The sequence below is a fragment of the Antechinus flavipes genome, chromosome 4 (genome assembly GCF_016432865.1).
Source record: "Antechinus flavipes isolate AdamAnt ecotype Samford, QLD, Australia chromosome 4, AdamAnt_v2, whole genome shotgun sequence".
Classification (NCBI taxonomy): domain Eukaryota; kingdom Metazoa; phylum Chordata; class Mammalia; order Dasyuromorphia; family Dasyuridae; genus Antechinus; species Antechinus flavipes.
The window spans coordinates 262291737-262435915 of record NC_067401.1 but is presented as its reverse complement, the minus strand read 5'-3'; the positions used below and the strand labels follow the sequence as shown (position 1 = coordinate 262435915).

At 33.5% G+C, this 144179-nt stretch overlaps 1 protein-coding gene and 1 pseudogene across 2 annotated transcripts; one reads left to right on the top strand and one right to left on the bottom strand.

The window, feature by feature from the left end:
* Window positions 1-57403: 57403 nt before the first annotated feature.
* LOC127561503 (ornithine decarboxylase-like) lies at window positions 57404-58898 on the bottom strand (annotated as a pseudogene).
* A 1521-nt stretch (window positions 58899-60419) lies between these two features.
* On the top strand, window positions 60420-138017 carry MAP3K7 (mitogen-activated protein kinase kinase kinase 7). 2 transcript variants are annotated; one of them, XM_051997404.1, is made up of 17 exons: window positions 60420-62604; window positions 86944-87054; window positions 87862-87927; window positions 89417-89462; window positions 90462-90600; window positions 96205-96329; window positions 97122-97250; window positions 99724-99854; window positions 101291-101372; window positions 104529-104659; window positions 105346-105475; window positions 107191-107271; window positions 118223-118290; window positions 126919-127024; window positions 133851-133912; window positions 134611-134726; window positions 137140-138017. In XM_051997404.1, the coding sequence occupies exons 1-17, from the start codon at window positions 62485-62487 to the stop codon at window positions 137318-137320; spliced, it is 1824 nt and encodes a 607-aa protein (XP_051853364.1). In that variant the 5' UTR covers window positions 60420-62484; the 3' UTR covers window positions 137321-138017. The 2 variants fall into 2 exon arrangements, with proteins under 2 accessions (XP_051853364.1, XP_051853365.1); XM_051997405.1 differs by lacking the exon at window positions 107191-107271.
* The last annotated feature ends 6162 nt before the right edge of the window (window positions 138018-144179 follow it).

Here is a 144179-nt window from a genome sequence, read left to right as displayed (position 1 = left end):
AGAATTCACTGCGAGTTCAGGGCATTGAGTTTGTCCTTAGCAAATAGTATTTACCAAGTGAGCTTAGGGAAGTTGCCTTACAAAGTAATTTGGATTCTTCTTTGTTCTTCCTAACAAAGAGATTTCAATTCACAGTTATCTCATAGCAATAATGTATACATACATACATATATATGTACATATGTATGTATGTATAAACACCCAAATCTCTTCCAGAAAAATTAGCTTTCTTATCAATTCATATTTATTGAGTAATTGCTGAGAGCTTTAAAAAAAAGTTACTAACTCTCTAGGATGGACATTAATAAGAAGAAATCCATGTCTAATATGCTCATTCTTTTGGTTTCCTTAATTATTTTTATCCATCCACAATACAAGGAGTCCTGTGAACTTACTATTCATAAGTTTTTAAAAGAATCCCTGTACAAGTAAGACAGAAAGGTCTTTATTTAGTTAATACCTAACAAGTGGTGAAAAAATGCCCATAAACGTGCTCCAAAGACATATCAACAGATCTTACTTGTAACAATCACCATTTTGAACAAAGGTAATCAGGATCTATAAATAAAAATCGATGTTGTGCTAAGATCTTCTCACGGTGTCTGGAAGACACCTTCAGGAAACCAGACTCAGCAGCTATCTTAGCTTCCACCTCCTCTCCTGCTTCACCAGCGCTGTCCATGGCTGAATTGCTCGCAGTGCTCCTTTGGGCGTCAGCCTTCTGTATTAGTTTGACAAGCCCTTGACCCCAATCATACTTGGAGTAGCGTCCCAGAGAACGGGCATTCTTGATGTTGGAAAGCTAAGATTGCCCGCGAGAGAAAGATGCAAGGAGCTAAAGTCCGACCCAGCAAAATGACTGCGCAGTTCGCAATGAAGGGAGTAGAGATTAAAGAGAGAGAGAAACAGAGACAGAGAAATAACAGAAATTTAAATAAATCTTTTAAAGTCATCATTACTAAATGTTCGCTTAAGCAGAACATATTTAATGTTTAAAGGTAAATATTTGGCGGAGTTTTTTTTTTTTTACTTCATTTTAATATTTCTCCCCCTAGTTTTTCTTTTCTTTCTTAATTATCTCTTTTTTATTTTAACCTGATTGCTTTTTCTCGACTATGAATTTCCATTTAAATCTTTGTACCAAAGCTTTTGTTTTTGACCTAGATAGAGCAAATGCTGGGCCAGAGGTGCAGTGACAGCTAATGTGTAAACACTTTTGAGAGGATGAGTATGGGAGCATAAAGAAAGAAAAAGGGTCCTAAAGTGCAGAAGCCGGAGCTGTAAATGTTAGATGGCAGGTTACTTCAAATGCATTTCTATGTCTAGTCTCCCTGGATTCTATTTATTTCCTTCTCCAATCTCTCCCCTCCACCTTGCCTCAGACTTCGGGTAATATGGTCATACGTGATTTCCCATAGTTCTGGCCTGAAGTAAGAACAGGGACGAACAAGGAATTAAAGCTTCCGTGAAGACAGAGTCATGAGACATCAGGTCTTAGCAGTGCAGCGAGGCACCTCAACACAGCTGGGGGGAGGAAAGAGGAGGTAAAGGAAGAGGGAGGGAGGCAAGGAGGCAAAAAAAAAAAAAAGGAGGTGGAGGGGAAGGTTTCCACTTAGAAATCTTCATTGGAAAGAGAAAAACCTCTCTTCTTTTTCATTTCTCTTTTGTTTTCATTCTTTTGTGGAAGTCGTCTAACATTCTAATCATTCCCTTCTTTTCCTACCCTCTCCCTCATTTTTCTGCTTCTCTTTTCCACTTTTTTTTTACTCTTTTTTTTCCTCTGCTCCAGCTTCCCTATTACTTTTTCTTCTTTTTATGTCCTTTTCCTTCTGTTGTCTACTTTGTTTTCTTCTTCCCTTCTCACCTTCTTTCTCATCATCATTCTATTGACCCTTATTCTTTAAAGAATTACTGCTTGGTTTTCACCTCATTATTTTTTAGTATTCCACTTCCCTCTTTCCCACCCAAATAGTCTTCCCTTATAGCAAAAATAAATAAATAAATAAATAAATGAAAATTAAAAATAACTAAAAGGAAGAAAAAAGCAGCTTAATAAAACTGACCAATATTCCAAATGTGACTGAAAATACATGCACTTGAATCACATACTTTTTTTAAAAAAAAGGCTTGCCTATAAACTCTTGCCCTCTTTTCCTCTTCCTGAGCATGGAAGCTTAATCCTAACAAATTTTGTTCAAGCCTCTCCTGAGAAAACTTAAAACAACTTTAAAAGTACATCATAAAAGTTTTCAAAACATTGCAAAGTGCACCAGAACTACTCTATTCATCCCAACATTTTTTTTCTATTAGAGTGTCAAAGAGAAATCTTTTGAGAAAAAGCACAGAACTGTCACTGCTTTCCCTGCTGTGGTCTTCAAAACTTACAGAAATATTTTCCAAACATGTTTAATTTCCCCATACTAACATATCATGACTCCATGAATTCATTTTAAGCCATTGAAAGGTAAGAGAAAATTATGTACAGTATTTCATGCACAAATGTGCAAATAAGAACCACAAAAGAATGTTCTTTTTTTAAATTGTCTGAATCATTAATAACAGAGATAGTTGACTGTCATAAAAAGTAAAAGAGGATTGCTTCTTAAATAAATTAAACAATATCTGTCTGAGCACTGACTGCATAAAATATATGTTGGGATTAAAGTTCTTTATTTTGAAAAGTCAATTTGCAGAGAGAGAAGACTAAAGATACTGAAGATAGTGGGTTTTATTTTTATGGGAATATTAGAACATTAAGATACACGATTTATTTCCATATGTTGTTTCTTATTTGTATTTTAAATTTAATCTCACATGTATGCAATTTTCATGAAATATTTTAAAGTGAATTGTAAAGCTTAGTTTTGCATTAAAAATGTTCACTAGAAATGACTATACTAAAGCCTGTATAGAGTAATAACTCTTTCTTAAACAACCTAAGGAAAAAACTCATTTCAAGCAGTCTAAACAGAGACTTTTGAATTGCTTGCAACTTACTTCAAAACGGAAAGTATCCAGTTTCCTTTGAAATGATTTCTCATTTAATACTAGAATCTGCTGGAGGATCACCTGAAAAAGGTTGAGTGGAGGAGGGGAAATATGAAATAACTACATGGAGGTTTGGGGAACAGGAAAAGAACCACAGCACCACCTTGTGGGAAAGAGGGAGTATTTTCCCCTTCACGTCAGCATTGTTATTTTCCCCCCAGTATATAGTTAGTGACATAAAAAGAAATAAATAAATAAAAACTGAACATAGAGTAAAAGTTGAGATTTGTGAGAATCATTTCGTTAAGGCCCTCTATCTCACACAGTAATTACTTCTGAAACAACCTTAGCCTCAATATATCAAAATCACTGTGAAAACTACAATAAGAATTTAAACAGAATGGCATATTGTTTTGAGAAATTGCATTTTTAATTTTGTAAAAGAACACAAAGGCCAAGTAGTGAGCATACAGTTATAAATATCAAACTAAATAAACCTAAAAGAAGGCTTATGCCTTTCAAATTGAATGGAATTTCATCCTTTTAATAGTTTATTTTTATTTGGTGAGCTGAACCTGGAAAAGAAAATGCTTAACTAGATAAATATGAGGTAAATTTGATTTTATTTTCTGGAAAGTTTTTAAGTTGTTTTTCCTCATTATATTGAAGAGCTGCAGTTCACTCAGAATTTGTGTAACATCATCAATAGCATGACAAAATAGCTCTAGCCACTTTGCAGAATATAATGAAGGTATAGATCACTGCCTTTGCTTTCAAAAAACCAAAACACAAGATGGCTAAAGCCAAGAAATACACATTAAATGGTATTTTCTCTCTATTCTACATCTAGAAACATCATAAAGGACACTCATATTTCCTCCTTCCTTTATATACTTTCTGAAGCAATCAGAAATCTATAGGCTACTTATAGGAGGTTTTTTTTTTTAATTCTTCCAATCTTAGAATTATGATAAATAATAACAATATCTGATATCTACATATTGCTTTAAGGCTTTCAAAGCACTTTACATATCTTGTCTCTCTGACTCCTCACTATAATCTTGTTGTTAGTTCTTCATTCTCAAACCCATGATGTTGGAGTCAATGTATAATATGTCTGGCTATGGCTGATCATACGAATTCAAAAAATCTAGTAGACTTTATTACAAATCAGACAAAAATAGTCCACATGATGATTTGGAAGGCAAACCTCTCTCTGAACTTGTAAACTGGTGAACTTCTCTGGGAAACCAAATTTTGCCATGATTTTTCACAAGGTCTCAGGACAGACAATATCAAAGATCAGGCCAACAAACATTGTTTACATACCTCTGTAATGCTTCTGGCCTTTCTCCTGAAGTTGCTGAGAAGCAAACATCATCTTGACTTTTCCTTGGCCCTTTATGAAGCTATGCTTACTCTCAGCTAGATCAACTTGTTAAAGAGAACTCTGGCAAGCATCTTGAAACAGAGATCCTACTATGTTTGTCACAGGACTACGTATTTTCTTTTCCTTTTTATATATAAGGACAATAGAGATATCGTTAATCTTCTTGAATATAACCTCTTCTTGTCATATAGCAGATTTCGATTAGTTTTTGTATGAGCAGTTGACCTCTGCCTCTGTAGGTCTCAGATGGAATGGAATTAATACCAGGTTCTTTGCCATATGAGAGGAATCTAATGACATTCAAAATCTCTTCTTCAATTTGAAGTTTAGCTAAAAAGAGATTGATTTCAACCTGAAGAAAATAGCCAATGGTTTCAGCATTAGTTGATGATGGTCTGTTGAAAGCAATGTGAAAGTGCTCAGGTCATCTCATCAGGATCATGCCCTTATCACTAGTTGGTGTGCCTCCATCAATGCTGAGTAGTTGAGATGCACCAAAGCTCAAGTCCATAAACAGTTTTCAAGGCATCATAAAAGCATTTCAAATTGTTAATTTAAGTATAAAACTGAATTTCATCTGCCTTGTTACTAAATCAAGAATCCTGCAAATCTCTAAACTTTGCTTATACTTTACTTTTGATAAAATTAAACACTGCCTTTTTAGAGACAGATGAACTATCCTGCAGAAAGATCCTCTAGAAGTCTTATTTTTCATTTAGTAGCTTTTAAATTTCCCTATCATTTTTCATCAAATAAATCCTGATGTTTGCTCTGGCTCAGATGAGTAAATATGATGCTGTACACCAAATCTCTGAAAACTGCCCATTCCTTTTCTGCTCCTCTATTACCAACAGTATATGAACTCAGCCTTTCCCACCAAGTCACTAAAAGCAATTCACACATGAAGAAGGACTCTCATCTGCTGACATTTGAGTCTTTTGATATTCATCATGTCTTGGGACTGCCACTTTTGTTGAATGGAATACTTATTTTTTAGAGAGCATAAGTCTATGATTGGTCCAGAATTCTGCACCACATATTATCTTTGTCACTATCATATCTTGTTTGTCTCTTCTCCTTACAATGACATAATCTATTAAATGTCAAAGTTTGCTGGAATTTTGTTGCATTTAAGTAAATGGAATTCAGTGTCGGAGATGAGAATGTCATGAGATATACAAGTCTTCAATAGGAAGTGTCCATTGCTGCTGTTCTTTCCAATATCATTCCTCCCAAAAACTCCCTGCCTGTCTGATAGTCTGTGTCTACTCTGGCATTAGTCACCCAAAATTACAAACTTCTTCTCTTTTGCACATTAATGAGGGTCTCCATGTATTCATAATTTTTTTCTTTGACTGTTGTGTGCTTTCTAGAGCTCCCAAGTTGGGGTGCCAAAATGTACCATTCAGATTAGCTCTCTGGAGGATCTTGGGACCAGCCCGAGTCCTTGATCTTAGTAGAAGAGTGATAAGGCAAGACTCATGTGGATGGTCAAAAAATGGAGTACATTTATTCCAAATTCTCTCACCCTTACATATCCTAATACCTTTATATAACCAAAGCAATACTGTGTATGAGCTATTAACTGTGCTTGCAAGACCACATAAACAACTTTTTATTGCATATAGATGACTCTTTGCCACTTGGTATCACTCTGATTTAATTACAATACAAGTTGTCACCCTCTATTGATTTTTCAGGAAGGCCCAGAGCTCTTAAGGGAAATGGGGAGCCAAACCACACATTGTTAGTAGGTTCCCTCTGGGGTGAAGAGTCTTATACCTCATCCAGAGTTCCCCCACTATCTGTGGCCCTCTACATTTGACCATATCAGTGTTTATCATGGTATAAATATACATACTGATGATAGTGGCATGACACTATCACTTGGGACCTGGCCACACTCATCCGGAGTGACTTAGCACACTCAGAGTCTCAGAGTGCAGATGCAGCGCAGCCATTGCTGTCCTGCTAGTGCATCACTGCTGTCCCTTGCAGTCTGTAGAGGAATCGTGGTAATACCATCTACCCCCACCCCCCCAACAACAACAACAACAACAAAAAGTAGACTGTATTTGGTTTGGTTTGGTTTGGTTTGGAGGGGGAAAGGGGGTTGGTTTGTTTTCTTTGATTCTTCTGTGACAAAATGAGCACAAAATTAAAGTGAGCCCTAACAATAGAGAGCTTCTATACAGATAGAGAGCAGACTTCAAACCCTGAGGAGACTAAAAACTGAGGGTCTCCAGATGAAACCCCAAAGGGGCATATGATCTGGTCCTCAACACACAAGATTCTCATAGAAGAACTTAAAAAGGCTCTCGCAAGAGAGCTAGAATAAAAATGGGAAAAGTGAAGGGAAGCTTGGCAAGAGGGTTTGGATCAATCGTCCCATTCATTTAAAGTAAGAGTAGAAAAAGAAATCAAATCCTTGGAAAACAGAATTAGTGAATTAGAAAAAGAAAATAGCTCTCTAAAAAATAAAATTGGTGAAATGGAAAAAAATTCCATAGAACAAAACAACTCACTTAAAAACTCAATTGGACAATTAGGAAAAGAAAATAATTCATTAAAAATCAGAATTTCACAAATGGAATTGAATGTCTTGAGGAGACACCAAGAATTAGTCAAGCAAAATCAAAAAAAAAAAAAATGAAACAATGGAAAAAAATGCCAAATACCTTCTTGGGAAAACAACAGACCTAGAAAATAGATCTAGGAGCAATAATCTGAGAATTATTAGACTTCCTGAAAAATATGATGAAAAAAGAGGCTGGACACTATTTTCCAGGAAATTATCAAAGAGAATTGCCCAGATGTTATAGAACCAGAAGGTAAAATAGACATTGAAAGAATTCATCGGTCAGCTACTGAAAGAAACCCTAAAATAAAAACTCCAAGAAATATTGTGGCTAAATTCCAGAGCTATCAGACCAAGGAAAAAATACTACAAGCTGCTAGAAAAAAAAAAAAAAAAACAATTCAAATATAGAGGAGCCACAATAAGGATTAATCAGGATCTAGCCTCATCCACATTAAAGGATCAAAGGGCCTGGAATTTGATATTCTGAAAGACTAAGGAGCTTGGTATGCAGCCAAGAATAACATACCCAGCCAAAATGAGCATTGGACATTCAGTGAAATAGGTGAATTTCATCTATTTCTGATGGAAAAACTGGAACTAAACAAAAAGTTTGATCTCCAAATATACGACTCAAGAGAAACATAAAAAGGTAAAAAGAAATCTTGGGAACTATATTTCTGTTATAAAGATACTTAAAGAATACATGTATAATTTGTTCTAGAAATTAGAGATGGAAAGGAAATTGTCCAGAAAGGGCAAAGTGGGGATATTACATCTCACGAAGAAGCAAAGGAAACCTATTATATCTGAGAAAAAGAAGGGAGGGGGATAAACATTATGTGCATCTTACTCTCATCAGAACTGGCTTAAAGAGAAAATATTGCACATACTCAATTTACAAAGAAACTTCTCCCACTTCATTGAAAAGTGGGAGGGGAAAAGTGAAAAGGGAAGGAGTAAGCTAAGTGGAAGGGTATATAGAAATTGTGAAGAAAAGGGGTTATAAAGGGGGAGGAACTCTAAGGTGGAGGGAGGGATCCTAAAAATGGAGGGCTGAGAGAAGCAAGTGGTGCTCACAAGTTTAATACTGGGGAGGGAGATAAGGAGGAAGGAAAGGAGAAAAGCATAAGCAAGGGTTAACAAGTTGGCAAGTAATACAGAATTAGTAATTTTAACCATAAATGTGAATGGGGTAAACTCCCCAATAAAGAGGAAGCAGATAGCAGACTGGATTAAAAGCCAGAATCCTACAATCTGTTGTTTACAGGAAACACACTTGAAGCAGGGTGATACACATAGAGTAAAGGTAAAAGGCTGTAACAAAATCTACTATACTTTAGGTGAAGTCAAAAAAGCAGGGGTAGCCATCCTTATCTCAGATCAAGCAAAAGCAAAAATTGATCAAAGTAAAAGAGATAAGGAAGGGCACGATATCTTGCTAAAGGGTAGCATAGATAATGAAGCAATATCAATAGTAAACATATATGCACCAAGTGGTATAGCATCTAAATTCTTAAAAGAGAAGTTAAGAGATCTGCAAGAAGAAAAAGACAGCAAAACTATAATAGTGGAAGATCTCAACCTTTCTTAAATAAACCAAACCACAAAATAAATAAGAAAGAAGTCAAAGAGCTAAATAGAATACTAGAAAAGTTAGGTATGCTAGATCTTTGAAGAAAACTAAATGGAGACAGAAAGGAGTACACTTTCTTCTCAGCAGTTCATGGAACCTATACAAAAATTGACCATATATCAAGACATAAAAACCTCAAATTCAAAGGCAGAATAGTAAATGCATTCTTTTTAGATCATGATGCAATGAAAATTACATTCAATAAAAAGCCAGGTGGAAATAAAGCAAAAAATAATTGGAAACTAAATAATCTCATACTAAAGAATGATTGAGTGAAACAGCAAATCATAGACATAATTAATAACTTCACCCAAGAAAATGACAATAATGAAACATCATACCAAAATATGTGGGATGCAGCCAAAGCAGTAATAAGGGGAAATTTTATATCTCTAAAAGTCTACTTGCATAAAATAGACAAAGAGAAGGTCAATGAATTGGGCTTACAACTAAAAATGCTAGAAAAGGAACAAATTAAAAACCCCAGTCAAACACTAAACTTGAAATTCTAAAAATAAAAGGAGAGATTCATAAAATTGAAACTAAAAAAACTATTGAATTAATTAATAAAACTAAGAGTTGGTTCTATGAAAAAACCAACAAAATAGATAAACCCTTAGTAAATCTGATTTTAAAAAGGAAAGTGGAAAATCAAATTGTTAGTCTTAAAAATGAAAAGGAAGAACTTGCCACTAATGAAGAGGAAATTAGAGCAATAATTAGGAGTTACTTTGCCCAACTTTATGCCAATAAATTCGATAACTTAAATGAAATGGAAGAATACCTTCAAAAATATAGCTTGCCCAGATTAACAGAGGAAGAAGTAAATTGCTTAAACAGTCCCATTTTAGAAAAATAAATAGAACAAGCTATTAATCAACTCCCTAAGAAAAAATACCCAGGACCAGATGGATTTACATGTGAATTCTACCAAACATTTAAAGAACAATTAACTCCAGTGCTATATAAAGTATTTGAAAAAATAGGGATTGAAGGAGTCCTACCAAATTCCTTTTATGACATAGACATGGTACTGATACCTAAACCAGGTAGGAAGAAAACAGAGAAAGAAAAGTATAGATCAATCTCCCTAATAAATATTGATGCTAAAATCTTAAATAAAACATTAGCAAAAAGATTACAGAAAATCATCCCCAGCATAATAAACTATCTATACCAGAAATGCAGGGCTGGTTCAATATTAGGAAAACTTTTAGCATAATTGACTATATCAATAATCAAATTAACAAAAACCATATGATCATCTCAATAGATGCAGAAAAAGCATTTGATAAAATCCAACATCCATTCCTAATAAAAAAAAAAACTTGAGAGTATAGGAATAAATTGACTTTTCCTTAAATTAGTCAGGAGTGTCTATTTAAAACCATCAGTAAGCATCATATGTAATGGGGATAAACTGGAACCATTCCCAGTAAGATCAGGAGTGAAACAAGATTGCCCACTATCACCATTATTATTCAATATTGTAGTAGAAACGCTAGCTTCAGCAATAAGAGTAGGGAAAGAGATTAAAGGAATTAGTGTAGGTAATGAGGAAACCAAATTATTACTCTTTGCAGATGATATGATGATATACTTGGAGAACCCCAGAGATTCTACTAAGAAGCTATTAGAAATAATTCACAACTTCAGCAAAGTTGCAGGATGTAAAATAAATCCACATAAATCCTTAGCATTTTTATGTATCACCAACAAAATCCAACAGCAAAAGATATAAAGAGAAATTCCATTTAAAATAACTGTCAATAGCATAAAATATTTGGGAATCTATCTACCAAAGGAAAGTCAGGAATTATATGAACAAAATTACAAAACACTTTCCACATAAATAAAATCAGATTTAAATAATTGGAAAAATATTAAGTGCTCTTGGATAGGCCGAGTGAATATAATAAAGACAACAATGCTACCTTGACTAATCTATTTATTTAATGCTATACCAATCAGACTCCCAAGAAACTATTTTAATGACCTAGAAAAAATAACAACAAAATTCATATGGAAGAACAAAAGGTTAGGAATTTCAAGGGAAGTAAAAAAAAAAAATCAAATGAAGGTGGCTTAGCTATACCTGTTCTAAAACTATATTATAAAGCAGCAGTCACCAAAACCATTTGGTATTGGCTAAGAAATAGATTGGTTGATCAGTGGAATAGGTTAGGTTCACAGGACAAAATAGTCAATAACTATAGCAATCTAGAGTTTGACAAACCCAAAGATCCCAACTTTTGGGATAAGAATTCATTATTTGACAAAAACTGCCGTGAAAACTGGAAATTAGTATGGCAGAAATTAGGCATGGACCCACACTTAACACCATACAGCAAGAGAAGATCAAAATGGGTCCATGATTTAGGCATAAAGAACAAGATTATAAATAAATTAGAGGAACATAGGATAGTTTATTGTAAGGTTCTACACACATATATTGTATCTAGGATATACTACAACATATTTAACATGTATAAGACTGCCTGCTATCTAGGGGAGGGGGTGGAGAGAGGGAAGGAAAAAGTCAGAACAGAAATGAGAAAGGGATAATGTTGTAAAAAATTACCCATGCATATGTTCTTTCAATAAAAAGTTATAATTTTTTTTAAAAAGATGTTTATAGGACATCCGGTTTGAGATATCTAATACATAGTTAATCATGCAAACCTGAACTTCAGCAGAGTTAGGAAACTGAATGAGCTGGTGAGATCATGAAATAATGTGGAAAGAGAGAAAAGGAGAGTCTAGGATAGAGTTCTAGGAGACACTCATTGTTAAGTGAGAATGACCTGGATAAAGATTCATTAAAGACTGAGAAAGTGTAGTAAGTTAGGTAAGAGGAGAATCAGGAGAGACTTATGTCCTAAAAGGAAGAAGAGAGTGTCAAGGAGAAAAGGGTGACCATTAGTGTCAAAGACTGAAAAGAAGTCAAGAAGAATGAGAATTGAGAAAAGGCCATTGGATTTCTCAAGTAAGAAATCATTAGTCACTTTGGAGAAAGTAGCTTCTATTGAATGATAAGGTTAGAAGCTAGATTGTAGAGCGTTAAGAAAAGAGGGAAAGAAGAAGAAACAGAGGTGCCTATTGTAGAGAATCTTCTCATTAATCCAGCTACAAAAGGAAAGAAACATAGGGAATGATAGTTGATTGGGATGACTTGATTAAATGAGTATTTTTTTTTTGAGGATGGGGAAGCATGGTATGTTTGTAGACAGTAAGGAAATAGTCAATAGTCAGGGAGCACAAAGATAAGTAAGATTGGGGATAATGGAATAGTAATCAGATTGAAAAATGTGAGATGGAATGATCTCTTCATCTGAGAAAGGAGAAGATAGCAGCAAAAGACATCTGAGTGAAATGATATGAGGAGGATGGAAGAATTGGAAGCTCTTGGTGATATCCTCAATTTTTTCAGGAAAACAAGAAGTAAGCTTTTTAACTGAGAGTTTGGAGAGGAAAGTCATGAGAAATTTGAAGAGATACTATGCTGAGTGGAATAGTAAAAGAATTACCCAGCAGCAGTGAGGGTGCAGTTGAGATTATTTAACATAAATTGATAGTGAATCCAGTCAGAATAATTGTATGATTTTTCCCTCCTTTGTTTAACATGTGTATAGAAATTAAGGTCATGGATTTTGGGAGTGATCCAGGGCTCATGCTTAAAATATAATCCTAGCAACAAAACAAATACCTCCCTTTTTTCCCCCTGAAGATCAGTCTAACTTGTTTAATGTAGAAATATTCATCACCACTAAGTTGTACACTTGATGATGGATTCTTCAATCATAGCAATCAATGAAACAGAAACATACAAATTGTCCCTGAGTGTTATATGGCCACCTTCCACTTCTGCAGTAACAGTAGCATAGTGGTAGGAAAAGTAGGAACGAAAAACAATTTCATGAAACATTTGATCTTATATTGCAGTATTCATAAATATTTGCAAAAAGATTACAAGAATAATTTCAATTTATTCTAGTTCTTCTCCCCTTTTCTATATTTTATTCCCAGTGACATTATCTCTTCATTCTCTCTTCATTTACCCTGTATCTAATGAAGAGAAGCCCTCATCTTTGCCAAGACAAATTCTTTTACATGTACCCTTTCTCCAACACCCTCCCATTTCCTCCATCTCATTGCTCTCCTCAGTCATCCTCCCAATTTTTTATCTCTCCTTTTCTACTGACTACTTCTTGTTGCCTAAAGTCAGGCTTATATTGCCCAATTTTAAAAAATCTTCATTCAACTCTATCATGTCCTCACATTATAATCCTGTACTTCTCTTCCCTTTCTCTGCTGAACTCCTAAGGAGAAAAACTGTCTATACTTTTTTGTCTTCTTTTCCTCTCCACTCCTCAACTTTTTACAATTTGATTTTCAACTGAAACTGCTCTCTCCAAAATTATTAATATTTTTAATTGCCAAGCTTCATAGTTTTCTCTCAGTTTTCATTGTTTTTTACCTATCTCCTGCATTTGATGCTACTAACTACATTCTCCTTCTGCATACTTTCTCCTATCTGGAATTTTATGACATTGCACTCTATTGGTTCTTCTAATTGTCTCACCATTCCTCAATAGCCTTTGCTGAACCACTATCCATATCATACCTCCTAGGACTGTACTCTAAGGCTTTATCATAGATCTTTTCTTTCTACACTCTCAGTAACTTCAAAGGTTTGCATGGATTTAATTGTCATCTCTATAATCACTCCCAAATCTGTACATCTAACCCCAAGTCTCTAGTCTAAGCTCCAGTCTCACATCATCAAAATTCTACTGAGTAGTTAAACCCAAAACAAGATGTATACCTCAAACACAATATGTCTAAAATGACTCATAATCTTAACAAAAAAAATCTTTTTCCCTCTTTCAAATTTTCCTATATCTGTTCAAATCCTTCTAGTTATACAATTTCATCAGGTCCTCATTCTTCTTCACCCTAAGTAACCAGACAATTGCCAAATTTTATTTTTATTATCTGTACATTATCTCTTACATTCATCATTGTCTTTGAGTTCATTCAAACACTATTCTAATTCAGGTCTTCATCATTTCTTACTATCGTGTATGATTAAAATAGTCTTCAAATTAGCCTCTCTTCCTCAAATATCTGTTCAACATTCAACTGCCAACGTGCTTTTTCCTAAAGCACAAGACTGAGTAAGTCACTCTACTACTCAATAAACTTTCCAGTCATCTTACATTACCCCTTCCCATACATTCCAGTATAGCTAACCTGGCCTTTATTACTATTTCTCATACATAGCACTCCATCTCTTATCTCTATGTTTTTGCATTGACTGTACATCATGTCTGAAAGGTGATCCCTCCTCATTTCCACAACTTAGAATCCTTAGTTCCTTCAAAGTTCAACTAAAAGGGGCAGTTAGGTGGAGCAGTGGATAGAGCACCAGCCCTGAAGTCAGGAGGACCTGAGTTCAAATCTGGTCTCAGACACTTAACACTTCCTAGCTGTGTGATCCTGGGCAAGTCACTTAACCCCAATTGCCTCAGCAAAAACAAAAAACAAAACAAAACAAAGTTCAACTAAAAGCCCACCATCTACATGAAGCCTTTCCCAATTCCCCCAGTTGTTAATGCCCCTTAAAAGATCTACCCTATATCTATTTTATACATATCTTTTTACATATGTTTTATCACCTGGACTAGATTTCTATGTTTTTTAAGTGAATGAAAATTGTAATTTTTGTTTTTGCATCCCCAGGATGTAACATAGTACCTAAAATATAATTTGTGCTTCATAAATGCTTGTTGATTGATTGACTTGTCCATTAGTGTTTGATGCAAAGGATGAAGAAGAAAAGAAATTCTATTTTTAGAAACTCAATAAAATTTTGATATTCAGTGATTTCAAATCCCAAGTACAAATAAGTAAAGATCAATTAGTCAATAAGAATTCACTAAATGCCAAATATATACTATTCAGTTTTCTCCAAAAATATACCAGCTTTATGTGCTCTGTTTTTTTCTCTGCAGTAAATTCCAAATAAAACCAAATCAACTGGTATCTCAGCTAGGTGTATTCTCCAAATTCTGCATAGACAGAAACATCCTAGTCAATTCCTTGCTCATAGTCTCAAACTTACACATTTTTGTCTCTAAGAAACTAGCCTACATCTTTCTCCATGTACTTCCCCCTACATTAACAATATCTTGAATGTTTTAACCTTTCTGAGAATTTTATGTGTTTACATATGTATGTGTGTTTATCATGGCAAATTTTTAAATGATGGAAAGATTATTGCAATTATTGTATAACTATTCATTTCCTATTCAGTTTTGAGCCATGCGTCTTTTATAGGTAATGAGATCTAGATATAAAGGTAGCAGCAGACCATGTAGCAACAAGTATGGCTTTGTGCTGGGATGGCTAGAAGTATTCCTACATGCTCTAATGAAAATTGGCTCCTCTCATATTCTGGGGGAGAGTTTGTAAAGTCTAGGGTCTGAAATTTAACTTACTTTCCTAATTTCAATTTTTGACAGCTGGAGAATGGTGATAGCTTTCTGGGTGATTATTTTTTTCACTATAGGTGATAGTTGTATATATTTTATTCGTATCCATAAAAACCTATGATAAAAATAATATAGCAAAACCTGAACACCATGTTTTCTCCATATAAATGCATTATTATGGTAGATAAAAATAATGCAGAAAATCCAAATAGCATGCTTTCTCTATGTAAATACATTTCTTTGGTGAAATAAAAACTGAAAAATATCTTGAATCTCCTATTCATTTTATCACTTTGTTTTTCTGAATTCATTTTAAAATCTCTGTGATTTCATTAGTGTGGATACTTCCTGAACCATTGCAGATCTGGTCCCCATCGTCTCTATTATGCCTCAAAAAAAAAAAAAAATTCCTCCTTAAAGTTCAATGTTGTCTCAAGTATAAATACTTAATTCTTAATTCCTGTGTCTTATCCCATTACAGTTTTGGGGTTCAACTTTATTGCCTTTAGGGTATTATATATATGCTAATATAATTCTCTTCAATTTAGCTTGAATTTTCCATTTCAATAAGCTTTTATTTTTTATAAAGACAAACTGTAGACTTGAAAAATAATATATTCCATTTTTCTAACTGGGCTCAATTTGGGGCCTATTAAAGTTGATAATAGGTCCTTTAGATGAAGGAAGGAATCAATTCTGAGCAGGATGGTTGAGATAAGCAATATTTATATGAAACTGAAACCAAACAAGAGTCCATTTTGTCAGTTTTAATAAACTTAGAGATTCTTTAATATTCTATTAAAAATAACTTTTATTACATTGCTTTATTGAAGATACTTTATATTGATGAATAAGCTGTTGCTATGGCTGAATATTTGAAGACTACCAAATCTTACTCTCATTAGGATTGATCAAGAGGTTTTTAATATAACTTTAGAATGAAATTTTCCATTGGTCTCTTTCATAACCATTTCACTCTGAAAGCTAGTATTTTGATTAATATCTGGAGAAAAGGGGGGACTAATAGCTTTAAGAAGTTGGAATTTTATCAAAAGAATCAGAAGAAAAGTTTTCTGTAAATGTGAAGAAATCAGTGCTTAAAACCTAAAATAAGCTGAAAGAAAAAGATAATTATAACCAGATTCCTGCAACCCTTTACAGTGTTGACTATTCCTTCCCTAAGTTTCCCAAATACAGAGCCAGGAGGAAGAGTCAGCATGCCCTTGGTTTCCTACTGTCACTTCTGGACTTTTTCTCTACCTCTATTATTCAACAATTGTTTCTTCTTTGAAGTTTACACTATGCAAATTTAACACCTTGCTATCATCTGTAATTTCCAAGTCACTCTTCTTCTTTCCCCAATGAAATAATTCACTTGTTCACAGTCTTCTAATCCATCTCAACCCTTACCTTTACATTTGGTAATTTCAATATTAACACTGTTGGTTCTCTGAATTGCCTAGCTTCCCAATTAAGTAATCCTGACTCTTATTTTCCAGAAATCATTTCAGTACTACCTTGACCACCAATATGGTGATAAGAGCATATCACAACATAAAACGATTCTATAGTCAAGATCTTGAAATCTGAAAATCCCCATATTGATCACAATTATCTGTTCTTCCAGTTATCCTACTTCATTACAATTCATATCTGTTCTTTATTTTCACTGGGACTCTAATCCCTTATTTCTTCCTTGTATTCCCAGGTTACCATCCCTATTTGGGCCTCTCTTTCCTTCAGCATTGACCCTATAGCTAACCAGTTGGACAAAGTATTGCTTTCTACCTTTGAGTCTTTTTCCTTCACACACTAATCCTCAAACTTGTATCAATCTCACCATTTTTCTTTTCCTGTCCTGTTTCCAGCTAAGGAAATCACAAAATTATATGAACAAAGGCCACTAACAAATTCATGTCATTTAATGTCAATAGGGCCTTCATAGCTATTCAGTAATCCTTTTAAATATCTTTAATTCTCTTCCCACAATGAGAGTTCTTGGCCTTTTCCCCTGCTTCTCAAGGCTGTAATTGCATTTTGCCAATATCTTGAATGTTTTAACTTTTCTGAGAATTTTATATGTTTACATATGTATGTGTGTTTATCATGGCAAATTTTTAAATGATGGAAAGATTATTGCAATTATTGTATAACTATTCATTTCCTATTCAGTACTGAGCCATGCATCTTTTATAGGTAGTGAGATCTAAATATAAAGGTAGCAGCAGACCATGTAGCAACAAGTATGGCTTTGTGCTGGGATGGCTAGAAGTATTCCTACATCCTCTAATGAAAATTGGCTCTCTCTCTCAGTAGTACTTTACAGAGCACATGAATTCCTGAAAAGTTTACTTATTGGTAAATTCTATTTTTTTCTTTTAACTTTCATTAAAAATATGAAGTCCATTACTATAAAAATTTGGAAATAAGATATTTTTCAATCATTTAATAATATAACAAACAGATACTTTATTTAAAGAAAGCCTAATTTTCCAATATAATATTAATAATTCAACATATCAAGTATCTGTAATTTCATTAGTGATTTCATCCTGGTGCCAAACTAATTTTTGTAAAGACAGATTAGATCATATGACCCCTCCTCTTCAATCAACGTTAATGACTTTCTATTATGTCAGGCATCAAGTATAATCTCCTATATTTAATGTTTAAAGTCTTTCACAACTGGACAAATCTATCTTTTTAGCTTCATTAGATTTTACTCCCCTCTCACATTTTTTGATACATCCAAACAGGCTTTCTCTTTACGCGTCACATAATGTACTCCATCTTTCCACTTATTGTATTTGTATTAGTAATTGTTTCATTATTTGTACATATTCTCATTATTAAGAATCTACTACAATCCTGAAATTATGCTAGGTGCTAGAGGTACAAATACAAAGAAATGAAATAATACCTGTTTGTGAGAGGTTTATCTTCCAATTTGGGGAGACAAAAAAATACATATTAAGTACAGCAAAAACATAAAATGAATGAATACAAATAATTACAAAATGGTTAAATACATGGCAGTTTAAGAAGGAAGGCACTAGCAGTTGGAAGAAACAGGAAATGCTTCATGCAAGATATGCTGTCCATATTGCTTCTTCATGGTATAGAGAACCTCTTTCAAGTAGAGGTAAAGAGAGAGAATAAATTCTATGAATTCTAGACATTGAACTGCTAAAAAACAAAGACTCACAGAAGGTAGCTAGGGAGGAGTGTCAGAGTTAAGTCAATAAGCATTTACTATGTGCCAGGCAGTGTGCTAAGACCTGAAAAGCAAAAAATAGTCTCTAATCTCACAGTGTGATAAGGAGATATCATGCAAGCAATTGTGTATAAACAAAATACATATAGGATAAAATGTAGATAATCACAGAGGGAAAACAGTAGCATTAAAGAAGTTAAGGAAGTTTTTCTTAAAGAAAATGGAATTTTATTGTTGTTTTGTCTCTTTGTTCTCAAAGAGGATCAGGAAGGAGATGTCATTACTTGCACTCTTTCCTCCAGAGCCATCTGGGTAAAGTAGCAAGATATAGATCAGGACAATTGGAGATGATGTGATAGAAGACAAAGGAAGGAAGGAAGGAAGGAAAGAAGGAAGGAAGGAAGGAAGGAAGGAAGGAGAGAGTTACATTGTCCAATTAAATCATATCAGTTGGATCCCCAGTGGAGCAACTACTACTACTTGCAAATTGTATTTTGCCCTTCATTCTCAAAGGAATCCAAGAAAGACATGAAATGGAGTTAAAGAGGGAGAGAAATGCAGGCATAGAGATTAACCTAGTAAAAATGTAGAGTCAAGAGAAGAAGTTTTTCAGTTAAGAAACAGCCAGGAGGCCATTATCATGGATCCCAAATTATTTTGGAGAGAGAAAGTTATAAGAGTACTTAAAAATAAGTTAATTGTCTGATTTAATAGCTATTAAAGCTTAAACCTACACTAAATCTTTTGGTCTACCCTGTATTTGATCCTGCAAACAAGACTGTCAGCTAAGGAAGGGCAGAGTCAAGATGGCAGAGAATAGACAGGTCTTTATCTGAACTCTTCTTAGCATTACTCAGATCAACATCAGATCAGGCCTCTGAACTAGTTTTGGAGTGACAGAACCCACAAATATTTGGAATGTAACAAACTTCAAGCAGAAGATATTTTGGAAGAACTTCAGAAAAGATTTGTTTCAATCAGGCAAAATGGGGTGGCTGAGCACAGGCACAATTCAGAGACCCAGGGTGGTGTGGCATCCGTGAGCTGGGGAGGCTCTACCAAAATATGGTAGTTTGGCTACTCTCCTGGTTTAGAAGCCAATGGATCAGCAGATTAGCTGTGAGACATCACAAATATAAAAGGAAAGTAGCAAGCTGTTGAACCCCAGAATAACATGGGACTTGGCCATGCACATCCAGTACAGGAAGGAAGTCAGTGGCACTGGTCCAGGGCAGCAAAAAGCTGCTGTCACCTATACAGAAAGCTTGGGACAGTTTCCCCTTTACCCTAAGAGAAGACCTCAACCTTTAAAAAATGAGCAAAAAAGCAAAAATAACTCTGACCATAGATAGCTTTTATAGAGAAAGAGAAGAACACAGCTCACATTCTGAGGCCACTAAGGCAAATTATCTCCAAATGAAACCTCAAAGGGTGATATGACTTGGTTCCCATCTCACAAGGCTCTCTTGGAAGAATTCAAAAAGGATCTTAAAAGAGAGTAAGAAATAAGGAAAGAAAATGAGAATATTGTAGGAGAGTTTGGAAAAGAAAACAGAAATTATCGGAAGAAAACTCCTTACAAAATAGATAAGCAAAATGGAAAAAAATATATAACTTCTTACAAAATAGATTTGATGAAATGGAAAAAGAAAACCTTTCCTTGAAAAACAGAATTTGTGAAATGGAAAAAAATCGCTTGAACAAAAGAACTTAATTAAAAATTATTGTCAAAAAGAAATAAAAAAGCTAACAGAAGAAAATAATTCACTAAAAATTAGAGTTGAACAAATGGAAGTAAATGACTCAATGAGACATCAAGAATCAGTAAAACAACTCCCCCCCCCAAAAAAAATGAAAAAATAGAAGAAAATGTAAAATATCTCATTGGAAAAACAATGGTACAGAAAATAGATCTAGAAAATGCAATTTAAGAATTATTGGACTCCCTGAAAACCATCATAAAAAAAAATCCTAGACATCATCTTTCAAGAAATCATTAAGGAAAACTGCCCTGGTATCCTAGAATCAGAGGGTAAAATAGCCATTGAAAAAATTCACCAATCACTTCCTAAACGAGACCCCCAAAATGAAAAGTTCAAGAAATATCCTAGCTGAATTTCAAAATTATCAGATCAAGGAAAAAAATATTGCAAGCAGTCAGAAAGAAACAATTCAAATATCAAGGAGTCACAATCAGGATTACCCAAGACCTAGCAGCTTCCACTTTAAAGGATCAAAGGGCTTGGGATCTGATATTCCAAAAGGCAAAAAATAAAACTAAAAAAAAAAAAAAAACTTGGACTTTAGCTTCCAGAATCAGCTATCCAGCAGAATTAAACATTATCATTCAGAGAAAAAGATGGACATTAAATCAAACAGGTGAATTTCATTTATTTCTGATGAAAAGACCAGAGCAGAACAGAAAATTTGATCTTCAAATACAGAACTAAAAAGAACCATTAAAAGGTAAAAAAAGAAAAAAAAAACTGTTTCTTTTAAAAATTAAAAAGTTTACATCCCTATTTGGGAAAACTATGTTTAACTCTTAAGAACTGTACCTCTGTTATGGGTATACTTAGAGCATTCAGGCATAATCTGATTTTATTATTATGACAATATAAAAAAGAAACTAGAGATAGAACGGGAATTGTACTGGAAGAAGAGGAAAATGAAGATAAAATGAGGTAAATTACATCACATGAAGAGATTAAAAAAAAAAGACCTATTACAATTGAGGGAAAGAAGGGTAGGGAATGAAGGGAGTATGAATCTTACTCTCATCAGATTTGTCTCAAAAAAAGAATAACTTTTAGCTTTTACAGAGAAACTTGTCTCACCCAACAGGGAAGTAGGAGGGGAAAAGGGAAAAGAAAGGGAAAGTTAATAGAAGAGAAAACAGAAATAGAAGGGGAAAATTATAAGAAAGAGGGACAGACTCTAAAAAGGAAGGGATGTTTAAGGAAGATGGTGGTCAGAAGCAAAATACTGATGAAAAGGGAAAGGGGAAAAAGAAAGAGAAAAGTATATGCTTTCTAGAAGTTTTAATAGAAATAAGGACTGAATTTTTTCAAAAGTACTTTTTTTTTAAGTATCTGTTCATGGGATCACAAGATTTTTTTTTATTTAGAAAGCCAATATTTTTTATAGTTTTCTATTTCTAAAACTAATCCTGCATTCTTGGTATAAATCTAACCAAGCTATAGTGTACAATCATTCTAGTGTGGTGTTGTAACCTCCTTCTAATATTTGATTTTAAGTTCTGTGTCAGTATTCATTAGGGATATTAGTCTGGAATTTTATCACTACACTCTCTGTGTTTTATTTCTCCTTGATTTAGGTATACAAAACAATTAGGAAAAGTGCCTTCTTTTCTTATTACAAATAATTTATGTAATATTGAAATTGGGCTTTTTGAATATTTGTCCTAGAGGTTCTTTCTTTGAGAGTTGCTTTACTATTGTTAATTTTCAATAAAAACAGTTTGGTTTTCCTTACTTTTTATATTATATTAGATAACTTCTTAAAATTTTATTAGTTTTTTTTTAGTCCATCCCCTAGTTTTATTTAGAAACTCAATCAATGTTTTGGTTTCAATTTTATCCATTTTTCTTCATTTTCTAAATCTCTATTATTTAATCAAAAATTTGTTATTTGTTATCACTCAAGGCTTATTTATTTGTTTTTTTTTATTATATACCTTATTCATTGATTTGTTATTTTTCTATTTAACAGTAGCATTATAAAAATGCAATTTTCCCCTAAGAATGGTTTGGTATAGTATTTTATTGTTACCATTTTTATTAAAGTTTCTATTATTTTTATAACTTATTATTTAATCTACCAGTTCTGAAGAATGTTTAGTCTCTAATCACTTTTCAAGCCTTTCTTTAAGGACCTTTTATCAGACACATATTATTACACAGTAATGAATAAATACATTTAGCATTTCTGCCTTTCTACATTTTTTTGAGAAGTCATTCTGCTCTGGTATATGGCCAGTTCTTTTAGAGGTATGTGTAGATTTCTTTCTATTCTCCTTTTAGAAATCCTGAGAGATAAATTGCTTCTAATTTTTCTGAAGTTCAATTTTTGTCCTTAGCATCTTTCTTTTTTGGTTAGATATGTCTAAATCTGAAAAGAGCATATTATAGTCTCCAACTAATAGTTTTATTTTTTATTTCTCCTTCTCTCCTTCATTTAATTTTTTCTTTAATTATTTAGAAGATTTGTTATTAAATGTGTATATAGTAAATATTGATATTGATGCTGGGGAAATAATTTAAGATCTATGGTGAATCATCCATTATGAAGAATAATTAAGAATAATTATTAAGAATCCATAATTAAGAATGCTTATCTTTTTATCATATCTATATGTATCATAGTATTATCTGAAATCATAATTGCTACCTCTGCTTTTTTAAGTTCAAGCTGAAGCATCTTAGATTTTATTCCAGACAGGCTTTTAAATCTAGACAAATCTACATATTTCAAAAGTATTTCTTATAAATAATATATAGTCAGATTCTGTTTTCTAATCCATCCCATCTTATGAATGAATTCCTACCATTTAGTCAGTTTTAACTAACTTCATCTTGTCATCTTGTATTTTTTTCCTCCCTTTGCCCCTAGCTCCCCTCTATACGAATTAGAAGGTGGCAAAATGGGAAGTTTGACACTGACACTTGAGGTTGAAAAATTAAGTCACTTTTGTTTTCTAGCTATTATAAATCTTTTCTTTCCCTTGCTTTACATATAATCCCAAATTGTTTATTCTTTCTTTCTTTTTTTAATCTCCCATTCTTCCTTTTAATATCTGAATTTATTTTGCTTATGACTAGTACTTTACCTATCCTACATCCCTTTTTGGACTCCCCACTGTCCCTCTTTTGTCTTTTTTCCCATCCTTTTTTTTTCTTTTGAGTTTAATGTATTTTAATGCCAAATATCTACAGATAATTATTTGTGTTTAATCTTTCTTTATCTGTTTCAGGTGAAAGTAAAATTTGTGAAATTCTCATCCTCCCCACACCTTTTTCCATGATATTCTTCTTCTTGCGAACTTATATTATATGATAATGAGTTTCCTCCCTTTTCTCTCCAGGGTAGTCTCCCATCCATGGTAATTTAATCTTCTCAAAAACATAACAAATCCTCAAAACATAACAAAACCATCCATGGTCCTCTGTCATATTTACCTTTATGACTCTAAAAATATTAAGGTCCTCACATTTCTTATTCCCCTATTGACATGTAAACAATTTCTCCCATATTCCTTTCAAATTAAATATGTGCTTTTCTAAATTTCTTTTGGCATTTGTATTCCGCTTCAAAATATCTATTCACTTCTGTCCTTTTCATAGAGAATGTTCTGTATTTCATGAAATCCTTTTCCTCCTAAGATTATACTTAGTTTTATTGGATGGGTTATTCTCTAAGCTCTACATAGGGTTTTTGTTGTGGATGTACTCCTTTACATGTGCCATCTTCCCACTAATCACCTCTTCTGTTCCTATTTGCAGACTGCTGAAAGCAGCTATGGGACATCTCACAATTATGCTGACTGTGTGTGATCCAAGATTGAGATCTGGCAAGAGAAGAGTAGTATAGGACAAGAAATCAAGGGATTCAAGAGCAAAATACAGTATGGATTTGAAATTGCTACTGAATTTTAAAAAATATTTTACCAGAAGCTTCATCCTTTTAGTGCAAGATGCACATGGGATATACCTAATTCTGTAGCTCAAAATATATCCCAAAATTTGCATTCAAGTTACAATCTATTCTTTTTATATATGTGTGTGCATATATATATACATATATATGTATTTTATATGACATACAAAATTCAATTTAACAACTACTTACTATATATACAAGACACTGAGCTAAACCCTAAGCACAAAATACTGTTTCTTTAAAAAGCTTACATTCTGTTCAAATCTGGCCTCAGACTACACTTAACACTTCCTAGCTGTGTAACCCTGGGCAAATTACTTAACCCCAATTACCTCAGTGTAAAAAAAAAAAAAAAAAAAAAAAGCTTACATTCTACTGAATCAAGAATACAACTTGTACACAATATACACAAGGTAATTTTTTGGGGAGAGACAAGTAACTGTGGCTGAGCCTTGAACAAAGATCATATGAATCTCAAAGATCTCTTAACTTATCACAGAATACAAGTCATAGCATCATCTATAACATAGATTCAATAAATTCATAGAACAAACTCTGTTCCCTGAAACAAAACTGCCTATACTATGAGCCTTATATAATATTAGTCTACAAGGAGAATAGTAGACTTCTCTCCAAGAATGAATCTTGAAAAAAAGATTATTTACTTAATAGTTCTGATAAAGGAAACTATGCTTAGGCCTAACCAGATTCTTTACATATCCATATACCAGGAGTCATTAAAATAATAATTTTTGTCACTTAATACAAAACATACTCTTATTTTTTTAAGAGCATGCAGGCATAATCTGATTTTATTATGACAATATAAAAAAGAAACTAGAGATGGAACGAGAATTGTACTGGAAGAAGAGGAAAATGAAGATAAAGTGAGGTAAATTACATCACATGAAGAGGTAAAAAAAAAAAAAAAGACCTATTACAATTAAGGGAATTGAGGGAAAAGATTTCCCCAAGTAAGAAAGAGTATCACATTTCTTCTCTAGCCAAAGTCTGTACATAGGAACAGAAGAAGTGGTTAGTAGGAAGATGGCATTGACATAAGAAATTCCTTGGATTAGTAAAATCACAGGTCAGGATAAAAACCTAATCATAAAAGGTCAAATTAAAACATTTCTATTAGAGGGTTTTTTTTTTCTATTAGACTAATTTTCCTTCAAATTTTCTAATGCCAATGAAATAATTTTAAAATCTTGTTACCTTTTTACTACCATGTGGTAAAACTGAAACATGATATAATTAAATTAGTTGATAATTTTTCCTAAATTAATTATAATCCCGACAGAAATTTAGCAGAACTTGTCATTAATATCTTAATCTTTATAGGGTCGATTTACCTCCATGGATAGCTCCGTATTTCCAGAAATGGGTTCTAAATACAGAGTTTCTATTTACTTAATGAAGCTTTGCACTTAGTCTAGCTCTGTGGGGTGCTAAAGAACTCGAAGGAAGAAGAGAATTAGGCTACATAGAAATAAGAATGCAGAGTAGAACTTCACTTTACAGGCTTCAAACAGTACACATAGCTTATTCTGATTACAACTTCAGTATAGTGGCTTGTTTACTCAAATAATGAACAGTAGATGGCATCAATTTAAGGGCAACAGTTTCATTTGTGTTTCCCTGAGGCTATGTGAAATGAAACACTCTTATTTATTTCCATTAAAGGAGTATTTTAGTTTCAGATTTTTCCTTTGGATAAGATCATTCAAGAACACCTGATATATTAGTTTATGTTTGATGTGAAAACAGAGAATCATGTTTAGTAAATGTTTTCTAAAACAATGAAGAGCACTGTCTTATCTGATTAAATTTGTGATTTCAAAAGATGAAGGACAAGCAAAGCAGGTTACATTTTCATCTAATTCTCTGGAGAAAATATGCATTTATTGCCACTTTTACTTATACATTTCTTGACTATTCTATTCAAACAGCAGAAACTTCCACAAATCTATCATTTTGTATTACTCTTACTTGATTACATTATTTTTATTGCTTTCTTTTATTGTAACCTCTTTAAGGGCAGAGACTATTTTAATCTTTAACTTTACATCCCCAGATCTGAGAGCAGTATTTTGTATATAATAGATTTTGAACTGCCACTGCCATTTGAAAACATCATACATTGTACTGGGGAATAAATGTGGGGTGACAATATTTAAAATATTATCTTAATACTGGAGGAATTGAATCACAGCAATATTTAAATTACTGCTATAAATGAAACCAGAAAAAAGAAGTTACAGTTAAATAGAAGGATGACCCACAAGTACTCCTTAGAGAAGCAAATCAGTAAATTGGCAGTTACTTATCACATTCTCTAAAGCAATAAGAAACATTATTTGATGAGCCATTGCATAATTTTATACTAAACTGATTTCCAGATAAGTATCTGGAAAAGGACACTTAAAATAATTGTAGTTTATATGCAGAAGATGAAGAAATAGAGTAATTCTATGGAAAACTCAAAAAACTCTCCAAATTAGATCAATATGCACTTTAATATTTGTTGACTTCAATGTTAAAATGGGAATATGTCAGGATGGCAAGAAATAGGTTGGAAATATGTCAGAAACAAGGAAGGAGAGAGTCCAAAGAATAGAAACACCACACTCAGACTTGAACAGCCTTATATAGAAGTAGTAATGGCACTAAAGGGAACAAAAATTAGGAAAGATGTCTAAATGGACCAAAAGTTTAAAAGTCCCTTCTCTCATTGAGCTTACACTCTATTTAGGAGGAAAATAAATAGATATGTATGTACATATATACATTATAAAATATGCAAGCCTATCTGTTCCTTACTTAAATCCTCATTTGAAGATTCTATGAATTAATATATATCCATATAATTTTCAAATAAGGATTTTAATTTAATATATAAATGATTCTTAGCAAGGATTTTACATAGATTCAAAAGTAGGCCTATAGTCTGGTACTTGATATTTCCTTCTTTTATCATTAATAAATCCATCATTATCTAATTAGTATTAATTTGTAATTAATAATTATTGATAAAATTTAAATATTTTGTCTTGAGTCACTAGAAACTCAGGAAATAGATTTTCTTCTTTCTTTCTGTGGTTAATAGTTGGCACTGCCTTTTTGAACTTCTAAACAAGGAAAGTAGATGTACATTTCAAACATGGCCAGTGTGCTGATTCATTCTGCTTAAATCTACTGTAAGTAAGGATTTTACAGTAGCACCAAGAATTCCTGGAAAATCACATGATATAAATCCTTAGGTGACTATTGCTTTACAAATAAAATTGCTTTGTTTTGTTTTGTTTTGGAGAGGAAAGTTATTGTGTAAAAAAATAGGCTACCTTATTTCTATATTTTTGGAAAGTAGGGAAAATATGTGGGGTAGGATTGTAGACTCTGAATCAAAGTTAGCCTGGTTTACTCAGCCCTAATAAACCATACACTTAACTCTTTTTTCAGTAAAGTTCTTTCCCTACTATTTTTAAAGATCAGTTTATATCTTACCATGTAATCTAAGGAAGTCTATCACCAACAAACACCTTACTACTGATTAAACCCACTCATAATAGCTATAATTCTATATCTTATTCTCCACTACATTGAAGATTCTCTGAGTTAAAAGTTAAAGTTAAGGAATCTTTACATTTCATACAGCCATAGCTTGCTTTCTGCTGCTTAACCATTTTAAGTAATGATCATCCTTTTTAAGCAACCACAATATGATTAAACACTACAATGAGATGTTTCTTGGATTCCAATAGCATTGCCTAAAATGTGATGAGCTAAATAGACAAATACATGAAAAAGTCATAAATGAATATAATTCCATTGAGTTTTACAAATTATTACATAAAAGTGAGCCACTATTAATATTAGGTAATTTTCATTTTGTGGCAATATCAAAAAAATTATATGCAGTCTACAACAAATTAATTTAAATCTTCTCTCTATGGCTGTATCAGTATGTAGGCCTTTACCATATCAATACCATATAGTTCTTTTAGAGCCTATTTGACGCTCTATTTTTGGTCTTGAGACCCACAATGTCGAGGATGTTATTGTACTCAATCTTCTCTATAGTTGATTTAGTGATCAGGAGAAATAATGACCTCATATAAAAATGAAGTCAATAAGTATTTATTAAATGCGACAATGTGCTAGGCACTGTGCTCCTTAGAGCTCTTTTCTGACGGAGCTTATGAAGCCAGGGTGTCACTGGAAACTTTTTTTTGTAGCCATGGATATCTCTTCAAACTTCCTAGTAAACCTTTAATTTGGCTTCTTTCTTAGGGGGCATAACTTCTTTGGTACCTTCAATATCTTTGATGAGAAGGAAAAATGCTTTTTAAAAAAACTGTAGTGAGCCCACGTGTTTAGAAGAGAACCCATTGTTATCCTTGAGGAATTTCTACATATTAATAAATAAATTCAGCAACCCAAGGAATTGATATTTCATCTAATAATGACATGAAATAGCAGTGAAAGAAATACATGCTCAGAAAACTTGGTGAGTTAGTTATGTCACACAATGGATTATTGATAGTCATACTATTCCACCAATATCCATGAAATGGAAAAATATTTTTTTTAAAAAGTCTCCCATATGTTGCATATAATCTTCTCTGGGGAATTCATGGAAAGATATGAACAAGAATTCTACAGGATAATTAGTTATCAATGGGTTGTATCCTGCACTGATGGGTATATTAACCATATTGATAAGAATGTGGATGAATTTTAAAATTAAAATAAAAACACAATATTGTGATTAGTACTTTAATTTATTATTTAACTTATTAGGAAGGAAGGAAGGAAAGAAATAAGGAAGGAAGGAAGGAAAGAAGGAAGGAAAGAAGGAAGAAAAAGAAAGAAAACAATTATTAATTAGGAACTGCTATCCATGGTTTCTATTATATGAACCCTAATCAATCAACTTCTCAAGCTTTCAAAACCAGATAGAAAGTGAGACTTAGCTAATTACCACATGAAAAGCTAGTTTTTCCCCCCTCTATACAAAGTAAACAAAAAAATCTTACTGCAATTTTTAAATTATTAAAGCTTAGGCTTAAAACTATGCTAAAACTTGTGGGACAGCCTGTATAAACAAGAACAATCCAAACTCAAACTATAACTCTTACCAAAAAGCATTGTTAAAGATTTACTGGTGTACTACTGACCTCCTTCCACATATATGGGAGCCAATGACACATGGAAGACTCATAATAGAAACAGGAAGGAAAACAAAAGCAATCATGTTCTAAACACTTATTCCATCATCTTGAACCCCTGTCAACTATGCAGTATATTTCAAAAAATTCCACTTGGTTACCTAAGTTATGCATTAGGCTTTTTCCATTTTTAGTGGCAAGACATAAAGCATAATCATCTGTTTAGAGAGTATTTGCTACTAAATGTTGGGGAAGAAGCCAAAGAAATATTACTTTTCTAAACTGTTATCATCCCTCCCATCATCCCCTGGTATGAAAAGAAGGCTAAAAACATGTGATCAAAAACTATGAAATAAATCATTAAGTATTTGTTTTACATGAGCATATTTGCTCACAAAATGCCAGAGAGAGAGAGAGAGAGAGAGAGAGAGAGAGAGAGAGAGAGAACAAACAAATTTTAAAAAGGTGCATTCTGTGTGTCAGCATATCATCAGCACTCCCAGATATTTTGGCATTGGAAAAAGACCTATGCTACATTCATCATTGTAGAAAAAGGGTTTAAAGTGCTACATATTTTCTGGTAAGCACTCCCTTTTTATTATATATACACAAATGAATATAATGCATCAGAATAAAAAGAAACAGCAATAGCTTAGGGGGAAAATTGACTACAGTACAGTAATGAAAAAAATGATGTTTTTTCAATAAAATATTGCATTTTGCCAGTATAGAAAGAACAATAAATAGATTACAAACCTTGTGTAATATACAAATGCTGTTTCCATTTCATTTGGTTTAACAAAGTACGCTGGAACTTCACTTCAATGATGTTTTCATCATAGATTTCAAGGATTATCTTATAATAAGTCTGTCTTTTAATAAGATCATTTTTTGCATCTAATTACATTATAGGATACTGTTACAATGAATTATAGCCTATTTACAAAAATAATAGCATCAGGTTTAGGGCTAGAAGGGAATTTAGAGGTAAATGAATCCAGCACCCTCATTTTATAGAAGAGGAAAATGAAGCAATAGCAGGGTTAACTCATTTGCCACCAGCTCAGACTGGTAGTAAGTATCTGAGATGAGATCTGAAGCTGGATATTCCTGACTCAAGATCTGGTGACCTAGGCACTATAACATGTTACTTGTTTAGTGTTCTAAAAAATAACCAAGTGTTTATGCCAAATCATAAGAATACTGCTTGTGGTCCCATCAAAGAAAGAAACTCCCCAAAGTGTTTAGCAAAAGCATTTCTTAGTACAATAGCATGGGAAAAGACATCCTCTCTCAACTACTTTTTGTTTTTGTTTTTGTTTTATAGTCCAGTAGGCAAATTCAATTTGTATTACAAATGTGCTCAATGTTGTCAAATTACATACAAGTATTTCAAATTTTTTATTTCTCCTGAAAACTATTGCACTACTATATCTAACTCATTATCAGCTATCTGTCCAGTATATACAACTATATGCTATAGCCTGACCAATATATGTTCTGTATCTACTTATATCTTCCTTTGGGATGCCCTCATTTATGAGGTAATAAAACTCAATAGGAAAGCTGGGGAACAGCCTAGGTACTTGAAGAACTAGAATCCTTGAGTAGCCAGAAAGGATACAGAAATCTTGTAGGAAAGGGATATACCTCAAGATGAGGAGTTGCCATGTCCTTGTACTTTGCAAATATGTCATAAATATATTTTCTGGAATCATTTCTTGGTTCTTTGTCTTCCTCAATATGATCATTAAATTAGTTAAACTTCTAAAGATTATATCACTCATGGAATCATAGAAACTTAGAGTTTTAAGGGACCCCAGAGACAATATAATCCAAACTGTACCTGGACAAGAATCCTCTTCATGACATACTTTACAAATGATTTTCTGACTTTTGTTTGAAGACCTCTTTTGAAAAATAAATTACCTTTAAGGTATGCATTGCATTGTTGAATAATTTTAATTGGTAAGAAATGTTTCTTTAAATAAAAATAAATTTTCTTTGCTACAACTCTTCTTTATTCAATAAGTATTTATTTAGCACTTACTAAGTGCCAGGCACAACTTTCCTTTATTTATTCAGCACCTATTATGTGCCAGTTAGGTGCTGGGACAGTGTGAACAAAGAATGAAATAATCTCTACTTGTGAGGAGTTTACAATCTGATTATGTTTTGGGGGGTCAAGGTAACAAGATCAACCCCTCTTTTATATGTAAATCCCTCAAATTCTTGAAGATAACATTTTTCTCTTCAAGTTTTTTTCAATCAGTCAATAAGTAAATATTTATTTAAGTATCTACTATTACCAGGAACTGTGCTAAATGCTGGGAAGACAGTCCCTTCCTCAAGGGGCTTACAAACTAAGAGGGGAAGGCAATACACATAATGGAAAAAACTAGAGAAGTATGCCCAAGAAATGAAGAGATGCCCTGGGAAAACCAGCTAAATGGAGACTGTAGAAGGATCTCTCCACCCTCCATTCAGAAGGAGGGGTTATATATATACTTGATTCCTTCAATCAATTCTCATATATAATAATTTTCAGGCTATTCATCATTCTGGTTGCTTTCCTCTGAATCCTTTCCAGTTTATCAATATTCTTACACATATGGAACTAGTAAATTAACATAGTCATCCAAATGTGGTCTGACCCATAAATATCATGAAACTATCTCCTCCCCTTTTCTGTATACCATGCTTCTTTTAATGTAGTTTACGATTGTATTATTGGGGGCGGGGGAGGGGGGGAGCGAGGTGCTGCTACATCACACTGTTGATGTATATTGAGTTTGCCATCTACTCAAACTTCCTTTTTTTTTTTTTTAACATTTGCCTTTCCATCTAGCCATGTCTCCTGAATCTTGTATAACTCATTTTTCCTTACTAAATTTCATCTTATTAAATTCAGCTGAATGTTCTTACGTATCAAATTTTTGTTTGTTTTGATCATGTCATTTATTGTCAGCTATACTTCCTAATTTACATCATCGATGAATTTGATAAGCATATGAAATAATTGCCTTTAAAAATAATAGAAAAACATGTTAAATTATTTAATCCTGGATATGATAATGATAACCAGTGTCTTTTCCTTTATTCCCACCTTTTGACATCAATGGCTTTTTTAAACAGGTTCAATTAGAACTATTTTTAAAAGACAAGATTTTTGCTGAAAGGATCTTTAAAGATCATCTAGTCCAACATCTTCATTTTACATTTGAAGAAAATCAGGCTCAGAGAGACTGTAACTTGCTACGGTCACACCAATAATGACAGAGAAAAAGTTTAAACACAGGTATCTGACTACATATCTAACATTCTTTCTACAATACTGGGATTATCCCTAATATGTTCATTAATGTAATTAAATATAATAGAATTTCTTTAAGATTAAGAATTGGATAAAAGTCTTAATAATATAATATTTCCACATGCAAAATAAAGACTTGAGAAAATTATTCAAGTATTTTAATAACACACAAAATAATTTATTTCAGTTCCTTAGATAATTAAAACAAAAAAAAACCTAACTTGTATATAATTCTAACCATTTTTCTTTTAATTAGCCACATGAAATACCTTAATTTTCCACTTTGCATGGACAAAGAGATCATAAAATTATTTAAACACTAGAAAGTCAGGAGAGCAGAACTTATGAATTCTTCCTTCCTATATATCCTAAAGAACAGGATAGATTTTCATTAGTTTGGAATAATTGAGAAAACCACCAAAAAAGGCAAGGTATGCTCTCTGGAGACCCAATCTAGTCTTATTCTTCTTTCAATATAATTTGATTATTTGAACTGAGTATGTTCAATGTAAGTGAACAAAATTACTATCCCACACACTCTATTTTATATAAAATAATTTTCCAAAAAATATTCTTCCTATTTTTTTCTTTAAGTTGGGGAGATTTTTTTAATGAAGTTTAAATTTTGTTTTTATGTCCCAACAAGCTTTATTATGTTTTATAATTTCTAAAAATAGCAGATTAAATAATTAAGTGCTATTCTACCACATTTTTTGCACATAACATTCAATATTTACATTTATTTTTGCTAAGGAGAAAGTAGTATGTTTTGTAGTACGGTTCTTAACTTTCTTAAACAGTAAAATCATTACCTCCTATGAAAAACTAATTTGGTCAATCATGGGTCTTTTGAATATTTAGTCCCTTAGTCATTAAATAAATTCACTATATACATGTTTTTCTGCAGAAAACTATAAAATTATTATAAAAATTCATAGGAAGTCTAAAGGTGGGTACATAGCCAAGACCACTCCAGAAATTACCACAATTTTCCACACTGGGAAGGTTACATGTATCTCAACAGCATTTATATGCAATCTGCATTTTACTTTTTTGATTACATCCTTTTTTATGAACCAGAATGACAGAGCTGGAAAAAAGTCAGAAGAGTGCTGAATTGAGACTAAAATGAGCTAGCTCTAATCCTGATTCTACCATTTAGTAATGTTAGTCAAATCACTTAGGGTTTGTCAGTCACGGTTTCTCAAATGTAAAATGCCAAGGGTTTGGAGGGTGAGGAGCATGAAAAGAAACTCAATGACTTCTAATCTTTCTTCTTGCTCCAAATCTATGATCTTATGAAGCACAAATAAGTGACCTTCCACGGGTCATAAACTGCTATAGTTAATTGTTAAATCAGTATTAAAAATATATCTACTAATTGCTATTATAATTCTCTTTTCACCATTCTATATTATCAATTATTTCTTATCTAATTGTCTTGAATCATCAAATAAATTATAAATACTGCAGAAGAGTCTAACTTTTGTGTTCATACCCCTTAATATGATGTTATCCACACAGCATGCACAATAGGCACTTAATGCTTAAGTGATTGATAGTGACCTACAAAGCATGGCAAGAGAATAATACAATCATAAAGAAATTAAGCATTTGAGTGATGATGATAAATATTAATGTTAGAGGCTGAAATTCAATTCTTTAATCTCAATCTCTTATCTTTTTAATTCTCTTTCCACTATATTGCTGAATCTATTCTGTATTCTTAGAGAGTAAGGCAATATATTATAGTGGACAGACAACTGGACCTCAATCAGTATTTCTTGAGTTCATTTACTAGCTATGTGACTACAGGATGTATGTAATCCTTTACTTAGGAATAAACTGGCTACCTGTCCTGACACTATGATTGGTAGCAACTGCCTCAAGGCTATCTTCAGTGTGATGTTATAATGGCAGTCTCAATAGCAAATGCTACCAAGTGTAATGCTAGGAACTTCCAGGAGGGACTCCCTGTTAGTATATCCTGTGGCTTCTTGTAAAGTCATAAGCCAAGGACTAGGTCTATAAGTAGGCTCCCAAAAGTAGTCATGAATTTGTCCAGTTTAAGCAGAGGGACTCAGTCAAACAAGGTGACCTCTTAGACAAGGATCCCAGGAAAGGATTAGAGCAGAGAAAGGAGAGTTACCTCTCTCACACATGAGAGAAAACCTAGTGTGAGTAGGCCAATCTTTCCTGAAAGTGGAAAAATCCCTGTGGCACCTTAAATAATAGAGAAAGAAATTTGTAGTAAGCCCTTGAAATTAATTCTTTAAAAGAAAAAAATATGTGCACACCAACTTTTGACCAAATTTTCAAGCAAGAAAATAAGTTTTCAAAAGAAGAAGGGAGGTTTGAAGCAAAAATCTATTTGTAACTTTCTCTTTTTGGTTGGATGCTAAAGAGATCAGTGGAATAGATAAGGTACAAAAGACAGAGTAATCAATCACTATAGTAATCTGCTATTTGATAAACCCAAAGATGCCAGATTGTGGGAGAAGTACTCATTGTTTGATAAAAATTGCTGGGAAAACTGGAAAATAGAGTGACAGAAACTATATCAAAATAAGGTCAAAATGGGTACATTATTTAAAGTAAAGTATGATACTATAAGCAAGTTAGGAGAATAAGGAATAGTTTACCTATTAGATCTATGGAGAATGGAAGAATTTATGATCAAACAGGAGATAGAGAATATTATGAAATTCAAAATTGACAATTTTGATTACATTAAATAAAAAGGAGTTGCATAAATAAAACTACTAAAACCTAAAAAGGAAAGCAGAAAGCTAGAAAATAATTTTTATAGCTAGTGTTTCTGATAAAGGATATCTAAAAAGTAAAGAAAATTGATTCATTTTTAAGAATATGAGTCATTCTCCAATTAATAAATGGTTAAAGGATATGAACAGGCAGTTTTCAGATGAAGAAATTAAAGCTATCTATGATCATATAAACAAAGGTCTCAAACACTATTGGTTAGAAAATGCAAATTAAAACAACTCTGAAGTGTCACCTCACATCTATCAGATTAGCTAACATGACAAAAAAGGAAAATGATAAATGTTGGAGAGAATGTGGGAAAATAGGAACACTGATGCATCGTTGGTGGATCTGTGAACTGATCTAACCATTGTGGAGAACAATTTGGAATTATGCCTAAACTATGCATATTCTTTGATTCAAAAATACCACCACTAGAGTCTGTGTCCCAGACAGATCATAAGAGAGGAAAGAATCCACAGTTACAAATATGCTTATAGCTCTTTTTATGGTGACAAAAAATTGGACATTGAGGGAAAGGCCATCAATTGGAGAAGGGCTGAATATATTCTAGTATAAGAACATGATGGAATACTATTGTCTATAAGAAATGATGAGCAAGAAGATTTCAGAAAAACTTGGAAAGATTTATATGAACTGATGCTGAGTAAAATGAGAACAGGAAAACATTGTATACAGTAAACAGCAACATTGTATCAGGATCAACTGTAATAGATTTAGCTCTTCTCAGCAATATAATGATCTAAGACAATTCCAAAAAACTCATTATGGAAAATATTATCTATATACAGAGAAAGAATATTTTGTTAATTTTTCTTTCTTGTGATTTTTCTTTTTTGTTCTGATTCTTCTTTCAGAACATAAGTAATAAGGAAATACATTTAATATGATTGTACATGTATAACCTATATGTGATCGCTTGCCATCTTAGGGAGAGGGAGAGAGGATAAGAGGAAAAGATGGAGGAAAAATTAGAAATCAAAATCTTACAAAAGTCAATGGTGAAAACAATCTTTATATGTAATTGGAAAAAAGTAATATTAAGTGGAAGGGAACAAAAATGTATTTAGAACACATTTCATTTTACCCTAAGAAATAATATAGACTTCATATCACTCTTTACCATAGACTCATATTTAATACAATGGAAATAGGAGAAATGTATTACTCTTACTTAAAAACTTCCTCAAGAAGCTTGCCATGGAACATCATAAAGGTAGATAAAATTTAATTTAGAAAAATGTTTATGTACATCTTATTTAGGTAAATTAGAGAAAAGTCAAAAAAATCCAATATTATAATTATTAGGTCGTATATGTATGTAATAAAATCTAGTTCTATAAAAACTTCTGAGATATAAGTAAGAAACTAAATAGAGGAAAATAAGAGTTGTTTAAGCAGATTATGAAAGAAGAAAGTCATGTACAGTTTAAAAAATTTAATTTAATGGAAGGATATATTAGATATTTTCTCTAGTTTGATAAAAGTAATTTTTAAAAGAACTTTATAGTTTAATAAATATTCTCTCATCTAAAATGTCCTGCTTTATTTGGGTAGAATGAGGCTAAGTCAGGTTGGTTAGAAAATTTATTTAAAAGAATTTACTTTCGTAAGTAATTTAAAAGAAAAGTTAACATTTATAAAAATTGACAATACAAATCTTCAAAAATAAGCTAATTGATAAACATGGGCTGTCAAATTTGAAGCATATGGTCCTTGGAAAAAATTAAAGTTTTTTAGGAAAATTAAAATTTTATACTGTTGAATTGTTAACATTAGTGACTAATTTCCTTTAGTCAAAATTTGAGAACAAAATTATATAAATTCGTTTATAATGAGATATGCTTTCTTACTGAACAAATTAAAACTTAATAAGGAAATAATAAAAGCACCTATCTCTCAGGTTTGGAGAATGGGGGTCACAAATTTCTAATGTTTAATTTTAAATTTCCTGGCACATAGTAAGCGCTATGTAAATGTCAATGATTGTTTTTTAATTAAATATAATTAGTCTATATTTGTTTTTTTTAATAGGATTACTGTGTGATACAAAATTGTTAGATATATTGATGTAATTTGACTGAGGGAAAAAAGGTCATGCTATAATCCAGAATATTGTTTATGTTATTGCTAGATTCTTACATTTTTCTTGTATTTTCAACATCATTGAATAATAATCCTGTTGTTACGAATGCAGTTGATGAAGAATGTATTTTAAGTGTTGTTGTTTTTATCTGAAGATATTTTGCTTATTAAGCACCTTGGGACTCACTGCTTCAGTAAGGTAATAAGATCTTGCCAACTCTGGTGACTGCATATTATAAAATTCTGAAATTATTGTAGTTTCAGAAACTAGAACTAACTTCTAGACAAAAACAGGAAATCCACTGCTTATTCTATTTACACAAGAAAGACTGTATGCATGAGGGAACTTGCTAGTTTGCTTACAATAAAGAGTGAGTTTTATCTGAATTATTTGTCTATAACTTGTGAAAATGATGAAATATAATGTTAATAAATAATATGTCCTGAAATTACCTCTTTGAGCCAATTTTAATCTTAGATTCAAAGATTTCAGTCTTGCCTTTGGAATGAAAAGGCAATTCCAATTGGTAGCTTTCTAAAGTCAGCATTTTTCTAGGAGTTTTGAGTCAACTCTTAGGTATTAATGTAGAATAATTGAAATGTCCTTGCTCATGTTTATTGTTGGCCATTGTTGGAACATGAGAGAAATAATTACAACTTAGCCCTAAGCTGTGATTAGTGAAATTTGCTCTTTGAGGAAAAACTCTTAGGAATGTAATTTGATATTGTTATCTGGGTTTGATTTCAAAAGAAAACTCAAAGTGCTGCCAAAAGGAGTCCTATCAGAAAACTGCTATAACTGGATATCTGTCCATGAGGAAACTTGAAGGGCAACCTTGTAAAGGCAAAAGTAGTGAGTGTCCTCTTAACTTGGTTCCCCATTGTGCTGTTTTCCTTCTAGACAGAATAGTTTTCTACTTAATTAATTCTGACTCGGTTACCCTGTGAGTACTTTGGAATTTTACAATTGGTTATTATGGTTCTTACTTGTAATCAAATAAATTTTAATGGGTTTTTTCCCTGTGTTATAACTATGTTCCTCCTTTGTTCTTTCATAGAAATTTTCTATAATCAAGATAAAAACAATAGAAATTTCACAATGCTAAATCTATTGCTTGATAAATATAAAAGATCATAATTGAAGGCATGTAAAATTAGGTATCTCATTCTTTTAGAGTGATATAAAAATAATATCCTCTTAAGGGAGGAATTTGACAAGGTTATCAGAACAACAGATTATAATGATTAATAAAAGTTTATCAAGAGGTTTTCAAGTTTTCCAAGAAAGTTTTCTATTTAAAGAGCATAATAAATTTTAAGAAAGCAACAGCATCACACTATCCTCTCTAAGAATTAGGGGAAAAAATTTCTAATTCAGATATATAAACTTTGAGTATGTTATAGTTACAAGTTCTTAAACTTGGGTTATAGATTTTATATACTAAGAGTCAAGCAAATTATGGATTCACAATTTGAAGGTGTTTCTTATAATTCTGTTTGAAAAAATATATTAATTTGTACTGAACTTTATCATTGTACTGTAATGAACTTTGCTATTGCCAGATTTTGGCAAAAGCAAGCGTTTGGAAACCAAAGAATCAGATCTACCAGGAGAAGCTCCTCTTTAGAGTTGTTCTGAAAATAGGATCTATTCCAGCACATTCAAGAGAAGAAATGTTCAGAGACAAGACAAATATAATAAGACTTCAGAAATTCAAGATGCTGATTAAATGGATATTGAGAGTGGGATACTAAGATACAGAATTACTTGATGTTAAATAATGATTATTATTGAATTACTTCAGGATTTTTTATGCTTATGCTTGTTAATTTGTGAAAATATAATGCTTCCATCTCTAAAGTACCCAATGCTATCTCCTCCATCTAGATAGAAGTTAATTCTCTAGCACAAATAATTGTACAAAACTGTTGGGTATTAAATATTATCACTGCTGTTATTCTTACATTAATAGATTATGTGAAATTGTTATAAAGGAACTCCAACAAATCATGAATGAAACTCAGCAAACTGTAACAGAAATCTGTTGTCAGCCAAATCATGATGAGATCTTTCTTCCTGCTCCTCTTGGATGTTTTCCTGGATAGGAAGAAGCATACTAGCTATTTTAGTTAAATACACTCTTTGCTTTAGGCATCATAAATGTTTTCTGGTTCTATATTAATTATCATATTAACTGTTGAACTACTTGCAGTAGCAATATTTCCTCAAAATTAATTATGATAATTACTAAGTGACTTTGTAAATAGAGATTTAACTCAATTCTTTTGATTCTGTAATTATTACTTTACATTTAAAGATGTGATGAAATGATACAGGATTTATTAGCTATTGATGATTTTTATTCTGATTTATATCTTGGATGATCATTATATAAATGGACTATTGAAGAGGCACGGCTCTTCAAAGGATCAAAGAGGGGAGTTGGAATACCAAAATTTGACATTTACTACTCTTATTTCATTAAGGCTGAGTCAAGTTACCATTCTCCCTCACTGTGCAAGTTTAAGTTCACATAAGCCTACAAGTTTAGTTTCCTATTCCACTCTTGTAAGTCAGCCATCACTCACTTTTAGAAGTTTACTTAAAATAAAGGTCAAATATATTCCATGAAACATTGAGGTCAGTTATTCAAGGAAATACAAGTTGGTACTGTTGCCCCAGGTCAATAGTAATTAAATAATACCCACACTGCTACAGATTGTGCTTTGCCCTTTTGATATTTCTCTTTTATGACTATTAAAAAAAACTATCTTGGCTCTTAGGGGGTGGGGTCCTTATTGAAGAAACTTGGACTCTTTTTGTTGACAATTGCTAGTTTTTTCCAATAATTTGATTATGTTTAGAACTCAGTTTCTCATATTTGCAGTTTTCAATCAAAATATTAAAAGGCCAGACTGTTAATGGTGGTGTTTCATTATTGGAGTTCAGAGAAGTGATGGAGAGTTCCATTGTTTTACCAATAGTTGAATATCATCCTCCTGTTATGGTTAAGTAAATCTTTTCTGTTAGCCATTGAATAACTTATAAGTATTTCATTTTGTTCCAACATTGAACTTGAACTAATAAGATGCTGGCATGAAGCCTATCCCTCACCTGGACAAGTCATGTAACTTCTATATTTTTCAGTTTTCACATCTGTGAAAAAAAAATGATTGAACTTGAGACTAAGGTCTCATCTGTCTATGTTCCTATGATCAATTCTCCACTCTCATCGTTCTTCATCTGGTCTGTCTTCCTTCCCTTCAAAGCTCAGATCTTCTATTTAACCATTTCACTTATAGTCTCAACTCTATCCTGGACTGAAATCACTTGAGGAAGTTTGTGATCAAATGCATATGATATTATCATTTCTATGCTAATCAAATATACATAGTTGATGCCCCCACCTAGGCTATTGCATTTCACTGTCATGGTATTCTTGGCACCACCTCTCTTCTCCCCACCCCACCTTCACCTTTTCCTAAACAAGATTAAGCTTTTAGAAACACTTGGGGAAATTAATCCAAACCACTCCAAATAAAGCAATAAAAGCTTTTCTTTTCCCCACTATGTCTGATGCTTCCTGCTTGCCCCTCTTTTACAAATGAGAAGGGGAAAGAGGCCTAAATATTCTCCACCAGTCTTGCCAAGCTTATGGGTGAGAAAAAAAAAAAGCTTATGAGAACACTGGCTCTTTCCCCTTCATCTCAAACTCTATTGCTTTCCATCTGCAATTACCTTCCATTTGCAAGAATTCTATCCTGTACATATTTATTTGGATACTGTCTCTTTTTAAAAAATATGAGCTCCTTAAGAATAAGATCTGATATGCCTTTATTTTCCAAATTCAACACAGAGCCCAGCTCACACTAAGTGCTTAATAAATGCTTGTTGATTGAATAACCCTGATTCTCCCTACAGCCCAGCCTTAGTGAAGGGGAAAAAAGATTTTTATCTCTAAAAGGGGAATCCTTCCTCTTCTTATTGCTAACTATACATTAAGTAATACCAAAAGCTTAGATCTTTTGTAGGTCAACATCTTTATTACAAGTTAATGACTGGGGAGAGGGGCAGCTAGCAGCTAGGTGGCACAGTGGATAGAGCACTAGCCCTGAAGTCAGGATGATATGAGTTCAAATCTGATCTCAGATACTTAACACTTCCTAGCTGTGTGACCCTGGGCAAGTCACTTAACCCCAATTGCCTCAGCAAAAATAACAACAACCACAAGAAGAAGTTAATGATTAAAGCAGAAAGCAAGTAATTGGGGAAAGAACAAAATTTCTAAACCTCAGCTGCCTGTCAAACAGCCTAGTGAAGTCAAGTGAAATTGAGGAATTAATAGCACACATGGACATTCAGTTTCTCCCTTGAATGGGAGAAAGTGAGGGGGAAAGAGGCACTATCTGTTGTTCCTCTCCAATCAGCTTTGGTAAGCAATACAAATTCAATCTAGCCATAATTCATTTTTGGAGTGTCTCCATCATTCCCTGACTTAAATCATCTCTCTGGTTACACTGGCACAATCTCTTGAAATTCCTTTATCTTGCCATCATCCACAAATATACCACCTCTATATTCAAGAATTTTGAAATCCCCTTGTTCAATCATATTCTATTGGATTTTCACCTCTCCATCTGTCCTTCTTTACAAAACTAGACTATCCACATAATGGCCTCTAAACACTTTACCTCTCAGGCCATCTCCCCTGCACTAATCACTTTCTCTTTTCTCCATCTTTACCTCTTTATAAACCAATTCAACTCTTTGTCCTCCTCTCTTGAGTCCCTCATAGCCTTTTCATATCACCAATTATGTTCAGCTAAGCTCACCTTTAGATCATTCCCACAATTTGCTGTCTTTGTTCTTACATATGTACAACTGAAGAAAGATGAAGAAAATCATGTAACTATTCTGACTGCATCCACTAAGATTTATGTTACATAACTGTACAGGGTCGCAGATTGGGGAACCCTGAGTGAGGTTTAAGATCCTTTAGTCCAGTGGAACCCTGCTGACATGTCTGGTTTGACTCCATGTTTCCCCTAGGGGCATCTCAGCCTTCCTGAGAAATCAGGCAGTGTGACAACTTGCATTGTAATTAAAGAAGGTTTATACTAAAGTGGCAAGGAGACATCTACACACAAAAGCAAGTTGTTTATATGGTCCTGCATGCACAATGTATAGTTAGCACATGCATAAAGCCCTATAGTTATGTAACTGTATTAGGGTATATAAGACTTCCTGTGTGACCCTGGGCAAGTCACTTAACCCCAATTGCCTCAGCAAAAACAACAACAACCAAGAGAAAATTTTGAATAAACAGACTCCAATTTGACCTCCTCACGAGTTCTGCCCCTTCACTCCTCACTCATGATCAAGATTTGGGCTGGTACCAACATCCTTTAGTGAGCAGGTCCAGACAATTGTCACTCAACACAGAGCCCTGGAAAGCAGGACACACAGCAGCTCAGCTGACAAGAACAGTGCAAGTTAAGGTGAGAAGTCTCTGTGATCCACGAATAGGGTAAGTTTAAAAAAATAAAAATAAAAACAGGCAAATGTGAAGATTCAGTAAGGGCTAATCTAGTCACTTTCATTTTCCAGACTAAATGGGGCAAGGGCTGACAAAAGAGACTCCCTCTTGAGGGAAGTATGAAGAATGCTTAGTTAGGCTCATAAAGGAACAAGGTTTTTTAGTGACTCAGAAACAAATCAATGAGTTCTTGGATATTGTAGAGTGCATGCCTCCATCGCTCTCTGGGGAGGAGAGATTGGAGGCAGAGATGTGGAAGGTAGTGGGAGAGCAATTAAATCCTCTACTCTATCAAGATATGAATACTACCATACTATGGATCCAAGTACACATTCCTTATGTACAATGTAATAAAATCGGCTTTGCAAATTGAAGGGATGCCCACCAATTAGAGAATGGCTGAATAAATTGTGGTTATGGAATGTTATGGAATATAACATTGGAATATAAGAAATGACCAGCTGGATGAATACAGAGAGGCTTGGAGAAACATACATGAACTGATGCTGAGTGAAATGAGCAGAACCAGGAGACCATTACACATTTCAACAACAATACTACATGATGATCAATTATGATGGATGTGGCTTTCTTCAACAATGAGAGGATCCAAATCAGTTCCAATTGATCTGTAATGAACAGAACCAGCTACACCCAGAGAAAGAACACTGGGAAATGAGTATGGACTACAACATAACATAACATTTCCACTCTTTCTGTTATTGTTTGCTTGCATTTTTGTTTTTTCTTCTCAGGTTATTTTTACCTTCTTTCTAAATCCGATTTTCCTTTTGCAACAAGAAAACTGTATAAATATGAATACATATATTGTATTTAACATATACTTTAACATATTTAACATGAATGGGACTACCTGCTATCTGGGGTGGGGGAGGTAAGGAGGGGAAAAGTTGAAACAGAAGTTTTTGCAAGGATCAAGATTGAAAAATTACCCATGCATGTTTTGTATATAAGAAGCTATAATAAAAAAAAAAAGAAAGAAATCCTACATATAAGAAAAAGAAAGCTTTTAGCGTGGGGTGTCAAACACCAGAGTTTAAGGAGAACAAATCAGGAGATGATGCCCAAAGCCCTGGAGCAAGCAGTGCAGGGAGTGGGGGAGGAGATGGGGACTGTGATGGAAAGTTTGAGGGGCATGGTGCTTCTCCATTTCTCTGTTCACCTTCACTTCCACCTACACCCATGGATGTACTCTTAGGGTATCCTCCGTTTCCTGATCCTCCTCCCTTAAGTCTGCCTTTGTGGGCAGGAGAAGGAGGAACAGAAGGGGTAGTGACACAATCAGTATCACCAGCATAGCAGTTTTGCCCTCTTTCTATGTCTCCATTTCAAGAGATAGTAATTAAAGCAGGGGAGGAGGAACGGGATATGTTTGGATTGAGAATGGAAACATACCCTGTAATTGAAGAACCGGACCCTAATAGGCCTCCAGGTCAAATCAGGAGAAGACACACTCATTTTAATCTGGAAGTTATCAAAGATCTGAAAAAGGCTCAAACCCTCTATGGGTCTACATCATCTTATGTTAGGATATTAGAGAATTTGGCTTATGAAATCCTAACCCCTAATGATTGGAAATCCATAGCAAAAATAACACAATCAGATCAAAACTTTATTCCTTGTCCAGTGCTTGTGGCTAGAATCTTGTGAAAGACCATTAAATAAGGAATACAATTATCTGGGATATGACCCAATAAGATATATACCTTTTATACTAATGTACAAATTAATGGATCTTGTGAAACTATCCCAGAGTGGCAAATTTTATTGCCCCAAACTCCAAATTTTACACATTGGTCGCACTTAAAGATCTCTCTTAAAGGAATGACCATCTTTACAGATGCATCCAAACATCACATTTGTGCTGTATATTCTTCTGACTTAGATAAAAAAGAGTAGTCAGAACTTCCTTTTGGTTCACTCAGCAAAATGAGTTGTATACAATTATGTTAGCTCTTATTTATTACCCAGGAGATGTAAATAAAATCTCTGATTTGGCTTATTCAGTAGGTGTGGTACAAAGAATTGCCACAGCCCAAATAAAATTTGTAGCCTCTAATATATTTCAGCTTTTTAAGAAACTTCAGGAGTAAGTGCCTCTCATACTGGTCTTCCAGGACCTATTTTTCATAGAAACTCAAAGGCAGATCGCCTTTTCACCATGTTAGACAACACTCCCCTATTTTAGGCTGCCCAAGAACCTCTTTCTAAATATCATCAGGCTGCATGAGCTTTATATCTGCAATTCAGGATAACAAAAGAGGAAGATAGGAGTCTAGTAAAAGCCTGTATAGTTTGCCTCCCTTTCCATGCTCCTATGTTGCCTCCAGGGAAGACTCCTCATAGTTTGAAGCCCAGTGAAATTTGGCAGATGGATGTGACCCATTATAAATCTTTTGGTCATTTGTCTTTTATCTATATTGTCATGGACACCTCAGGATTTACTTTTGTAATACCAGCAGCAAAAGAGATGGCCTGACTTACATCCCAAAGAGATATTAAAAAAGGGAAAGGGATATATATGTGCAAAAATGTTTGTGGCAGCTCTTTTCATAGTGGCTAGAAACTGGAAATTGAAGGCATGCCCATCAATTGGAGAATGGCTGAATAAATTGTGGTATATAAATGTTATGGAATATTCTTATTCTATAAGAAATGACCAACAGGATGAATACAGAGAGGCTTGGGTACATGAACTGATGCTGAGTGAAATGAGCAGAACCAGATCATTATACACTTCATCAACAATACCACATGATGATCAATATGATGGATGTGGCTTTCTTCAACAATGAGAGATCCAAATCAGTTCCAATTGATCTGTAATGAACAGAACCAGCTACATCTAGAGAAAGACTATTTGGAAATGAGTATAGACTACCACATAACATTTCCACTCTTTCTGTTATTGTTTGCTTGCATTTTTGTTTTTTCTTCTCAGGTTATTTTTACCTTCTTTCTAAATCCGATCTTCCTTTTGCAACAAGATAATTGTATAAATATGTATACATATATTGCATTTAACATATACTTTAATATATTTAACATGAATGGGACTACCTGCCATCTAGGGGAGGGGATGGAGGTAAGGAGGGGAAAAGTTGAAACAGAAGTTTTTGCAAGGATCAAGGTTGAAAAATTACCTATACATATGCTTTGTATATAAAAAGCTATAATTAAAAAAATAATAAATATTTAAAAAAAAAAGAGAGAGAGAGAGAAAGATGGCCTGAGTAGTCACTGAATTCCTTACACAGGCCTTTGCAGTTATGGGTATGCCACAATACAAATAGTGGACCTACATATACTTCCAAACATTTTGCACACTTTTGTGCACAGTATTACATTTCACATACCACTACCATACCCTTCCATTCTCAAGGACAGGCAATAGTAGAAAGAAGAAGCAGAAATATCAAGATGCTCCTCCAAAAACAAAAAGAGAGGGGGAACCATAGATAATCCTAGAGAATTTCTAAATTTAGCCCTTTATGCTATTTTTTTTTAATTTTTGATGAAGATGCACCAGCTCCAGCAAACAGGTTTCATAACCCACCAGAAGGGTGTTGTCCAATAGGAGCAGCTTGAATATCTTTAAATAATCACCAGGTAATGTGGAGAGATCTGGAGGGTGGTGAATAGAAGGGACCAGATAGGTTAACCACTTGGGGCAGAGGTTTGCTTGTGTCTGTACAGGTGTAAAAAGAATATGATGGGTGCTGATTCGCAATATCTACCTTATCCATCTGAGAGAGACAGAAAAAGAAAAGACCCTAAAAACAAAGAAGACCCAGGAAACATCAGGTGGTTCCATCTTTGGCTACATCTGCCACTGAAAGAGCATGGCTGTTAGCCCTATATGTATGGCAAGTGACTAACAAACATTACCATGACGATAAAAATAATTACTAATGAGACTGATGCAGGACTTCAAAACCTACAGAAATCAATGAATTCCCTTACACATGAAGTGATGGACAATAGATTGGCTTTGGACTATCTCTTGGCTGCTGAAGGTTATGTGGTTGTGAGTTAATAGTTATTTTCTATACCTTCCTTCTGGGACTCATGGAAGTCTTTTATAGTATCTTGTTCATTCATCTTGTTATATTACTACTTGCCTATGTGATTCCTTTCATGCTGAAACATGAATGTTCTCTATTCTCCTTTTCATTAATCTCTCTGCAGCCACTGACACTTTTGATCACTCTCTATTCTTTAATATTCTCTTCCCTCTCAATTTTCAGGACACCACTCTCTTGGTTTTCTCTCTACTTATCTGATCACTTCTCTCTTTTGTAAGATTCTCTTCCAGATTATGTCCTCTGAGCGTAGGTGTCCTTCAGGTCAGTTTTTTTCTCACTCTATATTACTTCATTTGATGATCTCACTACCTCCCATGCATTTAATTACCATCCCAATGGTAATGTTTCTCAGATCTACTTATTATGCTACATTCTCCCTGCTGACTTTCAGTCTCACACCTCTATTTCAGACATCTCAAACTGGATGGCTAGCAGACATCTTAAACTCAATATGTCCCAAACTGAACTAATTATCTTTCTCTTTAATCCTACCCTTAACCATCCCTTCCTTATTATTGTGGAGAGCAACAGCATTACTTCAGTTTATCATGCTCACAATGTAGGAGGTTTCCTCAACTTCTTACCATCTTTCACCACCACCCCCATCTATCCACATATTCAATTTGTGGTCAAGGCTTATCAATTTCACCTTTGCAGCATCTCCTGATGCTAGCATCCCCTAGATCCCTTCTTTCCTCTGACATTGGCATTAATTTATTGCAGGCCCTCATCATCATGCAATGTCCTACTAGTGCATCAACTTTGTCCCCACTCTAATTAATTCTTCATTCAAACACAAAAGTAACTTTCTTAAAAGTGCTGGTGTGACCATGGATCTCTCCTCCTTCTCTCTATCTTTGTGTCTCTGTCTGTATGTCTGTCTGTCTCTCTCTCTCTTATACACACACACACACACACACACACACACACACACACACACACACACACACGATAATCTCTAGAGATTCCCTGTTGCCTCCAGGATTAAATACAAAATGTTCTATTTGACATTTAAAGCCCTTCATAATTTAGCTTCCTCCTACTTTTCCAGTCTTCTTATACCTCACTCCCCAACATATACTCTTCAATCCAGTGACACTGGCTTCTTAGCCCTTTCAGAAAAAGAAACTCCATCTCTCTGGCATTTCCTGTCTCTTAGATCTAGAATGTTCTTCCTCCTCAGCGGCACCTAGTGACCTCTCTAGCTTCCTTTAAGTGCCAATTAAAATCCTTTCCTGGAAGCCTTCTTCAACTCTACTTAAATCTAGTATCTTCCTTTAATTATTTTCTACTTATTCTGTTTATAGCTTGCTTTGTATGTACTTGTTTGCAGTTGTCTCCATTAGCTTGTAAGTTCCTTGAGAGCAAGGGCTGTCTTTTGCCTCTTTTTGTATTGCCACCACTTAGCATTGTTCCTGTCACATAGTAGTCAGGTCAACTAAGTGGTGAAATGGAGAGAACACAGGACATGGAGTCTGGACAATCTTAGTTCAAATCTGGCCTCAGGTACTTAATGTGTGATCCTGGGCAAGTCGCTTTAACCCTATTTGCCTCTTCTGCAAAATGAGCTAGAGAAGGAAATGGCTAACCACTCCAATATCTTTGCCAAGAAAATCGCAAAGGGGATCACAAAGAGTCAAACAAAACTGAACTAACAGCATAATAATCACTTAATAGTTATTGATTTTTTAATCAATTCTAGTGGTTCCTTTTAATGTCTCTTAGAATCCTTCTCTTCTTTTTCTTTACACAAATAGTTTTCCAGTTAAAGGTCCAGGATGGAAAACAGAACCTAGGAATACTGAGTAAATGTCCTAATCTACAAGGGAGTCCCCTCCTTCAAATTTTGCCTATAACTCCTTCTCGGGGAGCAAAGCCAAAGACAGATAACATTTAAATTCTTGGGGTTTTTTCCAACTATTTATTTAGGTAAAGTAGACAGTGTAAGAATTTCTCAAGCTATTTTGTTACAATGAATGAGTTCATTTTCCAAACATCTCCAATGTGATTCTTTTTTTTATTACAAGTTTTATTTTCAAAACATATGCATGGATAATTTTTTTTAATAATTATAACTTTTTATTGACAGAACCCATGCCTGGGTAATTTTTTACAACATTATCCCTTGCACTCATTTCTGTTCCGACTTTCCCCCTCCTACCCTACACCCCCTCCCCCAGATGGCAAGCAGTCCTATACATGTTAAATATGTCACAAAATTTCCTAGATATCATATATGTATGCAAACCAAACAGTTCTCTTGTTGTACAGGAAGAGTTGGATTCAGAAGGTAAACATAACCTGGGAAGAAAAACAAAAATGCAAACAGTTTACATTCATTTCCCAGTGTTCTTTCTTTGGGTGTAGCTGCTTTTGTCCATCATTGATCACTTGAAACTGAGCTAAATCTTCTCTTTGTAGAAGAAATCCACTTCCATCAGAATACATCCTCATGGAGTATCGTTATTGAAGTATATATAATGATCTCCTGGTTCTGCTCATTTCACTCAGCATCAGTTCATGTAAGTCTCTCCAAACCTCTCTGTATTCATCCTCCTGGTCATTTCTTACAGAACAATAATATTCCATAACATTCATATACCACAATTTATCCAACTATTCTCCAACTGATGGGCATCCATTCATTTTCCAATTTCTAGCCACTACAAACAGGGCTGCCACAAACATTTTGGCACATACAGGTCCCTTTCCCTTCTTTAGTATCTCTTTGGGATATAAGCCTAGTAGTAGCACTGCTGGATCAAAGGGTATGCACAGTTTGATAACTTTTGGGGCATAATTCCAGATTGCTCTCCAGAACGGTTGGATTCGTTTACAACTCCATCAACAATGCATCAGTGTCCCAGTTTTCCCGCATCCCCTCCAACATTCATCATTATTTTTTCCTGTCATCTTAGCCAATCTGATAGGTGTCTAGTGGTGTCTCAGTTGTCTTAATTTGCATTTGTCTGATCAATAGTGATTTGGAATACTCTTTCATATGAATGGAAATAGTTTCAATTTCATCATCTGAAAATTGTCTGTTCATATTGCATGGATAATTTTTCAACATTGACCCTTGTAAAACCTTGTGTTCCAAATTTTTCCCTTCCTTCCTTCTATTCCCTCACCTAGATGGCAAGTAATCCAATATATGTTAAACATGTTTAAAAAATTATGTAACATTTAAATTCTTTACCCCCTTTTTCTAACAGCACTCACCCTGTCAAATCCCAATCATGCATGGATATCCCTAAGCAGCATTGGAAGTTGAATTTTCAAATTCTTTTTTTTCCAATTTAATTATATTTATGATTATAAGAGACCCTAGAGGTCACTAGTCTGATTCTTCATTTTTTATATGTGGAAATTGAGGACCAAAATAATTGTGTGACTCACCCAAAATTACCCAGTAAGTCGGAAAGCTAGGTGTCAAACCCTGTTCCTCTGTTCCCCACATCTCTTTCTCCCCACATTATCCCCACAGTACTCTTCCTACTCTTCCATGCTACACTCTCCAAAGAATTTAAATGATCAAGAACTTTCTAAATTCTTTCCAAAGTGACCAGTTCACCAGTACAAAATGGTGTCATGATTAGGCTCTTCAAAACAGATCAGAAAACTTGGTTCATGACAGAAATGTTAACAGAAATTTAATTCAAAATATCTTTGTAAATGATGATTAATTAGACATCTGCAATGGCAGATGCAATAAAAATGATGCAATAGCATCACTGATGACCTAGTACCTGTTATGTAGCAAAATCCTAGGATACTCTCTTCTTTCTTCAAGGAGACAAATGCTTGGCTCCATACTTCATTGTCCTTCCCAAATCTTGCCCTCATTCTAGGTTACTTCAATATACATACTGAAAATCCCTCAAACCACCTAACTTCCCAGTTCCTCTACTTACTCATTTCCCATACTCTTCCACTCTATATCAGCTACACAGAGATGGTCATACTATTGATCTTGCCATCACTCACAAGCATTCAATGTTGTATTAAAACTGGATCTTGTTCTTGTCCTCTTGATCCTATACCCTTTTGGTTAGTATAGAAAGTTTATAAGTAGCCACTATAAAAATATCAGTAGCAGGAAGTAAGATTTCAAGGGGGAACCTGGAAGTCATTTACAGATAAAAAGCACATAATTATTACTTGCAAATTGTCTCACAAATTAAATAAAAATCACATCCTGAGACTATTTTTTTTAATTTTTATTTAATGATTACTTTATATTGACACTTGTTTCTGTTCCGATTTTTTTTTCCCTCCCTCCCTCCACCCCCTCCCCTAGATGGCAAGCAGTCCTTTATATGTTGGATATGTTGCAGTATATCCTAGATACAATATATGTTTGCAGAACCGAACAGTTCTCTTGTTGCATAGGGAGAATTGGATTCAGAAGGTATAAATAACCCGGGAAGAAAAACAAAAATGCAGATAGTTCACATTCGTTTCCCAGTGTTCTTTCTTTGGGTGTAGCTGCTTTTGTCCATCATTTATCAATTGAAACTCAGGTCTCTTTGTCAAAGAAATCCACTTCCATCAAAATATGTCCTCATACAATATCGTTGTCGAAGTGTATAATGATCTCCTGGTTCTGCTCATTTCACTTAGCATCAGTTCATGTAAGTCTCGCCAGTCCTCTCTGTATTCATCCTGCTGGTCATTTCTTACAGAACAATAATATTCCATAACATTCATATACCACAATTTACCCAGCCATTCTCCAATTGATGGGCATCCATTCATTTTCCAGTTTCTAGCCACTACAAACAGGGCTGCTACAAACATTTTGGCACATACAGGTCCCTTTCCCTTCTTTAGTATTTCTTTGGGATATAAGCCCAATAGAAACACTGCTGGATCAAAAGGTATGCACAATTTGATAATTTTTTGGGCATAATTCCAGATTGCTCTCCAGAATGGTTGGATTCGTTCACAACTCCACCAACAATGCATTAGTGTCCCAGTTTTCCCGCATCCCCTCCAACATTCATCATTATTTTTTCCTGTCATCTTAGCCAATCTGACAGGTGTGTAGTGGTATCTCAGAGTTGTCTTAATTTGCATTTCTCTGATCAATAATGATTTGGAACACTCTTTCATATGAGTGGTAATAGTTTCAATTTCATCCTCTGAAAATTGTCTGTTCATATCCTTTGACCATTTATCAATTGGAGAATGGCTTGATTTCTTATAAATTTGAGTCAGTTCTCTATATATTTTGGAAATGAGGCCTTTATCAGAACCTTTAACTGTGAAAATGTTTTCCCAGTTTGTTGCTTCCCTTCTAATCTTGTTTGCATTAGTTTTATTTGTACAAAGGCTTTTTAATTTGATGTAATCGAAATTTTCTATTTTGTGATCAGTAATGGTCTCTAGTTCATCTTTGGTCACAAATTTCTTTCTCCTCCACAAGTCTAAGAGATAAACTATTCTATGTTCCTCTAATTTATTTATAATCTCGTTCTTTATGCCTAGGTCATAGACCCATTTTGATCTTATCTTGGTATATGGTGTTAAGTGTGGGTCCATGCCTAATTTCTGCCATACTAATTTCCAATTATCCCAGCAGTTTTTATCAAATAATGAATTCTTTTCCCAGAAGTTAGGGGCTTTGGGTTTGTCAAACACTAGATTGCTATAGTTGACTATTCTGTCTTGTGAACCTAGCCTTTTCCACTGATCCACTAATCTATTTCTTAGCCAATACCAAATGGTTTTGGTGACTGCTGCTTTATAATATAATTTTAGATCAGGTACAGCTAGGCCACCTTCATTTGATTTTTTTTTTCATTAATTCCCTTGAGATTCTCGACTTTTTATTGTTCCATATGAATTTTGTTGTTATTTTTCCTAGATCATTAAAATATTTTCTTGGAAGTCTGATTGGTATAGCACTAAATAAATAGATTAGTTTAGGGAGTATTGTCATCTTTATTATGTTCGCTCGGCCGATCCAAGAGCACTTAATATTTTTCCAATTATTTAAGTCTGACTTTATTTGTGTGGAGACTTTTTTATAATTTTGCTCATATAATTCCTGACTTTCCTTTGGTAGATAGATTCCCAAATATTTTATGGTATCAACAGTTATTCTGAATGGAATTTCTCTTTGTATTTCTTGCTGTTGGGTTTTGTTGGTGATGTATAAAAATGCTGAGGATTTATGGGGATTTATTTTGTAGCCAGCTACTTTGCTAAAATTATGAATTATTTCCAATAGCTTTTTAGTAGAATCTCTGGGGTTCTCTAGGTATACCATCATATCATCTGCAAAGAGTGATAGTTTGGTTTCCTCATTGCCTACTCTAATTCCTTTAATATCTTTCTCGACTCTTATTGCCGAGGCTAGTGTTTCTAATACGATATTAAATAATAATGGTGATAGTGGGCAACTTTGCTTCACTCCAGATCTTACTGGGAAAGGTTCCAGTTTTTCCCCATTGCATATGATGCTTACTGATGGTTTTAAATATATGCTCCTGACTATTTTAAGGAAAAGTCCATTTATTCCTATGTTCTCAAGTGTTTTTATTAGGAATGGATGTTGGATTTTATCAAATGCTTTTTCTGCATCTATTGAGATGATCATATGGTTTTTGTTTGTTTGGTTATTGATATAGTCAATTATGCTAATAGTTTTCCTAATATTGAACCAGCCCTGCATTCCTAGTATAAATCCTACTTGGTCATAGTGTATTATCCTGGTGACGATTTTCTGTAATCTTTTTGCTAATATTTTATTTAAGATTTTAGCATCAATATTCATTAGGGAGATTGGTCTATAATTTTCTTTCTCTGTTTTCAGCCTACCTGGTTTAGGTATCAGTACCATGTCTGTGACATAAAAGGAGTTTGGTAGGACTCCTTCAATCCCTATTTTTTCAAATAATTTATATAACATTGGAGTTAATTGTTCTTTAAATGTTTGGTAGAATACATATGTAAATCCATCTGGTCCTGGGGATTTTTTCTTAGGGAGTTGATTGATAGTTTGTTCTATTTCTTTTTCTGAGATGGGACTGTTTAGGATATTTACTTCTTCCTCTGTTAGTTTGGGCAAGCTATATTTTTGGAGGTATTTTTCTATTTCATTTAAGTTGTCGAATTTATTGGCATAAAGTTGGGCAAAGTAACTCCTAATTATTGCTCTAATTTCCTCTTCGTTAGTGGTGAGTTCTCCCTTTTCATTTTTAAGACTAACAATTTGATTTTCCTCTTTCCTTTTTTTAATCAGATTTACTAAGGGTTTGTCTATTTTGTTGGTTTTTTCATAGAACCAACTCTTAGTTTTATTAATCAATTCAATAGTTTTTTTACTTTCAATTTTATTGATCTCACCTTTTATTTTTAGAATTTCAAGTTTAGTGTTTGACTGGGGGTTTTTAATTTGTTCCTTTTCTAGCATTTTTAGTTGCAAACCCAATTCATTGACCTTCTCTTTCTCTATTTTATACAAATAGGCCTCTAGAGATATGAAATTTCCCCTTATTACCGCTTTGGCTGCATCCCATACATTTTGGTATGATGTCTCATTATTATCGTTTTCTTGGGTGAAGTTATTAATTATGTCTATGATTTGCTGTTTCACCCAATCATTCTTTAGTATGAGATTATTTAGTTTCCAATTATTTTTTGGTCTACTTCCCCCTGGTTTTTTGTTGAATGTAATTTTCATTGCATCGTGGTCTGAAAAGGATGCATTTACTATTTCTGCCTTACTGCATTTGAGTTTGAGGTTTTTATGTCCTAATATATGGTCAATTTTTGTATAGGTTCCATGAACTGCTGAAAAGAAAGTGTATTCCTTTCTGTCTCCATTACATTTTCTCCAGAGATCTATCATATCTAACTTTTCTAGTATTCTATTTACCTCTTTGACTTCTTTCTTATTTATTTTGTGGTTTGATTTATCTAATTCTGAGAGTGCAAGGTTAAGATCTCCCACTATTATAGTTTTACTGTCTATTTCTTCTTGCAGCTCTCTTAGTTTCTCTTTTAAGAATTTAGATGCTACCCCACTTGGTGCATATATGTTTAATATAGATAGTGCTTCATTATCCATGCTACCCTTTAGCAAGATATAGTGCCCTTCCTTATCTCTTTTAATTAGATCAATTTTTGCTTTAGCTTGATCTAAGATAAGGATGGCTACCCCTGCTTTTTTGACTTCACCTGAAGCATAGTAGATTTTGCTCCAACCTTTTACCTTTAACCTGCATGTATCTCCCCGCTTCAGGTATGTTTCCTGTAAACAACATATTGTAGGATTCTGGCTTTTAATCCATTCTGCTAACCGCTTCCTCTTTATGGGGGAGTTTACCCCATTCACATTTATGGTTAGAATGACCAATTCTGTATTACTTGCCATCTTGTTAACCCCGGTTTATGCTTTTCTCCCTTCTTTCCCCTTTTCCCCGCTTCCCAGTATTAAGCTTGTGAGCACCACTTGCTTCTCACACCCCTCCCTTTTTAGTATCCCTCCCCCCGCCTTAGAGTTCCTCCCCCTATCTTACCCCTTTCCCTCCCAGTTCCCGTATTCCCTTCCGCTTAGCTTATTCCTTCCCTTTTCACTTTTCCCTTCTCACTTTTCAATGAGGTGGGAGAAGTTTCACCATAGATTGAATATGTCTTAAGATTTTTCACTTAAAGCCAATTCTGAAGGCAGTAAGATACCCACTATATTCATCCCCCTCCATTCTTTCTCTCAGATATAATAGGTTTCCTATGCCTCTTCATGAGATGTACTACCCCCACTTTACCCTTTTTCTGATACAATGTCCTTTCCACATCAATTTCTAGAACAAGGTATACATGTATTCTTTATACATCTATATAGTCAAAATATAGTTCCCAAGATTAATCTTTACCTTTTTAGATTTCTCTTGAGTTCTATATTTGTAGATCAAACTTTTTGTTAACCTGTAGCGAAGCTCTCCCCGCAGAGACGGCTGCGATCACTCCCCACCCCCTCTCCAGTCTGCTCCCGTGCTCTCACTGCCGCTGCCCGCCGCCTGCGCCCGATCTAAAACCGTCCCAGCCCTCCAGTAAAGACAGACCTTTCTTGGCGAATCTCAAGGATGGCTTCTCTTGGTAACTATTTGTGGGTTTTTTTTTCCGTCAAGCATTAATTCAGAGGCTTGTAATGAAATGGATAGTGAGAGAAAGCGTGGAGCTTATGCAGCTGTGAGCCTCCTCTCCGCCATCTTAACCGGAAGTCCCACATCCTGAGACTATGTGCTAAATCAAGAAATCAATGTCTTACTAGAAGGATCTATTGGTTCTGCTAACTGACATGGCCTATAAGCCTCAGATAAGCTCCAGACTCTGCAGTAAGACCAAAAGAACATCAAATGTTGCTCATAACTTTTAAATGACATGGATATGTTAATGAAATAACCCCAGGATAGCACAGATTAGAGGTAGTCTGTCCCCCCACAAAAATTCTATTAAAATGAGACTATTAACACCTAAGTACTCTTCTATCTCTTAAAGGTTTATGCTGATCCAGTGCTCCCAATTGTGATCCACCATTACCTGACCCTCCCCTTTCCCATTTTCTTCCCCATCTGCCACCTCAGTACCATCTGCCACTGAATCTACAAAGTCATTAATCTCTATACTTTTGTACCATTTGCCCCTGTGCTCTCTGTGCCTTATTAAAGTGTGATAAAAACATTACTCTCCATTTTTTCTGCCATCATATTTGTCCTCCCCCCCAATTTGACCTAAAGGAGTAACCTTGTGGCCCTATTACCTTATTCCATAAGTTAATTAACAATTCACAAATTAATTCTGAAATTCTTTTTATCTGATCGTGATCATCACTCTACTTTTCCCTCTGTCTTATGACTCCTATCCTGGTTCCTTGTCCCCACAGTAACATTCTATTCCTCCTTTCCCTCTAATCCCGCAAAGAACTACCCTTCAAATTCTTTTCCAAGCTATCATTCCTGTTGATTTCTCCTTGCATTTACTCAGTCCCTCTATGTATCAGTTCTACTACCTATACTCAAGTCCCATGCTCTCTTATCCTATATCAATTATGTCTTTAAAAGGCCTAATCTTAAATTACTCTTACTCTATGCTGTCTTTGTTTCTTTTTTTTAATAGCTTTTAATTTATGAGTTATATGCATGGGTAATTTTACAGCACTGACAATTACCAAATCTTTTGTTCCAATTTTTCCCCTCCTTCCCCCCACCCCCTCTCCTAGATGGCTGTCTTTGTTTCTATTCACATGCTCCCGAAGAGAGCTAAAGAAAAAACAAAACAAAACAGGCTGACTGTATCCACTACAACTTTTTGTTACATAATCTCACTTGTGCCCTCATTGAAGCAAGGCAATCCTTATCAATTCACTATCTTACTCATCACTACAGCTTTTCCAGGTCTTTTAACATACTTCCTTAAACTTCAAACAATCTTTATGTCTTTAAAACCAGAAGAAACATCACCAATATCAAGAATATACATGTTGAAACCAAATTCCACCCCCCATGTCAAAGATACATTGAGCGTCAGAAACTGCTTGGACAAAGGTTTTCTGAATTAGTATAAGCACATCCTTTGTGGAAACTGACTCCAACAACATCAATATTCAATTCATTTGCTCTCTCAAGGAATAGCCTACTAATTTTGAGCGGCATCAAATTTAATGTTTAGATGACAGAAAGTCACTAATGACAATTCTCAAAGCCAACGTTGCCTTTGGATGCACTCTGGCAATTTTCATTAGCTCTACCTCACTATCAAGTGTCATCACTTGTACTTCATTGTTGGCAGCATACTTAATTTGTGATACATTTACATGGATTTTCACAGAGTATCCTTTCTGGAGCACCCTAAAACTCTGAACTAATTGTATTTCAGTCTTGCTAGCACAGTCAAATTCTATTCCTAGAGGAGCAAGTATTTTCAATAGAATTCTACTTCAGCCATCACATTTAATAGAATTAAAAAAATTTATTCAAGAAAGCACTTTGTACCATCTCAAATGTTTGTTTAGGACATCACCAAGGTCAATGACATAAAAGGCATTTTTATGATCACAAGGAGAGACTCCACTAATTTTCTGGTCAAGATTATCCTTAGCAATAAAGCCTTCATCAAGGAAATTGAAGTCAAAGTTATCATTGTTAAAGCTGCCTATGGTTTCTTGGTGTTCCTCTAAAGAATAACAAAATAGAAAATTAAAAGATGGAATTGGAAGACAAGCTATTTCCAGCTTCGAACTGAAAGTGGTTCTCCAAGAAGACAAAATACTGTTAAATACAAGGCTATGATTGTGCTGTGGTCCAACTATTGCACTGGAAATTCTCTTAAAGGGCATGGATGGAGTGAGCAGATCCAACAATCTCTTCATTTCATCTCTTAAGACTGTGAACTTCTTAAGAGAAGGGACTGGGTTTTTTTGTTTGTTTCTTTGCTTGTTTGTCTTGATTTCGATTTTTTGTTTTTCTTTGTAATCTCAGTGGCTAATTCAGTGCTTTCCATAGAGCAGGCGATTAATAAATGGTAGCTGAGACACTATTACAGCTTTTTTAGTGTGTCTCATATTCCTTGATGAGATTCTAAGTCTAATTAGTTAGGGACTATATCTTATTTTAATCTTTGTTTATCTTCCAAGGTTTAGCACAATGAGTAAAACCTTAACACAAGCTTGCTGTAGAAGCTGAGGGACACCCACTGTTAATAGACATAATTGACTAAAGATCTCGCAAATGGGACCAAGGAGTAGAACTAACATTGCCATGACAATTTAGAGAAAAAATATCCAAGAGTGAAATGAGATCAATAAGGATCCATGTCATCCTTACAGAAAGATCAAGAAGGACGAACATTGAGAAATGCCATTAAATTTAACCACTGAGAGATCATTAGTTACTTTGGAGAAAACAGTTTTGGTTGCACTGAGGATGGAAGTCAAACTGCAGTTAAGAATAGGATGAGAAGAAGAGGAAGTAGAGATTGCCCCCCTTCCTCCCCAAAAATGAAAGCTATATAGGATGATAGTTAGTGAGGACAGACAGATCAAGTAAGATTATTCTGGGATTGGGAATAACATGGGCATGTTTGGAGTCAGTAAGGAAGCAACCAGTAATAGGAAGTGACTAAATATTAATGTAAATCCATGAAAAATAAGCAAAATATTATTTAAAATTTGGGGGACAGGGATTGAGGATCAGGAAAAGTTTTTTGGAATAAATAGATAATGAACTAAGACTTAAAGGACTAAAAAGATTTTAATGCATTTCAGATAATTGAGCACACAGAGATGAAAAACTACAAGACTTTCATGGAAGATAAAATGGAGCAGTTTGGCAGCAGCATTGAGCACAAAAGGGAAGCAATGAAAAAAATGGTGGAATGGCAAGGTCAAACCAGATTGAAAAGGTCCTTGAATATGAAGAGCAAGAATCATAGGGAAGTTTGATATAGAGAACATGAAATGAAACATGTCCTGTCAATTCTGGGCCATAGAAGAAAAGAGACAAAAGAAAATGGAAGTTGAATTATAAAATAAGCAGTTATGGGGCTTTTTAAAAATTATATAGCATGTAGCTTTTAGCTACTTGAGTTTTAAGAGAAGAAAAAAACTAAAAGTCCCAAGTTAAAGGCCTTTCCTCAATCCTCACTGCTTTCTAAGCACTATGAAAGCAGAATACAAGCTCCTAGCCAATTCTATCAAAATAAGTTTTGTTTGTCCAAGAATCACCTTTGCTAAGTGTGCTATGAAAGCATCTGCTATACCAATGTTATTATATGATCAAATGTATCAGATTAAGCATCATAATTTTTAAAAATTAAAATGTTTTTAGATGTCAGGTGTATATAGTTTTGTGATGTTAGATATTGGCAGGAACCCAAGAAAGGATTTAGTCTAACCCCAATTACTTTTTACAGATGATGACCCTGAAATAGAGAAATTAAGTGAGTTATCCAAAGAGCACATAAGAAATACCTAGAATTACCTAGCAGTTTACATATTGTTGCAGTCCAAATCATCTGACACAAAATCCAAAACTCTTTGCAATACTCAAAGCTATTTCCAGTGCTAACTCAATCATTTGCTAACTGTGTGAGCCTGGGCAAGTTATTTAAGCCTCTCTATGCACTAGGTTTAATTGTGAAAGTTAGGGCTAACACTACTTGTTTTATCTGCCTCATTTATTTGATTATGCCAAGGAAAATTGGTCAGACCTGAAATTGCCTCCCCAGAAAATAAGCAGAGGAATTGAGATATTCTAATTTGTAGGACACGGAAAAATCTAAAGCTTCTTTACTGATGTCCTAAAGACATTCTAAACTACATACTCCAAACCAGAATTCATTATCTTTTCCCCAGTCTACCAGATTCACCCAGTCTACCAGATTCACAACCTTAGTGTCATCCTGTACACAATACTCTCACTCTCCTGTGTGTCTCCTGTGTCCAATCACCATCCAATTTAAGCCTTCATTACCTACCTAATTGGTCTTCCTCTTCCTATCTTATTTTTTCCCCTCAACTCCAAACTCTACTCATCTGCCAAAAGGATTTTCCTAAAGTATAAGTATGCCATATCACCTCCCTGACCATTCAATAAATTCCAGTGGCTTCTTATTAGCTTTTTTTTTTAAGAGAAGAGAAAGAGCAATAAAATTTATTCACAACCTGGCTCTTCTCCTACCTTTCCAATCTTCCTAATCTCCTCACTTTAGATACTGCTTATACTAATCTACTTGCTGTCCTCCACATCCGTGCCTCAGATCTAAACACCTTCTCTCCTCACCTTTGCCTCCTAGAACACCCAGCTTCTTTCAACCCTCAGCCTAATCTTGCCCTTTTTTGGATCATTTTTGGTTATCTCAGTCGCTAGATCTTTCTTTTTTTTTTTTAACCTTCCAATCTGATTGTGTGTATTGTGTATACCTATTTATTTACATGCCTCTTTATTAGAACGTAAGCTTAAGGGCAGGTAGTTTTTGCTGTACTTCATATCTCCAGCTCCTGGCACAGTGTCTGATACCTGGTAAGCCTAATACTATTTATTAGTTTACCTTTACAAGTTTACCTTGTGCCAAGCGCTTTACAAGTATTCTCATTTGATACTCACTACAAAGAAATTTGATGTATTTCTATTATCTCCATTTTACAGAGGAGTTACGCGAGGCAAACAAAAACAGATAATTTGCCCAAGGCCACACTGCTAATGTCCGTGATTAGATTTGAATTCAGGTTTTCCTTGGTTCCGGGAAGTGGTGCAGAGGATCCAACATAGAACATAGATTTAGGAAAACCAGCTAAGATCTGTGTTCTCGGACATTTATAGCTGTGTGACTTTAGGCAACTTAACCCTATTTCCTCATCTGTAAAATGAACTGAAGAAGGAAGTGGCAAGCCACAAGTATCTTTGCCAAGAAATCCCCAAATGGGGTCAGGAGGAGTCAAAAACAACTGAACAGCTAGCTTCTTGGCTTCAGGCACTACCACACAGCAGATAATTCCAGGGACTGACTGGTTTCTCTTGAGACAGGATCACTCAAAACTGATAACCATTTGAGAAAATATTGTTGCTGGCAGTGAAGGAGCCTGAAGCCCCCACTCCACTAGCCCTTTATTGACTCCTTGGGCACAGAAGCACTAGCATAATCTTACTTTGCATTAGACTGAGGGGCAGATGTTCAATAAAAAAAAAAAAGTCACAGTCATTAAATGGAGGAACCACATTCTGTGCTGTCAGGAGCCGCAGCTCGAATTTCGGTGGAAGGTCAAGGCGGGACATGCATGTTTATGATGATGAGTCCAGCAATCCGCAGTGGGGAGGAAAGATGCCTTCCTCCAGGAGCTCAGCTTCCTACCCTCCGCCGCCGCCCCCTACCCACACAGGGTGCTCAAGGGGCGGGGTTAAGAAATTTCTTCCCAAATTAGGGAGCGAAAAAGAGAGGTAGTCCGTTCAACTAAGAACCGTCAGGCTCCGCTACTCAAGACTTTTCCGCTTTGTCCAGGAAAATACACCACGACTGTTCTCCAGTGGAAGTGCCAGCCAAGAGCAGCGTATCGATTCGCGCTTTTTATTCTGTCCGGCAACCCAGCTCTCGCGGGATCTCCCAACTAGAGAGGTGGACAACCCAACACTAATATTGCTTGTTCTGAAGGTCAGATTAGAAGTGCCTAGCTCTGTCCGAGACTTTCTTTTCTTTTTATTGCCCCTAGGACATAAGGCGCCGGGACCTAGGAGCAAAATCCAACCAATTCGCGGCTGCCCCTTCTTCCGGTTTCAGAGCGGAACCGGAAGACCAGGAGGCGGGTCCTCTCTTCCCCGACCGGAAAACGCAGTAGAGCCTGAGCCGGGACACGGCCTCGGCCGCTACCCCAGCCACGGCTCCCCGGGCTCCCGGGTCCCCGGACTGTCGCTGTCCGGGCTGAAGGTCGGTCCGGACGACGGCGGACGCAGATCTCTGGAGTGTCGGGGAGGCCTCCTGACGGGGCCCCCTGGCTGCCGAGAGGGATCATGTCTACTGCCTCGGCTGCTTCCTCCTCCTCCTCCTCTTCGGCGGGTGAGATGATCGAGACCCCTTCGCAGGTCCTCAACTTCGAAGAAATCGACTATAAGGAGATCGAGGTTGAAGAGGTGAGTGCCGAACTCTTTGTCCTTACATGCCTGCCATAGACAGGACTTCTTGGATCTAGCCGGACTCGGCAGTCTGAAACTGGAGTTGTAGGAGAGGGACCGGTGAGGTGGCGGGCGGGGAGGGGAGTTTTCGGCCATTGGGTCTTCACCGCTTTCCTTTGCTTCGGGAAGACACTGCCCTTTTCCGTTCCCTGAATAAGTTTGGTCACAGTATCTCATTGCTTTATATAGTGATATTAGGGAATATTAGCGTCCATAATCGGCTTTCTTGAACAAAACTTCGTTTTCTTCTCTATAAAGAATTTCTCAAAGGACGGTGGTCAGACGATTCCTATGGTTTCTGGCCGTTTCCCAGTTCTGCAGTTTCCTCAGACCCAATTCTAGGAAAGATCCAATTTAAACTTTTAAGGCAGTATTCGTACAGCAAAAGGAACCAATTTAAATCGGATGATTTCGAGCTGAAAAGGACCTTGCGTTTGTCTAATCCAAACTTTACATGATGTGGAAACTGAGGCCCAAAGAAACGTTCAGTGACTTTCCCAGAGTCATACCAGCAATATATAGAAATAGCAATATTGCCAAGGGTTTGCACCAAACTTCTCTTTGACTGAAGATCTGAGAAAAAAGGCTAGAAGTAAACAATTAGTTAGTATTCTAGATTGTCAGACTGAAGGAACCTTAAAGCCCATCTCATTTAAGCCTGTTATTTTATGGAACTTATTTCAAGGGAGAACTTGAGCAACGATGAACTGAGAAGATAAATGATGGGAGATAATGCAGATGTAGAGTCAATATAGTGTAGAATGTTGATTTACTTACTTCGAGAAGGAGAAGGAAGAATTAAAAATGAGTGAGGTTACCAACAGAGAAGTGATGCCTTTGATAGAAAACTTGGGTAGGAGAGGAGAGGAATTGGGAATTGGACTTTATTTAAAACTACATTTGTTACAAAGTGAACTTTTAAATTAACTCTCCAACTATATTTGAAGTGTTTACACATTATTTGGCTGAGAAGTAATTTAGTCTTTCTGAGGTTCTTTCCAGCTCTGTAAAAGCTGTAAGAAGATTAAACTACAGAGATTCAAAAATCCCTCTGATTAGGCACTTTGGTTTTACATTAATCATGTTGACTACACTTCACAAATGAATCTATTCTGTAAGGTGAGGTTTTGTTCTCTTAAATCAAACTATGATCCTTCATGGTTTAATATATAAAGGAAAAGAGCACAAAGTTATGCAAAGATGCTACATCATTTAGATCCGATCCCTCTTCCTCCCCAAAGAGCTAAGTTATTAGGAAACCTGAATTCATCTCTTAGTCACAATTCTCCTTAATTTTTTTCTTCCAGAGTGTAATAAAGTTGATTCTTACTTTTTGTGTAGCTAAGTGACATATGTGATTGACATTTTAACATATGTTAAATAAATGCTGTTTAGAAGAGAAGTAAAAACTGATGTATATTTTGTCTACCTATGTTCATTAGTAGAGATTTTCCCCCCCTTGCCAGAAGATCCTCACAGTTCTGAAAATAGTAGGTTCAGAGCAAAACAACAAATTATGTGTTAAGAAAAAATTAAAAAAGAAATCTCTTGAAAGTTTTAAGGAGATTGACATGTGTCAATTCAACAGCTCCAAAAAAAATTTTTTTAGACAGAGTACTGTTCTTGAAAAGAGTACTAACTCTAAAGTTAGAGAATCTACCCTGGTGTCAATTCCTTTTTCCATGTGCGTGAACTTAGGACAAGTCTATTAATCTTCCTGAACCTCAGTTTCTTCATCTATAAAATAAATGTATTGAGGTAGGAGGCCTCTGATGTCCCTTTACAACTCTTAGGTATGTGATCATATGATTTTCCTGTCTTAAAAATATTTTAAAGAACCACATTTCTAGAGCTAACATGTTTCCAATTCTTAAATTACATACTCAACTTTTTAATTTTACAATACTTATTCTTAGTAGTATTGTGTAGTTAGCAACAGTATGTACCAATGTTTATATTATATATGAAAGAATATTTTTTCCATTTTGTTCATGTGAATAACTTATTGAGGACGCCATGTCTCTCACATATAACAAAACTGATCAGATTGTTATTTGCCAGAGGTCATAAGACCAGAAAGAATCTTATTTTGTGAACAAAGCATAATAAAAATGTTATAATTCATGTTGATTGGTAAAACTCAGAGAAACCTTAAGAAGAAATAGTGCAATTTCATCGTTATTTCTTTTTTTTTTTTTAATTCATTGTTATTTTAAAGGATTTTTTAAAAATAAAAATCTATCTTTTTACCTCATTGGGGCTCACATTCTTACACTTTTGAGAAAAATGATTATGCTTCATATATAAAAATTATAACTTTTTTTTTTTTTAACCACTGATGTGTTATGTCTATGGATCAGGGCTTGTGTAAATGTCATAGTTAGTAAAGTAGTAGAACTAGAATTTGTACTCAGATCTTAAGACTATAAAATCTTGTATTCTATTCTCATTATAGAATTTGTAATGAGACTTCCATAGAAAGGGGAAACATTCACAGACTGTTTTTTCTATGAGTTATGTAATTTCTACTTTGTGTGCACAAGATTATATTAGAATTAAAATACTTGGTTTGATAAAGAAGTTACATTCTAGTTGAAGAAATAAAACACATACTTGAGGAACAGTTGCTGGAGCTGTGCAGAACAAAGCCTCACAAAATCTTAAGAATTGAAAGAGATTATCTATTTAACTCATAACTGATTGGAATCCCCTATACCATATGACCATCCATTGTCTGCTTGAGGACTCTGCAAAAACTTTGTGAATTCCTATTACCCTAGTCAAATCTGTGACATGTCAGTCCAAAAAGCTTTCAGGTCCTTAGAAAGCTATCATGCCCTTCCTTTGTCTTATCTCAGTGATTGACTGCAAGTGCATATAATGTAAACCAGTCATTTCTATGTTGAGTGGATTCCTCATCATAATTCATCAAAGATTATATGCATGGAGTTTTGAATTGGATTTTGAAGAAAGTGATGAAAAAGAATATGAAAGTCGTTCCATGTGTAAAGAAGTTGAGGGGGTATGCTGGAAGACAGTAGATGAATTTAACTAAAACAGAAGTAGACATCAACAGACAGGACCAAGTGTTGGAGAACCTTTAATAATTTAGAATTTCTGAGTTTTGAAGCTTCCTATATTGAAACCAAAGTGTGATACTTAAGTGTTGAGTAGAATTTATGAATAGATACCTACCTTACATACTCTTAGAGGAGTTTAGTTTCTGAACTACAGGGACTATTTAAAGTAATTTCAATTTATAAAACAGCTCTAGAATATGGATCCTGAAGATAGCATGCCAAAGTTATACTGTACAAAGTCTGACACTTATATTAGTATCTTAATACTTTAGGAAGGGTCAGTAGAAGAATTTCCAAGTAAAGTAATGTATAGTGATTTTTTTTTGGTCATATATTTTGTAATTTGTTAAAATAAAATTTACAGCCAGAGGGGCTTTAAATTGGTAACTGTTGATTTCATGTGGGATTATAGGTAGTCTTGACAGTAATATTAATTTGGTTTTCTTAAGAAATTATGAAATAATTTTGAAAAAGTTATCCCCTCCCCCCAAAAAAGCAGGTATTTATGTAATATTTACTTAGTTTTAAGAGAGTACATAGATTTGTCTTTGTACTAATTTAAATACTACATATAATAACATGTGGATCAAAAGTCTTATGTATAATGACATATGTGATAAAAGTTCTACTGAAAAATTCAAAGATTAGTACAAAGTTTCACATTTGTAATAACTGAGCTATCTTGTCAGCAGATGGCAGTTCCACTCTGCCATATGTTTATTAATAGATTTTGAAGTTCTGAAATAGTTGGAGGCCCCTAGTCTTGAACTAATAAGTGTAATATCTTTGCTGCTGGTTCTTATTCCAGATTTCTAGCCATAGAGATAGTTAATCAAATAGCCAGTATGCCCATTCATATACTGTACAAATCTGGACCAAACAAAACTAAAAGCTCTTGTCACTAACTGCCAAATATATATTGTTTTTCTGTAATTAAGAAGTACTTGACAAACAGTGGCAAATTTCAGGCAATAGTCTTTGAAATTTGTACTTAAAAATAAGATGGTATATATTTTTAAATTATTCCTCTAACTTGGAATGTTTTTTACACTAGAGAGAGTAAATTTATTTCAAATTTTGCATTGTGTGCCTTTTATTTTGTGCTACTATCTACACAGAACTATGCACATTCTGGCTATCTGTGATAGTATTTTGTGGTGTTATTTTGTTTGTTCAAGCATGTATAATTAAAGTGAATCAAGAACTTGATTTATCTCAAAGAACAGGGAATCTTTTGGGGGAAAGTAAATATATGTTTCAGATTTTTTGTGATGATGATGAATGAATATTCAAACTAAGCATTCAAATTAACTCCTGCCAGAGAGGATTTATAAAAATAATGTGTGTCAAATGTGCTCAGTTCTTTAAGTATGAAATTCAGAATCCCTTTTTTAACACAAATTTATACTTGGGCTGGAAAGTAATCATTTACCCCTTGTCAAGATTTTTGTTGTTTTAATCAGTTGTCAGTAAAGTCTCAGTTTGACATTTTAAGGCATTATGTTCTAACAGACTATGACATTAGAAAGAAAATCAGTATGGTCATCTGGTTTTATATTTGGCTGCGTTATTTACAAGACTGGTACAAACTGTCCACCGTGTCTTTTGGGGAAATAAATGGCATACAGAGTCTAAAAATGCTAATTCTTGTTATATTTCCCCCCTCTCCAAATTGCTCTTTGAAATACTTTCCTAAATTAATTTCTCCTACACTAATCCAACATCTTTTACTAGATTACATGTCATACATCTACATTGGTGTTTGAATTAGTTCTAAATCCTGACTCTTAACACTTAATAATCTTATGCCTGTGGATTCACATCACTTAACTACTGTGAACCTCAGTTTCATTATTTATAATATATAACACTTGTATTATTTTTCACAGGATAGTTATCAAGAAAATATGCCAGTGTTTTTTTCAATGATTTTGTTGATGACAAAGCAATTCAAAATGTTAAAACAAATTATTTTCTTCAGCTGTTTTTCCACTCTCCCAGCAAAATCACACTTAAGAGTTATTCACTAAAGCTGCCTTGTATCCAGCCATAACTAATACTCTACTATAATAGATTTATCCAGAGATGCTATATCCCTTCCACCTTCTTATGTGTATTATCCCTAACAAAAATGTCATCTATAGTCATTCTCTCTGTTAATGTGCCCATTGCTCCTTGTTCTGGTTTCCAAGGCCAAACAAACCAAATTCCTTCTTCTGTGTAACAGTCCTTCACAAATTTAAAAACGACTGCCATGTCCCTGTCTCTCTAGGATAAACATCCTCATTTCCTTCAGTTGATTCTCATACTATGTAATACCCTGGGCCTTTACCGTCCTGGGCAATGCCTTCTTGATGTCCTCTCTCGGTGTTCTCTTTAAAATTTGATACCCAAGATAGAGTACTATACTATCACCTTCTCTATTGTAGACACTTTGTCTTTTTGTTTTTTAGTGAAATTAAATATGTCATTTACTAATTATGAGGTTACATATATAATACACAACTGAGCTTGCAGACATATAAAAACCCTAGGTCTTAAAAAAAAAAACAACAACAACTTATCGGTGCTTTTTCTTTTCATATCACTGTTATGTCTAGATATATAAGAAAAATGGTTCAGCAAAGACAATTGATATGTATATGATAACATATACAACATTCTGTTCTCATAATCCCCAATTTTTTCCCAGAATTCCAGATCTGAAAAGGGACTATTTTTCTTATATCTTTGCAATTTAGTACTTATTGTGTCTAGCACATACTAAGTGCTTAATAAAGCAGTTAGATAGCAAGATAGATAAAGTACTGGAACTGGAAACAGGAAAAACTGAATTTATATCCTCTCTCTATCATCAATTAGCTGTGTGATCCTGGACAAGTCATTTAACCTGATTGCCTCAGTTTCTTTGTCTGCAAAATGGATCGCATCTGCCTCATAGGCTTGTTGTTAGGATGAAGTGAGTTTTTAAAAAGTGCTTTTTGCTGCGAACCTTAAAGTTAGATACGTGTGCGTGTGTGTGTGTGTGTGTGTGTGTGTGTGCGCGCACGCGCACTGGCTATAATGATGTATACTTTGTTGATTGAATGATCTAGCTATGTACTCAAGACTAGATAAGGAAATTATTCCAGGGCATTTATACTTTTGGAGAGGCTGACTGAAATAATGAAAACAATGATATTTGGAATTAGAAGATTGGATTTGAAGCTTGACTCAGAACTGTTACACTTTTTAGGCTTTATATAAACATAATTTGTTAATAGCTCCAGTTCAGTAAGCTCCATGTGGGCAAGGACCTTATATCTTTCTATACCTAGCACAGTGTGTACTGTGATTATGTGATTTGCTCAGGGTTACACAGCTAATAAGTGCCTAAGGTTGGATTTGAACTCAGGTCTTTTTTTTTTTTTTTTTTAAAATAACTTTTTATTGATAGAACCCATGCCAGGGTAGTTTTTTACAGCATTATCCCTTGCATTCACTTCTGTTCTGATTTTTCCCCTCCCTCCTTCCACTCCCTCCCCTAGATGGCAAGCAGTCCTTTACATGTTGAATAGGTTACAGTATATCCTAGATACAATTTATGTGTGCAGAACCGAACAGTTTTCTTGTTGCACAGGGAGAATTGAATTCAGAAGGTATAAATAACCCGGGAAGAAAAACAAAAATGCAAGCAGTTTATATTCATTTCCCAGTGTTCTTTCTTTGGGTGTAGCTGCTTCTGTCCATCTTTGATCAATTGAAACTGAATTAGCTCTCTTTATCGAAGAAATCCACTTCCATCAGAATACATCCTCAAATAGTATCGTTGTTGAGGTATATAATGATCTCCTGGTTCTGCTCATTTCACTTAGCATCAGTTCATGTAAGTCTCGCCAGTCCTCTCTGTATTCATCCCACTGGTCATTCCTTACAGAACAATAATATTCCATAACATTCATATACCACAATTTACTCAGCCATTCTCCAATTGATGGGCAGCCATTCATTTTCCAGCTTCTAGCCACTACAAACAGGGCTGCCACAAACATTTTGGCACATACAGATCCCTTTCCCTTCTTTAGTATCTCTTTGGGGTATAAGCCCAGTAGAAACACTGCTGGATCAAAGGGTATGCACAGTTTGATAACTTTTTGAGCATAGTTCCAAATTGCTTTCCAGAATGGCTGGATGTGCTCACAATTCCACCAACAATGTATCCGTGTCCCTGGTTTCCCACATCCCCTCCAACATTCCACATTATCTTTCCCTGTCACTCTAGCCAATCTGACAGGTGTGTAGTGGTATCTCAGAGTTGTCTTAATTTGCATTTCTCTGATTAATAATGATTTGGAGCATATTTTCATATGTCTATAAATAGTTTCCATTTCTTCGTCTAAGAATTGTCTGTTCATATCCTTTGACCATTTATCAATTGGAGAATGATTTGGTTTCTTATAAATTAGAGTCCATTCTCTATATATTTTGGAAATGAGGCCTTTATCAGAACCTTTGATTGTAAAAATGTTTTCCCAGTTTATTGTTTCCCTTCTAATCTTGTCTGCATTTGTTTTGTTTGTACAAAAACTTTTCAATTTGATATAATCAAAATTTTCTATTTTGTGGTCAATAGTGATCTCTAGTTCTTCTTTGGTCATAAATTCCTCCCTCTTCCACAGGTCTGAGAGGTAAACTATCCTGTGCTCTTCCAATTTATTTATAATCTCATTCTTTATGCCTAGGTCATGAACCCATTTTGACCTTATCTTGGTGTACGGTGTTAAGTGTGGGTCAATGCCTAGTTTCTGCCATACTAATTTCCATTTTTCCCAGCAATTTTTGTCAAATAATGCGTTCTTATCCCAGAAACTTGGGTGAACTCAGGTCTTTCTGATTATGGAGCCAGCGTTCTACCCACTGTGCCACCTAGCTATCTTGCTACTTAATAATTTGCTCAATTTTACTGATAAGGAAACAACTACTTCTTGAAGTATGCTAGTATTATAGTGAAATCAATATTTTAGTAATGAATTGACAATTATGACTATGTAACGTAAGTAGCTTATTAATAGAACAACTTCAAGAGCAAGTTAGAATCTGGCAGTCTGTTGAAATAAACAGAAATAGAAGAATGATGTGAATGTGGAGTGCTTTTCTGTGAAAAATAAATTACTAGAAAATTAAAAGCTAAGTATATACCAAAGAACACTTCATTAGAGTTACAATACAAACACAAGAATTTCAACAACATTTATTAGCATATATTCTTATCAGGTACTGTGCAAGGCAAGGAGTATGCAAAAACAAAATGAAAAACAATCTTTGTCCTTGTAGTACCTTATTATCCTACTGGGTGCACTAGCCTGACCAAGAACTAATATGCACATGTACGTCTATAATACCAAATAAGAGGAACAGAAGGAGCTAATAAGCCTGGATTTATCAGAACACTGATAAATTAAATCATCTGCAAGAGGAAATGGACTTCTCTGAGAATCTTATCATGTACATATCAAAGTTGCCATTTTCTCTTGTGAGACTACCAGCTTTTGGCATTCCCATAATAGCCTGTCTGTCTAATATCAATCTAAAAATGACTGCTTGCATATTTATAAATGTCTTTAGGAGTATATGTGCATGAGTATATGATGAATGAAACATATTCTTGCTTAATTAATAATTATTTGAAAATCAGAATTCTTTATCCTTTGGTGATTTTTAATTACTTTGGGAGTAGGGGAAAGGAGAAGAAGAAGATTGCCTATTTAGCAAAGTTTTTCATCAATTCAACAAATAAATACATGCATATATGAAAAAAGGAAGGGAGAGAGAGAGAAGAGAACAGAAGAAGCATATGTCACTGTGCTGAGTACCAAAGAAGATAGATACAAAGGTAAATAAGACAAATTCTCTTCTCTGAAGGATCATCAGTGGGTTATAAATTTAAATCTAGAAAGGACTTTAAAAATCATCTTCAGTCCATCAGAAAGCATAAAAATACCAGACCCTGCACAAGGTAGTGGAGAAACAAAGACAAAGCTGCAACAGCCATTGCCTTAAGAAGATTATGTTCTATTGGAGAAAATAGTGTATACATAAATAAGAATAAACAAAACAGTTTGGGAGAATGTATAGGGGAGAGGTACAATTGTCTTGCCCAAAGTCACAGAGGTAGAAGAGAAAAGGAAGATTCAGGCTTTAAACTCAGGTCTTCCGACTTCAAATTAATGCTTTTTCTCCTCATAACACAACATTACTTCCCTTAGTGTCACATCTTAGTAACCAACTTTAGGCATTTTAATTCATTTGCATTAACCAATGAGCAAGTCTTAGAAAATTCCTTTTCTTTTCCATTAATTTTTGTCAAAATATGTATCTTTATTTCAAACTTTTCATTGTGGATATGTTTATTCATTTATAGATATAAATACTTATTGGAGGATAAAATAGCAAGTTAGGGCTTTTTTCTCAAATTTTCCTCTTGTAGTCAACACTAGTGGTACTACAGTGTTTAATTACTTTTTTAAGTAGTTATGATTTCGCCACTCTCAAAAAAAAAAAAAAAAAGCAGTTGTATATATAAATGTAGCCATTGATCCACTTGCCTTTATTTATTTATTTTTTTTTTGGTGCATGTGACTGAAATTTTCAAAAATTCATGAAATCTATCTTTTGGCATATCCTCACATGCATGTAAACAAGCAGTTAGACTTAAATCAATAAGACAGATAAACTATATTCTTTAAGGGATCTATTATTGTAATTGCTTACACTAATAATTCACTATCTCAAAATTGACAAAATGACATGAGAACTAATTATATTAAATATATTTCCTTTGTTTGACATATTATTTTAAGTCCCATAAATCTTACTAGTATGACCAGCTTCTAACTAGTAGGAGGGGGAAATAATCACTCCTGATGTTATCAGAATTAACCCACTTGAAAACCATACAGACAAGCTCTGCAAGTATTTAAATCAAATTCAGTGGTTTATGATAAATATGATTAAATTGATGTGATCAGTCCCTCCAGCATACCAAATAGTAATCCCTCCATGCCCTAATAGAAATCCTTAATAAATTGTTGGGGGAAAAAATTCAATCTTTTTTTTTTTTTTAATCTCTCTGAATTTTATCTAGATTTGTTTTCAGAAAGTATACTCAAAGCCATTGCAACTTTGTAGAATCCAGCAGGCCTTGCATCTCTGACATAGCTTTTAAAAACCTAGGTTCACTATTATACTATGATGATGAATCAGCAAAATATATGTGACTTTTTTGTTGGTAATGCTGTTAAGAAAGATTATCTCAGTGATTTAGTGTAGACTCAGGTTGGGAAAAAAATTGTATGTTTAATATGCTTATTAAATATGATACATATATTTAAGATGCTTTATTCTTTTCAACATATCCTTCCTTATCTTTAATTATTAAAAAACATTAAAATTCTTATTTAATGTCAATTTATTCTTCAGCAAACATTTTGTGAAGTGGATATGAAAAAAAAAAATCTTTAAATTTGTATAGTTACTGTGTAGCTGGTATGTACCCACCAGGTAAGGAAGAAACATAGCAGAGAAATCGATCTCTTTCCTTGGAATATTCAGTCTAATTAGGGGAACCAAATGTGCCACTTAAATTAAGTAGGGAATAAAATAAATGTGTGATAATATGATCCAGAAGATATGAACTTGTAAAAATAAGAGTGTAACTGATAAAACAGGATGGTGAGAGAAGTTTCTTACAAAAAGTAAGGATCTCTTTTGTCTTATATATCCCAAGAAGCATGATCCAACAAAGAAGGGTATTTCATACCAGAGATCAGTATGAGAAACAGCAAGAAAATTGGACTAAAAGACTCTTGGAAAACAGAAAGGAAACAGTCTAACAGGGAAATAACTAGAGATTAGGTAGAGGAATGTTGTTGGGGGAGGAGTAGAGGGTTGGTTAGTTGATGAAGGACTTTGAATGCTTGGTTGAAGAATTTAGATTTGATCCAGTAGACAGGAGCCACTGTATGTTCTTGAAAGAGGGCATGATGTCATTCAACAGTTTATGAAAGATGATCCCAGAGTTATATGCTAAATGAACTGAAGAGAGGAAAATGGAGAAAGGAAGGCCAATAAAAGGTTTTTATTTCTTATATAACATTTTATTTTAGGTATAGTTAGAAATATTATTTTGGATTTTAACAATATGACATTTAAATTCTGTGTTATTGATCAAAGTGTGAACTTTATCAACTGACAAATATTTCTTAGATACAGAGGCATAACAGATTCAATTCTAGATATCCTCACTATACAGATTTTTCTAATATTTAAAGATAAACTCCCATCTATAAAAATCAGGTTTTTTTTTTTTTCCTTATCAAATTGAAAGCTGTTCTTCTAACAAAATATTTAACTTTAAGATCTCCAAATTGGAATTTTCTCTAGTGATGAACTTCTTTCCTCCTGTATGTAATTTGGTTCGCAGGATAGAAGCCTTAAAATCTTTAAACTTTCCATGACTTAATTGTGAGTACCAGAATCTCAAAGAACTCCTTAATGCATGGAATGAAATAAAATCGACCTTTTTACTTACAATCTTTTATAGCACTATAATTTCATCTATAAAGACCGCTTTATTATTGTGAATTACAGTGACTTCCCTTTCCTCCACCTTATAGACAAATAAAGAATTAAGCAAAATAAATCAATATATAGTCCACATTTGACAGTGAATGTTTTATTCTTCACCTACAATCCATTGTTTCTCTGCTAAGAGAAAGGAGACATGTTTCTCTGTCAGTCCTTTGAAGTCAAATAATTAGTCACTGCATTGATCAGTGTATTGATGTCTGCCATTGTTATTTTGTTTCATGATATTATGGTTCTGTAAATTGTTGTAGTTCTGCTTACTTTGTCTTTTTTTCATCGTAAGCTACCATTTTTTTTAGGTATCCCTCAATTGATTGGTAGCCAATTTGCTTCCATTTCAAAGATGCCACTGTAAATCTTTTTGTATGTATGTAACTTTTCCCTTAATTTTTAGTCTCCTTGTAGTTTTTCCTTAATAGTGGTGTCACTGAGTCAGAGTATAAAAAGTCAAGTAATTTCTCTAGAATAATTCCTAATTGTTTCCCAGAAGAGTTGGATAGTTTATAAATTGATCAACTCTCCTTTAATGTCTGTCTTCCCACAGACCCTCTAACATTTCCATTTTCATATCTGATAGTTGTGAAGTAAAATTTCAGCCATATTCATTTACTTTATTATTCTTAAGTAATTTGAAGGATGCTGTTATGTTGTTAAGTTTTCATTTCCTTTTTAGAACTAATATCCTTAAACCACTTTGCTATTGGAGAGTGGCTTTTATTTTATTAGATCTCTATTAAAATAAAGGATCATTAAAATCTAATATATCCTTTCACAAGAAATTGAGCAAAATTTGATGAATTATAAAAACCTGAGTACAAATTCAATTTTTTGTTGACCTTAAACTATTTCCAGGTACTACTTCATTGACTTTTCTTTTCAAAGGAAGAAAAATTTTGATACCCCTTGTGTCTCCCATTCACAGCTATATTACCTATATATTTGGAGGGAGGAATCTAATTGCCTTCTGACTCTTTTTATCTGAGATCATCCTATTCTACTGACTGTCCTGAGTTTCCTCCTGTATTGGTTGAAATCACTTATTGAACACCAAAACCTCCAATATGCTTTCTTATGAGTAAACAGATGGAAAAGGGGAAACCATATTCAGATTGATTCACTGTAATTCTCTTTCAGTCAGAGAGAACTTAATTGCCTTCTATACCACTTTTGTTTTGTTCTTCCCTCTTTTTAACAGTTTTCAGTTAATGCAGCTAGCTGATTTCCAGGTTTCTCTTCTATTTTCTACCGCCTGGCTTTCTGCCACACAAATGACTGGTTTATAATTACAAATAGCTCTTATCCATGCACAAACACACACATTTGTACACTGTAACGTTTAAATATTACCTGGTTTGTAGTTTTTGTTTTTGTTTTTTATCACTGTTTAAATTTAATTGCTATTTTCTCTTCACTACTTGACACTCATAGGGTTACATATCACATTTTTAAAGCATATATGCCTGTAAAAGTAGAATGTATGTCATCTGTATATATATTTTTACGATGGTGTTTAATTTAAAAACAAAAGCAAAAAAAATATGATCTAGAAATCTTTTATACAAATATCCCTAGATACTTTTACCAGAATGAAAAAAGCTTAATTGTGACATTCCTCCCACATTTTACCAAAGTGCAATTGGGGGTAACTTTTAAAAATTAAAATAGCTATAGAAACATTTGGGAAATTAGTCTGTTTTAGAAACATTTTACCTAAACAGGCCAAAGATTTCAATTCCAGAATAAATGCATTTCTGTTATGTTATGAAGATCTTTTTCTTGTGGACTTATAAAAAATACAGTTATATCATATAACTGTTGGAGACTTTTTCATAGAACCACAGAATTTCTTATTTGGGAGGAATCCTAATGCCAACTAATCTTACCTGTATCCAAAGAACAGTTTCTGCTGTGATACACAGAAAAACTATTCATTTGCTTGATGACCTCTGATGACATAGAATTTCTCTACTTATCAAAGCAGTACCTTCAACTTTTGAGGAGCTTTAATTATTAAGACTTGTTTTCCATATATTGGACCCAAATTTGCTTCTCTCTCCGTTTTACCAAAAGCTGGTTCCATTGTGATCCTGGGGTGGGGGGGGATGGGGGAGGAGAATCATTTTCTTCAATTGTAAAAATAGGGATGATATAGCATCATTTTTTCAAAGTTGTTGTGAAGATAGAATGAAATATTTGTAAAGTGGGAGCTCAGTGCCTAGCATATAACAGGCACTTACTTAGTTCTTGTTTCCTTCCTTATTTCCCTTCCAAGCAATTTCATTACCATTTCATGGTAGATCATGAAGCATTCTTGGAGAAGCCATAGCAGTTCTTTGCAATGTTTGTTTTGGTTTGGTTTTGGATATTCATATTGATTAGTCATTTTGTTATTATAGCTTTTTATTTACAAGATATATGCATGGTAATTTTTCAGCATTGATAGTTGCAAAACCTTTTGTTCCAATTTTTCCCCTCCTTTTCCCCACCCTTTTCCCCAAATGAAAGGTAGACCAATACATGTTAAATATGTTAAATACAATATATGTATACATGTCCATATAGTTATTTCGATGCACAAAAAGAATCGGACTTTGAAATAGTGAACAATTAACCTGTAAAAGAAATCAAAAATGCAGGCGAACAAAAATAGAGGAATTGGGGATTCTATGTGGTGGTTCACACTCATTTCCATGAGTTGTTTAGCTGGGCATAGCTGGTTCAATTCATTACTGCTCTATTGAAACTGATTTGTTTCCCACGTCCATCAGAATTCATTATCATATAGTGTTGTTGTTGAAATATCTAATGATCTCCCGGTCCTGCTCATTTCATTCAACATCAGTTCGTGTATGTCTCTCCAGGCTTTTCTGAAATCATCCTGCTGGTCATTTCTTACAGAACAATAATATTCCATAACATTCATATACCACAATTTATTCAGCCATTCTCCAGTTGAGGGGTATCCACTCAGTTTCTAGTTTCTGGACCCAAAAAGAGGGCTGCCACAAACATTTTTGCACATACAGGTCCCTTTCCTTTCTTTAAGATCTCTTTGGGATATAAGCCTAGTAATAATAATGCTGGATCAAAGGGTATGCACAGTTTGATAACTTTTTGAGCATAGTTCCTAATCACTTTCCAGAATGGCTGGATGTGTTCACAAATCCACAAGCATTGTATCAGTGTTCCAATTTTCCCACATCCCCTCCAACATTCCGTATTATCTTTCCCTGTCATTCTGGCCAATCTGACAGGTGTTTAGTGATATCTCAGAGTTGTCTTAATTTGCATTTCTCTGATTAATAATGGATTAGTCTTTCTATAATTTTCCCAATAATAGAAGTCAAGGTCACTGGCCTATAGTTTACAAATTTCATTTTCTTTTTTACCTGAAAATCATGTATTCTGCCCTTTTCCTGTCCTCTCTCATTGTCCACAACCTTTAACTGTCACTTGCATTAGTTTAGCAATCATACCCAAAAGTTGTTTAAGTACCTAATTCATATATGCCAGGTTATTTTACTTCATCAAGAGGTATCAAGTGCTCTCTTATTGTTTCTTCACTTATTTTGAGAATCCACTCCTTGTTAGTCATTTTTGTTCTGTTTTTCCAATTGAAAGGATATTCTCTTTGTCAGAGAAAAGAAGCAAACAGAAAATACAAGTTTCTGACATTTAAGGGAGGAAGAGAGTTTAGAAGTCATCCTAACCAACCACCTCCTTTTGCAAAGGAGGAAATTGAGGACTAGGAAGATTATGTGACTTACTCAGGATCCCACAAGTAAGCAGCGATTTAAATGCCAAAAATTTCTGAGAAGAGATTCTTCATGTGGTTTTATTCTTATATCCTTCATAATTGAATACACCTAGGAATTCATAGTAACCAAGTACTTGTATACTTGTGTACAAGTTCTTGTTGAGCATTTACTTTCTTCCTGAAAGAAACTATATTATACAGATAGTTTGTATCACTCCAATCCTTCTCTAGTTCTTCCTATGAGTTTGCTTGTATTTGTATTCCCTACCCTTAATGCAGTATTTAGTGGATACTGCATAATAGCATTTAAAAACATTTTTTTTCATTCATTCTTCTGCTCTCCATTATAGTTTTTTATTTACAAGATATATGCATGGTAATTTTTCAGCATTGATAGTTGCAAAACCTTTTGTTCCAATTTGTACACAAGTACTGGAACCCCAGTACTCTATCCACTGAACCACCTACCTTCGTTGCATCAGATATTAATCACCTTCAAAGTGATTCTTACTGTCTAATGAAACAATATGATAACAATATTTTTATGTTATTATAATTATAATATAACAATTATATTATTAACATAATATATCACATATACATGTATTAGTGAGATTTTTAACAAAGGTTTTTATGCCAGTCTAAGTGGTTAAGATACCCAGGATGGCTCTGGGGAAGAGAGAGTGTTTGAGCTGGGCTTCAGTGGAGAGAAATAAATTTTTGCCCAGTGACCGACCATTCACTTCTCTCCATTGAAGTCCAACTAAAATGTTATCTCCTTCACAGAGCTTTTCCTGATATCTTAACCACTTAGACATTGGCCTTGGAATTAATCTTCTCATTCCTTGTTGATTATAATCTCCTTAAGGAGAAATTTGATATCTTAATTGTTTTTGTAGCTAAGATGGGATATTTTATAAGTGTGGGAAAATATTGAATATAGACAGATAGCTTATCCTTATCCATTTTATTTTTGCTTTTTAACAGTTTTGATTTCTGTAATCACATTTTCTGGCATCTCCAAATTTGGAGAATATATTCTATTTGAACTCTTTAGTTTCTTCCTATAAATTGATTCACTCTTCTGAATGAAGAGTGAGTATCATTTTATTTATTGTCATTGACTCCTTGTTTTACTTTAGTAGTCTATTGAAGCTTATGGATCCATTCCTAGAATAATATTTTAAATGCATAAAATTAAAAGATGGTATTACAAAGAAAACTAATTTAGTTGAAATATGGTTGGATTGTTGATGTTTTTAAATTTATAGAACCTGGGTTAAGAAACAATAAAAAAAAAGATATTAAATAAAAACACTTAAAGGTTTTATATATTAGACTTCAAAATGTATCTACCTATGAGAATTTTTTGTCTGCCTATCATCTAAGTAGTTCTATCTACTATAATAAAGACTAATTTGTTTACTTTCAGCAAAACTTTCGATTTGTGCCTTTAATGACAATTTAGACTCAACTTCCAGTTGTGCTAATATAGCAAAATGTTATTCAGAAGGATCAGGAATTGTTTGCTTGGCTGGGGAGTTCATTTTATGTTTTTGAGTTTGTTGTAAAAACAAGTTTCTTATGTCCAAAGGAATGTCAAACTGTGCATTCCCTTTGATCCAGCAGTGTTTCTACTGGGCTTGTATTCCAAAGAGATAATAAAGGAGGGAAAGCGGCCCACATGTGTAAAAAATGTTTGTGGCAGTCCTTTTTAAAGTGGCAAGAAACTGAGCGGATGCCCTTGAGTTGGAGAATGGCTGAACAAGTTATGATATATGAATGTTATGGAACATTATTGTTCTATAAGAAATGATCAGCAGGATAATTTCAGAGAGGCCTGGAAAGATTTGCATGAACTGATGCCAGGTGAAATGAGCAAAAACAGGAGATCATTATATATAGCAACAGCAAGATTATACAATGATCAATTTTGATGGACATGGCTCTTGTCAAAAATGAGGTGATTCAGACCAGTTCCAATGATCTTGTGATGAAGAAAGCCATTTGCACCTAGAGAGAGAACAGTGAGAATTGAATGTGAATAACAGTATAGTATTTTCACTCTTTTTGTTGTTGTTTGCTTGCATTTTGTTTTCCTTCTCATTCCTTTTCCATTTGGATCTTGTGATGACCGCATTAGCACCCTAGATACCCTTAGAATCAGCCCAAGTCAGGTTAAACAAAAGTCCTTAGTCTTTATTCTTGGTCTTTAGGGGTAGGATTGAATTGGATGGAAGCAGAATCTCCTCAACCTTCTTTCTTCATCTCCCACCCAGAGAGTGACCCTGGCTAGTCTTACTCCACCCCCTAGTCCCTTCTACAATTCCCTGTATATCGAGCCAGCACAGGATAGTGAGAAGGGCCATTCCCCAAGCACATGCCCATAGAGTATTGTCCAATTACCAAATTAGCCCTAAATGCTTGAACCAACCTCACTGCAACGACTACTGATTTTTATTGTGCAGCATGATATTTATGGAAATATTTATAGAGGAATCGCATATGTTTAATATATATGGGATCACTTGCCAACTAGGGAAGGGGTAAAGGGAAAGAAGGAAGAGAAAAAATTAGGGTTTGTAGGGGTGAATGTCAAAAATTATTCATTTATATATTTTGAAAATAAAAGGCTATAATTAAAAAATAAAAACATAATTCCTAATTTTTAAATTAAACAATTATATTACTCCCCTATTTCATTTACCTGTTAAGGGTACCATTATCTTTTTAGTATCCTGTTAAGGAACAGGTCAATTCTCCAAGAGCTTCCATAGCTGTGAATCATAACATCTGAAGGAATTGCAAGGCAGCCTTTGCTGACACAGGTGTTGCAGACTAGGAATGAGATAAATTGAAGGCAGAGGGAAGAGGAGAGAGGTCAGACAACGCAATGGCCTCTCAGTCAGAGAGGTTAGAGAACAGCAACTTCCTCTCAGTCACCTCATATTATCCTCTTAGAAGAGGAGATCCATTCTTCAGGTCTGGGTTGGATCTCCAGCAGCCACTATCAGGTAGCTCCTGTGTGTTCCAACAGCTCCCAATAGTACAACAGTATCCCACATTGAAAATCTCAGAATCATCTTTAATACCTTTCTTTCCCCCATTCTCTTTTTTCCAGTAATCCTATAAATTTTACCTTTAAAATATCTCATTGAAATACAAATTAAAACAACTCTGAGGTATTATCTCACATTTATTAGATTAGCTAATATGACAAAAAAAAATTATTGATGTTGGAGGGGATGTGGGAAAACTGGGACACTAATGTATTGTTGGAATAGTTTGTGAACTGAGCCAACCATTTTGGATAGCAATTTGGAACTATGCCCAAAGGGAATTGTACATATCCTTTGATCCAGCAATATTGCTGCTAGGTCTACATCCCAAAGATATCAAAGAAAAGTGAGGAGATGATATCCCCCCCCTTTTTTTTTTGGTACAAATATGTCTTTGTACTAGCAGATCTATTTGTACAAAAATATTTATAGCAGCTCTTTTTGTGGTGGCTAAAAATTGGAAATCAAAGGAATGCCTATCAAATGGGAATGGTTAAACAAACTGGGGTAGGTGATTGTAATGGGATATTAAAAATGACAAGTAGGCTATCATCAGAAAAACCTGGAAAAACTGGTAGGAACTTTGCATCAGCAAAGTGAAGTGAACAGAACCAAGAGAACAATGAACACAGTAATTGCAATATTGTATGATGAACTGCAAATGATTGAGCTATTCTTAGCCCCAGAATTATCTAAGACAATTCCATAGAAATAATTATACAGACTGAACTGGAATGATTTACCATTTTTTTCTCCAGGGGATTAAGGCAAACCGGTTAAGTGATTTGTCCAGGGTCACAGTTAGTGTCTGAAGCTGCATAGAACTCAGGTTTGCCTGCGTTTTTCACTTTTTCTCTTTCATTCTTTTTATTTTATTTGACTCTTGTACAAAATACAATGTTTTACATGATTGCACCTATATAATCTTTATTTGCATGCTATCTCAGGGGAAGGAGGGAGAAAATTTGGAACTCAAAGCTTATTATAAATGTTTTTAAATTTTTTTAACTTGTAAATAGGAAAAAAAATAGATATATTTTAAAATATCTCATTTATCTCCTTCCTTTCATGCATATTGCCATAGTTGGAATCATATTGTCCATAAATAGGGAAGAAGGTAAACACTCCTTTATACTCTGGGTACTCTGTCTTGTTCATACCACATCTGAAATTTTGAATTTAATTCTTCCTAACTTATTTTAAGATGAACTTTGAAGAACAACATCTAGAGCAAGCCATCCATGGTAGAGGAAATAAGGGTGCTTATTTAGTCTATTAACAAAAGACATGAGAGCTGTCTTCAAGTCTTTGAAGGACTGTATAGGGAAAGGGTATTAAATTTGTTCTTAGCTCCTGATGGAAGAATTAGGAGCAATGCATGGAATTGAGAAATTGAGATTTAGGATTGATTTAAAGAAAAACTTTCTGACACAATTATTGCCTTCTCTCTTTAGAGGACTTGGGCCAGGCCTAGATGACTGCTTCTCTATTTTGATGTAGAGTAAGAGTTTGTAAATGGAGTCCCCATATAGTTTTCAGAGTGTCCATAAAATTACATTTATTTTCACTAACCTTTTACTGAAATTTAGCATTTCCTTCAATTATGTATTTTTAAAAAATGTTTTGAGAAGAGTTCCACTGATTTCATCACAGTGGCAAAGTATATGACACAGAAATTGTCATCAAATATTGTTTGTACCCTTTCCAACTTATATTTTGTGATGCACTTTTTCAGAGTCATCCCTCATGAAATATAATAATAGCCTCCTATTTTTCCCGTTCCAATCCATGCTCACAACCCACTATATTTAACATTGTAAAGCTCCATTATGATTGTCATTCCTTTGTTTAAAACCTTCAGTAACACTCCATGAGATAGTGAGATGGCACAATGAATGTAGAGCTGGGTTTGAAGTTAGACCTGAGTTCAAATCTAGCCTAATACACTTGCTAGCTCTATGACCTTGAGCAACTCATTTAACTTTTGTTTAACTCAATTTTCTCATTTGTAAAATGGGAAAAAGGATAGGATTTATTTCCCAGTGTTATTCTGAGGATCAAATCAGATAGTATTTATAAAGCATTTAGCCTAGGGCCTGTTACATAGTAGGTTTTATATAATTGCAAGATATTGTTACCTTAGAGGATAAAGTACAAACTCCTTAGTCTCACAACTATTATATGGCTCCAACATATTTTTTTAGTCTTTTCTGCCTTTACTCCCATTTTGAAACTCTTGTTCTAGCCAGACTGCTGTCTTATCTACTTGTTCTCTTCTGAAGAAAATTTATGTGCAGTTCGTTCTCTTCCCAGACTTTCCTTTAGATTGTTTTCAAAATTTTATCCTTTCTAGGAAGCCTAATCCAACCTAATTTAATCTCATTTTTCCTTTAATCCATTTATTATTCCTACCAATTATATTAAAATTAATAACTTAGATTTAAATTAGTGATTTTGTTTCTCACAAGTGTTCTATGATGTATCATTATCCATATTTTTTGAAATAAAGGCAAAAACTCAGAAAATTGTAATGACTAGTCTAAGTTCATATAGTTAAGTTTTAAAGCTTAGAGTAAGGGTCCTTTCTACAGTACTCTAGCCACCTCCTTTTGTCATTTATTGTCTTATACTGTTAGTTAACTTTCATGCCTTTATATCTTACCTCCCAAATTGGCTATAACTTAAGATTCTTAAAGAGGAAAAGACTGTTTAATAAAGATAGTCCCTAATTTAAATGAAGTAGGATGAAAATTGTATTAATGGTTTCTCGGTTATTTTTCATTTAAAAAAAAACTTCACTTATTTGTCCACTAGATGGCACAGGAGCATCAGTAAGGAGAAATGATGACTATATATTTTGTGCTATTCATTAGATACTAGAGACTGCTAATTGTCTCTGAGTGAGCAGATTTAGTCAATTAGAAATGAAGTTTAAGCTTTTCTAATCCTTGTTAAATTAACTGATTGATTAAAAATGCAAATTGATATGTTTGGTTTTTTTTTTTTTAAGTCACTTTAATTCTTTGTCTTTATCTGGGCTAACCTGCACTTAGTGGTGACAGTAAATGTCAATTGATTGATGTTTATCATGAACTGATAAGGACAGGTAAATAAAGGCTATTTTAGAGTCAGGAAGCCCTGGGAGCACGTCCTCAAGCTTCTGAGACATGCTACTTAATTTCTTTTTGTCTATCTCTAAGATCATAAATTAAAGATGAGTTACTAGTTTGCCTTCTTGGAGGGAATTTCTATATCACAGACTTGGACCAAAAACAGCCATATATTGAGAAGTATGATATTAGAAAAGATATATTACTGTAAGACATCAGTAAATTCTTAAAAAAAAAAAAATGATACCAGAAGTTCCAGAAAACATAATATATATGTAGGAGTCTTTTGGCAAAGGGAAAAAAGATGCCTTAATCTGTGATGTGAAAGTAAAAGAAAGATTTGGAGGATGGGTTAAAGAAAAAAGGCCTGCCAGGAATGTTCAGAGATCTGAGCAATTTTCAGAAATAAGTCTCTGGTAGTAACACAATAGCCTCTCCCAGTTCCATTTGTCTTCCTATGAGGAATAGAAAGCCTAAAGTAGACTTTCCCTTCTGACTTTTTTCCACATATACCCATGATCATTTAAAGGACTGAACTAGGTTAACTTCAGAGCCACCTATAGTGATTTCAAAGGTTTTCCCTAATATACTCTCTCTTCGAAATTCATAAGTCTTTCTTTAACTGAGATAGTCTTTCATTATCTTACTTATCTTGGTTAATCCTTATTGACTGAACTATAGCTCAGTTTTTTAACATAAAAAGCCAATGCTAGTTCCTTTACATATTTTATGAGAAAACCAGGATTAGAGAGTAAAAGGCAACCTGTATAACATGAAAAGAGAGAGAAAATAAGTAAGAAGAATATCAAAGATTAATAAACTCATATTTTCACAGATTCAGATCTGTCTGATCAGTTTAGCAAATACTTATGAAGCTTTTGCCTAATGCAAAGTATTATGCAGATACAGAAATGACTCTATACATTGACAGCTCATCAGGGAAACTGCCATCAACTCATGCAAATACAATTTTGTATTTAAAAAGTGATTTTGTTTTTGTAAGCCAACTTTATTATAAAGGAGAAATTTTTGTCTTTTCAATTCTAATTCTTCATTTTCTTTCAGAAATGTCATTCATAGAGCATCAGTTCACTTACCATGCTAGAGGGCCTTTTCCCCAGTTCATTTTATACTTTTTGGTTACCAATGGAATATTCTAGCTGTCCATCTGTTCTCCCACTTCACAATGACTATCCCACCTCCTTTTCTGATTATACATTTTCCTGATGTTTTCCTTTATGTTACTTCATCATTAGAAATATGTTCTCCTCAACTTCAGAAGCTTTAGTGTTCCAAGATTTGAAACTGTCACATTATTGGAAGAACATTTGTGTGTTTTTGTGTCAGGAAGCAAATTAGGGCTGTTAAAAGCACTGTCCACTTTCCCAGATGAAATCCACTATACCTTTTTTCTGCTTTTCAGTTCTTGGCTCAGCCCATTTTATGTCTTCAGTGTCTTCCCTAAATATATGTACTAACTTATGTACTGTACTTAACTTATGTTGAATGTTAGGTACTATGAATAAAACTCATTTCATCCAATCAGTTTTTCCTCTGTGGATTGTTAAGCTAGAACCTTAGGCAATTATGGATTCATTGAAGAGATAGAATTAACTCAGCACTAAATCTACACAGATAAAAAGACCTGACCATCTATGTAGAGTTTCTCATTCATTAGATATAATATTCCTTTTTCATAGGCCTCCATTGAAGTTAATAATCAAAGGCCTTTTAAACATTCCTGGAGCATTTGTCAAGAAACTGTGATCTAAACATGTTCATGAAAAATTTCTTATTGAAACTTTTATAATTTGCTTTGTTTTGTCTAACCACGTGATTTTTTTGTTATCAGCAAACTATAAATATTCATTGGCTATTTTTCCCTTTTTGATATACCTATAAATGATACCTCTTTGCTTTCAAGACTGGGTTACTGTTAGCAAGAAGTCCCTGTTGGAGTCTATTGTAGAAGGAGATTGCCTTTAAATATTTAAAGGGCTGTTATATGGAAGGAGCAATAGACTTCATCTCTTGATACAGAGGACAAGGCCCAGTGCTTTTATATACATAGTAATTACAGGGAAGCAAATTTCAGTTCACTATATGGAAAAATTTTGTAGTTTTTCTCAATCTCCTCAATGAAATGACCAATTAAAAAACTAGGGAAAGTCCCTTTTACTATAAATGTTCAAAAATAGAGCTATTAACTGTCAAGGATATTATAAAAGAGATTTTTTTCATCAAGAGGAAGATTGAGCCATATAACCACTCAGATCCTTCCAATTCTAATAATTGAACATTTTGTTAAAAAAACTTAATTTTTAAAATTAGCTATTTTGAGCATTTAGTATTTTTCTTATTGATTATATTTACCAACAAAATGTTTCCTTTTCAATTTTTCCCCTCTCAATATCATTTCTCAGTCTTGTCCAATCTAGTTTCTCTTAACCATTTTCTCATTCTTAAGTGTAAGGTTCTTGAATACAGACTACATCTCCATTTGATTCTATGCCTATTCATCTTTTTTTTTTTTTAAGTTGGCTTCAGGCCTATACATTCAAATGCAAATTATCTCTAAATCATTTTTCAACCACTGACTTCATATTGACATAGATAAATATTTTGAATCTTGCTTTGTACCTGATTATAACATTTTTGAATCATAGGTTGTTGGAAGAGGAGCGTTTGGAGTAGTATGCAAAGCTAAGTGGAGAGCAAAAGATGTGGCCATTAAACAAATAGAAAGTGAATCTGAGAGAAAAGCCTTTATTGTAGAAGTAAGTGACCCAGTTTGTTGTGTCTTGAAAATATAATCTACTTATTATAGTTCTTTATCATATGGGTGGTGACTACTTTAATTGTATCAATAAATGGTTATTTTACATATTTATTTGTTTATTTGTTTGTTTATCTATCTATCCATCTTTATTTATTTTTGCGAGGAATTCCTTTGGCTATTTGAACATCAGAGCACTACCTGGTTAAAATGTCGGAAATCACATTATAGATGATTTTCCTTATTTATCTTCTTGAATATAACAGATTAACCACATTGCCCAAACTATTTAGCTATCTCAAGATTAATGGTATTGCTTTGTTATTTAAGCAGTTAGAAGTTACTATTTTTCCCATTTATCTTAATGAACTGAGAAATGTTAATGTTTTCATAAATTACTAGTAATTTTAAAATACTTTAAATTCAAAGTATATTCTTTGGAGAGTGAAAATTTTAAATTTCTCAGTTCAGAGAGAAAATAATATTGAACTCTAATCTTATTGAGTCATGAAGGAATCCCTAGAATTCAGTAACTATGAAAAGATATTACATGTATGAAATTTGTTTTTGCTTTCTAAATGAGTTTGTAGGCAGTTTCATATGTTGTTACCATATTGAAAGAGAGAGGTAGTTGTATAGTAGATTTTATATTTATCACTTTTTTAAACTTAATAATGGATAATTGACTTCTGCCTTTGAAAGTATCAGTATTTTGATAGCTTATTGTAGTTTGTACTTTATTTAAGCTATAACTTTAAACTGTATTAAAGATTAATACTTTTTTAAAGGGTTACTTAATTTGTTCCAGCTTCGGCAGTTATCACGTGTAAACCATCCAAATATTGTGAAGTTATATGGAGCCTGTTTAAATCCAGTAAGTTTATAACTTTCTAAGTAGATATGTTATCTGTAAACAGTGATATACAAGTTATGTTGGGGTTTGAAGTTTACAAAGCTATTTTAATTTAATCTCTATCTTCCTAATGCATATGCTTGTTAGAAATTTTCTCATTATTTTTTTAATAGATTTTTTGATGTCTTTTATTTTTGTATCACTGCCATTTCTGATGATTTCTTCTTCCATTTCTCTCTATCCCCCAGCATCAAATACTTTTATAACAATAAGAAACAACCAACTGATAACTTTTATCATTTCTGACTATGTTTACAACATTCTGCCTTGGTTTCCTACTTCTCTCCCAAAAAAGGGAATTGATTTTATTATATTTCCCTTACAACCAACATTGATCCTTATGGTTGCATTTTTTTCCCCTAAATATTGTAATATTTGATAGTTTGTGCTTAAAAATTAAATCATTTCCAACTAATATTTGGAAAAATGTAGATCCTATGTTGACAAGTTAGAAACTGAATCTGTATACAAATGTGTATATATATGTACTTGATATATATATATGTCAACTTGAATTTGAAATACACTTGTTATTTTCAAACTTTAAAACAAATCAATAGTTTACTTAAAACAATTTCATTCTGTAAGGCAGATTTCACCTTGTCCTTTCGTTAGCCATGAATGTGGTAAACATCTGTCATCTCTCTCCTATAAAATTAGAACTTTTTTTTCCCTACTACCTTAAGAATTTTTCATCATTGGATTTTCTTTGATTTTGTCCTTAAATTAGGTCATACTTTTTTAGCTTACTGTTTCTTCAGGCTTATTCATTCTACTTGCCCTCATCCGGACCAATAAGGTAACTTCTTAAGGGCAGACAGTGTTTAGTTTTTGGTATCCTCAGCATGTAGAATAATTCCTGGAATCTAGCACTTAAAAATGATTTTTGCATTGAGTTGAATTTTCCATTTAAAAATAATGTTTAAAATTTATATAAAAATAATATATAATAATATTTTTAAATTTATTTAAAAATAAATTTAAATAACATTTGAAATTATTTAAAAATAAATAATTTGTTTCTGTTTTTCTTCACCATTTTAAATTAACTTTAGAGTAATTTCAACCACCACATATTTATTAAGCCCCTCCTGTGTACCAAAATATTGTAAATGCAAAGACAAACAACCACATGATACCTGTTCAAATTGAGCTTATATTCTTTTCAGAAGTTAGCTATTCCTAAAGTTCTCTATGTGGACCCAGTACAATTCAGGTGATTCTGATTGTGGCTTTCCCTTTTGTGTTGTGATGTTTTTGATAATCTCAGAGACCTGGGTTTAAACTTTTAATTCTGCCATAAACTAACAAAGACTTTAGGTAAGTTAATTAAGCCATTCTATATACTTGTTTCTTTATCTTTTAGATGGGTTAGAATAAATATATATGTCTCTTAAATATGTAACTTTTTCTATGTTTCTATCCTAATATATATATTTTTCCTCTTTAGGTATGCCTTGTAATGGAGTATGCTGAAGGAGGCTCTTTATACAATGGTGAGTATCATTAAAGCAAGAAATTCATTCTTTAAGCAATAAGTTCCTATACAAAATGAGAAAAAATATTTTTATTTATGGTTCTAAATTATTTACATAAAAAGTACTTTGACTGCTATTCAATACTATTATCATCAGGATATTAAAGGTGGTAATTTCTAAAAACAATAGGATTTTTTCATTTTAAAAGATACAAGTAAAACCTAAGTATTATATAAAAAAGAAAAAGTGATAATGAAATCTAATCAACAAATTTGCCAGTTTTTTTCCCCTTTGGTTAGGATTCCTCATAATTTGGAAAGCACATTTTATTATTTTGAGAACATGGGGAAAAAAGCAAAACTCTTAGTTTTTTAACTATTTCAGGATGTTCAGCTTTATGGTTCAGCCTTTTATTTGTCCCTTTTGTGCCCTCTTAAATTTGGACCTTTTCATTTCACATCTGTACTTGTCTTAACAATAACGGTGGTATGAATTTTTCTGCCTTTTTTTTTTTTTAAAGAAACTGGAAATCAAGCTATTGCACAGAATGTTCTGATCATAAGAACTCTTGCTCTGTTAGTTTTTGCTTCTCTTTTGTCCTAAAATTTGAGGGTCAAATATATTTGTCTCCCGGTTTTTTTTTTAATCTCTATAAAATATTGGTGTGTTTTTGTTGTATATCTATGTATAATAAATGTATAGAAAGGGAATATGGTAATTTCATAATTACATTTAAAGGAATTGCATTTAATATGAGTATTTATATATAAATTATCTGTTTAAAATGAGAAATTTTAAAATATTCCTTTTTAATGAGAGGAGAAAATAAAAGAGTATTCATAAGGGAATTTGGGAAGAATAAGCTGACCTTGAGATGCCCTGGTGGTGGTAATGGTAGTAGCAACAGCAGCAGTGATTAACTCCATATACATGATAATGTACAATGAAGTTATTTTTTAGTTTTTGCCTTTTTTTCTTTTTCTTTTTTCTTTTCTTTTCTTTTTTTTTTTTTCTTAGTGCTACATGGTGCCGAGCCCTTGCCATATTATACTGCTGCCCACGCAATGAGCTGGTGTTTACAGTGTTCCCAAGGAGTGGCTTATCTTCACAGTATGCAACCAAAAGCACTAATTCACAGGGACTTGAAACCACCCAAGTAGGTTCCCATTTTGTGATCTTTTATAAGAAGGTTGATTATAATATAAGCTTTTGTTTTAAAATGTCATTTATAATGACCTTTTTATCAGCAATATAATATAGTGGGTACAACAGAATTGTATTAAGAACCCATTCTGAAATTATAGAGAGCAAGTCGCTGGAGCTCAATTTCCTAAAACACAAAGTGGATAGTAATGTTTGTATCATCTGTCTAACAAAGTTATTGGGAGAAAGTTGTAACTTTCTTTCTCCTTCCCTCCATCCCCACCCTCCAATTTGTCCTAAGCCTGTGGTTAGGACAGGGTTGACAGAGCCTTGACAGAGGAAATTCCCTTTTCCTAAAGCACATTCTGATCCTGTGACCACTCTACTCAATAAACTCCCATGATTCTTATTATCTCTAGGATCATATATACACTTACTTTTTTGGCATATGAGGTTCTTTACCGTGTTTCCCCAATAATAAACTATTTTTTTGGACAGAAAAACACCAGAGGGCTTATTTTAATGAACATTGACAGTAATTTTAATAAACAGGTAAATGTGAACAAAAAAAAGTACTTATTCAATAATGATCATATCATCTTCTTTAACAACATCGTCATAAGTGTCTATACCCTGAATTCCGTCCTAGTTGTCTTGCGCCTCTATTTCCTTCAGAAGAAGTGGACCCAATCTGTCATGTCCAGCAATATAGCTCTCTTTAAATGAACATGTCTTGTCCAGGTAACCTGCTCGTAATGCCTTGGCGACACAGCTGTCAGTAATTTTATCCCATGACTTCTTCACCCAAGTCACAACTTCTTGCAGACAGGGCTTCATAAAGTTTCCACGCTGATTTCTTTCCATTCTATTTTCAATGTAGTCATTGACTTCCATGCGCAAATGGTCCTTGAATGGCTTGTTTATTGCAATATCAAGGGTCTGGAGATAGGCAGTCATTCCTCCAGGAATCATTACTTGATCTATTCTTCTCTCTGCAAGGAAGTTCTTCATTTCTTTAGCGCGGTGAGTGCTGGCTGAGTTCTTCTTTTATCCTCCATCATGCCCCTTTTATCCTCCATCATGCCCCCTCACTCCCGCTTACATACCGGGTTTTAATGTTGTCCTGCCTCAGCTCTCCTCCGCAGCACTGCTCTCAATGGCGCCAGCAAGCAAATCACTGGGGAAGAATAGGATGATGCGCTCACTGCTGCAGCTTTGATTGGATGCAGCTCGGAGCGCAGCGTGCATTTCACCTGGGGTGAGGAGGTGGGGGGGGACGGGATGGTGCATACAGAAGGTACCATAATGTAGCATGTAGTGCAGGGGATTACCTTCACTACAGTAGCAATCTCAATAGGGCTTATTTTGGGGGGAGGGCTTATTTTAGAGGAATCTTACACAGTAAGGGGAGGGCTTATTTTCGGGAAAACACGGTATTATCTGGCCCCTTACAATGTTTCTAGTCTTCTTGTACATTGTTTACCATATACCCTGTTACTAGTATGTATATTGCTCTCCTACTACACTCTTAATTCTTGTTTCTGTACCTTTGGACTGGCTGTCTTCATATCTGGAATGGTTCTCTCTCATTACCTCTGCCTCTTAGAATCAGTGGCTTCCTTCAAGACCTGCCCAAGTTTCACCTTCTTGAAGCCTTTCCAGATAATCTGTTCCCAACTCCTTCTCTCTCTTACTCCAATCCCACAAAGATGCTAGTGTACTCCTTCCCAAAATCACTTTGGATTCATTTGGTATATATTATGTATATATTCTTCTCTTCTCATAATATCTTTCTCAATGGAATGTAAGCATCTTGAAGGCAAAGGCTTTGATTCTTGTATTTGTGTCCCTAATGCTGGCAGCTAAATGGTGCAGTGGATACAGTACTGGGCCTGGAGTCAGGAAGACCTGAATTCAAGTCCAACCTCAGATACTTACTGGTCTATGACCCTGGACAAGTCACTTAACCCTGTTTGCCTTAGTTTCTTATCTATAAAATAAGCTGGAGAAGAAAATGACAAACTGCTCCACAGTGCTTCTCAAGAAAACCTCAAATGAGGTCACAAAGAATCAGACATAATTGAAACAAATGATGAATAATAGCTTAACGCGTAGTGCTTGACACAAAATGAACACTTGATAAATTTTTATTGTTCAATTGATACCAGTACAGTTCAGAACCTGGTCTGCAACTCAAGACTTTTTAAATAAACCTTATTGTAATGTTAATGTCAGCTGTTATGATCATAATTGTTATATATTCCATTAGCCTGCAAAAATAGTAAACTCTAGCCTCACTGGATCTAATTTTATGTCTAGAAGACATTGTATTAGCTTTTAGATTTACTTCATTTAAAGGAATAGATTCAATTCCTAGTAGATGTAGGTAAGAATTATACTGTATTTTAATTTACACCTTGGAAATTAGTGAAAGACTTCAGAATTTTAAGTATGTTATTTCAGAAGTATTATGTCTTAAGAGATTTTTGATTTTTTTGGTGGCATGGGAATCTTCATTAAGCTTATTTTTCTTTGAATTTATCTTCCTTTATAATTTTTATAGCCTTGCCAGTATAGTCCCACACAGGTCAAGTATTCAATGGCATTTTTCTGTAAGATAAGGGCATTTGGAGATGTCACAAGTATGTGCTGACTTTGCTTAGGTTTTTTTTTTTTTTAGTCACATATTTTAAGTATTAAAATATTCTTCCTAAGTTTTCCTAATTGTTATTCTCTTGACTAAAGATTCTTCTTCTATTTAGCGTCTTCTTGAATAGTTACCTTGGCAGGGGAATAATTCTTTTTGCTAAGCTGCCTCCTTCTACTCAGGCCTAGAATGAATTCTCTTTCTTCTTGTTCACAAAAGCCTGTGGAAGAATGGGGCCTTCCATCTGTATGCCCTAGGTGACTTGAATTCAACCACCTGTTTCACCACTTTGCCCCATAACATGAGTTCTCCAACCACTCTTCAAATTAGAATGTCATACATAGATGGACTTTTGGAGAATTGAGCATTCAGGAGCTTTTCTTTAAATGTCCTAGCTCCAAAGCATGTATGGTACCATGTATTGGTTTCTTCTCTCAGTTCTGGGTTGTAGTGGTGGTGGTGTTATTATTGCACAAATATTATTGTGTATTTGACTAGATTCAGTCTTTCCTATTGATAAGACCTCGAAAATGAGAAAGAATAGTTTGCATAGAAGGAAGAGGTAGATAAATGATGCCATTGACCATCTTCCCTCAGCTTTCCTTTTAGTTTATTATCTCCTTTATTTGCTAGAATTATTAAATAACAATATTATTGTTGTTGTTGTTTCTAGCTCTTCATATAATCAATATAAGGACTTTTTGGTCTATGTACATATTCATTTAAGGACCCACATCATACTAGTCACGGGGATATAACACAAAAACAGCCCTTGTCCTCAGAAAATGTTTTTTGGGGAAGATGGAACAGCATAAACAACAAAAAATGATTGGATTTAAGTAATTTGAGATGGGAAGTAAACATTAAAAACACAGAATTGGAATATGATTCATGAAGTGACCTTTGAGTTGAACCTTCCAGAAATCTAGGGGTTTCATGGGGAAGAATTGAAGGGGGACAGATTTATTCCTGGCAGCAGAGCTAGATTGCTCCTTAATAGTTATGTTACCTTAGGCAAGTCATTTTACTTTTCAGCTTAGCTATATAATGAGCTAAATATACATTCATGTACACTGAGAAGTCAGCTATACATGTTCACATGCAAATGAATTTTGTGTGTACTTTTCTCATTTATAAAATGAGGCAGACTAGATCATTAGTGTCAATTTAACATAGAAATAGATCTCTGTGGGCCTCATTGACTTACTTATGCACAAATTAATATTATCAGTATTTTATTGTATTTTTATTTATTTTGTTAAACATTTTCCAGTTTTATTTTCATCTGTTTAGGGCCATATACAGGAGTATTGGGGTCCCATGTGTGGCCCTGCCCCAATTATGATGCATCTAGACTAGATTATCTCTTCAAACCATTCCACATTCTAGCTCTTCAATTGCATATCTTTGTCTTGTGAGCAGCTATTGTTAATATGTTTCTACCCATTCCTTTATCATATCTTCGGGTGTGTGTCTTGACTTTAATGCAAATTTTCATAGATCTTTCTAAATGTATCCCAGTATAATAGTCTTTTCACTTCATGAATTCTTGTCTAACTGCTCATAATAAAAGTCTTGTTTGTCGATCTTATAAAAACCATGTTTTAATGTGTTTCAACTTTACTTTTGAATTAAGGTACATTATTTCATTTGACAGATTAATTAAAATTGGAAGTGTCCTGATATATTCTTGTTAAAGTTTAAACTGCTGTACAATTTTTTACTACTGATACATTTTTCTTTTAATTGGCAGCATTATCAGAAAATTGTTTCTAGGTAAGGAAATGTTGTTTGATAGTAAATAGTTCTGGCAGTGTAACAGATATGAAGCCTAGGGTGTAATGGTGAGAAAGTTACTCAGTTGACATTTCATTTGATCTTTTTCACTGTAGTTTGTTTAGAGGCTTTTTTCTTTCTATCCTCTTTTTGTAAAATGGGAATGTTTTTTGTGGTCATTTTAACTTTGACATGTGATTAATTTATTCAAAAGGAGATTCCTTTTACTAATTCTAAGTAAATCAAATAATTGCTTCTTTCCTTTGATGTATAGGAATTAGATAGAAAATATCACTGGCTTTTTGCATGGTAGAAAGCTGTTCAGATTTAATCTGTGGGCTCAACTTTTCATAAGGAATAATTAGTTCCATAGATATTTTACTTTGATTTCATGGATATCAAGTTTTTGCCTCCTTGGTTACTGTTACATTAATTTACATTGAAACATACTTAAAATTTGGGAAAAACTTAAGTGGTTATAAGAAAAATAGTGTAAAAATTTTCATGTTATTTGAATAAAGAGGTATTGTATCTCAGATGTAGAGTATCATCCATGTTTGTCAAATCCTTTGGCTAATAATGATGTAAAGGTGATTTATTTTATAAATACACAGTTTACTTCTAGTCTATAATTGCATGTAAAAAGAAGCACTTGTATTTGAATGTTTTTATTGTTTTAAAATACTTAAATTTTCATTAGTGTCATAATTCATAAGAATAACTAAAAAATAGGTGAATGTCATATTTTTTCTAATTTTTTACTATACTCAGTCTTTCCTGTTAATGAGACCTCGAAAATAAGAAAGAATAGCTTGCATAGAAAGAAGAGGTAGATAACTGATGCCATTGACCATCTTCCCTCAGCTTTCCTTTTACTTTATTACTTCCTTTATTTGATAGAACTTTTAAAACAATTTTTTTTTTCACTAGATAGATACACATGGTGACAAAGGTGCAACAAAGAGAATGGTTTACAGGAATTGTGGGTCTGGGAATTCTACTGATAGAGATAATATGGAAATAAGTTAATTTTTGTTCCTCTTGTATTGTCTTTTAATCAAGTTCCAATAACATATAGAATAAAATTGATTAATTACAAAACTTTTAGAAGTTGAATAGTATGGATTTTTGTTATACCAAAGACATTTATTTAGAATCACATTACTGGTCTTACAATAGTTGTTGTTTTAATAGCTTGCTGCTGGTTGCTGGGGGAACAGTTCTAAAAATCTGTGATTTTGGTACTGCCTGCGACATTCAAACACACATGACCAACAACAAGGGTAGTGCTGCTTGGATGGCACCTGAAGTTTTTGAAGGTAAAAATGACTCTAGTTTGTGATGACCTAATTCTTATGTTATATAAAAGACAATTGTTGCTTTTTAAGGTCATAAGTCATTTATGTGTTCTTGACAATAAAGTATCTATAATTCTCAAATTTAAATACCATCTTTAGATTTTAATTTGCCAAAAACAAAATTTGTATAATTTATATTTTCTCCATACATTCAAATGTATACCTAATAAATTGATATTAGTTCTAAAAATTTAAGTGAGTGTGCTTTAGAAAAAAAATTCAGAGTAGTTGGACAGAAGTATATTTTTAAAAACTACAAATGACAATATTGAACTGAGTTCAAAGACATGCTTATATTGCCTTTAATTTTCTATTACATTTCCATTTGCTATAGATTCCTGACCATAATGACCAGTTTTATGTATTTCAGACATTTCATAAATCCAAACTGTATTTCTGTTGTATAGATAGTACTATTTTAAATGAAATAAATTGCTATGAAGACTTTTTTTTCTATAAACGTTAATCCATTAAGAAGTAACTATAACTGGATTAATTTTATTTGTGATGAACCTAAAACAGCATTTCCCCATTTAATTTGAGTACAAAATGCTTTAATTATATTTAATACATTTAAAATAAGAATCACCTTAGCAACCTGAAAAAATTATGGAACCCCAACAAAGAATTTGTTTCTCAATCTCCACATAATTAAGCTGCAGAGTCTGTAGTACATTAAAACTTTTTTAAAAGCATTCATTTTATTTAAATGTTATGGAGAAAAGACATCAGATTATGCTAATTTTTTTTCAGGTAGCAATTACAGTGAAAAATGTGATGTCTTCAGTTGGGGTATTATCCTTTGGGAAGTGATAACCCGCCGGAAACCTTTTGATGAGATTGGTGGTCCAGCTTTTCGCATAATGTGGGCTGTTCATAATGGTGAGTGGAAGGGAAGGAAAGTAAATTCATGTATTAATATTTATAATTCTATGTTCTGAAATATATTAATATACTTTGAATTCCCTCATAAGAGTTTTCAATATTTGTTGCAAAGTAGTTAACTCTTTTTAACAGATTTCTTGGGAGTCTGAACAAACATTTCTCAAAAGAATTGCATACTATTAAGTCATTTAAAAGATTCCTCCAAATAACTAATAAGAGAAATGGGAATCAGAACATCTCTGGAATTTCACTTCACACGTGTAGGAATGTGACAAAGCTGGCAAAAGAGCAGAATAGTCAATGTTGGAATGGATGTGAGAAGATAAACACACTGATTGGTGGAACTATGAATTACTGCAACCATTTTAGAAAGCAATTTAGAATTATGAAAGTAAAGTGACTAAAATGTATGTATTCATTGACTCAGATATAACCCTACGAGGCATATACTTCAAGGAGGTCATTAATGTTTTTTTTAAGTTTCTACATATTGAAACATAGTTATAATAACTTTTTTTGAAACATCAAAAAACTGGAAACAAAAATAGACATCCATCAGTTGGGAAATGAAAAAACAAAATGTAGTATATGAATTTAATAGAAGATTGCCATATTTTAAGAAACAACAAATGTGACAGAGGAGCCTAAAATGAAGCTGATACAGCATGAAATAAGTAGAGATAAGAAAACGGTATACACAGAGTACAATATAAATGGAAAAAACAATCAGAAAACAATAGAAGATTTTTCAAAATTACAAAGAATAAATGTAGCCACAAAAAAAGATAGCTTTTCCTTGACTCCTTTTTAGAGGTACAAGGTCCATTACATATAGTGATTTTTCTGAATTCTTTTTTAATGTATTGATCAAATTGCTGTTTGTTTTTTTCTCTTTTCTCTTTTTTCCTTTTAAAAAATTATTTTTGTTAGATGCCTTTTCTCTCAAAGTGAGTTGGAGGGGAATACAGGGAGTTTAGACAATGTGAAAACAAGAGATAGCAATAAAAATCATTTTTAAAAGAATAAATCCTTTAGGAACAAAATTTTTCTAATATAAAATTATTTTGAGTATCAAGGAGTTGGAGAATGTTCTTGTCTATAGGTTTTTTGTAAGTTTGGTAAAATAGTGTTCAAAAGAAAATACTATTTCTGAAATAAATGAAGGATTCCTACCTACCTGTACTAAATGGCATCTACCATAGATGCTAGTTGACAACCTTGAGGATTCTTTTTATTTCCTCACAGTCACTTAATTGGAATATCTACTCTCCAGCTAGCAACATGAATTGTTTTGTTTTGTTTTTTACCTCCCAAGCAGCAATTCTATTCTTGTTTCTCATCTTTTCCCAGAGCAGAATATTTGGTGTACAATTGGTGATAGCAGGGCAAGTTCAAATTCTATTACCCTTCTTTTCTGACTACTATTTCCCCATCACTGCCAGAGTCTCATCCCCCTCCATTTCCACCCCAGTCTCAAATCTAGACCTGGAAGAGACCTCGTCTCATTTCTCACAGATGAGAAAACCAAAGCCCAAAGAGAATTAATGACTTGCCTGAGGTTACATGAGTAGTAGCAAGCATCAGAGGAAGATGCTTTGACTTCAGAGTTTCCTCCTTCAGCCTCCATCTTACATTTCATTTCTCACATGAAATTTCAGCATAATCTGATTCTAGTTTGGCTGTGAAATAAATGTAGGTGAATCTTCAATCTTTTTAATGACAGTGGCTCATTGTTAACATCTATTTGTGATTTTGGTTTTTTTCTAAGACAGTCCAAGTAGGGGAGAAAAGAAAAGGTAAATATGGCACAAGAGGGCAACAACTCCTTTCCTATCACTCCCTCTGTACTCTAGATAACTGTGCAAATTGAGAGTGCTTATGTGACTATAGTTTATTCTCTAATAAGCAAAAAGGAAGGAGAGAAATCCTCATTGGAAACTATAGATAGTAACTAGAGAATGGGAAGTAGCTTGATCTGGTCCTTTTACTCTTAGAACAAAAGGAGATAAAGAGGGAACCAAATTGAAGCTGAATGAAAAAACCCCTTGTCTCAGCCTATGTCTTATCTCTACCCATTTGAGCCATTCTTCCCCCCCTCACTCTCTACCCTTATAATCTATCCTTTCCTACTAGACACTGCCTCAAGCTATACCATTGAAGAGAATAATGGTACCCAACATTCTGAATTGGAATTTCAAATATACTTTCCCATAAAATGGTCACACATAATGATTAATTATTTGAAATATAAAATTATTCAACAGGTACAAATGTCCTTCTCCACCTCCACCCCACCCCCAACGTAACCATGAAGCAAACAGCCATTTAAAACATTACTTTAAATATTTCAGAGTTGGAAGCAATTTATAAATTTTTGGAGGACAAATTCTTAGTAACTTGGGAGTTGCTTGTACCTACAAAGTCATTAGTGTAAATACACTAAATGTTTATATTTTGTCTCTAATTTTAGGTACTCGACCCCCACTGATCAAAAATTTGCCCAAGCCTATTGAAAGCTTAATGACTAGGTGTTGGTCAAAGGATCCTTCACAAAGACCTTCCATGGAGGAAATTGTGAAAATAATGACTCACTTGATGCGGGTATAACTCTTCTTTTGAGGGGGAGTTGGGTTTTGAGATTTGGGAAAGTTTCATTTACATGAAATTATAATTATTTTTTTTTAAGGGAGTTGTAAGTTAATGTTCATTTGATCAAGAATCAGGAGTCCCAAGGGCTGTTTCTGGCTTTGTCACTAAGGAATTATTTGATGTTGAGCAAGTCATTTTCTAGGTTTTAATTTCTTTTAAAAGGTCTGAGGCACTTCTAATTCTAATTTTCTATGATGCTAATATGCCCTTGACTAATTATTTTTAGTATTTTATTATGAGCAATTAGTCCTGTACATACAAGAAAAGGAGATTTATATTCTTGACAAAAATTTCTTTGTATTTAAGTACTTTCATTTTAAAATTACATTTACTAGGCAGTTCCTCTATGGTTTTGGGTGGGATTTTTAAAGATTTTTTTTTTTTACTTTTGAATATGTTGGACATTTTCTAAATGATAGTGAAATTATTCACTTAAAATTTCTTCAGTCAGACTTAGAACAGCATTAGTACAGACTTTAGAGTTGAAAGAAGCCTTAATTCCTTTCATCAAACTCACTTCTAGGTCATAAAGATTCATACTCTTGGGGGCACCAGCCCTGAAGTCAGGAGGACCTGAATTCACATTTGGTCTCAGACACTTAATATTTCCTAGCTGTGTGATCCTGGGCAAATCACTTAACCCAGATTGCCTCAGGAAAGAAAAATTCATACTTTTTAAAGACATAATGCAGTGGCTAGAATGATAGACTTGGAGTCAGAAAACTTTGGTTTGAATTCTCCCTCCCATTTGCAAAATGAGGAAAATAAAGCATGCACTAACCATGTCACATAGGTTGTTGAAGAAGGTATTTTGCAACTTTGAAACGACTATCTAAATGTATATTTTTTATTAGTCTTTTTTTAATAATCACCAGTTGGCAGATGCAAAATAAGATCAAACATGCAGAATTGTGATTTTCTTAATATTTCCAGGACACCAGAAAACACTAGTGCCAAGATGGGCAATGTAGTTCAAAGAAAAAGAACATTTTAATCTAATTTTAAAATATTTTATAATGAATATATTCTTTACATTGTGATTATGAGATTATTTATCTGTGGCTCAAAAGAAGTATTTAACTTTCTTTTTTAGAATATGTTTCAGTTCCTTTAATTACTGAATATTGAGAAGCTGTATTTACTATGGTATTACTCATGTTAAGATACAGACCAGATATATAAAAAATGATAAATGTCTAAGCTCCAACTCTGACCCAATTTTATGTCTTGGGAGAATCCGGCACTGAGTTTGCTACAATGAAATAATCAAAGTCCTCACTACATAGTGGACGTTTAATAATTGGTTATTAGGTGAATGAATTGTAGCAGATTTGACTTGTATATCAAATCATGTTAAGTTGTAATTTACATTTTTTTTTTTAATACAGTACTTTCCAGGAGCAGATGAGCCATTACAGTATCCTTGTCAATATTCAGATGAAGGACAAAGTAACTCTGCCACAAGTACAGGTATGTGAAGAAATTAAAATAGCATTGATTTTCTCTAAGCCTACAAAATTATCATCAATAAGCAAAAGAATGACATCTAGATTTGCATTTATTTTTCTTCATCTCATATGATCGAATGCAGTTTTGGTTTCCAGGTGCATCAGTCTATGTCACAGTATCCAGACCAAAAAAGGCATTTGTAGACAATAAAGAATGGCTAATAAGTCTGAATTCCTGCATGATTATTCATAAATGGGTTGAATATCATTTTGGTTTTGACTTTTGTCTTTTTTCTTTCTTTTTATGGGGGGATATAAAGGAGGAAAACTAAATTTGACTGACTTCTATAAATACTTAGTTGAAAAGCTGAAGTATTTTTCATTATGTTTCACAAATCTTGTTTTATAATAAATGATGATGGTAACTAAATTTTGTGATCATCAAAAAAAAAAGTATCATAAACCTAACAAAAACCATGCTTCACAAAATTTAGTTGTAAATCATTTTAATTTAAAATTCAGGTGTAATTTTGTTTTTCAATTTAATTTATGTGGGAGCTTTGCTTTCTAAAATTTGAAGTTACAAATATAAATTCAAACTACAACTTAAGAAAGCTTTCTTTGTTGGGAATGTTGACTTTATACTTTTTTTTTCAGTTATGACTATGAGGACTTACACAGCAACTACAGGATTATAAGAAAAATAAGACAATATAGAGCCCATGTATATTAAGAGAGCCTTCCAAAATAATAGCAAAGAATAATTTTTCTCAGGTCTAAAACTTTATCTAGTGGTGTCCTTGGGAATCTTTCTCCTAGCTCAGATACGTAACTACTGATACCATTTGTTCAAGGTTCCCAAAAATCTGGGAGAGCATTATAATTTCTTAAAGTCACATGAATTTAGATTTTTTTTTCCCCTTTCCTTTCACTACTGTCATTCACATCCATTTGCCTGGACTAATAAAATAGAGTCCTGAAGTTTTCCCTCAATTTCTAAGTATCATTTTTGTCAAGTCTAATTGCCAATATAATTTTATGGTACTAGTGTTTCCCTTACTCAGATTACTTTAGAATGTATAAAAGCTTCCTCTACTCAAGCATTTTCATTCACTATTGTACATAAAATAAACCAGTTTTCATAGCCTGCTATGTTGAGTCTTTCCCATTCTGACTGACTCTTGTCCTACCCCTGCCATCTTCTTGCTTTTGTATACATAGTCTGCAAAACCTGAAATATGCTGCCTCCACATATCTGCCTTTTGAAATCTTTCTTTCTGGTCTCAGCTCTAGAAGAGCTAGCCTATGAATTGAACCTTGAAAGGATTTACAGATACCAGTAAACCTAAGAAAGGAAAACATTCTAAGGATAGCAGGCATAGCCTATATAAAAGCATGAAAGGAGAAAATGAAATTTTATGTGTAGAGAGCAGCAGGCAAGACAATTTGGAAAGAATATGAAGTGTGAGAAGAGGAGTGGTCTGAAATTGGTCCGAAAGCAAAGGTTGGAACCAGATTGTGAAGAGTTATAAATGCTGAGCTAAGGAATTTGTATTCTAACCAGATATAGAGATACTGGAGCAGCCGGAGTCAGGTCAGAATTGAGATTTTAAAATGTTTGTTGGGGGTGAGGAGGCATCTTTATTAAAGATATATGAGAAGTTGATATATGAGAAGTTGAAGACCAAAAGCAGAGAAGCCAATTAGGCAGTCATTGCAATTGTGCTAATAACTGATGAGATCCTGGCTATGTAGGTACCATATGACTGAAAAAAGGAAAGCAGACTTCTGAAGTGTTGTGGAGATAGAATCAGCAAGGCTTGGCCCACATTGAGCAAGATTAAGCATAGAATTGAGGAGTGTGAACCAAGGTTGTAAACTCGGGTTACTAGAAAGCTATCCCACAATAGAAATAGTGAAGGACTAGGTTTAAAGAGATAAGAAAACTGAGTTTGTTTTTAGATTTGGTAAGTTTAAAATGTCTGTGGCACATTGAAATAGAAATGTCCAACTTCTCAGGACTGGGTGAGGGCTGCAAATGTAGATTTGAGAATGATTTGAATAAAAATAACAACTAAAGATGATGAGATGACTGAGGGAGGTGTAGAGATAGAAGAGAGCCCAGAACCTTATTGTATACATAGGAAATTGAGCTTGGATGATGATTGAAGCAGAGCAAACTGAGAAGAAGCTGCCACACAGTAAACAAATAGGAGCCAGGAGAGGAGAAAGTAAGGTGTTCAACAGTCTCAGATACAGCAGAGGTCAAAGAAGAAGAGGATCAAAGTTTCTTTCTAGATAGTTTTTACAACCAAAGATCTCCTACCATTATCCACACTTCCCCTTCCCACTCCTATTGTATCTTTTTCTTCATATTTATTAACATGAGGATAACTTTCTTAATAAAATACAGTAAACATTATCTATGTGCTAGTTACTATGCTAAGTGTTAGGGATACAAATGAGAAAAAGAAAAGCCTTACCCTTAAAAAATTTACAGTCTAATGGAAGAAGACAAGAGAGGAAGCCTCAACAGAAAGAAGGCACTTGAATTAAGGGGACTCAAAAAAGGTTTCCTTTAGAAGAGGGTATTTTAGTTGGGACTTGAAGGAAGGCAGGAAATCCAGGAGGCCAGATATGGGGAGGAAGAGCATTGCATTCTTAGGACAGCCAGTGAAATTGTCCAGAGTTGGATGGAGTATCTGGTTCAAGGAAAAGCAAGGAGCACAGTGGTATTGGATCACACAGTACATGGGCACACCTTAAAAAGAATTAAAGTATAAGAAAACTAGAAAAGTTTGGGGGGGAGAAGGCAGGTTGTGAAGGCTTCTGAGTGCCAAAGGATTTGATATTTGATATAAATAGCAATAGTGATAGCAATATGTAAGTGTATTGATATTGTTATTACTGTTAAAAAAAATTATGCCATGGGGCAGCTAGGTGGCACAATGGATAGAGCACCAGCCCTGAAGTCAGGAGGACTTAAGTTCAGATCTAGTCTCAGACACTTAACATTTCCTAGCTGTGTGACCCTGGGCAAGTTACTTAAACCCAACTGTCTCAAGCCAAAAAAAAAAAAATTTAAACCATCAAAATGTCATTATGTAAGATTTACATATCGTTCCTCACATTATATATTATTTCAAACTAAGCTGTTATAGCATTTTTGCCTTCATAGGTTCATTTATGGACATCACTTCTACAAATACCAGTAACAAGAGTGACACTAATATGGAACAAATTCCAGCAACAAATGATACCATTAAGCGCTTAGAATCAAAATTGTTGAAAAATCAAGCTAAACAACAGGTTTGTTGAATGAAAAATTATATTTCCATGTTGTCAATAGCATAATCATTCTATGTAAATAGAACTGATTAATTTTTTGAAATGCTTTATTTTCTCTGTTTTCTGCCCCTGTTGTTTTATACAGTATCCATTATTTTATATAGTTCTCTGTCCTCTTGTTATTTAAACAGGTAGATCAGCCTGTATAGGCCCAGTTGTAAAATTAATTTTTCATTAAAACTACATTCCATCATTCTGTTATTCTCCCTTATAATGAACATTGTCTTTTCCATCTTATATGGCATCTTTCTTGTCAAGAGCCAACAAAATCTCCTGTTACCAAATAGTAAGTATATATCTTAAGCCACATTTTATACTTCAGCCGAATCAAGAGCAAACCTGCTTTTAATGATATTAATATTTGTTTTGCTTTTTTACAAGTTATCCACTTGAATTTACTTCAACAATTTTATTTTTGTGCTTTAAGGAATTTTAGCAAAGGTCATTTAACAAATGGAGGACAGTTATCTCCCAGAAATATACTGGCTGCACTTATGAATATTTCCAGTGTCTTAAAATTTTCCAATCTTTCATGGTTTTCTAGAGGAGAGAATCTTGAAAAGGCCCCAGTTAGCACTCTCCTCCCTCCAGATTGTCCATAAATTTTCAAAGCATCAGTTATTCAAACAGTTCTAAAATTTTAACAGAGCGATTCTGGGCGTTTAAGCTTGGGAGCATCTCGAGGGAGCAGTGTGGAAAGCTTGCCACCATCATCAGAGGGCAAGAGGATGAGTGCTGACATGTCTGAAATAGAAGCAAGAATAGCTGCTTCCACAGGTAAAAAAGGAAATGCAGGTATCTGAGGTGGAGATTAATAGCAAGTATTTATCATGTGAATAAGTTTTCAAATGTACTTATTTGTTATATATTTGTTGTAGTAATGATTTGTGTTTTTTCCATAGTGGGTGTCTGGTGATGGTTGCTTGGTGTTGTGGTTTTTTGTGCTTTCTAAGTTTTTAGCAGTTCATTTTAAGGATATATTTGTTAACAGTTGTTAAAAAATATTAAAAATTAATTTAAAGATAAACATGTTCCTTCAGTTAATGGGAAAAAAATGGAAATGTTATAATTTACTTTAAAACATTATCAAGCATAACTCAGCTCATATCTAAACTAAAAAAATTATTGGAAGAAACCTAAATTCTTGCCAAACAAAGATTGTTATATCTCTGCCAATAGATTGTAAGTAATGTGATTTGTGTAGGTTATTTCCTACTGAATGACAAAATATTTTGTTTTAAGTTTGGCAGAAAACTTTATTCTGAAACCCAAGATTAGATAGTCCTCCCTGCCTGCTGTTACCCATATGAGTATGGATAATTGAGTTAACTCTGGTTATTTTTCATTTGGAGAAATACTGAGTGATTTTTTATAGAATTCTGAAAGAAAATAGTTTTATTTATACTGATACAGTTTTGTCTTTCCGCATTCTTAAAATATGTCATCATAAAAGATAAAGCATCAGAACTTAAAAGGTACATGCTTATTTAATATAATGGAGTTAATTAAAATCTGTACCTTTTTCCTAGCCAAGTTTTCAGTTACTTTGATTTATTCTCCCTAAATACATGGTTTTCCTTTTGTCATGATAGAAAATTTACCAGATAATCAAAAAAGAAAAAAAACAGGCATACATTTATACACGCATCCCAGAAAAAAAAAAAAAAGTTTCCTATATTATAGTATTTCTATAATGCTGAGAGGCTTTTAGTCTGGAATCACTTTTAAGAGTGAACTGCTCAATATTCAAAACTGACCCTGTTGATCAAGGATTGATGGGCTTACACATACTTAAGACATGGCAAGAATGCTTTGTCTTTGAGATGAATTGCAATTTAGTTTGCTTTTGAAAATATTACAAATATAATTAGATATGTTTTCATAAGATCCACTTAAGAACTGTTTTGTGGGGTTATAAGAGTTTTATGAAAGGTTAGAAATAATTTATAAAGGGTTTTCAGTTATATTTAGTTTTACTCTAGACTGATAGGCATGTTCAAAAAAAAAGAATAGCATCCTATACATGTATACATACATATATACATATATATTCGTATTTTGTGTAAGAAACATGCTATTGATAATTTATGTACTTTGATCTTCCCCCTCTCTTACTCCCTTGGCACTCCAATATCTCATATAATGCTAAATAGGCAAATTTAAACACACACCACCACTCCAACCCTCCCCCCCCCAACATTTTAAAATATTTCCCTCTTCATTGCCATGCAGCTTTGTCCATCTTTGTCTGTCTTTGTTTTTATCTTGGCTTAATTCACACTAATGTGTCTGAAGTGTTGTAATTGGTAGTTGTAGTTCGCTTTTAATCTCTGCTTTTCTTTTGTGAGCATGGATGAAAAGTTAGTTCTGCATGTAGTTTTGCATGGTGTCAACATAACTATAGTAAAAAGTATTCTGTTTCTGTAGTTAATCATTCTATATGTTACTATTTGTAGTGGTTGCATGTGTATTGTATATGTGTGTTTTTGCAGCCTGTTCCAAGCCTAAACGGGGCCATCGTAAAACTGCTTCATTTGGCAACATTCTGGATGTCCCTGAGATCGTCATATCAGGTATCACAGACCACCTGAGTTGGTCTAATAACTAAGAAGCTGGAATAATGACCTATCATATTAAAATAAATAAACAAAATAAATACTAATTGCTCCAATTTTTTAGAGACCATGCAAGTAATGGTGTAAAAGGAAAAAGATGCCTTGCATGAAGTGATCAAGTTGGCCAGCAGAAAAATTATCAGAGTTAGAATTGAAAAATGGCTCAGATGTCAGAATATAATTGAAGCCAACATTTTTCTAGGAGTGAAAATGACTGTTAGAAGTGATAGAACTTCTCTCCTCTTGAAACTGGTTAAGTGTTTGTTAAATTAGAAAGACCTGTGCCTTCCATACCTGACAGAAAGAGGCAATGACTTAATTCTCTTACTCCTAATTCCTAGATCCTTGTCTTCTTTCTTTTTGCTCTTACTAGCAGCTTAATATTTTGCCTCTTTCTGTAGTAGCAGCAGAAATACAGAGTTCACAGCAGGGAAAGGGATTTCATAATTCCCGTTTTGCTTCATTTGGAAAGCAAAAACAATGTAGAACTCTAGCACATCTTAAGTTCAGATACTATGTGATTCTGTAAATGGGAGGGGGAAATTACCAGTAACCTACCAGTTGTGCTAGATATGCTACTTAAGAAGAATCTTACATACCAAGAAGATAGTTCTGAATCTTTACTATTATCAGGATAATTATTTTAAGTTAGAAAAATAGTGTGTTTTTTTGCACCTAATCCACACATGGTACTGTACAGTCTTAGATTGATTTTTGCTTTGTTTTCATATTTTACAATTTGTTAAATGACTCTAAAACAAAGTGTTCATTGTAACCAAAACATTGTTTCATTTTTAGTTTCATATTTAGTTGCCTGTCTTTCTCTCAAACCTTGCCCTGAAGGAAATTAGTTGCAGGAATTTTTTCCCCCATGTATTATTTTCTTCTTGGGTTGTCAGAATCAAAGGAGCTTCTCTCTGAACTTAGTCCAAGCATTTAATTGAAAGGAATGACCCTTTTGATCAAAAGTAAAAGAAGTTACTTACATGTTTCAACAGGGAAAATTTATTAAACACAGTTTGCTTATTCTGTGGAAAAGAGAAGAGTTAGGAGAAACAAAATAGATGTTTTCCACATATTTAAAGGGATATCATCATGGAAAAGGAGTTACTGCCTCAACCTAAGAGGCAGAATTAGGAGCAGTTAGTTGAGTACAAATTGCTAAAAGGAAAATTTAGGCTTGATAAAAGCAAACACTTATACCCTAACTTATACCCTAATAAAGATATTCAAAAGTATCAAGTGGGTGACTACTTGATTGTTATGTTGTAAGAGGCATTCTGATTCAAGTATAATTTGGACTTGATGACCAAGGATTTTTTGGTTCAGATACTATGTGATTCTGTAAATGGGAGGGGGAAATTACCAGTAACCTACCAGTTGTGTTAATGGATGTTGAGCATGTGACTTTCTGCATGGCTATGCTTTGCATGGTCAGTGTTGTACTTGGAAATAATTTACTCCATTATAAATTCAGATGGAGTTATATATTTAAATCATCAAAGAATATCATCTCTTATAATTTTAATTGACATTGTTTTTTTTGAATTGGAGATATTTGATTTTGTCCATCACTTGAACTATAAATTCATAAAATGGCTATTTCATTCAACAGTTTATTTTTATAATCATTTTTGCCATATGTTTGAATTAAATCATTAGTGGGAATAAGCGAACTCTTTTTGACAAAAGAACACAACCTCCAGGATTGAAAATAATTTCAGGGGGGAAAGATATATATCATATATGAAGTCTTCTAATGTTTTATAGAGAAATTAATATAAAAATATAAACCACCCTTTGGGAATGGACCAAATTTCCTTAATAATGATGAAAGTAGAATAGTATTTGAAGTCCAGTGATCCTTAATTCGATAGAATTTCCCAAGTTGTAGTTTGGGTTTTTTGTTTGAATTAATTTATTTCACAGAAAGTTATATGGTATAGCCAAAGAAAACACTTTTTGATATATTAAAAATAGAATTTTGAAACATAGAAATCCAAATGAAAATTCATACACACACATAATTTTCCATTAAGTTGAAGTAGTCCCAGTATTATCTGAAATAATGTTTCCAAAATTAATATTTTTCCTTTGGCACAAAACATTATGGAGAATGGAATTCATGGGCAATCAGAATTAGCTTATTTGTATTACATATAGGATGATGTGTTTATGTAATCTGTGGTCCATTTTTAAAGTTTTATGTTTCTTAGTTTCTTAAAATTTCTACATGGAGTCCTCAAAAGTCAGACTTTGACTCTGAAAACCTCAACCACTTTTTTCAGTGACTACATAGTAAGTCCTGTAATATAGCAGCATGGTGAAACGACCGTGAAAGAGCCTACTATTATCTTTTTTCTCTCTTTAATATTATTTGTCTCTAAGACACCTCATTTAGCAAATAAATACCCTAACTAAAACTTTAGAGCCAACCTCTCCCTACCTCCAGTTTGTTTTTTCCAATCTAGTCTCGCAGCAAAAGTAACATTTTTATAAGGGTTAAGGGTAGGCTAGACACATAGATTTAAATCAACATGAAAGAATCAGTCTCAGATCTGTACAAATAAAATAGCTGATTCGTATAAAAAAAGCATTATGCATAGCCTTGCCCTAGCCTAATTTTTTAGCATCTGTATTTAGTCAAAGTGTATATTCCACCCAGTGGAGGAATTGTAGCACCTTTATTCCTTAAAGGTCATTTTCATAAATTGATATAGACAGCACTCTTAAGGCGATCTTTCTAAATTTATTTATGTTGTTTTTTGGCTAATAAGACAGGCAATCTGTTACTAGACTCATAGCCCAAGAGACTTTCTGCCTTGGTTGAACCTTCAAAAGCTTTTATTTCACTGACAGCCTTCAAGAACCCAGTCCTTTCTATACCACAGTGAAGTATCAGATTGGAAAATTAATGAAGGAATATGTGTCAGTGCTGCATACTAATAACATACTCAGCAGCCCCTTCTATGGATCCTGAATTGTACATCTTCACTGGATTCACCAATTAGCATAATATTGCTGAGAAATTTGAATAACAGGAGTGGCAGGGTTACTGCTTCTTCTTCATTTGGAAGACAGTTAATGATTGTTTTTCCCCTCAATTCTCTAGGGAGAACCATTTGGTTCAGAGACCATGATATTAAATTACATCTATCATCTATCATTACTATATAATTAACTTTTCAATACTAAAAATTAATTTCTGAGTCCCTCTTGGCATAACTATTTTATCCTATTTGACTGTCAGCATATCTGACTTTGTTTGATGATGCATATAATTAAGATTTGGTTTTTAAGGAAATTTAGATAGAACAAAGTAAACGTCATTGAGAGTTTTGTTCACAATTCTTTTGGAGAAAGTTTCCCTTTTAGTTACATCACTCATTTGACTACCAAATAGTCAAATAAACTCTGGTGTGATTACAAAGATATCATAATTGAAAATTTGTTGAAATTGTCCAAAAACTTATAAGAAAATTTCCTATTAGAAAAGTTTGGTGCTAACATTTATAGGATATGCTTGTCCATGATATGTCTATTAATAGGAGGGAAAAAAGAGGAAAAGCATTCCAAGTATGGGTAACAGTCAGTGAAAATGCATGGATTTTGAGAAGTGGGGTATCTTTTTGTGAAAAACAGTAGGGAAGCTAGTGTCACTGCAAAGTACAGTGGAGGAAAGTAAGATGTAAGAAGACTAGAAAGTGAAAAGAGTAGGCAGTTCGGAAGAATCCAGACTATGAATAGTTTCAAAAATAAACCAGAGCTTTTGTATTTGTTCCACAAGAAAAAGAAAAGAAAAAGCTCTTGGATCATATTAAATTATTTATCTTAATTAACTTTATAGATACTTGAGGAGGGCACAGTAATTTGTTTTTATTAAAGTCTTGTTGCTTTTTTAATAAACTAAAATCAATTTTCTCTCCCAATCTATGTTCACCATTGAAAAACAAAATATTTCTAATTCATGCATATTCAAGCAATTCTCATTCTGCATCCTGAGCACTTTACTTCTTTGTCAAAAAGTAGATAACATGTTTCATCTTCAGTTCTCTGGAGTTATTCTTTGAATTAAGAGTTCTCATACTTTCAAAATTGTTCATTTTTACAATATTATTATTCCATAAATTGTTCGCATGGTTCTGCTCACTTCATTCTGCATCAGTATATACAAATCTTTCCAAATCCCTCTGAAGCTATTCCCTTTCTCTTTTCTTTTGGCCCAATAGTATTGCATAACCATTGGTCATACTCTTCGTTTGGTCATACTTTATTGCATAAATACTATGTTGTTTTTCTTTGACCTTTTAAGCTTATAGGGCTACTAATGGTATCACTGGATCAGAATTTATGCACAATTTAGCAAATCTATAAACTTAGTTCCAACTTGCTTTCTAAAATTGCTATACCAATTTATAATTTCACAAGCATATATTAACATTCTTGGTTTCTCTCTAATATTTACTTTCCCCTTTTTTGGTAAATTTTATCAATCTAATGAATGGGAGGTATAAACTAAGGTTTGCTTTACTAGTGACCTGTTAAATTTTTTTTTAATGTGGCTATTGATAATTTGGATTTCTTTCTTAGAAAACTAAGTTAATATCATTTAACTATTTACTATTTAGGAAATTATGTGTTGAAAATGAGACCCTCATAAGCACAACTAGCTGCAAAAGTTTTGTCCCAGTTTTTTGTTTCCAGTCTAATTTTAGTTGTGTTTGTCTTTATACAAAAATATGTACAAAATATTATTCTGCCCCGTCTGTATTATAAGAGGAAATTGTTTATTACCTCCAAATTAGTCCATCCTTTTAAAATTTTCATTTTCTCTTACAAAGTACTTTTTCCCAAAATAATAGCTAAAATAGCAACAGAATAAAGACAAAATTATTTTATAACTATTCTATTGAATACCCTATTCCATTCAGAAAACAAAAGCAATCTAGAGCTGTAGTATTTATTGATATATCATTAGCCTTTAATTCAGTAAATCAGGTAGATACCATAAATATCCCTGAACAGGGATTGGCAAGCCCTCACACCAAAGATGCTAGTTCTAAAGACTCTATATACCCCAAGTTAAGGATCAACAAAGTCTGATGCCCTTTAAGTGTTTTCCAGCTTCAAAACTTACAGACTTAAAAATGTAATTTCCATCTCTTAAGTCAAAGTATTTTGGAAATCTTTGTTTATTCAATTATCTTCTGATTTGTATGCCATTTTCCATTTCTTTTTTTACAACTCTTTGGTTGCCTATGCCAAATATTCTTTTCTGAACAACAGTACTTTTTTTCTTTTATTTAAAAAAATTTTTTTTTTTACTTTTCCAAATATATGCAAAGATAATTTTCACCATTCGCCTTTGCAAAACCTTGTGTTCCTAATTTTTTTTTTTCCTTTAGGCAGCAAACTGTCCACTATGGGCTAAGCATGTGCCATTCTTTTAAATATATTTCCATATTCATCATGCTATGCAAGAAAAATCAGATCAAAGCGGGGGGAGGGGGGGCACAAGAAAGGAAATAAAACAAATAAACACCATACCACCAAAAGAAGGTGAAAATACTATGCTTTGATCCACATTTAGTCTCCATAGTTTTCTTTCTAAATGCGGCTAGCTCTTTCCTTCACAAATCTGTTGGATTGCTTTGAATTACCTCCGTTTTGAAAAGAGCCAAGTTCCTCACAATTGATCATCATATAATCTTGTTTCTGGGTATGATATTCTCTTGGTTCTACTCACTTTGCTTAGTTTGAATTCATATAAGTCTCTCCAACCTTTCTGAAATCAGCCTGCTCATCATTTCTTATAGGACAATAATATTCCCGTAATTTTATTCAAGCATTCCCCAAATGATGACCTTCCGCTCAGTTTCCAGTTCCTTGCTATTACAAAAGAGGGCTGTTACATGTGGGTTCTTTTCCCTTTTTTATGATCTTTTCAGGATACCTAGTAGAGATACTGCTGGATCAAGGGGTATGACACAGATTTATAATCCTTTGGGTATAGTTCCAAGTTGCTCTCCAGAGTGATTGGATCAGTTCACAACTCTACCAAAAATGTATCAGTATCCCATTTTTTACATATCCCTTCCAACGTTTATCATTATCTTTTCCTGTTATCTTAGCCAATCTGAGAGCTGTGAAGTAGTAGACCAAAGTTGCATTAATTTGTTATTTCTCTAGTCAATAGTGATTTTGAGCATTTTTTCATGACTAGAAATGACTTTAATTTCTTTATCTGAAAATTTTCTGTTCATATCCTTTGACCATTTATCAATTGGGAAATGGCTTGTAAAAATATTTTTTCTTGCCTTGGTTGAAAATGTTAATAATGAAGTAGAGATTATGTTTTGAAACAACATATCAGTCACAGTAAGAAGTGATTCATTATGATACTTGTATTATGTAACGTTGGGGAGAGAATGGGAGTGATGCAAGAGCAAGGAATTGAATGCTTTATGATTTTATAAAGTAAAGAATTTAAGGATTTTGGAAGACTAGGGTATCAGTCCACAATCAACAGGAAGCTAACCAGTTAAAAACGTATATATTAAAGGCAGAAATTTTGTCCAGGTAGATAGTAATGAACAGTAATACAGCTTAACCATTGAAAAACTCAGAATGTCTTTCGTGGTTTCTTATGTTCTAGACAGGCATAGGCTTAGCCAGGTTTTTAGCCCTGTCTTGAATCATGTAGTACTGGTTCTCTCTTAACAAAAACTAACCAGAAATTTATAAACATTTTGAAATTGTAGAAGAAAAAATGTTTTGGTTTTGTTTTTTTGTTTTTTCTTTTTTAAACAGAGCCAGTTATCTCTAAAAGATTGGTTTAAGATGCAGGCGTTTTCAACTATCCATACTACTCTAGTAATAATATTAATTGCCCAGAGTTTATATTCAGATTGATTTCTGTCATTGTAAAATGTAGTCACTTTTACAGGGAATTTTATATTTAAATAATTCTGTTAATGCTATTATAAGATCCTGACATTCATAACTTAGAGTTGAGTTATTAACTTAATCTAAGACAATTTTTCTCTTTTACTCCCAAAAACTTTTTATAAGCACTTGGTAATTCTCCACTAAGTGTATAGATAGAAGGCTTTTAAGTGCTTCATTTTAAAAATAAAAAAAGTGCTATAGCAACACTTTGCCACCTCTTTTGTAATTTCTGAGTTTAAAATAATTGAGTAAAAATACTAAAGTGATTTAATGTTCTAATGGGTAACATGCTCAATATCTTGTTCTCAGAGAAATAATAAAATAAATTACAAATTTTAGTCAGAGTGATACAAGAACCTTTTTGTAAGGTGTTTACCTAACCACTTCCTGTTATTTTTTTAAAGCATAGCTTTCTAGGAGTTTGAAGAGGTTTTTTAAACTATAACTGTCTTTATGCGTGGAAAAATACTTTTAGAACTTAGTAAGAGTGCAATGTATGTTTTTACATTTTAAAAATTAAATTCCATAGCAACCAAAGGTACATGCTTTCATCCTCTTTAAATTGAAAAACCTGATGCAACAAAAAGACTTTTTCTGATTTTTTTTAAATGATATTCAGGTTTCTTTGGGATAAAGAAGAATCCTATAATCATTAATATCTCTTTTTTTGGTGTTAATTGGAGATGGAGTCAAATGCCCTGTCATTTAAGGAATATTTTGTAAACAAAATGCTAATAGAAAAATATAAAAATTCCGAAAATACTGCTGATATATATATATAAGGTGTGGGGGGGAGGGAATGGTGATATTTTTAAGATGAAATTTGGGATGAGTTTATAAACTACTTAATAGAAAATTCTGTATAAAATATCTCTAATGCTAGAAAGGAACTAGAAAGTCATCTAAAAGGGTTCCTATAAGATAAAAAGTAAGCTTTATTTTATTTTCATACTTTCTGCTTCCTAGGAGTTTTAGTACAGTTTGAACACAAGGTAAAGGACAGCTTGGTGGTATTATTCTTAACTGGACCCCTGGAAAGATAACATGCCACAGAGGAGTTTTGAAGAAGAAAACAAGAATTTACTGAGTTCAATCCCTACTGTGTGCAAGCACTGTGCTAAGTGCTTTACAGTTAAAATATTATCAGTCTTTTCTAGAGTTCATTAGAAAGCAAAGGTTCAAAGTGATATATTCCACTAATAAAAAGTTACTTTTTTCTGCAACATTTATAGATAAAACTGCCTAAGCATCAAATGGCAATCTGAAGATGCACACAAATTTAACTAATTTTGAAAAGCAAATTATGTAATAAAGCAATAAAGCTGCAAGTAGTATGTGAAGAAAGTTATCCTGAAAGTCTCATCACAAAGCAGAAATTTGAAGTCAAAGTTGAGAATGCATTATCAAGAATGAATAATATCCCATATATCAAAGCAGGTTAGGGAGGGGTTCCGGGGAAGAGAAAGTCATTTGGAAGAAAAGTATGTAGTATGAGGGGCGAAGAGGAAGAGTGGAGAGAAAATTTTTTGGGAAGAGTTAAAAATGATCTCTCTGAAAGGTAGGGAAATGAGGCTTTACTGAGCCAAGAGTGTAAGGAATATGAATCAGCAATTTTTCAGAAACTGCTGGTTCCAATTCCTAGACCAAGGATTTCAGTGGTCCATGTATATGCTTGTTCATTTTCAATAGGCCCAAAGATAAGTCAGCTGATAATGATGTTACTGCCCAAAGAATTGGATTTAGTGATGTAAGACAGATAGTTCATGAAAATATTTTCTCTTTCATTTCAGACTATATGCTTGGCCTATATTCTTGGTTCCTTGTGATTAACTAGAAAGTTCTGTTCATTTGTGACTTTGAAACTAGCCATGGTATTCCTATTATCACTTAGTTGATCAGGAACCCATCTATCTCATTTCACTAGGTTTCTGCTTATTATTTTACAGTACCATGTGTAATGTATGTGCCTATATAAAAATGTAAAATTAGTGAGACGCCAAATTAGTACTCTATAGGGTAAAAAAAAAAAAAAAAATTAGAATCAATCAAAATTTTCTAGAAGCAGACCTAGTAATTTTCATTTGAGATAACAGGAGATGGATTATTTTATATTCATATTTCCAAATTGTGGCTTAAAGCTTAATATTGGAGCAACAAGTATTTGTTGATTGCAATCCTTTTTTGCTTTGTGTGAACTATTTGCCAGATGGTTTCTGCCATGGTTATGCTAATTGAAATGCATCACCCAGTACTGCTTGCTTTGGCTCTTCCTACTAGCTTGAAAATTCCTCATTTAAAGGCATTTACTCTTTGACTCTCGGTTCTGCTTTTCCCTAGTCCCTTAAAAGTTTTGACTCCCTATTTCTTCCCACCCCAATCTAAATATTTTATTTTGGTTTTGTTTTTATTGCAATGATGGTCTAATGGTTCAAGAAACATATACCAGGTTCCTTAAATTTTGCTGTGTGAAATGAGAATCCCAGGCACTTTTATGGATCTGTTTTATCCAAGCTAATTTTAGAATTGGGTTATTGAATTAAATGTGTCCAAAATTGTTTTTAGTCATGGATATCATTCATGTTGTCCAGAAACATTGAATTTACAGGATTATCATTAATTCTATTGCATACTAAATTTTATTATGAAATACTTTTTTTAGGACTAGTTTTTTTTTACATTAAAAAGAATGAATGCTTTGAGAATGAATGAATGAAAATGCAGATAAATATAAAGATAATTCTCTTAAGAATATAGGTAAGAATTCAGCTTCATGACACTCGAATTTGAGTTGTTATTTTAATTAAATATATTTATGCACAAAATATTGTTATTTTTAAAGATTCACTTAAATTTGTACTTTGTGGTGCTAAGAGCAGTAAGCATATTGAATTATGCCACCAATTAGAGGCAAAGTTGGGAGATCAATGTGATGTGTAGGTTACGAAATACTGAGTATGAATGGTATGTGCTCATAGGGTTACAAGTGCTAGAATGAATGTTTCTGAATGCTACCCGCTAGTAGGGAAAGTTACGTAATGCAACTTTCAAAGTCAAAAGAATGTAGAGCATTGTGTCAGCTGTTACTCAGAGCATTTTGGTGTTTCCTTTTGGACAGCTGATCTCTCATCTTAGGAGGTACTATATAAACAATTCTATTCCTAAAACAAAAGTACCCAGTAAAATTATTACTTAATTCATTCAGTTTTAACAATTTGCTTTACTTTCATCAACTGATAAGATTTTTTTTTTGTTTGTATAATTTTAAAAATCAAAGCCTGTTAACAAAAACAAGAAGATTTTTATTTGATAGGGAAAGGAAAGATAGTCGTTTGACCATATAGGAAAATGAGAAGTTTATATTCCTAATTAGACAGTTAAAATGTTAGATTCAGTTTAACAAATTTATTATATACCTAGTGGGTACAATGTTCTGAATTCTGATAAACACTAATACTGAATTAAATATGGTTTTTGATACTTCTTAATGTAAGCAAGCAAAATGAGCCTAAAGATAGTGGGACTTAGGGAAAAAAAACAACAAAAAAGCCTACAGGTTAAAGCTAGTAGTGTCTTACAGCATGCTTAGCTCTCTTGCATAACGTAAGGCCCTTGAAATAGATGCCGTCATCAGCCCCAGCCCCCAAGCATTAATCCTATTTAAACACATGACAGAAGATGGTGGAAGAGAGAGTAGCAGCTATTCATGTGGTAGGAGTGGTTATTGTATTAGGGTATATTTTCTGTTGCAGGCCAGCATTTTTTGAGTTAAAATATTGCAGCTGTCTCTTCTCCTTTCCTTTTCTTTCTCTCTCTCCCCCCTTTTCTTCCTCTGCACCCAAACTGTCATACTTTTTTTTCCCACACTTTGTTTTTCTCTTTAGATTTATCTAAAGTCCATCTTCTGCTGTATTTTTTTAAATTTCAAAATAGATGTGAGTGTTTTATTTTTTTTCTTTTTTAGCAGGCAACGGACAGCCACGACGTAGATCCATTCAAGACTTGAGTGTTACTGGAACAGAACCTAGTCAGGTAAGACAATTCTTAAGTTCTCTCTCTTTGAAAAATAATACATGGGAGAAGATTGCAAGTTATTTTCTAATAAATTTTGCATAATTTGTGTTGCGAATTCAGATAAGTTCTTTGATGTGAAACTGTGATCAATAGAATTAGAATGCATAGAAAAAAGCTATAGTTGCAGCATAATTTGACTTGAAGACTATCTTATGAAAACAGATAAAGTCCAAGTAAACACAGAAAAGAAAATACAGCTTAATTTATTTGAAAATAAAATAAATGAAGCTATGTATTTGAAGTATGTTTTTGGTATTTTATATCAGCTAGTAGAGGAGTTTCATTCACAATCTTGATAAAAACATATCATAGTAATTTAATAAATTCACTTTTACTCTGTAAGATGAACCAATGATACTATTCCTATCTTATAGCTCAAACAGGCTGTGACATTCCCAGGAAATCATTGGCATGCCTGGAGGATTCTACCGTATCTAATATGGCTTCATTTGTCAAAATTTTATCCACATAGATATATAGATATAATCCTAAAAATATTACTTTAAAAAGTAAGCATTCTATAAATGTCTTTATCCAGGTTATAATTTATATACATTAATATTATTAATGAACTTTCATTAATTCATCTTTTCTTATCTTCTGTTAATACTTTATCACTATGCTTTCCTTGCTGACCCAGGAAGTTGTATTGTTTATCATATGTCAGTATTGAAATCTCAACTAAAATAAAGGCTCCAATTATTTGAAGCAGCTTCATTATATATTAGGTGTTAACTTAGTGTATATATGAATGGCTCTAAATTATTGACTTTTCCCCTTATTTGTGTTAATTTACTCCACATATAATTTTATATCATATTCTATGTAAATATAAGTTATTTATATAACTTTATATAAATATAATAGCTTTTTAATTTTTTGTTGTTTTAATTAGGCTGGTGGTATTTGTATAAAATACATCAGAATTATTAAAAATTCCATTTTATAATTCTAATTTATGTATTCTTAGATATTAGATACCAATTATGATGTAGGCATTTATTATAAAACATTTTAGTGCCTTTTATTCTAAGATGGTAATTCATTACCATTTTTTGATTTTTATAATGTACTTTAAATGGTGAAGGTTCCTTACATTCATTAATGAAAACCTCAAAGCTTTACAATAACCCCCTTAGGATATTTGAGTAGCAAAAATACTCAGCCTCCAATTTAAAACTAGAAGATTTTGAAGACTGAATCTAAAATATTAAAGATTCCAAGGTTTTTGCTCTTCTCACTGAAAAAAATATTACTTATTTTTGATAAGGACTGTGATAACAAGATTGCCCAAAATATTTATAATGTGGGTTTTTTTCATATTTTTGATAAATTTTAAAATTTTTTCCACCTACTTAGTCATCTTGTTCATTGTTAATGTTTTATTTTATGATGAATCTGAGTTTTCAACTTTCTCCTATTCTCCCATCTCAGACACCATATTTGTTAATTACTCACAATTAGTAGCAAATAGTTGGACATCTGGCATATGCTCCACTTCCTAGAGACTTGATGATCTCATGCTTTGAAACTTTCTTTACTACTGTCATTGATATCCCAATTATGATCCTCCTCCTAGCCAACAGTTACTTCTTATACTAAGAATGTGGTGCTTCCTTTCATTCATTGCACAAGGGTTTATAATTCCTTTCTTTACACTAAAGAGAAATGGTATTACCTTGAATTAGAGCACTAGCTCTTCTGTTAGCCTTATTACTTTTCCCACTAGTGTGTTCTTTCTTAGTGAAATTTATGATTGCTTTTTCATTTCTTGATTTGTAATGCCTTCATGTATGAAAGCATAATATATCCAAACAGAATATATAGAGTAGAAAGTCTAATCTGTCTAATTGTCATAAACTACTCAAAAAATTCGGTTTTTTTCTGTCAAGATCAGCTGTATAAAGTAGGTTGTAGAAATCCCATAGCTTCTAGTTTACCTGGCCTACTTTTTTGTAAGCAGACTTACTCTTACATATTCTTTAGCTATTGGCTGTCCATTTTGAAATGCAAGCACTAACATCCTTTCCTCTGCATAATTTTATGTCAAACAAGATTCAAGAAAAATATTCTTGATCCTTATGTACATAATATATAGGCATTCTGAAATAGTAGATATATTTGCTGGACAAGAAGTCGGAAAAACCCAGATTAAAAACCTATCTCTGATACTTGCTAGCTGTGAAAGGATGCACAAGTCTAAGCTTCAGATAACTCTCTGGAACTTATGTCTACCAAATTATATGTGGTTTGAAATGTCAGAAAAGCTAAACGGTATCACCACATCCACAGAATTACAGTTTTATTCCTTAAGAAAAGTATTGTCTTCACAATATAGCTTGGTAGAACTAATAGCTCTTAATAATTAGCAATAAAGGATTTAGTGTTGGAATTCCTAGTTCACTTTTTCATAGAACAGAGAGAAAAAGATGGTTCTATATGATTATCAAAGGAGGATATAATAATTAGTTTGACATAGTAATGCTATTAATTGAGCAAATATTTATTTAACAGTTATATGTAAGACTTTTAGTAGGTGTTGGAATAACTAATACTGTCTTTCTATGATACCAGAAATGGAATATGGAAATATTATCTAGAGCGAAGCTTCTTAAACTATAGGTCACGACTCAATATGGGATCACATAACTGAATGTGGAAGTCACAAAAAATTTGGCAACGATAAAATATATACATTCCACCAAGATTTAATTCTTTATGTAAAAATAAATAAGCACATCCATTTCATTAGTATCCAAATTTGTTTATATTGTTAATAAATGGTAAAATTACATGTATGCCAAAGGATTATTTTAAAATAAATTTCTCTATGATTTATTTTCAGTAAATGTTTTGTTTGTTTACCTGTTTTATACACCTGTCTATCAGGGATTGCATAAAAATTTCTGAGACAGAAAGGGACCACAAGTGGAAAAAGTTTAAGGAGCTCTGGTGTAGAGAAAGAAACCAATCAGATTCTAGTTCTAGTTTAGCCAGTAACATGAGGTATGACTTTAAGTAAACTATTTTTATGCAACCTATATTTCCCTTCCTGAAAACTAGTTATCTCACTAAGTCTTAAGTGTGGAATAAGAGATATTAAAAACTCTTATCCTCAGCAAATACATAAAGAGTTTAGTGTTTACAATAGTTTGTGTTATTTTAAATTAATTCAGTAGTTATGTATTGAACACTTACAAGCTTGGCATTATAGATAATGGTAATGTTTTTAGGTATTAGGTAAAGAAGTACATGTATGATATATAATCTGGTTAAAGAGATGAAAATAATGTAAATAAAGTAATCAGAAAACAGGTAGAAGATAAGTAAAATATCCCTATTTCTCTTTTAATATCCATCAGAACTCTGTTTTCTGACAAGTATCTAGTTTTTTCTGGGCTGGTCCCATTAACAATTTCGACTTCTTTCCACAGTGATAGTTGCATCATGGACCAAATAAGCTTAGCTCATCTTTTGTAATCATCTCCATCAGTGACTATACTGGGAATTGTTTTCTGTAAACCTAAGAATAATCTTTTTGAGCTTTGAAATTGCATTCACAATGGAAATAAACATTATTATTAGCCTCTTAATAAGAAAAATATAACGTTGTATTTGAGACATAGATGTGATCTTCCAGCAGCTATAAATTTACAGAAAACCAATTTATTCTAGACAAAGGTCATAAACAACTGCTGTTTATTTTTTTAAGTAGTAAATGTTACTTTGGGAAATACAAAGTTATAACCTTCACATCTTTTCTAGAATGGTGATATGATTTTCTAGGAATCCATTTTTTCAATGAAAATGAAAGTTATTTGTTCAGTGGTTTTATTCTTATTGCCAGACAACCAGTCAAGCAACTTATCCTACATTAGGAGAGAAATTCTAAGTCTTATCACATCTTGTATAGTCCTTCTTATTCTTTAGGTAAGCTTGGAAAACTAATGATTCTGGCTTTCTATGGAATGTCAAGTGAACCACCTATCTTTTACAGTGAAGGAAAAGAAAAAGATAGAAGAGAATTAAGTTGGAATCATAGAAGATCTATTATAAATAACATAACCTATCAAACTATCAAGTTCATCCTTTGTGTCTTGCTCCTTGGACCTGTAACCTCATGGGTTTGTTTGTTTTTTTCCCCTTTTCTTGTTGAGCAGCTGTTCCAGAAAGCTCTTCCCTTACCCCCTTATCTCCCATAGTCAACTCCAATTTTACCACTCTCTTTAATGCACTATTTTGTGATATAAACTGTACATGCCAAATTTGTCCAAGTATATACATCTGGACCAAATTGGGCTGTTTTAAGGTTTGTACAAGGCAATTTTACTGTGGGAAAGAGAGCACAGAATATGCTCTGTATTTAGTCTTTATATATTTAGATATGTACTTCATTTTCTCTTTATTATTTTTGTATCTTCAGCAACTAGCAGAGGATCTAACATATAGTAGATGATTAATAAATATTTATTGCTCATTTGATTCATTTAGATCAATGTCCCAGATAGCATTTAAAGAGCATTAGATTTTATTGATGTATGTCACTAAGGACAATATCTACATTTTAGGATTTTCTTGTTATGCTAAGAGGCATAAGATGCACTGTATAAATAGGGGACATGGATCAATTTTTGTTATAAACGAATAATTCTCTGATCATTTTCAGTCCTAACTTTTCATAACCCTGTATAGAGTTTTCTTGGCAAAGATACTGGAGTGGTTTGTTATTCCCTCTTCAGTTCATTTTACAGATAAGGAAACTGAGGCAAACAGGGTTAAGTGACTTTCTTAGAGTCACACAGCAGGTAAGTGTCTGAGGCCAGATTTTAATTCAGGAAGATGAATCTTCCTGACTCCGGGCCCAACTCTCAATCCATTGCATACCTATCTGCCCTTGAATATTTCTATTCTGTGGTTTATTGTTTTTATAGTTAAAACTACATGCAGAAAGAGATGAGAGCAATATTAAGGTTTCTAACATTCTTAAACTAAATACAACTGTAATTGGTCCAAATAATTTGGTTTTTAAAAAAAAATCACTATATCTTTTCTAAAAACATTGCTCCTTTCTACTGAAAAATAAGAAGATTACATTAAGAATAGTTTCATATTTCTCAGAAGTTGTACAATAAAATCAGGATTACTTTTGAGCTTAAACCTTTGGGTTAATAATTTCACTTCTGACACTTAAAGGTTCTTTGGCCCTGGTAAGTTCTTTAAGGCCCAGGGTCCACAGACAACTTTCCCAGCACTAAATTGCAAAGAGGGGTAGACCTGCATTGGTGAAGAAAACTCTTCCTTGAAGACATAGAATGTTTTAGTTATAATGTGTAAATTTATACAAATAATCTGTGTTGTTTTTCCCACAAGATGGAGAAAATATGGCCATGTCATTCCAATCCCTAAATTTTACTGTTTGGTTAACTTGTAGTAAAACTATTGTTCTCGGGTCAGCGAGGTGGCACAATGGATAGACCACCAGCCCTGAAATCAGGACCACCTGAATTCAAATCTGGCCTCACATACTTAACACTTCCTAGCTGTGTGTCCCTGGGCAAGTCACTTAACCCCAATTGCTTTAAGAAAAGGAAAAAAAAAACTATTGTCTCCCTCACTTCCCTAACCACATTATATGTGGTTGGAAGGTTTATTAAGCAGTCATTTGTTGAATAACCCAGTAAATCAATATTTCATGGGTTTGTTTTTGTTTTTTACTTGTATACTTCTACATCATAGGAGATAACTCAAGAGTTTTTCTAGATTCAGAGAATTACAATTGAAAGAAAACTCAGAGGTCATCTTAACCTAATTTAGAGGCCACTAAATAAATAGTAACTATCTCTGGAATCCACAGGATCAAATGAGATAGTTTATAAAACACTTAGCATACCTGGCAAATAGTAGGTACTATATAAATAATAGCTATTATTATTATATTTATATTTCATATATTTATATATTGTTGAAATCATTCTGTTTTAAAGATGAGGAAATTGAGATTTAGAGATGTTAAATGAATTTTCCAAGGTTGCATAGGTAACAAATGGCCAAGCTACTTGGATCAACCTAAATGGTAGCACTGGGAAAAATTTAGTAACTTGAGAAATATATCTCCAGTTTTAAAAGTGAGACATAAAAATCAAAAGTCATCATCTATATCCTTAAAATAACTCCTAATTCTTTTTATACACGTAGAGATTTGATCCTGGGCAAAGTAACTGGAAAAAAAATTAGCTGGCGTGCTAATTACTTCTACAATTTAAATTTGGTTTAGTATTTTTTGCCCCCTTAAACTGCTGTGTAGTATTTCTGTTCTCCATTAAATACTTGTCGCCTTCATTCCCAATGGTAAATTAAATTATTTGCTATATTAGTCAGGTACTCATTTTTAAATATTTTAGATGCTTTGTAGCCTTTTTGTACTATTTTTAATGCTTATTTTAAGTAATGATATTATGAAAACTACTGTGGGGTGTGTGCTTTTTTTTTAATTGTTTGCTTCATTTAAAAATGACTCAAATTTAAGCACAAACCAGTTGGATTTAAAAATTAAAGATTAAATAAGTGTCAAGTTTATAATTTATAAAACTTGCCTTTCACTTTTAAAATGGGAAGTTATTCTGAGTTTTGTTTTGTTTTATTCGAAGTTTACTGTTAGCTTTTATATGTAACACATTGTATCAACATGATGTTATTAATTGAATAATGTATCTTTTCATATACAAAGAATATTTTGGTGATTTATGGATTGGGGTTTAACTTTTCATAACCTTTCCTGTGGTCTTAAATTAGTAAAGACAAAATTGGTAACTGGTGACAAAAATATCAGCTTCATTCCCTAGTTTCATAGATGCAAGGAAGTCTAAGGAACAACTGTGTGGATAATATGAAAGAGAGAGGACCTGAGGCAAATGAGAAGTTGAAAAAAATTCCTAAGTAGGACAATATATTTTCAAAAGGAACTTAAACTTCAGAAGTACAATGGTTAAGTGTTGAATTGTAGGATTATTAGCTTTACTAGATTTTGTAGAGGGCCACAGATAGTGGGGGAACTCTGGGTGAGGTATAAGACCCTTCAGTCTAGAGAGAATCTGCTAACAATGTCTTGTTCGGCTCCCCATCTCCCCTAAGGACTCTTGGCTTTCCTGAGAAGTCAGGGGCCAGTGACAACCTGTGCTGTAATTGAAGCAGTAATATCAGGTGGCAGACTACACACAATAGCAAGTTGCTTGTGGTCCCACATGTACAGTATATACTTAGCACATGTGCAGTATTGCTTTGATTATATAAGGGTGTTAGGGTATATAACAGTGAAAGAACTTGTAATAAATGGACTCCATGTTTTAACCATCCTCAAGGAGTCTTGCCTCATCACTCTGTCACTAAGACGGTATCTTTTAACCACCACCTCATGGGGAGAGAGAGGGTTCTAGAAAGCACAGTACATTTTGTCACCTTGGCATGGACACTCTAGAAAGCATAGTACATTTTGTCACCCCAACTTGGGGGCTCTAGAAAGCAGGACACAACAAGGTTTGATCATATTTTAAGAGTAGTCTCTATCTTCATCCACTCACTTATTTTCATTGGAATATTTTCTGAACCTCCTTTAAATTTTTTCACTTTGTTTCAATTAAGCTTACTATCTCATACATTTTTATTTATCATGGGTCACAAATATTTATTCCTATTTTTTTTCTCCTTTTTATAAATTCTATAGTGTAAATTAGATTCATTCTTAATACTTTTTGAGCAGTTGCCAGACTTCACTAGAACAATGAAAATAGTTAATAATCATAGACATAAAGAAAAAGAAGGAAGGAGAAAGAAGCAGAGAAGCATTGAAAAATCAATACAACATTCCTGATTAGTCGCTAAGACTTTTAATTAAAACTAAGCAAGACTTGGTGGAATCTATTTCAGAATACCTAGACTTGGATTTGTTAGGAACATTTTTTCCAGAGAGGGGAAACAAATAGAAGATGCTACCAGAAATAACTAAAGCTATTATGTTTTATTAATTTAAGGTAACAGAGTACACTGGAAAGAGCTTTAGATTGAAGTAGGAGCTATTGGATTCTGAAACTTGCTCTGTCATTCATTACCTTTGTGATTTTGGTCAAGTTAGTTAACCTGTCAGGGCTCAGTCTTCTCATTTGTAAAATAAGGGCGTTTGACTAGTTGATCTTTACGGTCTCTTCCAGCCCTAAATCTAAACTGCTGTGAACTTGAGGTAAACCATTTGTAACATGCTAATGCATCACACATTTATTGTTGAGATAAAATATGCCTTTCTGTTTTAGATATGCCAGTCTATTATATTTGTGTTGGACCAAAAACCTCATAAATTGTTATATTGTTTTCATTTCACCTACCTGCAGTCTTTTTTGTTCTGTTTTGAACTATTTTAGTTGCACACATCAAGCAAAAGAAAAAAATCTTATTTTTCTTAGCACTTTTGTAGAATTCAATATTCAATCATATTTTTTGAATAGTAATTTAAATTGAATTGTTGTGGTATCCTTTTTTCAGAGTCATGATGGTTTGTTGTTTTTCCCCCCTCATCTTTCATTTCTTCATATACAGGTGAGTAGTAGGTCATCCAGTCCTAGTATCAGAATGATCACTACCTCAGGACCAACTTCTGAAAAGCCAACAAGAAGCCATCCCTGGACCCCTGATGATTCCACAGGTGACTTATTTTTAATTGTCTATATAAGGGCCCTCTTTTACGTTTATATTTGTCACTTAGTGTGTACTCTGTGCCAAGTACTTTGCTAAGAAGTAGGCATACAAAAAAGAGTCAAATGACAGTCCCTGTATTCAGAGAATTTACAGTCTAACAAACAAACATTTATAACAAAACAAATAGAAAGTAAGAGAGGGAATGCATTAAGTTTAAGAGGAATTGGGAAAGGTTTTCTGTAGAAGCTGGGTTTAAAGGAAACCAGTAAGCAGAGATGATCAGGGAGAGCATTCCAGAATTGGGGGTCAGCCAGAAAAAATGTTCAGAGGCAAGAGTTGTAGTGCCTTTATTATCAAATGGCAGGAAGGCCAGTAACATTGGATCAAAGAATACATGATAGAGGGAATAAAGTGTAAGAAGACTGGAAAGATAGGAGTCTAGATTATAAAGGGCTTTCAATACCAAACAGAGCCTTTTGTATTTGATCTGGAGCAATAGGGTGCCAAGGGAATTTATTGAGTAGGAGATATTAAATGATTGGATCTGTACTTAGGAAAAGGTCACTCTGGTAGCTGCCCAGAAGCTGAATTAAAAAGGGAAGAAACAAAATCAACAGATTCACTAACAGGCTATTGCACTAGTCCAAGCTTGTGATGATGAAGGCCTGTATCTAGTTGGCAGTGTCAGAAGTGACAAAGGAGTTTATTTGAAAGATGTTGCAAAGATGAAACCAACAGCCCTTAGCAACAGATTGGATGGCGGGAGGTTGAGAGATAATAAGTTAAGAATGATTCTAAGTTGTGAGCCTGAAGGAGGAGGATGTTGCCCTCTATAATAATAGGGAAGTTAGGAGTTAGGGAAAGTTTAGGGAGAAAGATGCATCTCAATTGTTACAATCTTTTCAAAGGCAAGGTAATTTTTAAAGTGTTAAAGTAGCCAGTGGGATTATATACTTCATTAATATTCAGTGGAAAAATTGAATGTGAACGCAGGCTTGTTTTGAGGTCTAGCTGTTTTTCCTGATAAGAGGCATATAATTTGAGGAAGAAGTATTGAGTGGTGGTTGGGTAGTTTTTTTTGTTGTTGTTGTTGGGTTTTTTGTTTTTTTTTTTTTTAGTAATTAGTTTTTTTTATTTTGTTTCCAGTAAAAAAGATCATTCAGATAATATGTATATGTGGTTTTTCCTTTCTCATCACACTTCTCCTTGATGGCAGTAAAGAATCAGGACCACTTAATTAGCTAATTTATATGCTAAACTAATATAGTATAGGAAAAAAAAAAAAGAAGAAGAAGAAGAAAGATCATCCAGACTCTTACCTGCAAGGCTATATACTTTATTTAAATAGTGCCATGGACAGAGTGCTAAAGTTGCAGTCAAGAAGACTTACATTCAAATTCTGCCTCTGATACTTGATACTGTGTAACTACAGGAAAAATCTCTTTAACATCCTTGAGCCTGTTTTCCTTATTTGTAAAGAGAGGGTGTTGGCTTTTTTCAGGTACCTTTTAGCTCAGAATATGATGATTATAATCCTACCAAAAAAAGATATTTCCTTTCATGGTCATGAATCCTGACTCCAGCCTAAAGTAGATAGCTACTTTAGTACAACTTAAGATATATCTAATAGAATATACTCTTATAGGCTTATAGAAATCCTGTCCCACCGTGAGCATATTCACAAATATAGGCTATAAAAATTAATATGTCATGTTGGACTCCAAAATGATGAAGTAACTTCATTTAAAAAAAAAAACTCTGAAATCATATGAGAGTCATAATTAAGCTAACTATTACTTAAGGCAAAGAAGATATATTTTGGAGTGTCCTGGAATATCATTATCAGCATTGTCTTGAGTGAAGAACAATAATAAGAATATTAATATCCCTAACTAGAGTACTGTACAGTTTTCAGAAGTTTGGTGCACATTTGTAACTGTGTCATTTCTAATATGGAAATAAACAGCTTAGTGGCGTAGCACTAGAGATGGTACTGGTTTCGGGAGTCAGAATACTTGGAGTGGAATTCCATCTGCCATTTTCTTATATCTGGATGACCTCTGGAGACTTCTTTCCCCTTTTTGAGTTTCATTTTCCTCACCTTTAAAATAAAAGGATTAAACCATGTGACCTCTAAGGTTCCTTCCAGCCCTAAATCTGTGAAGTTCAGTGTCTTAGAGAATTTAGACCATTTAAAAATTTAATGTGAGATCATATTTTGTATGTGATAAATGGGAGCTGGTAAATCACAATTACATTCCCATTCATCTTTAGAGAAATAAACCATTATCCATCTATGGTAAAAGATACTTGACCCGCTTAAGCATGTTTATAATTTAATTAAAAGTGAACTGGGCCACTTCTCTTCCCATGTGTGTCATGTAGGATAGCACTATATTTAGCAATGGGTGTGCTCACTTGTTTTAGTTAGTTTAAATTTAGTGGCAGCTTCTTCTCTCCTAGCGGAATATAGCCCAAGATGGTCCAATATATTTACCGCTAACTATATATGCCAAATTTATCACCAACCTGTGGCAAAGTGATGCTTCCTCAACTTCCAGCAATGGTAGAGAAACTGGAAAGCATGGGTTTCATAATGGTTACAAATTCTAACTCTACTTCAGACCTCAGATAAAAAACTTTCTCCTTACTATCAGAATATCTCATAAGAATTTAGACCTAGGAGCAGGCAAATTAAGGTTCTGGGTAGAATTTGGCATATAATGCCTGATAAATTTTAATAGAATTTTTAAAATAAATGCCTGTTTTATATGCCAGAAAATATCTCTCAACACACACAAAGTTCTATGATGTAATTTAACATTTATTACAATTGAATTTCAGAAGCTCCTCCAGTGGCAGGTAACAATAATTATATTAATTTTGTTACATTGTTATATTGTAGGGGATACAATTTTCAGTTCTTATCCAGAGTTCACAAATTCTTTGTCCTGCAATACTGATCTTTGGTCCCAATTTTGACATCCAACTTAACCTTGACTCCCTTTCCAGCTTGAACCAACACTCAGCTTGACAACCATGTGGCAGATTATAAATTTATAATAAAGTATTAGAATTCTGCTGGACAAAATTTATTTATTATTTGGGTTTTTTTTTTTTTTTTGTCTCTGTTCTCTTGCCTATACTATCAGAAATGATGATAATCAAAAATCAGACTTGGGCCAAAAGAAATTAAATTTCACTAATATCAACTGGATTGTCATTATCTTATTGATATTTTATAAATGCAGTAGTCTTATTTTTGGTCAAGAGCATTGTCAAACATTAAGTAAATATTGTAAAATCTTGTGAATTCAGAATGCTAAGTTGGAATTTGTAATTGTCATAATGTTAAAGTTTGTCTTTATAAAAACAGGGCTTACACTGCAAGCCAAAAGTAATAAGCAGGATGGCAAGTCATAAGGATGAGGAGATTTTTAAATTATTATTATTATTATTAATATTATTATATATTATTATTATTTTTTTAATTGAGGGACATTGATCTTTAGGGAGTGGAAGAAAAAACTGAGAAAGACAAAAGATAATAAAGAAGAGTGAAAGACAGTTCTGAGACAGAGATGAAGAGATATAAAGAAAAAAAATATGTTCATTACTCCCTTAGGCAATTCAGTTAAAATGTTTTTGGAGGGACCAAGGCAAATCATGTTTGTCAATGTACAGTCATGTATTAATGTTATGACATAGTCATTGAGTGTTACAGGAATTGTCAGAGAAAGGAGATACTGAAAGCTGAAGAGGAAGAAATCAAGTAAAAGCATAAAAATAAAAAGTTTCATTTAAGAACCTCCTGTATACAGAGTCCTGTGACATAAATTTAAGAAATTTAAGAAGAAATTAAGCAAAAGCATAAAGACAAAATTGATAGGTTTCATTTAAGTACCTCCTATATGCAGACTCCTGTACTGAAAGAGATGTTAGGTTTAGAGAGCTGTAGTAAACAACATGATTTAACAAATGCATTAGTAGCAAAATAAGGTACTCCCAAAGGTTTGAGTCTGAGTGAAATGAGAGAACAGGATTCAAGGAAGGTCTTCATCCTTGAAAATCAGGAAATGATGGGATCCAACTTGTGGGTTGAGGGATTAGTATTAGTGAGGAAGAAGGATGCTCATCCTGTTAACACAGGAAAGAATGGCTGTGAAGAGTCTGCGGTTTTGGGAATGGAGGATTGCGACAAAGTTTATTTAAGCTTGCTCCAGCATTCTCATTGAACAGTTTTGATTTCTGCTGTAAATATGGAAGGTGGAGACTTAGTGGAGTTGGGGTGCAGGAGGCAAGAAAAGTCAAAAGAAAGGGAAAGGGTTTTGAATGGTCAGTATCTAGAGTCAGACAAAGATAGAAGGAATCTGGAGATACAACAAAAGGTTCCCACTGAAGTTTATGTTCCAATAAATTTTTAAATCAGCCTGATTTCTAGACTTTAAATTCTCCAGTAAAGTTCATAAGCCCCTAAGCAAACACAGAGGGGAAAAATTATATAAGGATGCTAACTCAGAGAGTAAGTTTTTCAAATCAACCTGGCAGGTGATTTTTGTGGTTATGGCCACTAAAACATTAAAATGACTGATTGTTATCAAGGCCAGATGGATTAAAGCCAAGTAGAAATAGTGAACTGAGAGGTCACAAAAGGATCCCAGAAAGCATGGTAAGAAGTAGATTTTATTGTGACTGTGGTAATAGGAAAGGTTTGGAAGTAATTCACCTAAATGAGTTGAGGTCTCATATTTAATCAAACCAGTTGTTACCAAAATAAGGTAGGAAAAGGTTGTTGATATTGAAAAGATTAAAAAGTGATGTGATTAGAAGGATCATAAGGATGAATACTGAAGTCCCTGAGCGTGACAATGGATGGGTTGGAGATAAAGATTATCATATCAGATAACTACTGAGGTCAATAAGAAAATTGAAAAAGTGACTTGGAGGTAGGCAGATAATAAAATTAAAGATAAAGAAAAAGATTGTGGAAGAGAGCCTGGCTAGAATAGAGAGTACCAGTTGGAGAGCCACAGCAAATTAAATTGGATATGTGAACAGGCTTGAAAGGCAGACAGAGGATTTACACTTGCTGTAGTAAGCAGTAGAGACCAACACGTTCATGGAATAACTTAACTATTATTGTGACTATTTAGAGTAGGCACTGAAACTGTGATTTCAGTAGTAATGGAGATCCCAAATGAGGAAACCTGCCTCTATCAATGCTGATGGGGAGCTCAGAGGCTTAGTTGCCCAGAGAAGAGGTAACAAACTTACTGGCTTATGAAGCCCATAAAGCTTCCAGTGCTATTAAAATCAGATTAAAATGTAATCAGGGGATGACATAACAATGTTAATTTATGGTTTCTTAAATCAATATGTAACCAGCAAGGACCCATTTTTGGTTTGAGTTTGATACCATTATTCCAGAGAATTAGATACTGTGACTTGCCCAGGGTCACATAGCCAGACTAACAGGTAGGACTTGAACTCAGAGCTTCCTGGCATTGAGGCCAACTCTTTACCCAGGTACACTACTATTTGATTCTGACTGCTGCTTGTATTACTGAAAACTAAAAATGTTTTGCTTGTACAACTGTAGGCGTAATTGAAATACTTCTTGCCCAACAGGAAGGCAAATCAGCCAGTTGAAACTGAGCTCTAGGTCTCAAGTTCCCCATGCCTGGGCTAAATATGTTAAGTAGATATTCAAAACAACTGTTTGGTTCAAGTACTCAAGCATTTTATAAACATAGCTTAATTATTCAGATCTTTTTATTAAAGCAACCTCCTTGGAGACCTTTGCAAATCAGTAATACTTTGTTAGCCCATTTCTATAGACTGGATGTGCATAAAATAAATTAATTGTCTTTTTTTTCAAGGATTCTAAAAAATTTAAGCTAATACAGATTGCCTTTCTTTTCCTTCAGTTTCCCTTCTCCTAGCCTTCTCTTTTCCTTCTTCCCCCAATTTAGTCTGAATTTGGTAGTTGAAAAGTGGATTACATGTGAAACCTATAAACTGATTCGTCAAAGCTAAAAAGCTAAAGATACTAGGGAGACAAGATGGAATATAGCAGGAAGCAGCAAATTAGAAGAGTACTGAGCCATCAACCTATCTGTGTAGATTGAATATTATGTCTCAGCTATCCTGGCCTTGGCTTCATTTCTAGCATTCCTTGGAAAGTACTTACCAGTAAAATGTTAGCAGCTCATCATTTTTTTCTCTGATAGCAGGTAAGGAAGAAAAATGGGAAATGCTGTTATAATGTCACTCCACCATACTTTCTCCAGTACATTGTCTGTTTTAGCAGAATTGACTAAAAGATTAAAGCAGTCAAATCTATAGATTAGTTCATTGTGTAAGACACAGATTTAAGTAAACCTGATATTAAAAAAAAAAAAGAAAAAGAAAAAGAAAAAAGATTTGACTAGGTAAGACTTGTTTGTACCAGAGTTTAAAGTATCCAGTTGTCAAGTCTCTACCAAAAGGGAGAATCTTTTGAAGTGTGTCAAGTTCTGTTTCATTTAGGTGAAATGGTTCCATCCAGACCATTTAACTTAATGCTAGAGTATCAGAGCATGATTTTAAGAAAAAACATATGATAAATCTACATCTCATTTTACTAAACATTTATATAAACAATTTATTATTCTATAAAGATCACATTCTAGAATGACCATTCTATAATAACTTAATTTTTTATTTATAATCTTTTTGGATAATTCTTGATATTATTACATTATTTCATTGGAAAATAAAGCATGCTTCTCAGTTTCTTTGTGTAATTATCTCTGTCACAATTTTTTTTTTTAATGTGAATGCTTGAATTCTAGATACCAATGGATCAGATAATTCCATCCCAATGGCCTATCTTACACTGGATCACCAATTACAGGTAATATGTTTCCTTGCTGAATATTCTTTAGCTTTAACTCAACACTCTTACTAAAAAGAATTTCTCTTTAGAAATGACAACTATATTATTGACCTGTTTTTGCTTTTGAATAAAGTTACAATAAATTACTTTTTAATTTGGGTAATCAGATGAGAAATGTTTGGATTGATATGTTCTTATATTTCATTAATCATTTGAAAGAACTGTTAAATCTTTTTTCACAATTGTTTAGCATAACATTTTTATTCTTTAAGATCAGAACATTAAAGCATAAGTTATGTGAGTTATTTTATTATTTGACACTCTGTAACCCATTTTGATGTTAATGGTAGCTGAATATATAAATAATAACAAGGTTCGGTGCCCCTGCATGTGATTATGTGAGCTATAAACATCTTTTTGTATAATACAAGTAATTTGGCAACCTGAAATTTAATACCCTTAGCTAAGAGAGCTTTAGTCATGGTTCTGTGTAACAAAGAAAGTGTTAAAACAGCAAGTGTAAATTTAAGTTCTGAGTTAACCCTGGCAAGAGTACACTGAGATTTTCCAGGACATGGTTTAGCACTTATTTTTAAAAGCTTACTGGTTTGTGCAACCTGGTACTGGATAAATATATTACAGTCACAGTCCAACTAGCTAGATTAGATAATGAGATTTCATTTGATTATGTTTTAACATGTCTGATTTATTTTCAGCCACTAGCACCTTGTCCAAACTCCAAAGAATCCATGGCTGTGTTTGAACAGCATTGTAAAATGGCTCAAGAATATATGAAAGTTCAGACAGAAATAGCGTTACTCTTGCAGAGAAAGTAAGTAAACTCTTTATCAACCTTGTCAATTTTCATGCAGAGATTTTTAACATGTTTTTGATATATGTTAAAAGTTTAGTTTAACATTTTTTGCAAAAATGAAGACTCACAGTTCTTCAGAATCAATAGCAATGTTCCTAACCTCAAACCCTCATTGATAGCCATACTGCAGAGTTTAAATATATTGCTGACTACTTGCAGGGGTCACTCTATCTCTAAATGAGGCCTTTGGTTTGCATGTGTGCGCGCATGCGCATATACACTCACGATACACACACACACACACACACACACCAGTTTTAGTATTGAGGGAAATGTACCAGTGCTTTCACAACTCTGTACTTACAAATTTTAAAGTTAAAATGCAACTGAAAGAAGCACATAAAAAAGTTTCCTTCTGTAAATAAATTATTTCAAATCACTCAAACTTAGCATTTTATTATTATTACTAGAATGAGGTCATGATTTTTAGAACTAAATTTGTGAGTTTATTGTAATAAGAAACTCCTGGGGAGAAATTACTTCTTTTAATACAGATCAGTATCTGCACTGTGACTTTATAGTCTTAAAAAATTTCATAATGCAGTGCTATCAAACACAAAAGAAACAGAAGCCACTGAATTATACATAAAAATTCCTGAGGGTACACATTGCCTTAGAAAATAATAAATTGATATTATCTAAGTTCTATTATATTTTTATTTATTGTGTTAAATATTTCCAAATTATATTTTAATCTGGTTTAGACCTCTTAAAGAAGTATTGTTGGCTCCATGTTGGACTGAGAGATTAAATAACTTCCCCAGGTCACACAGCTAATATGAGTTAAAGGCAAGTTTTTTTAACACAAGTATTCTCACTCCAAAGCTATCATCTGTCTATATGCTATACTACAGTAACTCTCCTTCATTCTGTTATTTTAGAAGTATAACATTCACAGAAATGTTTTTATAAAAACAAGATGGGAGAGTCATATTCTGAAATTACAATATGCCCCTAGTATACTTGTTAAACCCAAATCAGGTTCAGTTTGCATAGTCTATCTTTTGTACTTCTTTTCTTACTTTAGATATTTTTCCAATTCTATTCCTCTTAGTCTTTTGACTTCACTCTCAGGAAATACATGTTTATTCATTACCAAATTGGTGCTGGTGATAGTCACTTAAAAAAAAAATCCTAGATGAAGAAATATGCTCAGAATTAGTGTTCATTGTCTCAATTTTGGCATAAATTGAAAACTGAAGGATACTATCGTGATGAAATGAAGTAATTTGTTATTAGTTGCTTGTAACTTGTTAATTTGAGGTTTGGGCCTCTGAATTTTAATAAATTATTATATAATAAATATTTATTACCTATGGCATATTAGACTGGTAGAATTGTTATAGGAAAAAAATATTTAAAGGAAGTATTTCCAGTTGAAAGTGGGATTAGATATGAGATGAACCATTCTAGAAACTTTAATTTAAGATAATGAAATTGCTGATGTTTCTAGTTTTGTTGATACTTTTTAAGTTACTAAAATAAGGAAATTTTGCATTCAAGGGAAAACAAATTGAAAAACATCCTAAACAAGGAAGGCAAAATATTTTACTAGTTCTAAATACCTAATGTTTTCATTTTACATTCTTTTTTAAAAAATTTATTTTGCATGAGAATTTTATTATGATTATTTTCCCCTCTTCCAAAACACAGTTCTGAAATATTAATTTTATAAGTTAACACTAAAATTCCTCAATTTTAAAAGATGTCATAAAAACTAGTTCTCTAGGTAGAGCTCTGCTAAGGTCTATGATTAGGCCTTTTCTCAAAATACATACAGAATCAAGTAATATAATCCAAATGTGTTATTATAAAGGGCTTACATGTAATAATCCAGAGCATGTCCGGTGTTTGCAGCAAAGTAGTATATTCTAAAACAGGAAAGGAATTGTATGTTAGATAGCATCTATTTCAATTAAATAGCTGGAACTGGTTTATCTAAATCTTTGGATGAGCTGCATATAGCTAAATATGATGGTGATATCATAGCATGAATGTTAAAGTAGAATTTGAATGATAGGGGTTGGAGATAGAGGATTGATCAGACATAATATTCTGATTTTTGTTACTGTCTTTACCTGTTGTGGCTCACTTTTATCATCTCTAAATCATCTAATTGTAGGAGAAAAGTTATTTTAAAAAGGATTATGTTATTTATGTAGTTATTTTAGAATTATGAAATGGTAAAATATGTAGGAGATACTTTCCATCCCAATACATTATGGTTATATTAATTGAACAGTGTTCTTGGCATACATAATGATAGACCAAAATTAAAGTTTGAATTGCTTGAACTACCTGTTAGCAGCAAAAACTATATAAATTTTTCTATCATAATTAACATTATTTTATTATGTGGTATCATTTTTAGGCAAGAACTAGTAGCAGAATTGGACCAGGATGAAAAAGACCAGCAAAATACATCTCGTCTGGTACAAGAACATAAAAAGCTTTTAGATGAAAACAAAAGTCTTTCTACATACTACCAGCAATGCAAAAAACAATTAGAGGTCATCAGAAGTCAACAACAAAAGCGGCAAGGCACTTCATGATTCCTTAGGACCTTGGATTTGAAAGTCATGCACAGAAAGACTTTTTTTTTTTTTTTTGTGGGGGAGGGAGAACATTAATACTTATAATTCATGAGTGTTAGCTTCTTGATATGTTCTGAATGCCTATTCCCTATATTTGCTGCATTTGTTACATCATTTATTTTCCTATTCTTCTGGTGGACATGCAGTTCAACAGTCCTGTTGAATAACGTAGGACATCCGTGACTTGAATAAGCAGCAGAATTCAGCATTAAGGCAGATACAGTGAACCATGACAGTGCATGCATGTTTATTGTGTCAAGGCTAGCCCGACAGAAAGAGGACATGGGTTAAAATGGCTGCTATATGCAAGATTTTCTTGATTTTCATATTAGGTTGTTACCTCAGTAAGAACAAAACAACTTAGAGAATAGTTTTGTTCTTGTATTTCATCTCAAGCAAATTTAAAATGTCACTTTTAGATGAAAAGATGCATTGTCCCAAGTTTAAAGACAAAGTGCTGTCTTAGAGTAATTGGTGATACCTTGCAGAGACATTTGACCCATAGGCATGTTGTAAAATGGGAAGGCAATCTGATGCCAACACCCCTGCCTTAGTGATTTTCTTCCATAAGATTTTTGGAGGTAAGTAAGCAACTATTGCTTCATTTTAGCAAAGGAGCAATTTGGCATTGCCTTACTGAACTGTAATTTGATGGCAATATAGTAAGCATGATGTCTCTCTCTTTTTTAAATGTTTTTAATTAAGTATGATAGTGTGTATGTATGGGTTGAAACTGTAGAACTTTTGTGCCTCTCATATCCCTTACATGAAACTATAAAAAGCTAAAGAAAATGATCTTAAATGATCATTCCTTCCATAATAATAATTATCTGGTTTTATACTACATATTTAAAAAACTATGGAAAAAGAAGCAGTATTTCTCAGAGATGCAATGAGTTGTTCTGATTTGAAAGATTTGGACTTGATAGAGAAAAGGAATCCACTAAATGAGAAATAAAAGTTCAAAAATCAAAAAGATCAAGATAGGAAAAAAAGCAGCATCAAATCATTAAGCACTCTCTGTATTCCACTGATGAGTGAGGCTTGGTCCAAACAAGCCTATTCTAGAATGAATGCCTGCCCACCGCCTCCCTGCCTAAAGAGAAGAGCAGCGATACTGCATCAGCTAGAAATGAAATACGTGTGTGTGTGTGTGTGTGTGTGTGTGTGTGTGTGTGTGTATCATTGACTGCTTACAATCATGTGGATAGAAATAACTTTAAAGTAGTAATAAAAGATCATGGAGTACTTAGAATTTCTATAGCCTAATAATGTCTTTTTGGCTGACATTAAAATCAGTCCCAGTGGATAAGATATTCTAAAATTTTGAAAGCATTTATATTTTCTGAGGAGAAAATTTTTTAAATAACAGGCTGCTGTTTCATCAAAATGCCAAAAAAGATTATTGAAACTTTTATTGGGAGTGTTTAGTTCTTTGGCTGTATTTCAGATGATCATTTAGTCTGAATATCAGAACTATTGATTAAAATGAGTCATAAAAAGGACATTTTTTCCTTCCATTTTCTCTTTCCATTAAGCTTCATGATATGTGTTTGTGTGTGTACATGTGTATGTTTATACGCACAGGCATTTATTTGTATATGTTTGAGAGAGAGAATAGATATCGTAAAGATGAAGGATGATTTGTTATTTAAGACTGTCATTTTCAGCTTACATCTGTTATTGGGAGATCTCTGGAAGCTAAAATGTTCTTTTTTTTAAATAAAGGGAGGGTTATCATTCTCAAATAATTTGATTAGCTAGGCTGAAACTGATATTGGGATCAACTTAAGGGCACACATATTTATAGCAAAATGTAATTGGCAGAGAAAATAACTGTAGAATTATGAATAGCACAGTTATCCAAAGCATTGCTGCTTTCACGCATCTGTCAATCTACTGAAATGGACTCAGTCCATCATCAGTGATTTTCATAACATGTTTCAGAGCATGATGCATAGCAGCATGGATGTGAAGGCATGATTTTACCTGCATCCTTAATAATTGCAGATGTCAGATCATATCTCAGGATATCAACTGGTTATTGCTGTATCACATTGCTATCCACATATTAAAAAGGAAATAGAAATTCTTTAGCTTATATGAAGGTCATGCTAGTTTGAGGACATGGTACATAGTTCAAATGGCCATTTAGAGCAGTTGCTTCTTTGTTTACAGGTCAACTCATTTTTAAGTACTGTAAGTTCTCCTGTACATTGAGTGAAATTCAACTTGTTTAGTTCTTAAGTAGTTTATATTGCCAGTCTAAAGTTATGTGTGTTTCTTTTTCATTTTTATTATTTTTTTTTAACAAGGGAATAAAGACAGTGACTAATTATCCTTGTTAATGAGGGACAGGGATAGATAGTGTGAATCATTTGAATCCCTAGGTAATCTCCAAACTTCATGTTAACCAGTCTTTTTCAACACACTCTTACTTCAAACTCCAAAACAGAGTTTTATCAAGAAGCCAAACTTAATTAATTCTACTTTTTACCTTCTTGCCTTGACCATCATAGATGGGTGGGGTTGAAAAGGAAGGAAAGTAACCAACTAAATAATCAATACTTGATTACTAAAAGTTGGTTCTACTTATGTAACATTTGCCTACCTTAAAAAGACCTGTGAAGAAAAATATTTTGTTCCTTTAAAATCTATGCAGTAGCAATGACTTTTTTGAGTCAAACAAAAATCAACCACCAGTGTTTTCCTTATAGCAACATTAGCATATTTAGAAGGTTTTTGTTATATGGTTGTTTACAAATGTTGTACTTGTTTCTTTTTTTTTTTTTTTTTTTTTTTTTTGTTTAAATATTTTGGCGTGTTGATTATTTTTCATGTTACCATTATGTTCCTAATTAAAGTTATCCCTTCATATATTCATTGAGGTAAAGCATCTATTTTTTTTCTCTTCCTCCCTCATGTCCTTTTTAAAATTCTGACTTTCACTTCTTGTATTCTACCTTAAAAAGGTAATGAATTCTACTTATGTCATTCAGAATTTTTATGTAAGATATTGTGTAATGCCAGTATGCTTCTGTATTCTTTGTGATTCTAACCTCTCAAAAATGCTTTTTTTTTTTAGATTTATTTTTGTTTTTAATGAAAAATTGAAGATTGTAATTCAAAACTTGTATATAAAATGGCATTTGATTTCCTATGATATAGGAATGAGCTGTGTGGCTTTCTGCTGCAACAGTGTATTTACCTTACATAAAATCTAATAAAAACTGAAAATTTTCAGTATCTTTGTAATACCCCTACACTAACTAACTAATTTGTTGTTTAGAGAAATTCTATTTGGAGTTAGAGATTTGAAACTATTATTTAGATTGCCTGTTCTAGTTCAATACTTTTAAATTAACGGATTGATTTTTTTAATACCCTTTGTGAATCATGAATAATGATTCACTGTTTTGTCTTTGTATGATCATGTTCTTAATAGGAAAACTGCTTTTCTCTGCCATCAGATGCTTCCCTAGACTTTTCAACAAATGTAGTCATAACACTCATCCCATTTTCTCCTAATTCCCTCACTTGTCCTTTCTTTGTAATATATTTACACTTCTTACATTTTTATCTGTTATCTGTTTCTTCCTCTACCTCATATATTCTTACAATATTTTCCATCTTTAGCAAATCCATTCAGAGTGGCCTCTTGGCTATTTGGGATAACAACAACTTGGTCTTCAAGTTGAACAGCTACACCCTTCAGAATCAATTCAATTTACTTTTGCTCTTTTAGGTGAAACTTCTCCCTGTATTGTACACAAGAATGTGTGCATATGCGGACACACATGGCAGATCTGCTGCTAAATTAATATATTGACTATGAATGACAAGCTTTTGCACTAAATGATGATGAAATGCTGTAATTAGAAGATACTGGCACATCACCTTTTAAGTTTCTAAATATTCTTCTGTGTTTAAAAAAAGGCAGGGATTTTAAAATTAAACCCTTCCTTTTTAGTCTGTATCATTTCAAAGCACTTTAAAAATAATTAGTGTCTCTTCAAAGAGACATTTTGCCACAAGATGCAGGCATGTTTATGAAACCTAGTAGTTTATATGGAAACTAGGTATTTTATAAATATCTGAGGGTATTTAAAATAATTTAGTCCTTGATTCTGTAAAGCATAGAATCACAGGATATTTTTTGATCATTTCCTTATTGGAAATCATTTTGTTTATTCCTTCATTTTACAGGTGAGGAAACAGGTCCAAAGAGATTTTGTGCAGGTAATTTTGTTAATGACAAACCTGAAACTAAAACCCTGGTGTCCTGACTCCCAATGAAGTATAAGTTGTTAATACTTTTTGCTTTTGATGTACTACACAAAGGTTAATCTTATAATAAGGTAAGTACACATATTTTTAACCACAGAAATGTAAAATTTGTGCTACAGTACAAGTTTCCTAGTAGAGAGTAATAAATTAATTCAACAAGCATCTAAGTGCCTGTCTATTCTATCCAGAGTCCCTGTGCTAGGTATGAAGGAAACAGAGTTCAAATAAAATAAACCTTGACCTCATGGAACCTGCAGTCTTGTAGGTAAAAACAATTATGATGTATAATATTTTATTCACATAGCTACAGATAGATGTTTAACATTTATTAGAGAGTGGCAAAGTAGTATCAAGATTAAGATTAGTAGGGGGTATTAGATAAGTGTTTATAAGAACTTAGAGCTAGAAAGGGTATTTGAAGTTGTCCAACCTCCTCATTCCACAATTAAGGAAGCAGACCCAAGAGAGTAACCTACCAGATTAGAATGGTAGTTATCAGCTCATTTAAATCTGTACTTTCTGAATTTAAATTCAGCACTTATATACCATGCTGCCTCCTTCTGGTTGAATAGAAAGAATTACTGATTTTCACTTTGATTGCTTTTGCTAATCATTACAACCAGATGTGTCAAACATAAAACTCAACACTCCCAAGTACAGCCTGAGCCAGATTAAAATTTTGGAGATATTGGAGAACGTTTATTAAAATACAACAAATCAATGTTATATATGGCTAAGTCATTGTGTGTAAGGATTCTTTATGTGCAATTTAGTAGTGTCCATTTCAGTTTTTTTAATTCTATTAGCACTTCAATTCTAGGCATAAAAAAAAACAGTACATCATTCAGAATTTTTATATTCAATGAGAGCTACTGCTTTAAAGGACTTATTTGCTATAGGACAATTCTGTAGCATCAGGACTGAATCTGTTCATTTGGCTCTTCACCCCACTCCAACCTCCCTCAACCCATGCTGCAAAACAGCAGCTGAAATTTGATGTCTTTCTAGCAGTAATTTAATTCAGAGGAGTAGTTCTTGAGCTTTTCAGTTTTTCTCATCCACAAGAGAAAGGGACTCTAGCTCCTTTTATTCTCATCTTCCAGCCTGGCCAGTCTCTTCTCATGACCTTTACAGACTTGATGAGCTGAAACTCAGGCTGACTTTATAGACTTGTAAAAGTAGGCCAACCCTATCTGGGTCTCAGCCAGCCACATAGGACTTTCAAATATTTTGTAAGTCACTTTTCACTTAAGCATGTTACAAAATGAGAACTCATTAAATATCAACTTAATCTAATATCTTAAAATTTGCAGATAAGATGATGTAGCTTTTATCCTATAATTTTGGTCAATGATATTGATGGCATATTTTGACTAAATAGTTGCTTTGAAAGCACCATGAAATCATCAAATTAAGTACTATATGTCTCCCAAAAATCAAAAGAGGTTTACAAGATGTAATTGCTTTTCTCAGTTGTGGATTCCTGAGGCATTGTTGTTAAAATAATGACTAAATTAATGCTTGACTTATTGAAACCAAATTAAAATTAGGGGAAAGTGAAACTTGAAGGAAATAGCTGTAATCTACTTAATATACAGGACTGTGTAGCTGTTTTCATTGATAATGCTCTCCTAATAAATAGAATACATCTCAAGATTCTTTCTGGGCCTATCTCTACTCCTCTCTGTTGGTGATCTCAATCAATAGTGTTCATGTGTTCAGTTATCTCTATGTAGATGACTTCCATATAGATAAAGATCTATTTTTCCCTAAGCTCCATTTTCACATCAGCAATTCTGTTTTAAAAATTTTCAACTGCATATTTCCATAGTGTACCCTATTAAACATGCCTCAAGTAATTCACCTTTCCTTCATAACTTTCCCACTTAGTTTTGTGTCCTCAGTTGTCCCTTAACTTATTATTTCCCCTCATTCTCAGTACCCCATCAGTTGTTGACTCCTGTCAATTCTATCTCTACAATATCTCACACAACTACCAACCTATTCCAGAACTTCTCACCTATTGAAAAAGCCTCTTAATTGATTTGCCTACCTCATTAAGCAGGTGTTTAATTGAGCTTCCACACAGTTGCCAAAATAATATTCCTAATGTATAATTCTACCTATGTCACTAACCCACTCAGCAAGGTGGTTCAGTGGATAAAATGCTGGGTCTTGAGTCAGGAAGATCTGAGTTCACTAAGACTCTGGCCAAGTCATTTAACTTGTGTCTGCTTCCACTTCTTCTATAAAATGGAGACAGTAATAATATTCCTCCCAGGCCAGTGAGAATCAAATGATAAAATTATAAAAGTCTTAGTACTATGTCTGGCACATTCCAAGTGCTAAATAAGTCAGTTAGCTGTTATCATTATAATGCACCCATCTCACTATTGCCCCTTACACCGAATTCAAATAGCTTCATTTGACATTTAAAGACCTTCACAATCTAGTACCTGCCTCCCTTCTCAGACTCATTGCTTATTCTTTCACACTATTATCCAACCAAACTGACCTTCTTGCTACTCCT

What these genes read in the sequence shown, in the direction of transcription:
- MAP3K7 (XM_051997404.1), top strand. Translation starts at nt 62,485, where the DNA reads ATGTCTACTGCCTCGGCTGCTTCCTCCTCCTCCTCCTCTTCGGCGGGT. An exon ending in TAATGACTCACTTGATGCGG is followed by an intron (nt 99,855 to 101,290) that starts GTATAACTCTTC and finishes TTTTTAATACAG; the next exon opens with TACTTTCCAGGAGCAGATGA. An exon ending in TAACTCTGCCACAAGTACAG is followed by an intron (nt 101,373 to 104,528) that starts GTATGTGAAGAA and finishes TTGCCTTCATAG; the next exon opens with GTTCATTTATGGACATCACT.